At 40.0% G+C, this 112,505-nt stretch overlaps 2 protein-coding genes across 2 annotated transcripts; both read left to right on the top strand.

The window, feature by feature from the left end:
- Window positions 1–16,838: 16,838 nt before the first annotated feature.
- LOC147307889 (vasoactive intestinal polypeptide receptor 2-like) lies at window positions 16,839–103,407 on the top strand. The gene is made up of 13 exons (XM_086270918.1): window positions 16,839–17,079; window positions 46,974–47,079; window positions 68,184–68,297; window positions 73,359–73,450; window positions 86,585–86,682; window positions 86,800–86,932; window positions 89,162–89,312; window positions 90,271–90,331; window positions 92,529–92,598; window positions 94,368–94,459; window positions 96,292–96,421; window positions 96,520–96,561; window positions 97,738–103,407. The coding sequence occupies exons 1-13, from the start codon at window positions 17,029–17,031 to the stop codon at window positions 97,906–97,908; spliced, it is 1,311 nt and encodes a 436-aa protein (XP_086127044.1). The 5' UTR covers window positions 16,839–17,028; the 3' UTR covers window positions 97,909–103,407.
- On the top strand, window positions 57,900–65,654 carry LOC147307890 (uncharacterized). Its single transcript, XM_086271491.1, has 4 exons — window positions 57,900–59,343; window positions 59,604–59,674; window positions 59,765–64,682; window positions 64,766–65,654. The coding sequence occupies exons 1-3, from the start codon at window positions 57,900–57,902 to the stop codon at window positions 64,268–64,270; spliced, it is 6,021 nt and encodes a 2,006-aa protein (XP_086127617.1). The 3' UTR covers window positions 64,271–64,682; window positions 64,766–65,654.
- Window positions 103,408–112,505: the final 9,098 nt, after the last annotated feature.

The following is a 112,505-nucleotide window of genomic DNA, read 5'->3' as shown; positions in this document are numbered from 1 at the left end:
AGTTAGCATTTTCTCGTGCACAGGGTCTATTCCACTCAAACAACCTAAATGGAATACAGAAGGGGACTTGGCTATAACCTGCTGCAAGGTCCAAAGTTGAAAACAGGATGACACCTGACAAAGCATCAAGGGACTTGTCAATACTGGGTAAGGGGAAGGCATCCTTGTGGGATACCCCCTAGTGTCAGAATACACAATGCATCGTAGTTTGTGTATGGGGCATAGCCGTGGACCAGTCAGGGTGCCCATGCTGATCCCCGTCCACAGACCAAAGTGCCACAATGATGTGAGCATATCAGAACTGGAACACGGAGCAAAGGAAGAAGGTCTGGTTTGACCTTTTTTTTTATACCACGTGGATGGTGGTGTGTGTTCTTTACTGAGGAACATCTGAGACTATGATTTACTATGCAAGCCAGAGGAGACAGTGTGATGCTTCAGGCAATGTTTTCATGGGAAACCTTGAGTCATTCCATCCATGTGGATGTTCTACTTGAATTACACTTCAAAGGTCTACGTTATAACTTACTGAAACACTATTTTAACACTTCAGCCTTCTAGTAACCTGACTGTGAAATGATCAGGACCCACACAGTGTTCAATTGTCAGTTGCAGTTCTTTTATTTTGACCCACAGCGTTTCCCACTGCTTCGACACCTTGTGTTCAACCGGGAAGCCAGCTTTCCAGGTATACCCCCACACCACACACACTGCTCCTTCCCAACTCCAGACACTAAAAGGGGGAGAGCTCATTCATTACAATCCCTCTCACCCATGTCACCTAAAAGGTAAACCTGTTTCTCCATCACCTGTTCAGCTCTGATGATTCAGTAAGGACATCTCCTGGTTTCATCTGCATGTTTCCCTCTCACCAGATGTCCTGATATCACCAGATATCATGACTAGCAGGTTATTAAATAAATTCTAACAACAGCTGATCAAGCTTAAACATGCTGCTGTTGTTTAGCGGGACATCCGGCGGTTTCCTCTTTCTGGCGCAAAGTGGGCAATAAACAAACAAGAGAGAAAAGCCGATCAGCTGATCATTGATCAGTTTCAAGATTGAAGTAGCAACAGGAGAGAGAGGGGAAAGAATGAGAGAAAAGGCAGCTGTGCAGTGTAACAGAATAAATCCACCTTTGTGTCTTTTTCCATTCTAGCTGAAGTATGGAACAAACTGCGTCCCTTTTCAGCTCAACACCAAACGCGTAATATTTTCTCTGAATACGAGACAATTCCGTCTTTTTACAGGACGGTTGGCAACTCTACTAACTAACCTTATGAATTAAATAAAGTTCACTATTAGTAAGATCATAGCACCCACCCAGCTGTATAGACACTCCGTCATGCTAGCTAGTATGCAGTATGAGTTATTGTAACTGACTGTAAAAAGTCAGCACAAGGAAAACAAACTCCACCTAAACTTGGTTTATATCTGACCCAGATAGACTGCAGGTCATAACTTCTTACCTGAAGTTCAGTTCACCTGACACTCGGACCGGCGGCCACCGAGCAAATGCCCGGTATGCCCGATGGCCAGTCCAGCTATGCTCGTGCCATCACTTAACCCTTCGCGTGCCCAGGATTGCCGACCCCTGTTGTAGATAATCATTTATACGGCTATGGATGCAATCAGACAGCATGGTACTATTTAATAACTGTATATATCCACAAGACCATTGGACTTCCTTATAAGACAACCTTTCCCTTTGATGACATCAAATGAACACTAATAGAAAATGGATTTAGACGCTTTCAAAATGATCAAGATAACTGCATTATTTACAATCATTAATGGCATGATGGCAGTGAAGAGAACATGAACACTAAACTTCCTTAGGGTGGTGAGAAGGATGAAGAGCGTTACGAAGTGTTACAAGTGTTACAAAGCTGAGATATCATTTTTAAGCTTTTTATGCCATGAGAATCATAGATATGTAAATAAAAATTAAGTAAATAATGCACTCTGAAACTTGATATTCCAAGCAAAAATCTGGTGTTGCAGACTTATACCACAAGCCATATTGTTGACACTCTTTGTTTTGGTTTCTCTTCCAGGGCCAATTTGGCTGGGCGCACCAATCAGGTGTAAATTGCCCACAACAATATGGTTCCTGGGATTATCCAGGTGCATAAAGCTCTCCCCTACAATAAGGTGGAAATTCATCAAACTGATTGGCATCCTTGTGCCTTAGGATTACCTTGTTGTCAGTGGTGTCACTGCTTAGACTGCTGCTCACACAATGGATGTATCGATGGATGAATTTTAAAATATCTTTGTGTTAATCCATAAAAAATAGAAAAACATAACAATTTTGTTTGCTATCTAAACCATTAAGATGTCTTTTTCCAGTATTCCAACTTCGAGATAAGCACAAGTGATCTAAAAAAAATGTATTTAGTCACCCTAACCTTTGCATGGAAGCAAACACAATTTCCATAATAAAAGGATGTAAACTATGTTTTCTCTTATAATTCATTGATATATTTTTGTATGTATTTTTTTTCCTATGAACCAGATGCGACACTAAAATAGCAGATGTGCTCATCTTCCAGCAGGCAATCCCTTATAGTAATCTTATAGTCTAAACCCATGTTAACCATCACTAGTCAGCATTATTTAGAGCAGGTAAGAAAACTGCCCAGATAAATGAAGATAGTTTTAGCAGCATTATGAGGTGTAGTGGAAGAAATTTACCTGTACAGTTCGTCGCTGCTCTCAGTGCCTACTACAGCAGACAGAAACCATTTCTCCACTAGAGGTCATGAAAGTGTTGTAAACTGAAGCATCACAGCTACTGTAGAGACACGTGTAGACAATCTGGTATCAGGTGATAAAAAGTTAAATTCACTTTTCTTTTCTTATCTTAAGAATTAGCATTTTTCAGTGTCAATCTTCAGTTAGTGAAATTTCCAGATTATCCTACAACACAAGTTACATAGAAAAGAAAATCATAAAGTTAAATAAAAATGTTGTCATGTCATTTACTAAAAACAAACTGTACTCAACATGGGAAATCAGCTAATCACTTTTATTGGATTTTTTTTTTTTGTATGATCATAAATTAGGAAGAAAGCTTATTAAAAAAAGATACATATCATAGATTTTGTAAAAAAAAAAGAAAAAAGAAAAGAAAGAAAAGTAGGAACAATATTCATCTCCTGCCATCCTTATCTAGTGTTCCTGAAAATGATTAGTTTAAATGTTTATGGTAAATGGACTGGTTCTTATATAGCACTTTTCTACTCTTCTGAGCACTCAAAGTGCTTTATACAACTTGTGCATTCACCCAAGCACATTTTCTAACTAACATTCACACACAGATTCATACTCTGATGGATGTATCGAAGAGCAATTTGGGGTTAGTATCTTGCCCAAGGATATTTGGCCAAGATACCAGACAGCCAAGAATCGAACCACCAACCTTCCGATCAATAAACAACCTGCTCTACTGTCTGAGCTACAGCCACCCCAGACATGAACATTTAACATGAAACAGTAAAACCAGGTTAAAGCCACTTGGAGGACATTCCATAAAGTTGGGTCTGCATATGATTGTGTTTTGAATATAATATAAAACAAACAAACACCCCACTCGCGCTGTGGGGAGTCTTTGTCCTTCAAGCTGAGGTCCTTTGTAAGAGGTCAGGGAGCTTGAGGGTTGCTAGATCTCCTGTTCCTACGACTGCGCTCTTCACAAAGGATGCACAAAGATCTTGGCTGTCGTTTCTGGAATCTGCTGGATCCCAGGAATCCAGGGACAGGTCTGACTCCCCAAGTGCTCTGATAACCACAACGACCACTTTTAACTTCAATCTCCACATCTTCTCTGACTCCTCTTTCAGCCCTTGGTGTTTCTTGAACTTCTCCTGTTCCTTCTTCCTGATGTTGCTTTCACTCTCTATAGCTACATCTATCACTATGACCTTCTTCCTTTGTTTGTCTCTGCTTGTATGTATATAAACCAGAAATATATACTATATACTATACTATATATATTTAAACCATGGTTAGCTATTGCCCATCCATCTGTAACTGGAAGTGTGTGTGTGTGTGTGTGTGTGTGTGTGTGTGTGTGTGTGTGTGTAGCATTAAATGAGAAAAGGTTTAAATGTCATCTAATTTCTATTAACTAAGAACTGCTCATCCCAAAAAGTCTGTTAAATCAGTCAGAGAAATACGAACAAAATCTCATTTAATCTCTCACATTAATGTAATACAGGCCCAACATTTATGTTGCATTCATAATTCGTAATGAATAAATCAATTATTTCTTGATTATATGGCATTAATGATATATACATTATTAAGGTGTATTAAATTATGCATGACAGTCATAAAGTCCAGTGGGAGAGACGTGAAGAAGGAGAAAGAACATGTAAATGCAGCAGGATAAACAAACAGAAAGAAGTGGGTTTTAATTAGACGTTCCATTTACTCACAAGTGTAGGTGTTTGTGTCTGCAGGGATATTAGAGGAGATTAAAAAAAGTTAAAAAAAAAGTAATAAGAATAAAGAAACAATATGTAAATGCTCAGAAAGTAGCAAAGGTTAGTAAATAGATATAAATAAAGAAAAGGAAAGAAAAGAAATATCAACAAAATAAGTTTTCTCTTTTATCGTAGAGAGAAATATAAATGAAAGATACTATTGATGTGATTTGGCACCATATAAATAAAACTGAACTGAACTGAATCACATTTGGCTGAAACAAAAGGATATTTTTTGAATAAGGTGTAGGTAAGCTGAATGTGAGTGACACTTTGTACAAAACGTCAACCCGGAGGTGACGCAGATCCACAGACTATCGCTATTTTTTGACAATGTCATGCTCTGGTGTCTTTTTCAGGACTGGGCATAATTTGTGATTACCTGAAATTGTCCCCACCACTAATCTGATACCAATACATGAGTTTATATATTTATTACAAAGTCTCTGAGTCCAACCTCTCTCAGCCAATATTGGTAATGAGATTAGTTTTGCCACTGGGCTGTAACTAGATCTGACAACTTGATGTGCATGTTGGCCAAGTGAACATCCTTATTATAGGCAGTATACACGCACCTAGTCTTGGGCTTGTTTTCAAGCCTCAGAAGAACAACCCACATAAGTGTTTTTCCATCAGAAGGTTAATGATACACTATCCTGAGTTTTCTGTCGACATTTTATGACCTCCACTGTTTTCTTACAACGAAATCCATATAAATAAAATAGATTATGTTGTGTCTCACAGTCCATCTCCCACGTGCACTCTGATGTTTGGATACCTCAGCAAAGACCCCTTTTAGTTTGGGTCAAGATCCACTCTTCAGTTTAGGTCACTGCAGACCAAAGTAAACTGAGACATTACAACGAGCATTTTTCGTTCCATGAAAAAAAGGTATATATGCCGTTATTGTCATTATTCTCATTTCATTTTCTCGACTGCTGCCGGAGTGATGGCAGACACGGATGATGAAAACGAGGCAGAACAATGTGCTTCTCAAAATGAAGGTGGGAAACAAGCAATTTGCAACTCCACTGAAGCAAAGCAATACACATCCTGTTTGTGTGCACCGTTCAGGTTTGGAGAAAGAAAAGTGGTAAGAGGCAGGAAAGGAGCTCAAGCTCAAAGCCAAGTTCCCCTTGAGAAAAAATAGGTACTGCAGAAATAGTCTGTTTTGAATAATAATAACAATACTAAAGATGGCAGAATTTCTCGGTGAATTTCAAAAACATCATTTATTTAAGATTGGGTTAAGTTTAAAGTTAGCTTTAGGTAGCAGTCCACACGCACAGAATATTTTCTATGAATAATTGCTGTGCGACCTTTTGGTTGGATCAATAAGGTCTTCTTTTTTTTGCCTGTCCCGTTTGGCTCCTTTGCCATCAGAATTATTGTCTAAAGGTGAAGAAAGATGCCCAACGGATTTACTTTACCAAATGGACCATCCCAGCCTTGCCGTAATGGTCTATTTGATTCACCTTTTATTGTTTATTTTATTTTCACTTGCTAAATACGGGACAGACTTGACTGGGGAAAAGAAAGAGGGAAAGACAAACAGCGGGGAAGAGGGACGGGGATAAAGGGCAAAAAACAAAAAACAACAAAATAAGCAGACAAAAAATACATCTATCAATCACCTGGTCTTCTTATTGTAAGCAAGTCCAGACCCGGATTTGAACCCTCGATATGCTCTGCCAAACACAGCGATATTACCACTGTATTATCAGCACAAAAAAGGAATACGAATAAAAATGTTTGTGACCCAAAAAGAATTCATGATCAATACCCCGTGTGGCAGTTCTTAATTAAAGAAAAGAACAGTAGGAGAACAGCAGCAGCATGTGACCTTTTTCTTCCTATGAAGATTTTTCCATTTTGGTCCAATGCTGCCAAAAAAAAAAAAGAAAAAAAAAAAGCTTTCTTAAAGGTTAAGGAATAATTGCTGTTATGGTTAAAAGAAACAAAATATTGGTTGTTGGAAGGAGATGGTAAATTATCAAAGGTCTCCAGAGTTGTTTTCTTTCTGCCTACATTCTTGTGTTATAAAACTGTCACAGAGCCTGTTCCTCTACTCTTGCTGGAACCATAATTCCTTTCTCTGGTACAGAGTTTTATCGCTTGAAACATAAACACGTGATTGGGAATTTGCTGAAAGCAGTGCCTGGAGGCTGAAACATTATGTTGACTTGGTAGATACCTGTGTCTGGGTGTTTGGGCGTATGGAGCGTTGGACACTGTTATCTCCAAGAATAGTGCTACATGTTATTGTTTAGCAGTGCTTGCACAAAATTTCTAATTTTGGAAACTGTTCCATTAGCTTGAAGGGAAAAATGTGTTTTTCTTTCTTATTTTTAAGCCTTCATCTCACACATACAGAATATATATCATTGCAAATGCAAAACCGGTGTCTGTTTTCAGATAACAACCCTCTGTGCTGTTTTCAGTAATGAGAAAATTATGCACACTCCAAACCAGATTGCACATTCACGCGCTCTGTGAACTCACACAGAAAACTAATGCATGTAAGCTCTGTGTCCCTATGTAACACTGGGTCAGACCTCCTTTTGCCTTCAGAACTGCCTCGTTTTTGTGTGTGCCATAGATTCAATAAGATGCTGGAAACATTCCTCAGAATTTTTGGTCCATATGGATATGATGACTTCACGCAGTTACTGCAGACTTGTTGGCTGTACATGTATGATGTGAATCTGTTCCATCAGCTCCCAAAGGTGCTTTATTAGACTGAGATCTGCTGACTGAGGAGGCCATTTGAGCACAGTGAACTCCTTGTTGAATTCAAGAAACTAGTTAGTAGATGATTTGATGTGATACAGTGGAATGCAGGTAGTGGGTCATAACAGATAAGCATGGCTGTTCATGAATTTAAAACTTCTGATTTATGAAGTTTTGTCCTTCAGTCCTTCTCTTGCATCGTGACATCAATGCAAAGTTCACAACTGACATAAGTGATTGATTAAATTAAGCCTATTTTCATTAAATAACATGCCTGAAATAATCTTATCTTTTAATCAAATCCTGTTACATTAAAAACAGTTTATGTGAGCAAATTTTTCAATTCCACTGTCATTTTAATCAGTTTTTATCATTACATCACATCATTTTTTTGGTGAGCTCCACTGAACCTTGGCCTGAAATCTTCAAGAGGAGGAGAGAGGCTTTTAAAAGTAAAAAAAAGAAAAAAAGAGAAAAGAAACAATAAATTAAAAGACAGAATGATGCATTCCCTCACATCTGTATCAGGAAGGCACATTTTGTGAAGCCAAACTGTTTAATATCTGGATTATACACAAGCCATAAAGCAGCTGAAGCAGCTGGATGGCTGTTTTACATTTTTGTGCCTGCTGGTTGTAATGCACTGTTGATACTTTTGCTCACAGCAGAGCTCCCGATGGTCCCCGGCTTTGTGTAAATATGTGCCACTTCATCCTGGCTCTGCTTTCATTAGCTCACTATACAAGGTAGAAACCATGTACACAGCTGTGAGTGTATGTATAATGGAGGATTGGGGGGGGGGTTCTGGTAATCCCCACTGAATCCAGACGTAGAGGTTTGAAGCCACACTTTAGCTGAATGCATGACAGTTCCCCTTTAAAGTTGACCTTTAAACACACTTTCAGTAAATGTTATGTGCAGTGGAAAAAAGTGAGGACGAAACAAAACTAGTGTGTTGATTCCGGCTGGAATTACAATAAAAGCCGAACTTTGTGATTCTGTCAGGACTCGTGCATGGACTGGACCAATTTGTAAAAATGGTTACAAAACAGGAGCTATTTTAGGAAATATATAAAATATCATGCAGCTAACTTATCAGCATTTAACTCTTTCGGTTCCATTATGTATAAAATATCTGGCTCAAAATCAAAAGTTAATTCTGTCTCCCATCATGCAACTGGGCTTAAAATCTACTCCGTCTCCATGTCTGTCTGCCTCATATCCTAGTATGTCAGGTTATAGCAACTACAGAAATACTCTGATGATTCTGCAGTTTGATGTATTAGTGATGGGCAGGAGGAGAACAGAGCACTAATGGTTGATTTTGTGGAGTGGTGTGGGAGAAATCATTTCCTTCTGAATGTGAGAAAGACCTGAGAGAGCGACTGACTTCAAGAAGTACAGCTACACGGCCCATGTGTCTCCTGAGGGAGGATGTTGGTGGTGTGAAGGAGTACAAGTACCCACAGACACTACAGTACAGGCTGAACTGAAGTGGATCAACACAGAGGCAGTATACAAGGAGGGGCTCAGCTTTCCTAAGGAAGCTGAGATCCTTCAGCTTCAGCAGCAGAATGATGGAGAGTTTCTATCAGTCAGCTGTGGCAGGTGCAGTGTACTTAGCTGTGGTCTGCTGGGAGAACAGCAGCAGAGCAGGAAACACCAACAGAATGAATAAACTAATTAGGAAGTCCAGCTCTGTGACTGGCTGTAAACTGGACTTTCAGTGGCGGAGGGGAATGTGTGTGTGTTCTGTCGTGCTTGCCAGTCTTCTAGACCGGATAACAAGAATGTTCTCCATGACTAAGAGGAGGAGCTCCTTTTACACATCACAGCAACCAAGCTGGACCGGCATAGCAGTCAATACGTAAGCATATAACAGGTTTGTTGTTGTAGGAAGGCCTCGGTACGACACAGACCAGACGTCACTGCACTTGGAGTGCGAGTTTTCCTTTGTATATGTGTATATATATATTTAAATATATATGTGTGTGTATGTATATACAGAACAGAGGCTGTTTCAGCCACGTCAGCTCGGCTTAGCCGGCTCCTTTTCTGCTGCTCCAGCTCAGCTCAGCTCAGCCCTCCTTGACCGATCCCAGAGGACCACTGAAACAGGGAAAGCATGATTACACAACTGACAGCAGCTGCCATGCCAGTCTATAAAATCATCTGCTTGTATGTAATAAATGATGATAATGATTGTGATTGTGATTGTTATTATTATTGTTATTATTATTATCTCACATTTTTTATTTTGCTCTGGATCCACTTTCTGGTAAGAACTACAGTTGTTAATGTTATTTGTTGTTAATGTTTATTTTCTGACTCGTGTCCTCTGGCATGAGTGTCAAGAGGATGTTAATTATTATTAAAGCCATCTGCTACACAAAACCGATGAAGCCAAAATTACTTCTTGGAAACAGCAAAATTGGTTGCTGTCGTTTTAACCTATGGGGGTCATTACACTATCTGGGACGGTCATTTGTTCCTGGCTGTTACAAAATGAGGAAAACACGTCCATCCCAATTACAGTATACAGTGAAGAACACTCAATATTTGAAGTTAAAGTTTAACCATATTAATAAAGTTTCAAAAATTATTTTTCTCCCAGAGTTTATTAGTTTTCAGTTTTTCTGCTGAATGTCAAACTCTGTATTTAGAGTACTTATTTTTTATTTCAGTGATTATCATATCACTGAGCATATGTATTAGCCATACCTATGTAGAGAATGTGACCACTCCAATCATTAGTAGCATAGAAAATATGGCAACAAGCAACCTACAACTGGAAAGACATTTTATTGCAGCAGATATAGAAATTAACCTTAGACATGCAGAAAATTGACATTTCTTTTATATTTGAGGTAATAAAAAAACACATGCAGCTGATCCAGGGTGATACATGTTAATAAATTATTTAGTTTCCTCTTGCTGAAATACACTGCGACATTTGTTCTCGCCCAAATTGCCATTTTGCTATTATGATTAATTTCTCAAACCCTCTGGTGGTGGGGTATAAATCCATGTACCTTCATGGGAGGGTCAGAGGCACCAAACTAATTTCACTTAAAAGGTCAGAGCTGTAGTAATCTGAGTCAGGCGGTGTATATGACGTTAGCTACGGTCTCGACCCACTTCTAACACTGGAAAAACAAACGCTGCAATTATAAAGGAGCTGTTTACAGAACATGAATGAAAAGTATCCTCCTCTTATACTCAGAAACATCCACATTTCCATGGTGGAAACCAACATAACAAGCGACCAGTAGGGACGGGTTGGTGCTCCCCGTTCACATTGCCATTTTGACTGTGGTTCTTTTTGTGCCATGGCTTTCAAGCAATTTGTCTCTCGCTCATGCTTCGCGTGTGCCTGTTTTCTGTATTATGGCTCAGCTTGCTGCCTGTGAACTTCTTTTCTACCAAAACCATCCTTTGTTGTGCATTTGGGTCTGACAAGGGGGAGCAAGAGCAGACACTGAAATGGGCAGTATGAGATGCACTGGGGGAGACGTGCTGATACCACTCTGAGCAGATTGCTCATAGTCATTTTCTATCTTTCTCAGCTGACAAAAAAGGGGGATGACATTTTTAATATTTTGCAGAAAAGGCTAAATGTAAACACAAGATCCATCCATCTATCCATCCATCCAGTAGAAGTAAAAGTAGGATGAGAGCATTACAAGTTGTTATGAGGAAGATGAATGGATGTAATGAGACTTTGCAGTTTGGTAGGATCACACTATCCTCTTCACATGTGAACAAGCAGGCCCCAGTTTGACCCATTGTTCTGCTTAGCCTGTTGTGTGTCACACAACATCTTTCTATAGCTCTGATTGTATTCACAGCACAAAAATGTGATGGGGATGAAAAGATGCCTGATTGCAAGTGTCACTGTTGTAATGGTAGTGAGAGAAGTGGGGGACCTGTGAATTGCACTTCACAGTGGGCACTGAGGGCCAATTAATTACAAATATAAACAAAAAACTCCAAACGGTTTCAGTGTTCACAGTTCACTTCAAGTCTTTATTTAAAGACAAGCGAACGCTGAATGTTACATAATTTGTGAATAAGGAAGGTTGAAGGGTCGCAACCTCTTTGTTAGGAGGTCATTGATTGATATACAAAGTACTCGCCACTGAATATTGCGTCTTCTATCAAGAGTCAGTGTTGTTCTTTTTCTGTGTTTTTCTGAACCAAAACTTTTCTTTGTTTCTAATAAACAAAGAAAAAAAAGAGGGAATGAACTGATGTTCCTGAGGTCAGGGGGTCAGGAATTTTTCTCACCCCACATGCCACTGCCATTCTTGTTCACAGCCTTGTTACTTCCTGGATCGATCACTGCAACTCTCTTCTTTTTGGTCTTACTCTAAACTCCATACACAAGCTCCAACGTGTCCAGAACACTGCTGCTCGTATTATGACCAGGACCCCTTCTATCATCACATCCCTCCTGTCCTGCAGCAGCTTCATTGGCTCCGGGTCAAATATTGCATCAATTTCAAAATACTCTTGTACACATTTAAGGCTATTCATCATCTCTCCCCTCCATATCTCTCTGATCTGGTTCAGATCACCGCTTCATCTCAGTGTCTCAGATCTTCTTCTCTTTCTCTCTCTGTCCCCTCTCCCCATTTTGCCACTATGGGGTGCAGGGCATTCAGCTGCTCTGCTCCTTGACTCTGGAATTCCCTACCTCCTGATTTAAGAAATATCTCTTCCTTCTCTCTCTTTAAGTCCCAACTCAAAAATCACTGGTTCAAAATAACTCATCCCACATAACCTCTCCACTCTTGTTTTAAATTAGTTTTATGTCTTACGCTTTTATGATTGTGAAAACTGCTTGCTTTTATGTGCTTTTATTATTCTGCTGTGTACAGTGTCCTTGAGTGTTTTGAAAGGCACTTTCAAATAAAATTTATTGTTATTATTACTATTACTATTATTGTCGTTGTTGTTGTTATTATTATTACCTCTTAGTTTTTTTTCTTGTGCACTTTGAAGGCAGCCAGATTTAGACTAAAGCTCTTTTTTCCCCACTTGGTAACAGCAGAAAGAACAAACACAGTATTCTTATTTTTAAGTGGGCATTTGTGATGCTTATTGATATCATATTTATTGGAACACCACTCTTTAATGATGATAGTAATCTACACAAAGAAAGAGGTGAGGTGAGGTAATATATGGGCCAAGAATACACTGCTTTAATGCTGAAGACAGCGGTTAACAGTATTTAGTTAGTTTTGGGATGGGACAAACCATTACCAAGGTGCTGCTGCAGCACCGTAGACTTAAATAAATGATTCCAGAGGTCAGAACTAAGATGAAAATTGTAGTAGTAAAGGATACAAACTTTGTGGGAGCATCATTTGTGAGATGATGACAAAGTTGTTTAATCACTACCCAGTGCAGCTGTGAGTCTGTGTGTGAATTGAAAATGTATTATATAAAAACATCCATTCACTGCAGTGGAAACAGACGCAAATATAAGAAAAAGACATAAGAGCTGTTTGATGAACAAACTGTTCCCTGCTGTTAGAAACAGTCGATATAATAAAAGCTGTCAAATTCAAGTAATTCATTCTCACAATGTGGATTTTTTAATAGTATAATTTGGAAGAAAGGAATTTGCTAAAGAACAGACACGAATTAAAATAGTCTGCTTACTTAATTGTCCAATGTCTTTGTTGTGAATTTAAAACTTTTTATTCCGGAGTCAGTCCAAATTATTCTGGTGTTAAATTATTTCCAAAGCCTTTTACTAAGCAGCCAAGGCAATATTTCTAACACTGAGTCATTTGGATGGCAGAAGAATTAATGTTTGGGATTAGGTCCAGTTATCTAATGTTTTAAAAGGGAGTCTGTCATAGTTTCAAACTTTGTTGGAGTCAAGTGCAGGACTCAGGCAAGACAGGGGGACACAGAATAAGCTTTGCGATATTTTATTTACTTTAACAAAAAAACCGAGAAAAACAATAATTTCTTAAATATGTGCAAAAGGAAACTAAGGGTCACTTGGAAAAGACTTTAACTGGGAGAGAGATAGGCAAGTGGAGTGGAGGCAGGCAGCATAAGGGCTGGCTGGATCTAGAGAAGGAGAGGATTGATTGAGCAGTGAATTCAGGGAAGGAAGTGGAACTCCGGGAACCAAGGGGGGTGGAGGAGAATCCTTGGATCCAGGAGTTACTGATGAGAGGGTGGGCAGGCACAAGGAGGAGTGGTGGTGATCTGGTGGGTGAGTTTAATCCATAGCAGGAGAAATGGTGTTCCTGAAAAGGTGAATGTCAGGGAGTGATCAGGGGTTGTTGGAGTCAATAGAGATACCAGGAGAAATAGACTTACACACAGGGAACATGCGATGAGAGCAAGACTAACAACTAGCCCATTTACCACTCTGAGAGAGCTGATAGCTCCGCCCATGTGGGGCGGGGATGACGGCTGCCTTTTACCCACAGATCGAGGGTTCCTGTGACAGAGTGTGCGTGTGTTACTTTCACAAGGAAAAAAATGGTACACTACTCAAGTGTCATGTTCCGCGAGAGCATCTGGATTTTTTCAGGTGTGCGAGAGATTGCTGGTTCATCCTCCAATGTGGGGTTTTTGGCGCCTCACCTGCTCCTCACCCAGGAACAACCAGAAGGAGGATTTTTAAACCAGCACTGTCTGCTTCTCATCACCAGTTGGTCTTACTACCTCTGGTAGTAATTTGGTTTCCCAGTGTTGAGTTCCATGGTCCTCTGTCCTGTATTTAATACTGCTCTCTGTCCTCAGTTCCTACCAGATTCTCCTCCTGTCAGTGCTGGTCCGAATTGCTCCAACTACTACAGTCAGATATCAAACTAAGGACTTCCATACTGACCTCATATTCACCTGACTGCCCTTCTGTGTATCGCCACTCCTCTGAGACTGGATATCCTCCTTCACTGTGCTCACCCTACTGGACACTCTCAGAGACACCTACCCCAGGATTCACCACCTGCAGTCTGCAAGTAAGCACACCCCACGGCAGTACTCACCTCTGGTCATTCTCTTGCCTTCCTGCCCGGTAACCTCCCTCTCCTCTGTTGCAGAGCTCCCAGTTACTTTGCTCTCTGTGCACTCCCTGTGTTTTAGTGTTTCTCCGCTTTCAACCTTCCTCGGCTGTAGGTCCCCTGTTTAAGTTTCAGTTTCTAACCATGTTCTTGTTCAAATTCCCAATTATTAAATAAACCTTGTAAATAGTTCAACTCGTGTATTGAGTCTGCTTTTGGGTCCCATTCTCAAATTTCCACCAGTTCATGACATCAATAAAATAGAGTAGAATAGCTGTTTATTCCGCTCCACACCAACTGTACTAGAATAATATATATATGTATGATGTGCTGTAGTACTGGTAGCATGAAAAGGTTGCAAAGGTACGCCACCTCCTTCCATATGAAATTTTACGATGTTTTTACTAGAACAGGAGCTTGGCCGTTACAGGAGAACAGGCATCAACCCAGCAGCAGGACCAGTATCTGCTCCTTTATGACCAATAGAACAGAAGGAGCAGTACGTACAAAACACCCTCCAGTGGACTACTAACATGCACGTGTCTGACCAAGCTGTCATAAACTGACTCCATGACAGTGACACGACTGAGGACCTGACATCCTTTAGTGCTGTGGTGCGCTCACAACCCAGTGCTGTTCAGCTCTGCCATAACTTTCAGCAAGGTTCAGAGCTGGCGAACCATTCAGATGCTTGATGACCCCCCCATGTTTGATTGAGCATGAGCTTAATTACAGGCATTTTAACTTGTGACAAAATGTACTTGTGCCCCTTCGTCACAGGTTAGCGAGTTAGTGAAGAGTAGTGCTATATACAACTTTTTATGAATGTGATTAATTCTGTATTACTTTATGGGTTTCATGATATTCTGGTACTCACAATTTAAAAATGAAATATGGACATCATATGATTAACATAAATATGATAATAGTGCACATAACGCAGTGGCAGGAATTATTTTCTTAACACTGCAAAATAGGCTCTTATCAAACTTAGGGTCATGGGGGGAGTTGTTGCTTATTCCAGCTGTCATAGAGTTAGAGGCAGGGTACATCCTGGACAGGTCACCAGTCCATCACAGGCCTAACACAAAGGGACAGAAAACCAAGATGCATGTCCTCCTTTGGACAGAGAATGTGAAAAATAGAACGAGGAAACGGTTATGTAAGCTAATGGTCAGTGGACATTAAATCACAGTATATCAGAACAGTTAGCTGCCAGCCGGTGGCCTTGTACCCGAACTCTCTCTGCCTCCTCCTCCATGTGTTTCAGTCGACATCGCATTGATGGCAGGTGTTACGTTTTGTGGAGCTTCTGTTATGAGTTCAACTGTTTTCCTTAGAATTCTCTATTACCTGTGATTCTCTCTGTAATTGTACACTTTGGGAACGCCATGTTTATGTGTTTTATTTTCTGCACCTATATTTGAGTGTATTTCATTAAAGACAGAAAACAAACAGTAAATGGAATAAAATTTGAATACTACTTTTTAGATGTCATAAACTCACTGCCATTTCATTAGGTATACCTGTTCAGCTCCTCGTTAGCAAATATCTGATGACACAATTACACGGCAACAACTCAAGATGACCTGCTAAAGTTCAAACTGGGCATCAGAATGGTTAAAAACGGTGATTCAAGTGACTTTGGATGTGGCATAGTGACTGATACCAGTGGGGCTGATCTAAGTATTTTAAAAATCTGATTGGACTTCCTGACTTCCAGAGATCCTCAGGATTTTCTATACAGGCGCTGTGGAGAGCATCCTCACAGAGAACATCACCATCACATCCTGGTTTGGGAACAGCTGTGCTAAGGACCAAAAAGCTCCTCAGAAAGTGATCTGTACAGCAGAACGCTGCTGCAGGATTGCTCTCCCCCCACTTCAGGACACCTACACCAGGAGATGCCAGAGAGCACCCATCCCATCCTGTCAACCAACTGTTCCAACTTCCTCAATCCGGTATAAGGTTCCGCATCCGATTAATGTTGGCGTGTTAGACTGAAGGCTGAAGTTTACTTTGTTAGTTATAAATATGTGACAGTGCATTTGAGCTCCTATTACAGAGTAGCGAGTAGTGTAACAAATTACTTACTTAACTTTTATGTAACTTTTTGGAGTAACAACCCCAATGCTGATGATTGGGTACGCATCTTCTGATGGCTGCCTGCAATTGCATGCGGCATCATGTCACAAAGGTGGAACCGCCTCAAACTGATTTCTTGAACATGACTCAAATGGCCTCCACAGTCACCAGATCTCAATCCAATTAAGGGACTTTGGGATGTGGAGGAACAGGAGATTCTCATCACTGGTGTGATATGATCTCATCAATATAGACCAAGAAGAATTAAAGCAAAAGGGGGTATAGCACAGTAATGTGTAAATAATGAAGTGGCATTTAAGTGTATGTGACATTTTTTTGATTATGAGAAAAGCTTTTGCCGTGAGAATGATATTGTGACACTATTGTCTTTTATTTTGAAAGCCCGTACCGGAAATGTGATTCCATGCGATTGTGAACTTGACAGTAGAAGTCAGCTGCGGGTAAATGATCTGTCCGCACATTCAGCTCAGTGGAAGCGAGCAGCGTGGATAGAGGACACCGCAGACTGGGCTCTTTTTCTCTCGATATCGTTCATGGAATAAAAAAAATGTTTAAAGTTTTTTTTGTTTTTTTACCCGGATCAAAACTCTTAACAGGAGTTTAAATGAAGTGTTTTAACCCAAATTCCTCCTGTTAGGACAGCTCACTGGCTTCCAGCTGAGGAGTAAACATGAAAAGTTTGCTCTTTGTCACCTTGTGTCTGTCAACCTGTCCGCTCACGGTGAGTCTTTTTTTCTGTAGTGCTTCTAAACGATTCAGAAAACCGTTCACATACTGAAGACTTCCGCGATATAAGAAATTACACTGAGTATTCCCACATTAACAGCTGATGCTTATATTTTATTATTGCACTCTTTGATGCTGATTAGCCTTCTGGTGGAGGAAAAGTTTGCGGTCACATTTCGCTGATAACATTGTTGTTATTAGATGTTCTTAAAGTTGTATGACAGGTTATCCTTCTTCGTGGTATTTTGTTGCCTTTTGCTGAGCGTGATGATTCGTGATTGTAAAGTTACGGTGTCAGCTTCATTCATTGTATGGTCTGTTCAATGTCACGAAGAGGTGTGAGAACGGTCACCAGCGCTCTAAGAGCTGAAGAATTATTTTCAGGTGAAATTATCTTTTGACTTGTTCACTGATGGGTAATTACGTTTACGTTTCCTTCAATGAATTTATATTTTCACAAGTTTAAGACAAAACAATTTCTTTGAAATAAGGTGGTTTCAGCTCAAATGAAGAATAATGTGACATTAAATCGATTTTATGCTCAGTAAGGTCATTGTGTTTAACCCGAGGTAATAAAATCTGCTTCTTAAAGCTCAAACGATGATAAATGAATTGGCTGATGAACTGAGTTGGTATATTTTCATAGATTAACCATTAAATAACATTTCTGATGATGATAGCAGGTAATGTGAGTATTTGCTGGGTTAGTGACAGATTTCATGAAGTCATTTTTTTTAAATAGAAGTGTGCTGGGTTTTTCTAATTAGTAGTTAATTGGCAAAAAATCTGATCAGGAATCTGGGGAATTATTAATAAATATTAATATTTGCAGACTTCTTCCTAGCAAAAATTATTAATCGTGCTTTTATGGGCATTTAATAATTAGAATAATCATTAATTGTAGCTTTAAACCTCATATCTGCTGAAGCTGTTTTGTAGAGTTTCATTAATGAAGATAATTTGTAGACATAATCTCTCACTTCATGTTGTTCTTTCTGAGGAATCCTCCAGATATTAACCCACTTTTTTTGCCTCTCATACATTATCTGCCCTTCTGTGTGGATCCACCCCGCAGGATAAACAGTGGAAGTGCGTTCTCGCTCTTTTCCCAGCAGCCCCCTCCTCCTTTGACTAAAAGCAGATGGAGCTGTAAAAATGTTCACATCACACAAAACAAATGCCACAGTTTAATCATCTGACAGACAAATGCTGCCACTCCAAATACACAACAGCTCCTCTCGCTGGGTTTTAGCTTCAACCTCTGATGGCTTTTAACGTGAATTTAGTTTGTTTTATTCTTGCGTCCTCACAATAATGAGTCCAAATAGAGTCACTGGAGCTTGGTCTAAATCAGTGTAGCTTTTCTCTAAATATGCAAACCTTATATTTATACATTACTGTGGGTGACTGATGTTATACATGACAGCTGAAAATGCAGCGATGCTTTTAATGTATTTGGTGGGTTTTGAGCAAGTCTGTTGTTTTTTGCTTATAGAAACAGGATTTTTTGCATCAGTGCAATTTTGCATTTTCCTTCCCTTAAATAGACACAAACCTCCTGCTTTAGCCATCATGAACTAGAGATCCAGGATATGTACTGCATCATAAAACATGTTGTCTGAGTTTAACTGGATCAGATTCATTTCAGTCTGATTTGGATTTGTGAAGCTGCAATTTGATTCTGAATAAATTGTTGACATAAAGCTGATTCTTGAGTCATAAATGGAGGGATGCACAACTTTCATGGTCTTACTTTAGTGTGCCAAACGAGTATCAGATGAAATATACTTAAACAAACCAGTAAATTGTGCTCATTCTTTCAGGGCTTTTGAGAAAACATTTTCATTTTTCATTCCACTTATTTACAGTTTGAACATTATGTTCACACTAAGAATACTCTCCGTTTTCACCCAATGTCTCCAGCTGTGGAGAATGACCTTGATGTTGCCAGGATAACTGTCCACAACTCTGCATGTGGTGCAGGTTGTTTTGGTAGCATTCAGGAAATAAGGCTAATCTCACAAAAACAAGAGGTGATATAAAGTCAATTTAATCCACTTAGATTAAAAAAGTGAGCTATAAAGATTTTTTTGAAATGATTCATAATTTATTAATTAAAGTTTTTTCCCCCCTTATCCATATGTTCTGGATGTGCCCTAGCCTTGAAGGATTCTGGACAGACATATTTCAAACCTTATCCCTAATTCTTGGATACCATATGGATCCTAATCCATTAGTTGTGCTTTTTGGCACCAGTGGGGAGGCTGATGCAAGGTTGACCTCGTCACAGTGTGGCACACTCTCTTTTGCCTCTCTTCTGGCTAGATGTGCGATCCTACTAAGATGGATGGGTGCTCCTTTGCCCACCCATGCTCAATGGCTGAGGGACCTTATGTACTATCTGAGCCTTGAAAAGATCTGTTATGCGATTAGTAATACCAGTGATAAGTTTTTTTGTGGGGACAATTCCTGAAGAACTTGTGAACCGACCTCCAGCATTTCTCAGTAAATCACCCCCAATACTGATAATGTAGATTTTCTTTCCTTTTTTTTTCTCTCTTTTTTTTTTTATATTTATTTGTGTGTTTGTTTTATTTTGTTCTGTTTTGTCCTGTTGTATTTGTGGTGGTGTTTCTTGTTTTGGTTTTTGTTTTCTCAACCTGGCTTCAGGGATGGGGCTACTGTGTGGTATGGGTAGGGGGTAAACTGATAAAAGCAATTAAAAGATATGTGAATGCGTCATTAATCTGTATTCTATTATGTCAGCTCAAACAATCATTGAAATCTACTTTCTTGTCGTGTAATAATTCTGTTTGTATCTCTTTTTCTTTGTTGCTTCAATCTAATAAAAATATCTCTGAGAAAATAAAAAGATTTAATTATCAGTTAAAATCAATCAGTCTGGTATCACCTAATGCCAAAGTTTTTCTAGTTCCACTTCTAAAAGTGATGGTTATCTTCTTTCATATACAGTAAACTAAAGTGGATTGAAAATTATAATTGGATTAATGATTAATCAGTATATGAGCCACTAATGGAATATTCCTGGTTGTAGCTCTAATAAGAGTTTATATGTAACTGAAGCTACAGATATCAACCTCACGAATGCTTTTCTCCTTCTGAGTAAAAATCAGTTCCTTTGAATTAAATATGTTGGTTGTATGGATGTTAGGTTTGTACAGAATATACTGTGAGCAGATAAACACGGACATCAGCAGTGGGAAAAGAAAGTAAAAACAAGAAGCTGACATCGACTTAGAATCAATACACCAACGTGACAGATGGAAAATTCAAGAGAATAATAAAGAGTTGATGAGGTAGTATTTCCTACATTTCCTCATACTGTGCGTGTCTCTCAGTAGCCTCAATGCACGAGAGAACAGCAGGGACTCAGGTGTGAAGGCCACAGTGGTATATTAAGCTCATCTGTCTGGACTGCAACATGACTGGATCCAACCAGGGATATTTACCCTGGGGTGCAAAAAGTCGTGCTATAGTCTGATGAGAGTTCATCCTCGTAGCAGAGGAGGACTCATTTAGAAAACTTTTGCACTGCAGGTTTTCAAACTTCATCTCATTTCTGTTGACATTCTTTTATATTATTAGGAAAAAAACACAAAACATCAGGGAATTTTTTTAATGCTGGGTGAGCAAGTAATGTTTGGATATATCCAGCTCTAATACGCCCATACTTTGCAGAGAAAAGCCGTAGAAGACTAGATCAAAGCCCACACTGTTTGAGTGACAGATGGTGTTTGGCAAGCGTGGAGCAGAAACATAATGAAGCTTGTAAAGATGGAAGTTGAAGATGAAAATAAAAAAAAAAAATATCACAAGCTTCTTTCTTTGGGATAATTTCTCAGAGCTAACTAAGGAACGTGGGGAATAAAGTATCAGAACTGAAATCCCTCGCTGGTGTTTTATGTGAAGCTGATTTTCCCTCAATCAGCTTTCACAGAATCTTTTGACCGAATAATGCAGTTTTTTCCAAGCCGCCGGCGTGTCTCACAAGATGTCCTTTGGTCGTGGCACATGACACACTGGGTTAGCGCTGTAAGACGTGCCTGTCACTCCCAAGTCTGTCAGTTTTCTGTGTGCAGGGATGCTATTATTGAAGTGTTTTAATCCAGTCCACAATCTTTTATCAATCTAACCCAAATGAAGTAGCTTTTAGTCAAAAAACCTAATAAAGTGCATTTCAGCACCTAACCATCAAGGAGCACCTTTCATTACCTAAACATAAGCAGTGAGCGAAGGTAAAAAGTGAGTGAAAATGAAATGAATAATGAGAGAGGAAAACATAAACAAAACAAGATGCAAAACTGATAAACCTGCATGTTATGCCATTGCAGCGTCCCAAAGCAGACTTTGTAGGTCTCCAAAAAAATGCAGTGGTTATCTCTGCGTGACAGATAAGCCGTGGCCAGTACGGTACGTTAATTCAAAATCTTTTTTTGTGACTTTTGGGAAAACAGAATTGTGTTTGGACTGTGTGTTTGGATTTTTTTCCTTTTTGATAATGGCAAACTAATAAAGCTGTATGATGAAAACAGTCTGCTGTTTATGTCTTATAGCTTGCTGAAAGGTCGGACTTCCAGCTGCGGGCTTATTCACGTACTTCTAAGTGGATGTTTCTCAGAGTTGTAGCAACAGAACATGAGAGAATTGGTCCGGCTTCCAAGAAGCAAGATTACATGGCACATAGTGCTGTCTGGAGGGGAAGGGAAAGATTAAATGTTTCTTCAGCCAGTATTGAAAGTATCCCAGGCTGAGCAGTGATGGAAAGGGCTAACACATGATGGAGCTGGAGGCAGCAGACACCTGTTGTGCTGCTTTGTCCAGGTCATGCTGTGGGGCTCTATACATCATCAAATCACTTGTATTCCAACAATGAACAATAATTTCTAGCATTGTAATAAGAGAGATAATCGGTTGTGCATTATATGGCAAGGATTTCTCTGAGTCCTTGATGGAGTAACCCTGTAATACTGTTCCACATGCCGTCACTCCTGAGCCATTTCAAGTACAAGAACTCCCGTTCCTTAAAGTCTGGCTTCAAAGGGCCGCTCACAAGATCGTCCAGAATGAGGACGACCGTATGGAGCTGACAATTTGTCCTTAAGTAAATATGTAGTTCAAGTCAAAGGCGATCGTGTCGCGTGACTGTTCGATGCCACTCGCATTGCTCGGCACTGATTCCTGTGTCCACCACCTCGCTCAGCAGTGAACATGCACACGAGTTCTGGACGGATTTATACTCTCAACCTAGAGAGCTCAAATACACCTTTGAAAAACTGCAGAAGCTGTTCACGGAGATCGAACCAAAGAAAATGACACAAACCCAGGATCAGCCAAAGAGACATCTTTTTTTTGTCTTTTATAGCTTATTTGTATTATATTCCTTTAATTTAGGTAGCCATGTTTGCGTAGTGTTAGAAATGTTAATGTTAATAGCTGTTACATTACCAGTCTAATGTGAGAAGTTCAAAAATATGCTGAATTGAATTGTTTAGAAAGAGGGGTTTGGTGGGGGTTGGGAAGGGAAAGCTTTTTGCTTCATTTTGTCTGGTGTGTTTTTTTTTCTTTAACTTATCAATTGTTATACTTTTAACTGTTGTAAATAGCAGAGTTCAGTGCTTTATGTTGTAAAAATGCACCATATTACATTTGGTTCTTCAAAGGAGAATTTTTCTTTGCATCTCGCAAATTCATTGTGACAAAATCTGGTTTCGCCTTAAAGAAATTGGCTTTCTTTGTAAAACTATAGCTTTTGTTTGTGGTGAATTTTTTAAGGAATAAAATAGATTTTTGTGAAGATTTGTTGAGCAACATTTTATATCAGGACACGTCTAAAGGACAAATGTATTTGTAACTCATTCAATTTACCAAAGTGAATTTTTTTTTTTAAATTATCTTTTTGTTTTTTCAATGTACATTAATAATTCTGAATAAAATAAATATTTTTTGACTTATTTTAAATAGAAATTTAGAGTTTCAATCAAATCAGAATTTTAGTCTGAGTAAAACTAACACATTTATCAAATTAGAGTAATTTGGTTCAAAGTAACATTATTTTCATTGTGGTATAAATCCCAAACCAAACAAAAAGCAGAGATTAATAGACTCCTTACATTATATGTTTAAATCAACTTCCAACAAAAAGAAAAGAGACACAGACTGCAATTTATTTAAATAAAGATTATTAGTACAGTTTCATATTTTCTGGACATATCAGAAATACTATTTCTGCAAGTGTTAAAATATTTTTCTTTTCCCTTGTTCTTTATTGGGGGCTGCAAATATTCATTTTAGCTGTTCAGCTCCAGATTGGTGGGGAACCTCACGACACCCTGTGAGTGATTTACTGCCAGCTTCAGTACAAAGGAACTAAAAGCAAGTGAACAGGCTTTGTAGATCAGCTCAGCCTGTACTTAAGAGTCAGATATTGCTCAGACCTCATACCGCACTTTATCGCACCTAATGTGTTCATTTGAAAGATCGACTGTCAGAGTTATACTGAGTGATTAATAATAAGCATTTCTAGTCAAGACTCAATTCGCAGGTCATAATTTGAATTTTAACATTAACAGTTTTAACAGTTCATTATTTTACAGACTGACATTTGACAGTTAAAAATAATTTCATTTTATTTGGACCTGACACATTTCCTACTAATGTGACTTTTGTGACTCTACGGGGAATTTGCACTCGCTACTACCACAGAGATCAGAGGAACAACAAATCACAGTAACAGCCTGTATCTGTATCATGATCCTGCATTTAGTCACTAGCATATACAATACTGTATATACTTATATATACAGTATTGTATATATGATGCTATACTTATATTTTGCTAATTCCCCAGAACACACAAAGCACTAGTACTGTGAACAGCATGGTTTAGACAAGGCAGCAAAAAAGGCGACTGCAACTCTGGTGAGAATAATCCACGCCTGAAAGTGTTCCACTGTGCGTTTTTCTATCCAGGTATGCTTTTACTGTATTATCAGTGTGTTTGGGATCATGCTGAAAAATGAAGGCTTTCCTGATGGTATTGTATGCTGAATCAAAATCTGACTGTGTCCATAATTCCATTGATTTTGACAAGATCATTGTTAAACACTTCCTGACTATTGTTGCTGACCACGTGCATCCATTTATGACGAGAGTGTACTCATTTTCAGACAGCTGCTAATGCACTGTATCAAACAGGTTTTATGAACATGGTTATGAGTTCATTGTCCTCAACAATCACAGGATCTCACTCTAACAGAGCCCCTGTGGGAGGTGGTGGAACTGGAAATAAGCAGCATGCACATTGACAATAGCATGTGATGCTATTGTCAATATGAACCAAAATCTTTCAGGATACTTTTCAACACCTTGTTGAATCTATGCCATAAAGAGTTAAGGGAGTTGCAAAGCTGTGCATAGATAAGGAGAGGTTGAGTGAGACATTCAGCTGGATCAATCAGACTGTTCTCTTCTAGTCAATTTTAGGGAAACTCCAAGACCAAAATAAAACATTTTGTTCTTCGACACAGCTGGGATTACTCTCATCTACATATACATGAGATCAAAAGATCCCACTCTTTGCAGCAAAAGTTTTCCCCCCTCACTTGGCAGTATCCTGAGGTACACTGTGTTTCAAGACTTACTGCCCTTCTACCTCTGTCCTCTGTGTCTAACCATCCTTTACAGTTTTCTCTTTAGTTTCGTTAACTACAGTTGACCTTCAAATGCAAATGATTTGAGATAACTCTTTCTACAGGCTAATCATCATAGACAGGCTAATACACGTGAACAAATGTAAATGTATGAGTATTTATGCTTCATGCAAATGGAAGAAATTCAAGAGTCCCATTTCCTGGTACTCTTGGGTCACTTGTTTAGTCTGCACCATGGCTTGAATTACAGCATTTTAACCTGCCAAAATTAATAAAACCAAGCAGACAAACTCCTGGCATGTGAGCGCAGAAACTGATACATCATAAAATATGTTTTATTTTGTACTTCAAATGTATAAACGAACCGCACTACAGATGTGAATGTGATCCAAAAGAATCCAGTAGGCTCACGCTGTTTTTTTTGAGCATTGACCTCAAAAGCACGCTCATGTTCTTCACAAAGTGTGTGTTATTTATTGTGAATGGCAAATGACAGTCCTAAGCACCTGCTGTATGTGATCACCTATGCAGTGAGCTGGCAGGGCTGATCGAGGACATAGGGCGAATAAGAGCCCACCTCCAGGGGGATCAGCAAGTTTCAGCATCCACAAAACCCACACCCCACCCACAATGCTGTGCTCTCAGTGCTGTCATAAAATAATTGATCCAATTAGATCTTTAATATCCATTAATTCAAGCATCTCTTTTCAACAACCAGCAATGAAAGCATCAGTAAAGAAGGTGTATATACAAGCCCGACTCCCACTGTAGCAGTAAGAAAACCTACACACTCCTCTGAAAAAGTACAAACACAACAAAAACAAATAATAATAATAATAAAAAAAAAAGCTCTTTAAGAGGAGACAGAAAAACTGCTCTAAGCCTTTTTTTCTCCCCAAACACCCCCCACAAGATTCAAGTATGGCTTTGATGTTTCATCAGCATAACATCTCACTGAACATATCTAAAAATACAAACTGCTGCAGAATTGTGAATTCAAACTTTGTGGGTGTAACATGTTTCCAACTTGTGTTTTACAAAGCAGCCAACTTGAAAACAATTAAAATGCCATTTTTGGCACTCAACAGCCTTTAAATGACTCAACATTATCAGTACAGCACACTAAGTGATACACAGTACTGTATAAAACAGCAAAATTAAGATTAGTAGACATAAATGATAAGACTGGGTCCTTCTTCAAACCCAAGAACTTTCTGTTACTGTTAGTTTGGAGGTTGCAGTTCATCAGAGAACCCTCACTTCAACTAGTCGCAGCAGATGGCCCCGCCCCTCCCTGAGCCTGGTTCTGCTGGAGGTTTCTTCCTGTTAAAAGGGAGTTTGCCTACTGGGGTCAGCCGGGGAGCTGGCCCCAGGGAGGGGTCACTTGCCCCTCCCTTCCTTCCCTACCCATCTCCAGCTGCCTCCCTCTTCCCGCTCCACCACAACCACAGGACTTTGGAGTAGGGGTGTGTCACCAGGGTGCAGAGGAGGCCACCCCCCCCCCCCCCCCCCCCATCCCCTTCTGGCTGCCTCTGCCTCAATTTTATCCCACAACTTAGACATTCACATTACTCACACTCTCATTACACATACATATAGGATCTTGGGGGTGGGCACGATACACGGAGTCCAAAGTACCATCAGGGTGTACACCTCACCCCTGGCGTCGTTGCCCACCTCTCAATTTTAAATACACGTAGACATTGAGGGCTAGCAGGAGGGACTATGCGCTTACCTGCTGCTCTCTGGCAGGTAGCTCCATGCCCTCCTGGGTTTTAAATGCACCTTAGAACACACATGCATCAACACTACAATGAGCGGGTGGAGGGAGGTTTGGAGTCTTCTCTCACCCCCATTCTCTGCGACCTGCTGGAGCGGGGGGGCTAGGAGGAGGAGTTGGCCGTCCGACTGCGGTCTGGAGTGTGGGGCCTCCCTGCTGCTGCGGAGTCGGGGCGGTCTGCCTCCCCCCACCGCAGGGAAAAGGGTAACACCACCTGGGTCTGGGTGCAGTTCCCCCCCTCCAGGGGCGGGGGTACCTAGACCCGGGGCTTAGAGTACGCTTGGGGAGTGTGATCGTGTGTACAGCGTCTCTTTATGTCTGTCTCCACGTTGGTTGAGTGTGGAGTAAGTGCATATGAGAGCATGAGGGTGGGAATGGATGTTTGTATATGTGTGTGCCTGTATTTCTGTGTCTATATGTCAGGTTGGGTGTCAGGCGCCACCTCTCTGGGGACACCTCAGGCCCTCCAAGGTATGGAGGCCTATCTCCCCCTACCACCACTTCCCCTGCCAGTGGCGGACTCCCTCAGACATCGGTGCGTTGGTGGTTCTTTGTGTCCGGGGATGGGCGTCCAGGTACACACCGGCTCACTCCTTGGCGGCCGCTTGTCGGGGCCTGGAGCCTGGGGCTCGCTCGGGCCACTTCGGAGGTGGGGTGCCCCCGGCCTCTCGGCCTGGGGCTCGGTCACTCAGGCACGGCTGGCTGCCGGCGGAGCTCACGGGCGCGTCACTGCAACTCCCCCTGGGACAGTGGCGCGGCTGCCCCTCTGTTGGTCTTCCTTGGTCTCTTGTGTTCTGGGGGCCTCTGGATGTCTGGAGTTTTGATCTCCTCCATACCTGCTTCATGCCCTGGAGGACGGGGCTGTGCCCCCCCCACACCCTCTAGCAGATCATTACATGAAGGAACCTTTTAAAAAACAAAAAACAAGCGCGTCCATGCTCACAGGTGTACACACGGGTGATCACACCCACAAACTACACCCTTTTTGGCTCCTACCTCAAAGCACACTGTGTTCTGTTGATCTTATGTGCTGCACAATAATGTTTAACATTTAGTATTTACTGTCATATTCCCATATATCATTGTGATGCTGTTTATTCTATTACTCTTGTTCTCCTCTGCTTGTTTTCTTTTTTCTTTCTCAGCAGGTGACCCAGGTGATTGATATATGCATTTTTTTTCTTTTTTTCTTCTTTTTTTTTCTTTTTCTGCCCGTTCTGTTGGTTTTTGGTTTTTGCCCTTCTCCCCCGTCCCTCTTCTCAGCTGTTTCTCTTTCCCTCTTTCTTTCTCCCCTTCTTTCCCCCAGTCAAGTCTGTCCCATATTCAGTAAGTGAAAATAAAATAAACAATAAAAGGTGAATCAAATGGACCATTATGGCAAGGCTGGGATGGTCAATTTGGTAAAGTAAATCCGTTGGGCATCTTTCTTTGCCTTTAGACAACAATTCTGATGGCAAAAGAGCCAAACGGGACAGGCGCAAAAAAAAAAAAAAAGGGAGTTTGTTCTTCCCAATGTCGCCAAAGTGCTTTCTCATAGGGGTTCATGTGAATGTTGGGTTTTTCCCTGTATGCATTATTGTAGGGTCTACCTGACAATTTTAAAGGGCCTTGAGTCGACTGTTGTGGTTTGGTGCTGTATAAATAAAACTGAACTGAACTGAATCAGAGAAGAAGCTTGTTTGTGCAAACAAGTGGAGCACCTGCTGTTGAAATTGATTGTTATAGACAGCGATAACATTCATTCACCTCAACTTACATTAACATCATACTTCTTTTTATACATCTATTTAATGGAGTTTGGGAATTGGTTGATGGGAATTTCTTTTTAGGACATCAGAGGTTAGCTGAACAGTGGTTAGCACTATTGCCTCACAGCAAGGAGGTCCAAAGTTAGTTGGATCAGGTTAGTTGGTGATCCTAAATTCGCCGTAGGTGTGAGTGTGATTGCAACTGTGGATGGCTTGAAGCTTGTGACAGACTGGTGGCCTGTCCAGGGGGTACCCTGCCTCTTGCCCTGTGGCAGCTGGGATAGGCTCCAGCTCTCCCCTCAACTCTGAATTGGTTAAGTGGAAGAGAATGGATGGATGAATTGATGAAGGTGAGCGTGAGATGATCCACGGGTTGATTTTCGCTGTGGCTTCTACCACCAGGAGTCATTCTCTACTGATGAAACAGCAGGGATGCTGAAAAATTGAGAAAATGTTGCAGAATGAGTAAAGAAAAAGTGTGAGATTAGTTTGGGAGCGTGCATTATGAAAAAACTATCACCCTTAAGAGGAAGTGACATCAGCTGTACCAGTAGTGATGTCACTGAATCACAGTGAACCTCTTTCACCTAGAGTGCTGAATTATTTAGCAAATATATTCTTTTATAAAAGTGTAACTGTCTCCTTATCACTGTTATCTTTTTAAAATATAGTTGAGTGCTTTGTCTCTAAGAAATGAAAACCTAGAGCATCTAAACCTCAGAGCAGTGCACACAAGAGTCCACTAAGCGGATGCTGTAAGCTGCGCCTTAATTATTGGTGCTTAGGTGATAATTGAGGTGCTTGGTGGTCTTTTCAGAGAGGCAAACCGGATGACTCACTAGTGACTCATGATCCGATCATGTAGCAGTGAAAACAGAAAGCTGCAGCTGCTCTTTCTTATATGGAAATTCATTGACATTTTACTGCCAGGCTGTGTAGCGATAGCGGATCCTGTTGTCAGCGCGCCGCGTTTGACTCTGTTTTCTCTTCAGTAGAGAAATAGCAGAATTGTGTTCCACCTTTGGGATCATAAACCTCTTTTATGTTTTCCACGGTTGTTGAGATAAAGAAGAAAATATTTTTGTAAGGTGTCACAAAGCGAAAGTGTGGTGTGACATTTAAATGAAATTGTAACATTTACAGTTTGGAGACAGAAGATACAAAGAGATGCATTAAAACGAATAGTGTTTTCAGGTATTTGTGGTTCCACATATTGAAGCTTTTTTTGATCTGGTGACACGGAGCAGGTAATTTCACAAATGGGGAAAGTCGCAGTGAATAACTCAACGATGTAGAAGGTGGACTTGTAGGTATCAGTTTAGGTATTTTATTAGCAAATCAGACGATGGGCAACAAGGTCTTACTGTGGAAAAGTCTGAGGCAGGCAGGTTAATTTCCAGTGAAGAGATTTTCAGGAGGTCTGGCTTTCTGGCTGGCTGGGTGACATATGAGAGGAATCTGGGGCACAGGAGGAGAGGCGCATGGAAATGATAGGAACAAGCCACGAAGTAAGGAAGCCTTTACTCATAGAGCCTGAGCGTGCTGTTGATATACACTCACACAGGAGGAGCGAGCACAGCAAAAGACTGTGCATGCACTAGCTTTTCACGGTGCCTGTCAATATGCGGTGCAAATAGGCATCATATAAAGTGAAGGAAGCTTTCATTAGGCTGAAAAGAAAATGAAAAGAGCAAAGAGGTAAAAAGAGAGGCCGGATCAGCGATTGCTGGATCACTGGTGTTGGACGATGTGGCTGCTGATAGCAGGATGAATTCTTGAGTGGAAGGAGTCATACTTTGTGCTCAGATTCACTCGATTGTTTAAAAATTGATGCGACGGCGCTTTCAAGTAAAGAAACAGAAAGACAATGACCCAAAACATAACTGGAAGCAACTTAAGAGCTTTTTTTTAAGACCAAAAAGACCAAAGGTTTGCATCAAAACCGAGACTTTCGTGACATCCATGGTTTATAGAGTTCAGTCACTGATGACAAAAAAGATTTCAAAATGCTTTTCTTGTGTTTCACTTTGGACCCAGTGAAAGTTGCATCACTTTTAAAAGGTTATAATTCATAACTGTCACTGCGCCGATTTTGGCAGACCCTTGAATTGAAGCTAAATCTTTGCACTTCAATCACAGCTTGATTGCTTAATTTCGTATTCATAGCGCGCTACAAAGAGGGGAAATTGTTAATACTGGGTCGTAGCTGGAAAGACTTTACAAAGCACAAAAATGACTTTAGAAACAGTGAAAGTTTTAGAAGACACAGACTATGTGCGTTTGATGTGAGGTTGTGTTTTGCCAGAAATTCGTTCTCTGTTTGGTTTATCCATTTGTCCACCCCTTCTGTTCAGTGTCTCTGACTAAGGTTCAAGTTGGAAGGTCTCTGTCATAGTTTTATTTCTTTTTCTTTTAAAAATCAGTAAAATGCAACATTTTACATTCAGTGGAACAGTAGTTGGAAAACCTGCAGGTGAGATAATAGAAAGTCTTTTCTGCTCTTCTTGATCCCTCAGACGATTCTTCAAAACTTATCTCAAACAATTAATATGGTCAGAAAACCCTTAATTTAGTGGCGTTTGAAGTGATTCACCCTTCTTTTAATCTCATTGTAGAGAACTGTTTGTTGTCTTTGTATTTGGGCCACAGCTGAGCAGTGAGGCATAGCCCATTATGAAAAAGCATAGTGCTGTAATTCCTCCCCCTGCTTTAAGCTGGGTTGTTTCCTTCTCCGTGAAACACCACCTTGAATCTACACCAGCATATGAAATGCACTATTTGTCTCGCCTTGTACTTTTTTTGACCCGCACTTGCTTTTGCGCTGTGAGCGTTGCAGTCTATTTTTTTTAATCTGGTTTAAAATTCAACTGTAAACCAGGCTGGATAAGAGCATCTGTTAAATAGAACTAAATAGGATCAACACTGTTTATTGTCCCAAACACATTTTTTTCCTGCTTTTGTTCTCAGTAATACTCTCAGTTAGAGGATAATATCAGAACAGAATCGCAATCCATGGTCTGAATCACAGTTCTCCTCACAGATTTGGTGCATATCATGTGATCACATTGTTAGTTGCCTGGATCCAAAGCCTGTCACTACTACTCAAAGTTAAAGGTCCAAGTCACAAATCTCTGGGGTCTTTCCTCGTCCTCCTCGTGTCTGTGTGGGTTCACTCTGGTTGCTTTCGCTTCTTCCCACAGTCTATAGACATGCACGAGGTGCTCATTGGTGATTGGCCACAGTGTGTCTCTTGACTTGTCCAAGGTGTATCCTGCCTCTTGCCAAATGAAAGCTGGGATAAGCTGCCAGGCCCCTGAACTAGACAAACAGATGGATGGATAACATTTAATAGCACAAACTGCAGTATAGAAAGTTACTTTCAGCTTCTCCTTTGCCACAAATGGTCACCACAGTAAGAAGCTCCACAGGTTTGATTTGGCAGTTTTACTGAGGATGCCCTTTCTGACACGATCCTAAAGCAGATTTGTGTCTCTGCCTGGAATTGAACCAACAAGCTTGCACTTACCAAACAAATGTGTTAACTGCTGCATCACTGGAGGGACCTAATGCATGCTGTATATGAGTGTACATAATGTACAGTGTCAGTTAATTGTATCTAATGCACTCCATCAGCACGATAATGCAAAAAGGTACTTAACACCTAAAGCAATGTGAGAAAATGTTTTTTTAAATTCCAGATTAGCACTTTGTTCATTGGTATTACTATAAAAACTGATAAAAAGCTGAGTGAGAATGCTGCGTGTGGCAGTGGCGTTAAAATCACAGTGACGGAGCAACCCTGGAGCAGATGGTGAAGCCTGGTTGGAGCTTTGCTTCAGGGTGAAATCAGAGGTCAGCAGTGATTTCTGCAGATTCTTACAGGGTCTTGTTTTATTTATATAACATACATTTGGGGCAGTTGGAAATAAATGAGTGGGAGCCTGCTCCCTCTTTGGTGCTACCTGCCCTGCAGAGCGCCTGTGACCGAGGCTGTGAAGCTTCAGCAGACCCAGTTAGATTTATACTGTATAATGTGATTTTAGCAAAAGCTGCTGAAGTCGAGACCTATTTGGTTTTCTTATCACAACTCATATTAAAATTAAGCTCCCATGTCACATGTAACTGTGAGATGTTATCAAGTAAACTGTGAGAAACGCAGAAGCTTGACTGAGCTGTGAGTCTCCCCTGCAGTGTGATTACTGTGATAAGGGAAACCACAATCCAACATTTTCCACTATCTGTTTAATTGGATGCACTGCGTGAACCCTTTCTTTTAATAGTCTTTGCTGGCCACAAACACAGAGACTCTGATAAGGACTGTGAACGGTGTTTTAGGACTATCTTGGGCAGCTGTTACACAAACGCAGTTTTCGTTTTGTTAATGTCTGATATCACAGTTAGTCGAGGCTAACGTGAGAAATGTGATTCAGGTATCAGCAACATGTCATACAGCAGCACAGTCTCAGGTGATTTAACTGGTAAAGTAATGGTGTCTGAGATGACTGGGGTGACTGCAGAGCAGGTCACAAGGTTCGATCCCTGGCTGCTCCAGTCTGCATGCCAAATATCCATGGGCAAGGTACTAACACCAAGTTGCTCTCCGATGCATCCATGAGAGTATGTATGTGTGTGTTAAATAGAAAGCTCTGAAGCATAGGGAAAAAATGTGCTTTTGTAAATGAGAGGTGAATCAGACTCTGAGTGCTCGGGTAGAGTAGAAAAGCACTACAGTATATAAGAACCAGTCCATTCATCAAATTGTTCCAGCCAAACTAAAAAAGAGGTGAAGGTCCCGGGATGTGTTTGGTTTATCAGGGATGAATCTCAACTTGAGTCTGAGGTAAAACAAACCATGAAGTGTGCAGAGAGTGTTGAGAGACTGCAGGATGTAAAAGATCTGCTGCTAATGTCTTGAGGTCTGAGTACTGTAGTGCTGCTGGTTCAGAGCAGGTTTTATCTCAGGTGCCTTTTGAGAACCAACCCACAATTTGAGAATTGATTATTATATTCCCTTCACTGGCTGAAGCTGAGAAAAGAAAATGATGGCAGACAGAATATGTGTTCAGCATTTGTCGGTCTTTGCTGTCGGTGGCTCTGAACTTTTTGTCGACTTGTGGTGCTTACTTTCTGAAACAGGCTCCCGTTTTTTGGTGGTGAGACGTGAAACCTGGTTTAGGTTAGGCAGTAGCAGCCACACCGTTAAGGTGGAAAGGCTTATTAGAGATTATTCCTGGCCAAGTAAGACCTGTTCTGACAGCATATTCAGGACATGTAGCTATTTAAGAGGGATGGTAACAATGTTCCGCTCAGCCAACCAATACACAACGAATAAATAAGCAACAATTAATGTCTTCAGAAACAATGTAATATTTTGAAAACAGTTTGACAGCATGAAAGGGTTTTGTCATAGTGATGAACTGACAGATAATTTAAGCTTTATTCAAGCTATAATAAGGGCTGCTGCATTTAATAGTGTCAGGTTGATTGTGGATCAGACAGTTAATGAAAGTGCTGTTTGAATTGCTTCAGCGATAAGAGATGCTGCCCTCCTGGTGAGGAAGAAGTCTGAGTTTGTGTAGGAAGTAGCCAGGCTTTTTTGTTCTAGCTGACTTTAAAAATCTTTCTTCCTTTTGACGTTTCTGTTTTAAACATGATTTCCTGCTTGGGATGAGTGAAAGAGACGTGATAAGTAATTAAACAGTCCTCATTTTTGTTCTTTTTCACCTGACATTATCAGGGGAAATGCTAAGTTTGTTCTTCAGCTTTTCACCTTTTTAAACTGTGCTGCTGATTTTTTATTTTTATTTTTAATTTCATGACGTTAACAGAAAGCACACAGTTGGTGAGAGAGTGCATCAAGACATCAGTAGATTTCAGAAATACACTTATGAGGATTATTTTGAAGACATTTTTAGTTTTGTCGCCTTTTCTACCTTCTTCGGTAAAAATGTACCCACTTACGTATTTTCTGTCCTTTGGACATAAATCATGTCCATCTGAAGACGTAATGGCATGTAATCATCAGTTCAGGATTTTTTTCCCTTGTACTGCTACTTATTTAGGCATTAGTTGCAGACATTTGCCAAGCGAAAGATATTTTAAAAGTTAAAGGAATATAGGTAAGTAAAAGCTATTTTTGACATCCAAAGCAGCATGAAGAACAGTCCTGATGCACAGTGCTGTTACAGCGGGTTTGAAACCATCCGTCCATCACTTCTATGTCCTGTTGGTTAGCCATCACCAGTCTGTATCTGGAAGTCCCACAGGGCCTTTGTGAGCTTATCACACTTTCACTCTGAGACTTCAGGCTCATAGTTCACAAGCTGGGATAATTTCTTTCTGTTACACGATTGTGCTCCAAGTGTGGCACAAACTGGTGGTATCACCTTTGGTAATACGGGGCTTTCTGTTTTCATCTTTTTGTTCAATGTTGTCTTTACTAAAGCCAAATATATGTCAATTCAACAGACACGTTATTGTTATTTGGTGCAAGCTGCTTGGGTTGCACATTTTGCTCACTGTTTGAATTTTCCTCCATGTTTCCATGTTCCAGAATGGACAGGGAGGAGTCACGTGACAGCACACTTGGTACATTGTTTTAAATCATCTTAACTTTCTGCTTGTGTTTAGTAGTTAGTGTAGTGGGGGAAATAATTATCTGATCACCCTGCTGAGTTTGTAAGTGGCTCACTAACGAAGAAATGACAAGTCTCTAATTTTTATCATATTTTAAATTTAATGAAGTGAGACAGCAGATCGACCAAAGATCCAGAAAAACAACTCAAATTACATAAAAGTTGCAAACTGATTTGCATTTCATCCTTTGAAATAAGTATTTGTATTCTTACAACCCAGGAAGAATTCTGGTTTCCACAGATCAATCAATCAATCAATCAATTACAGATGAAGCTGCATATAAAGCACACTTCTCCACAGAATCAATTTCTTCCAATCCAGCCTCTCCAGCACCGCGGGCAAAGACCAAACAGCTGTCAAGGGGCTTCAGGGAGAAGACTGTAGACATGCAGAGGGCTAGAAGACGGTGAGAAAGTGACAACTGCTGGTTTTCTTACAGGGAGTGCAGAATTATTAGGCAAATGAGTATTTTGTCCACACCATCCTCTTCATGCATGTTGTCTTACTCCAAGCTGTATAGGCTCGAAAGCCTACTACCAATTAAGCATATTAGGTGATGTGCATCTCTGTAATGAGAAGGGGTGTGGTCTAATGACATCAACACCCTATATCAGGTGTGCATAATTATTAGGCAACATCCTTTCCTTTGGCAAAATGGGTCAAAAGAAGGACTTGACAGGCTCAGAAAAGTCAAAAATAGTGAGATATCTTGCAGAGGGATGCAGCAGTCTCAAAATTGCAAAGCTTCTGAAGCGTGATCATCGAACAATCAAGAGTTTCATTCAAAATAGTCAACAGGGTCGCAAGGAGCGTGTGGAAAAACCAAGGCACAAAATAACTGCCCATGAACTGAGAAAAGTCAAGCGTGCAGCTTCCAAGATGCCACTTGCCATCAGTTTGGCCATATTTCAGAGCTGCAACATCACTGGAGTGCCCAAAAGCACAAGGTGTGCAATACTCAGAGACATGGCCAAGGTAAGAAAGGCTGAAAGACGACCACCACTGAACAAGACACACAAGCTGAAACGTCAGGACTGGGCCAAGAAATATCTCAAGACTGATTTTTCTAAGGTTTTATGGACTGATGAAATGAGAGTGAGTCTTGATGGGCCAGATGGATGGGCCCGTGGCTGGATTGGTAAAGGGCAGAGAGCTCCAGTCCGACTCAGACGCCAGCAAGGTGGAGGTGGAGTACTGGTTTGGGCTGGTATCATCAAAGATGAGCTTGTGGGGCCTTTTCGGGTTGAGGATGGAGTCAAGCTCAACTCCCAGTCCTACTGCCAGTTTCTGGAAGACACCTTCTTCAAGCAGTGGTACAGGAAGAAGTCTGCATCCTTCAAGAAAAACATGATTTTCATGCAGGACAATGCTCCATCACACGCGTCCAAGTACTCCACAGCATGGCTGGCAAGAAAGGGTATAAAAGAAGAAAAACTAATGACATGGCCTCCTTGTTCACCTGATCTGAACCCCATTGAGAACCTGAGGTCCATCATCAAATGTGAGATTTACAAGGAGGGAAAACAGTACACCTCTCTGAACAGTGTCTGGGAGGCTGTGGTTGCTGCTGCACGCAATGTTGATGGTGAACAGATCAAAACACTGACAGAATCCATGGATGGCAGGCTTTTGAGTGTCCTTGCAAAGAAAGGTGGCTATATTGGTCGCTGAATTGTTTTTGTTTTGTTTTTGAATGTCAGAAATGTATATTTGTGAATGTGGAGATGTTATATTGGTTTCACTGGTAAAAATAAATAATTGAAATGGGTATATATTTGTTTTTTGTTAAGTTGCCTAATAATTATGCACAGTAATAGTCACCTGCACACACAGATATCCCCCTAAAATAGCTAAAACTAAAAACAAACTAAAAACTACTTCCAAAAACATTCAGCTTTGATATTAATGAGTTTTTTGGGTTCATTGAGAACATGGTTGTTAAGAGATTTTTCTACATTATACAATATAACCAAATCTCTATAATACAATATAATCAAGTGTGCCTTATATTCTGTGTGTTCATATTTTCACATAACCAAGCTTATTGTTAAAGAGAACATAATGCATTCCTTACCTCAGTGTGTGATGTCAGATAAGCATGATATACTTCTGCATTGTTATTTTCAGTGTATGTGTGCAAGGTCAGATAAGCTGAGATAATGCCTGACCTCTCCCTTTTCAGTTAAAAGAGGAAGTACTATGTAACTGACTTTCACTATAAATAAAGCAAGCAAGCCTGCACTCGGTGTGTGTGTCTTCTCAGAGACATTCACCCGTGCGCACGTTTCTAATACTCTCTGAGTCGGTCTACAGTGTCTCATTTCTCTTACTTGTGTTTGAACAAATGTCTACCCCTGACAATGGTTGTTGTTCAATAATAAAATTATTCCTCAAAAATACAACTTGCCTAATAATTCTGCACTCCCTGTATTTTGAAGTGGCAGAAATATAAAATGATCATCGGTCACCCTCTGTTCGGCATCCTTGAGGATCTTACTTCATTGGGTGATAATGATCACTAGCTTGTTAATGAGCTGAAGGCAGTTACACAATCAGCAACACATTACGCCCTAATGCACTGAAATCTTGCAGGGCATACAAGAAGAAATATGTACAGGCCGATCTTAGATTTGCTTAATAAGCATCTAAATTGTTAAAAGAAGGTGTAGGAGAAAGGGCTGTGGTCAGATGAACCAAAATTGAATTCAGGGCATTTTTGACCCAACGTGTTTGAAGGAAGAATAATGCTGAATATGATCCAAAGAACACCATCCCAAAAGTCAAGTATGGAGGTGGAAACATTATGTTTTGGAGTTTTTTTTCTGCTAAGGGAGAAGGGTGACTTTAAGGAGCCATTGGACGAGGCCATGTACCATACAAGAACCTCCTGAAAAAGAAAAGATGATGCATGGTTCTTCCTATATGACAGCAAAGAAGTGGCTAAAGAAGAGGCTCATTGACGTCATGGGGTTTATTACCTAGTTTTCAGACCTCAGTTCTATATTCTTCCTTCTGTGAAGGAAGCTAAAACCTTGAGTTGCCAAAAAACTAAAGGATTTAGAGTTGCTGTAAAGAGTGGTCCAAAATCCCCCCCGAGATACGCGCAAACCAGCTGACCAACTACAAGAAACGTCTAACTGCTGTGCTTGCAGAAAGGGTTTCTCCACCGAGTACTAAGTCATGTTTGCTTGCAATGACATGCAAATTGCTTTATAACATTTATGTAATGTGTTTTTTCTGAAATTTGGTTGAATTGAAACGACCAAAGAAATTAGAGAGTGTTTATTTCTTATGCAAATGAGCAAACTTTTAGCAAATAATTATTTCCCCCACTGTATTTACAGCCTGCTGGGGAGTTTCTGCTGCTGATTCTGGGAGTTTCTCATACTTCATTAGTTTTCTTTTCTTTTCTTTGTCACTGCAGCTCTTTTACCGCTCGTTCTTGGGGCCAACCTCTGCCATAAAATCAAACTGAGTAAAGGTAAACTCAGGGCAGCATCATCATCTCCTAAAGCTCATTTGATGGTGGCCAGCTAGTGGTGTGCATCACTGCTGATTGAAGCCAGAGCACGAAAACACATTAGGAAAAAGAGCTGATAAGACCGATTCATTAGCATTTAGATAGCTCTGTCATTAACTAAAAGGAGACTTTTAATAAAAATTCACTTGCTGTTATTTATTTATTTATTTATTGCTATTCATTTATGCCAGAACTTATATACAGAAGTGTTTCTGCATTACTTTTTTTGGTTTTTGGTTTTTACTCAAACACTTCCTTGTGCTTGTTTGTATTGTTGGAACTTTCTCGTTGATCCTTTTGCTGAAAGAACATCAAAAAGGACAGAATTCTTTGTCTCTTGAATAAAATAAGTTCATCAACCATGATCTGCAGATTTAAGATCCTCACGTGGACAATCCAGAGAATATCAAACCAGTGGAAGAAAAATCAAATATCCTATGAAAATTTCAGACACTACCTCAGCAATTTGTTTGCTGTTTGCAGAGCTGTGTGTTGAAAGAGTAATGCCCTTGTTTGCATTTCCTTTGGCTAACTTGAGTTAGTCATTATCATCTACCGATTAGAGTAGATTCTGGATCTGCATCATGCTGGAGGCAGCTTTGTGGAGAAGCAGCTGTCATCGAACCAATTAGTGCATCTGCTATAACACAGGTGGTGTCTGCTTTAGTTACGATAGTGGTGTCGTTTGGTCCAGACCAAATATTTCATGAGACATTTGTGAGATTGCCGTGAGACTTAGTGGACGTAAAACAGGTCACCAGGGCTTAGTTCAGTTCAGTGTTTTACATTGCTAAATCATAACATTACCTCAGTGAAATATACTTAAAAGGACAAAGATACTTATAATATAAAATGAAACCAATCAATTTAATGAGTTGGCACCCAGTTCCCTGCCTTGTTCACACTCCACCAGCACTACATTTTCAGTTTGAGCTTTTATTGACATATCACCGCAGCAGCGAGATGGGTGGCGTGAGATTTCTTACAGACATTCAAATACCAGGAAAACTAATAAGCACTAAAAACAGAATGCTTTGTGTTGAGGACTAATCAGCAAAAGAACTGGACTGTCATAATGTGCAGGATAATAAGATGCAGGAAGCAAGTGAATTAACACAAGAAGAGACGTTTTTTAGGCCAGCCGCCAGTGCATAAAGTCTAAAACATGAAGCCAAAACCAGAAGAAGTCACAGAAGAAACAGAAGGAGACGACACCAGGCAGGATAACACACATCATGACAAAGGGTAAAGGCAAGACAACACTTTATATATACACACACAGGGTGATCAGGTTAATAAAGATAGCTGGCACACTTTACTGAAGTGGGTTTTACTGTGATGTTTAACATTTTCTCCTGTTGATGCAGTAGTAGATAAATCAATTTTCTCCTGCTGATTTTCTCCTAGAGGAATAATTTTATCTCACATTATCTTATCTTATGTTGCACTTGATTCGTGTAGTGCATGTATCCACTGGCTTTAACACCAATCACTTAGTGTGCAGTGGACCAAAAATTACAACAAAAGTATGTTAAGCTCTGCACACTGGCAGAGAGACGAGAGAGACCGAGGGAAACACGAGGAGTTTATTTCTCACTTTCCATAGGAAGAGTAACATGTGTGCTAGCGAGAGATTACTCAGTCACACCTGACCTTGTTCCCAAAGCTTAATTTGTGGATGTAGGTGCATCGATATCAATTGCAAAGATAAAACAGTATTAAGTCTGGTTCTTTATTCCTGATTTCCTCTATTCTTATGCTGCTTGCATATGTGCTTTTAGCAAACAAGGCTAATGGGATACGAACGAACTAAATGTAACTTACGTCTTAACAAGGCAGGAAAGGAAATCAAAGGAAAAAAATAAAATAAAAAATGTGATTTACTGCAGATGTGTGTCAACAAACAGGATAAAAGCAGGTTTAAGACACTTGAGCACTGGCCCCTCTTTTCAAACCTTGGGTGTTTTCTAATTTCTTTTAAGTTTGTCCTAAAGAAATTTTTTAAAATGCTGCAAACTTTTGAAGATAACACACCATGGGTCTATGTGAGGTTAGAAATGTTAAACCACGTGCACATATTGTTTTCTGTGTCTGGCTGCCCAGCATGTCCAGACTCTGCTGTATCTTCATCGCGGTAAACTCATTAATTCGACTTCTTTGTGTCGCACTGTCTAGTTGTTGTATACTTTCCAGCCTGCTGAGTAAGTGAGTGAGCAAATGGTGTGCTATTGGATTTGACATGCCCTGCAATGAAGGTCACAAGCACTTAGCCTGAAATTGACATGAAAATTTCCAAGGTGTCACCGTGTTCCCCGTCCATCCAGTGGAGTTTTTGTTTTCAGCATTTGTCCGACATACATACAAACTTCTGTAACATGGAGCATTTGAACTGTCTGGAGCAACTATGATGAATATGTCAGCCGAGCTGTAAAGTATGCTATTCATGCTGCATGTCCATGCACAGCTCTCAGACAGGTGTGGGAACAAGGACCTTACAGGTCCAGTAAGATAGTTACTGCTTATTTATTGTAGTCGTAAATATACATTGATTTAGTGTGTGGTTATGTCTTCCCAACAAATTGATGCACAGTCATAAACTTTGTGTAACCTCTGATGTGTGTGCATAAACATGGCGATATTGTTGTGATTACTTATTGTCAGGAGATTAGACATGTCAACGAAAACACCAGACATTATGATACAAACTTATCATTTGCACCGATGTTTTTTCTAAATTTTATACACGAAAATTGAGCGCGAGAGCCCTCGGTGCACCTGCTCACTGCTGAAGTCAAAGTAAACCTTATTGTCATCTCCGCTACATACAGTCCAGTATATAGAGAGACGAGACGAGGCTCCAGTTACAGCAGTGCAAGTAAACAAACAATAAATATAAGAAGAGTAAGAGGGAGTGTTCGCCCAGGGCGCCAAACCTGCTACTGACTGTACCTTTAATATGTCTTCAGAAGATGAAAAAGCAGAGAGGAAAGAGTTGGCAGACTAAAATGGAAGAAGAAGCGGTTCTGGTTGGAGCACATTAAAGCAACACCTGACATAAATCGACTTACCTGAGTGTGTGAGAGACAAACCGAAGAAGACCAAACCAAAACCATGTCTCCATCCGGACATTAAAATCATTTTTTTTCAGATGTAAATAGGTGACAGTTTTGCTGGCAGCTGTAACAACAGTTCAGTCTGGTGTATATCCATTTCTTAGAGTTTATCCATTACCTAAACAACTGCTGGCAAGCAAAAAGGCTCTGATGAAAAAGGAAATGATGTGCTGCCTGATATCACCCATTAGTTAGAAGCTTCAAGCTGAGCCTTGTCACTGTTGCCATGTTGGTATTAGGAATGATTAAATAACCCGCTGTAATATAGAGCTTACTGATAACTGAGAGACACTACAAGCTCATACAGTACCAAGCTAGCCTCACCTTTCATCATATCCTGCTTGATTGTGTGTTTACATGGAACCATGATTTACAAAATTAACATAATGTTGGATTTGGATTTTCTAGCCAAAGTGCTTATGTAATATAAAAACATTTCAAAGATACGTAGTGAAATAAAAAAAGTTAAAGGTTTCGTCACTCATGGACTTTTTTCTTCCTTTTTTGGACTCATCAGCACGAGTGGTGTGGGAATGTTTTTGAACTGTCTACTGATTCAGTAAAATGACTCGATGTTACAATCCCTAATAATGCATTGCTTTAAATGGAGAAAATCTTGAGGGATGGCTGTTATGAGGAAAGGCAGCCCAGAAACTTTACCAGTGGCACACATCGTTGTGTGCCTAAACTTTCGGTCTTTCACCCAAGCTAATCTGCTAAGCTAAGACTTTCTATTTGTGTGTTTTCTGGTATATTTGTTCATTCATGAGGTGTAAGAACTGTCAAAGACAAAAATAGTGCATGCTGATGGGAATACTCAAGCGTTTACTATGTTTTGTACAACTTTTATTGGTTTCCACCTTTACATACATATCAAATGTTTCTGTGTGTTTGACCTCACCCTTTGTCCAGTAAATGAAGTGTTTGGTTTTAGTCACATTACCGACAACTTTCTGAAACACGTCCGTCATTCCCACGTTCATTTTTAGCTGCGTTCATCTCAGCTAATTTGGTTTGACAGGAGACTTTTGAGGATCTCTGAGTTTGTTTTTGAATAATAATCTATTGCTCACATTTGGATAATATTCTGTGTTTGATGCGTCAAATCGCAGTTCAGCTGCCACTTCAGGCTCATAGTTGTGTAAGTCTGTGTGCATGCTTGTGTGTGCTGTCTGGATGATGCCCAGCCTTGCTTCATGCCAGGGGATAAAAAGCTGCAGCCTCTATGGGAGATTTTGATTGAGTGATGGACATTGGGAGCTGTTTAAAAACTGTTGATCCTATTAAAGAGCAAAATAAGAGAAATGACACGTAGTCGTAAAATACTTGAATTGGATATTTTACTCTGAGGTAAATCTATATTCAAAGTGATATGAATAAAACTTTGCACAAGTGTTAAAATTTAAAGTGTTTTATTTGTGCTGACTCAGTAAAAGCAACAAATTAATTGTTAATGGTAGTTTTTCTGTGTTGTTGATGCAAGAACTTTACTCGTGTAACTGCAGTAACGAGGCTGTGGAGTTTACATGAGTCAGTGATACTACTAAAATCAGATCAGACACAGACACAGTGCAGAACATGTTTGATTACAGGTGCTATTATGACTTAAAATATAGAAGATGGTTATTCATTTGTCATGTGCCGTTTGGCTCGATCACAATTTCCTCCTCAGGATTTACACGCTGTTGATTCATGTGCCTCTCCTCTGTTTAAACACACACAAATATTAAGAGAGGGAGTGCTGGCTGGTTGGTTTAAGCAGCTTATCTTGACCTTCTGTTCATCTGTCTATCATAACCCTCGCTCTCCTCTGTGTATGAGCTTATAACACTTTCATCCATCTCTAACGAACGTGAAGAAAAATGCAAACATATTGTGTAAAATAAATGTTGCAAATGGTTTGGAATAATATCAGTTTTTGGCAGTGTTGTAAAATGACTGTCTTCTGAACTTTGCACATAGAGTTTACGCTACCATCCTATTTTATGTTAGGGTGGATTTTTGCTGGACTGGCTCCAGGCCCATTGCAACGCTGCACTGGATAAACAGTTAGGAAAATAGATGGATGGACTTACAGTGGGGCAAAAAAGTATTTAGTCAGCCACCGATTGTGCAAGTTCCCCCACCTAAAATGATGACAGAGGTCAGTAATTTGCACCAGAGGTACACTTCAACTGTGAGAGACAGAATGTGAAAAAAAAATCCATGAATTCACATGGTAGGATTTGTAAAGAATTTATTCGTAAATCAGGGTGGAAAATAAGTATTTGGTCAATAACAAAAATACAACTCAATACTTTGTAACATAACCTTTGTTGGCAATAACAGAGGTCAAACGTTTACTATAGGTCTTTACCAGGTTTGCACACACAGTAGCTGGTATTTTGGCCCATTCCTCCATGCAGATCTTCTCGAGAGCAGTGATGTTTTGGGGCTGTCGCCGAGCAACACGGACTTTCAACTCCCGCCACAGATTTTCTATGGGGTTGAGGTCTGGAGACTGGCTAGGCCACTCCAGGACTTTCAAATGCTTCTTACGGAGCCACTCCTTTGTTGCCCGGGTGGTGTGTTTTGGATCATTGTCATGTTGGAAGACCCAGCCTCGTTTCATCTTCAAAGTTCTCACTGATGGAAGGAGGTTTTGGCTCAAAATCTCATGATACATGGCCCCATTCATTCTGTCCTTAACACGGATCAGTCGTCCTGTCCCCTTGGCAGAAAAACAGCCCCATAGCATGATGTTTCCACCCCCATGCTTCACAGTAGGTATGGTGTTCTTGGGATGCAACTCAGTATTCTTCTTCCTCCAAACACGACGAGTTGAGTTTATACCAAAAAGTTCTACTTTGGTTTCATCTGACCACATGACATTCTCCCAATCCTCTGCTGTATCATCCATGTGCTCTCTGGCAAACTTCAGACGGGCCTGGACATGCACTGGCTTCAGCAGCGGAACACGTCTGGCACTGCGGGATTTGATTCCCTGCCGTTGTAGTGTGTTACTGATGGTGACCTTTGTTACTTTGGTCCCAGCTCTCTGCAGGTCATTCACCAGGTCCCCCCGTGTGGTTCTGGGATCTTTGCTCACCGTTCTCATGATCATTTTGACCCCACGGGATGAGATCTTGCGTGGAGCCCCAGATCGAGGGAGATTATCAGTGGTCTTGTATGTCTTCCATTTTCTGATGATTGCTCCCACAGTTGATTTTTTCACACCAAGCTGCTTGCCTATTGTAGATTCACTCTTCCCAGTCTGGTGCAGGTCTACAATACTTTTCCTGGTGTCCTCCGACAGCTCTTTGGTCTTGGCCATGGCGGAGTTTGGAGTCTGACTGTTTGAGGCTGTGGACAGGTGTCTTTTATACAGATGATGAGTTCAAACAGGTGCCATTCATACAGGTAACGAGTGGGGGACAGAAAAGCTTCTTACAGAAGACGTTACAGGTCTGTGAGAGCCAGAGATTTTTCTTATTTGAGGTGACCAAATACTTATTTTCCACCCTAATTTACGAATAAATTATTTACAAATCCTACCATGTGAATTCATGGATTTTAAGTGAGAAGTTTGCACAATTATTTCAGAAACATAAGTCATTCATACGATCTGCTAATGGTCATTATGGTCATTGTTCTTTTAGTTTTGGTTATTTTTGTAAAGCGCTATACAAATACAGGCCATTTACCATTTTTGTGAGTGCATAACCATGGCCTCAAATCATGAAATTTTGCACACATATCAGGTCTGGTGATATTCATGCATTTCATGGGTTTTGCACAAGGGGGTTGTAAAATATGCCTGAGAAACATACTTTGAATTGAAATTTGGTACACATGTACACATGTAACGTCCCACAATGTACAGAAACATCTCTGGGACCTCTGATTATTCAGCACAAAATTTGCAGTGATTCAGACATACATTGTCCAATCTGGTCCTGGTATAAACGATGTATGACGATATTTAATGAAATGACAGTTTTTACACTTTAATCCACTGATCCGAGCAGTTTGATCAAAGCCACCAACAACTTACCGCCTTATCTGATTCGCCACAAACTATCTATGTGCGACAGTTGTAGCAATCCTTTGATGTACTCCTCACAGGTTGATCACGTCCACCTTAAAAGTAATCTAAATAAAGTTCAGATCTTAATATGTTATGTGAAGGCTGTGTGCAGGCAGGAGTGGACCCAATTAATTGGGTTAATAGTTAGTTAATATTTTCTCTGAATGCGGGACGATTATGTTTGTACGGGACGGTTGGCAACTCTACTAACTAACCTTATGAATTAAATAAAGTTCACTATCAGTAAGATCATAGCACCTGCCCAGCTGTATAGAAACTCCGTCATGCTAGCTAGTACGCAGTACGAGTTATTGTAACTGACTGTAAGAAGTCAGCACAACGAAAATAAACTCCACCTAAACTTGGTTTATATCTGACCCAGATGGACTGCAGGTCATAACTTCTTACCTGAAGTTCAGTTCACCTGGCACTCGGACCGGCGGCCGCCTCGGGTCTCTGCTCCTCCTGCCTCCCCTTTCCCTCATCCACCTGCTGGCCTCTGTGGAAGCGCCGCCATAGCCACCACCAAACAACTGAGTTATTTTTACACATCGGCCAGCATCTGGACAAACCTTCGATTGTTTAGACCTGTAAAAACGAAAAATCACCATCGGCCCGATGGCCAGTCCAGCTATGCTGACAATGCAAAACTGCGAAAAGTAAGGAGACAAACTAATTGACCTTTAGTCATAGTCGTGGTGCCACCTAGTGACAACAGGAAGTTATGTTTGCTGACAATATAAAGATTTACTGCATAACATTTTCATTGAGGGTTTCAGATGTGATATGAAGCAATATGACAAATAATAACTGGAAATTCTCCAGAGCCACCTAATGAGAACACAAAGTGATAAATAACTCATTTATTCCACAGTCAATTAAATTTCATTAAAGTGACTGCATGAGATGCCTCTACTGCAACACGATCCGCTGGCATTTCTCCTCAACCACAGCGTGCCTGAGCGTGACGTATACCAAGGTGCCAGAGTCCTCATTGCTCCTTGTAGTTTTATTTACAAGTGTCTTATCTTAAGCAGCAGCAGATCTGGATTGTGTATATGCAGGAGCTTGCTTGCACGTGCACAGTGGACATGAGGGGATTGTCTGCCATTAAAGCATTATTCTGTCAGATGGATGTAAAAAGAAAATGCAAATAAATTCCAAAAAGTTTCTTGGTAGCTGCTAATATAGTTGTTGCCACGTGTGTAAGAAAATGTGTTAAAGTAAGTGTATAACAGTTTTCATCTTTGTTGATATGGACACCTGATTTCCTTCACACTCTCAGACTGTTTTAAGGTTGACATAGCCTAAATATTTAATCTACAATTTGTATTCTTTTTATTGCTTCCACTGCAGGTTGACGGCCGACATCCAACCTGTAACTTCCTGCTGGAGGTGGAGAGAGACCAGGCCGAGTGCATAAAGAAGCTGAGGGAGAAGCAGGCCAACAGCAGCTATAAAGGTCACAATCACTCAAAGCACAACTGTTAGAAACCAGATATCTTCTAACAGTAACTTGGAAAAACTTTGTGTAGCTGGACAGAATCTTTAAATCTGGCTTGTTTCAAGCATTAACGTGGCCGTTGTGGCTCCACGGCTCATGCTAACGTTGCCTTTCCCCCGACAACAGGTGTTTGAGGAAATACCAAAATTAGCTCCCTCGATCATCCATTATGCTGACTGCATTAGGGATCAACATCTGGTGCAACTGATCTAATTATCCTGCGTATTCATTCATGCACACCGGTTTGCTAACACCTGTGGCTGTGGAAAGCTTTCACTCTGCAGACCGAGTCTCTAAATACTAAAGGAAAGAAAATGAGATAATTCATGGGAAGCAGCACAAATTGTGTAGATGTTAATTAACAGTGTTTTCTGTTTTATAAGCCATGACATCCTGATAGGTTATGAACCTTCAGTGAAAGGCTGATAAACCCAAAGGTGAACTATGAGTGTCATGCTGCTGTAATAAAATCAGCTTATATAAGCTTAAAAGCTTATATAAATAAGCTTTATAAAGATTATGATCTATTTTAAGATGGTCAACATGAATGTAAGGTTTATCATAACTCACTTTGCATTAGTTTTGCACATTGCTATACTGCCCAGCCTTTAAGACTGTCATTAATTAAAAGGCAGGAGTTATACTGGATCATGTCTCCTGTGGGAAGAGGAAATGTCAGCAGACGGGATGAGAATGTGACAAGCATTGCATCTCGTTTTATAGACTTTTCTTTAACATTACAAATAAAATGTTATTTTTACAGGCTGTCCTCTGTATGTGAGTGATATCAAACAGCATCATAGCCAATGGAGTTAAGTTTCTGATGTGCTCTTTGTAATTTATACTTGGGACAAAGTTTCAGCATAGCAGACCCACATCAAGAACATTCACTGTCACATCAAAGAGCCTTGTCTAAGTAAAGTCTTGGTGCACTGCATTTTCCTCCCCTAAGTCTGTATAAATTTCTCCTTTCCTTTCTTTATGAAGGTTTTCATCAAAGTGAAGGAAAAGTTATTAGGAAAAAGTGATGGGGGGAATCTTTTGGTCTATTTGACCTCTGGCACGATTTCCAAGATTGTTTTCTGGGACAATTATTTTTGCCGCGTTTGCCCTCTTGAATGGTGAGGACACAGAAACTGAAGTCACATCTGCTGGTGCAAACTGTGCTTTCATGTAGTGGCAGCTCTTATTTCTTTGATTCAGGTTTTGACTGGTATAGGAAACATCTTCTTCTATACAAGTGCTAATACTGAGGTTTTGCCTGTTGGTGACACTTCTTGCTGCAGCGAGTATTCGCAGCTTAATGATTGGTATAAATGTTAAAGAGCTGTGGCAACGTCACTGTTTGGAATTTATTTGTATTTTATATTTTTGATTTTTTGCCCAGGATTGATTAAATATCTTTAGTTGGGATAAATTCCTTCATTCTTATCATGAAACTAAAATTATTGCTAACCAGCTAATTTCCTGTCCTTCCTTTCCTTATTTGTAAGCTAATCGGGTTCCACTTGCAAAAGTTATTCATATCATTGATATCATTCAGCTACTTATATAGTGTGTCTCTTGTATTGTAGTTGAACAACTCCAGCTCCAATGCAGCGTTTAGTACAGCAGTTCTCCTGGCGGTCCTTAGAAGGAAATCCCTCAGGCATTTAGCTATCGGGTTATCAGTAATTTAGTGTTTGCTTTGAGTCAAACTTTCAAATTAACTTTTATAATTATTCATTTTCTTTTTATAAAGTTGAAGTTTTGCTTTTTGTTCCACTGAAATAGGCTCAGATAAAGAGAAAACATTTGCAAAAGTAAACCCTGCAGTCTGAAGGCTGATATGCAAAAGCATGAAGGACCCTGCATACAGTGTGTACATGTAATCACACCATGTGAGAACATGATTAGATCTCATAACGCAGTTTAAGCCCATATTTTGTCTTCTGTCCAGCCATGTTTTCTACACAACATGAAAAGCTTTCGTAAAGGTCACTTAGCTTTCACCGAGTGCACTGAAAATCTGTGCAATCTCTGCAGCTGGGAATGGATTCACACGAAATCATTCCTGAATTAAATCACGACAGATGTGTGATTGTTTCTGCCAAATTCAGGAAAAAAACGAATCACAAATTTAGCCTGTTATCCTGAAGTATAGACTGCTGCTCAAACTTTTGGGTTACTTTGTGATCTACAATAAAAATGACAAATAATCATTTATTTTTGTAAGGGCTGATTTTCTTCCAGTGGCACATTGTGCTACCTAAAATTTAACTTAAATAAATTAAGTTAGTTAAGTGTCTGCAGCCTCAGTGCCTGCGGGTTCAATTATAGTGTTGAAATGGCCAACTATCCATCTAAACTTGAATCAAACAAAACAAAAAAGAAAACAGAGACTTACCCCTCACAGGTCCTGATTGTAATGATTATTAACCTCACTGTTGAATAAAGTTTTGTTTAAGGGCAGTTTCCCATATGAAATATCTTTAATTTCTGTTTTGAGGAAAATTTTAACACAGTAATTGAATCCACAGAGGCTGATGCATGCAATGACCAGATTTAGCCCAGAGGATGATAACCATGGACGTCTGCTGCTCAGGGAGCTGCTGTGGTGGTTCAACAAAAGAGAAACACTTCTTTATTCTTGATCCTTAGAGTTAAACACAGTAGTAAATCTTTTACTATAATAATATATTAACAAGTGCCACCATTAGCCTGTGGGCCACGCTTTGACACCCTGAAATTAGACTGAGATAGGTAAACGTGCAAAGAGTAGAACATAGAGAAGGTTTAAACGCTTGGGGAAAAACATCTGAAGCAACAGACAGTTCACAAGAGAGGTGAAGACGAGAGTGGAGCAGGGCGGAGACGAGTGTCAGGGGTGATTTGTGACAGCAACGAGGCATTTTCTTCAAAAACATTTTCTCCAAAAACACCCAAGCGCTCTTCTGAAACCCAGACTTGCTATTAATTCATTATCATTTGATTACACGAGTTTGTGTGTAAGTTTTTCTGCCAAGGATCCTGCAGGACGCTGTTGTTTATCATTTACAACACAAGCTTGACTTTTATTGATGTGACAAAATAATCTTACCTCAAGGTTTGGTCGGGTCTCTTGTCTGAAGATCGTAAGATATTGCTTCTGGTGGTCTTTAATAATAGTGCTGTCAAGAGGAGCAGGTTTGAAAAATGTTTGAACCGACTGAGAACAAGCCTCTGTTTTGGATATGTACACAACACTGACTGGTAGCTAAGAATTAAACTGCAAAACTTTTGTAATACCCCTTGATTTAAAGCTGAAAGTCTTCAGTTCTTTCACGCATTGATTTCCTTTGAAGTCCTCTGTGGTTGTGTACAAAGACTTCTGCCTTGATGACCTCACTTTGGACATGGCCAGGCTAACAGTTCTGTTCTCTTTTCATCAGTGCTGCATATAAAAGCAGCTCAGCAGTTTTTCCCAAATGTTGACTTATGCTTTCAAAATAGCTGATTAGTCTCACCCAGACTTTATCTTCCTACGTGCCCATCTGCAAAAGAGGCTAATTACCACAGAAAATACACCGAATGTGGTCCTCTGATGAAGTTCACAGCTCAGAAAGTACAAAACAGAAAGGAGTCGGGAGAAAATTGAAGAGAAAAGCCTTTAAAGAGCTTTTGATTATATATTTTTGTTGAACTAAACTAAGTGTAAAGTAAGCGTTTTTAATGATCCATAAAGAAAAATCCACCACTTTTACATAAAAATAATGAGAAATACTGGACTGAGAGTTGGTGATATAAAAATCTCTAACCTCTTCGCCCCTGAGCCACATGAAACATAGTGAGGGATAGTGAAAAAGTCGAATCATCCGTCATCCGGCCACCGCAGTCAAAAATGTAAACAGATGGAGACAGTTTATGTGTTTGAACCTCAGCTGGGACATACTTAATACAACATTGTAAATCTGGTGATGTATTTTAATGTTCTGAGTGAGTAGTTTCTATGCAAATTGTGTCAGATGTTATAATAATATACAGTACCATTAACGTCAGAACATTTGTAGCACACGTGTTTCAAATTTTGAAGTATATCAATATTAGTCCGACTCCTCCTTTAGTCTGCTTAGAGAGAGGAGGTCCATAAGCTGACCAAAAATTAAAATAAATAAATAAACAAATAAAAGAACTCAGCTGCAGGATGGTCCCCCTCCCCATCTTGATGAATTGAGACTGTGTGGACCACAGATTTGAATTCCTGGAAATCTGCAGAACAGACAGTCTCTCCTGGTCTGCAGGTGCAGCAACTGTTACACTTTCTCAGAATCCTGAAGAAAAGCTCTGGTGACCTTTAACCGCTCCACAATAGGGAGTGTCTTAACATACTGCCTCACATTGTGGTGCGCTGTGGTATGCTGGATGCTCAGTGGTGACTAAAAAAAGGTCTACAGAAGGTCATCGATATGGACTAAAAAATAATTGGCTGTCCTCTTGCCTCTCTCCGAGACACTGGAAACAAAATTCTACTTCTCTAGATCCCAGAGTATTGTTCAGTCTGCTCCCACCTCTCCTGCCACATGTTTGAGTTACATGTCACTCCTCTCTATAATATTTTATTATATTTTATGCAATATGTCACTTCACATGCCAATACCATGATTCGTGCAATAGCCGTGGGCAGGGATACATGTGGTATAGCTACCTCTTTTATATTGTGTACAATTTATTTAAATGCAATTTATACAACATCATATTGCAACAGTGTAACTCTAATGCATGGAGCACGGGTGGCACTCTCATCCAGTCTCATTACATCCTGTATATAATGATGTTTTTTAAACAATAATAAACATCAACTCTGCATGTGTCATTTAAAATGGCAGGATCATTTTATTACATTTAAAAATGGTTTGATTCTGTAGCAACAGGTGAACATTTTTGTGAAGAACCTAAGCTAGGTTTATGCTGCTATTTAAAAAAAAAAAAAAAAGAAAAAAAAAAAAGCCCAATATTGTTACTTCCTCGAGTCATGAAATGTCTTAATAGAATAAGAATAATAATCCGATGGGTATTCCTTTCAATCCTCCACTGGGAAATCACCAAAAGTTGATTCTGTTCATCTGGACGTCACAAAACGCAACGTCCAGATGAACAGAATCAACTTTTGGAGATTTACTTTCCTGGATGATTGAGAATGCATCAAGACCCCCTCCACTGGGAAAGTGCAAGCAAGTATACGAGGAATGATGCCGACGTCACACATACACTTACTGACCATTTTGTTAGGTACACCTGTTCTTCTGCTCATTAATGCAAATGTCTAATCAGACAATCACATGGCAGCGACTCAACAGATGTAGGTATGAAGACATGGTCAAGACAAGCTGATGAAGTTCAAAACAAGCATAAGAAAGGGCTATAAAGGTGATGTAAGTGACTTGAAAGATGGGCTGGTCCGAGTATTAAAGAACTGTTGATATGTTACGATTTTCCAGCACAACTGTCACTAGGCTTTACTAAGAATCCTCCAAAAAATAGAAACTTTCAGGTAAGTGGCAAAAATACTTTATCAGCTGTAAGAGAAGGACTGCTTTGAGCTGATAGGAATGCAAAATTACTCAAACAACCACTTGCTACAACCAAAGTTTGCAGAAGAGCATCTCTGAATGTGCAACACATTGATCCTTGAAGCAGCAGCAATAGACCGCACCGATTGTCACTGGGTAATCGCTGACACGGGCAGTCTTGTCTGCTAAGAAATGAGAAACTGAGGCTACGGTTCGTAAAGAATCAGCCGAACTGGACAATATAAGGTAATATTTCCTGATCCCATGAGTCTCAATTTGTGCTGCGACTTTCGGATAGTACTATTAGAATTTTCTGTAAACAGCATGAAAGTATGGAGGCCTCCCGCCTTGTACTAAAGAGACAGGCTTTTGGTGGTGTAACGCAATCAATCTCCATCGCTTTTTTTTGCTTTTCTTGACATACTTTGAGCCCCTAAGTACCAACACCATAGCCTACCTGCGTGTTGATGTCCATCCCTTATGACCACAGTGTACCATCTTCTCAGTGAAAGTCACCAGATCCAACAGAAGCACATTTGAAACGTCTCCAGTGATGTTTCTATTAGCCAGAAAATCTTGAGCAAACTTTCCCTTTCCATCATTAAAGTTTAAACTACGCATCTATGTCTAAAATGCACAAAAGTCTGCATGCATAATGCACAGTTTGTCTATGAAAAGCTCATAAAAATATTATTTTGTTATGTTCAAGCCCAAAACAGTTTGCACAGCATTGACGAGTCTGACTTTCCTCATCTGTGATGTGAGTTTGGACGCTCCTGCTGTGTTAATTAAAGCTCAATGACACGAACGAGAACAAAGATTTAACACGGCTGAAAACCTCTGCGGGGTCAAATCTGCTGGGGAGAGCAGTTTTATTATAACTAATCTCTAAGGATCTTATCTGATGCTGTAGCCCCGCTAATGTTTTGACACAAAACAGTTGACATTTAACTCGCTCAGCCCTGGTGAAAACCAAGAATCTCACATTTGACCTTTAAAAGTAGCAAAAATGTTTCTAAATGGACCTTAAGTTTAATTTGATTCTGAGGTCTATGCTGATCCCTTAAATAACATTTCAATAATATATACTGTAATACACATGATTGCCCTCTGTCTGTCATCATATTTAGTGTCTATCCTCAGCGTTAGTTAGCCTATTTTTGGGTTACTTCCACTCAACCTGGTCAGCAAACATGGGTGGCTGTGTCAGCTGGGGGACATGAGCCACTGCTGGTCCCAAGTCTGCATAAATGGGGATGGCAGTATCATGATGGGCATCAGATATGCAGATATAGCCGCTGTGACGACCTCTCTAAAGAACGAGGCATTAAAAAAGAAGACCATTTCCAGAGTGATGACTATTTTTTCATACTTCTTGTTTTAGTTTCATATGCTGCTTTTGCTTACATGTATCCTTAAATCATCTAAGTGATAACAAAGAACCGATTATAAGTAAAACTGTAGTAATAATCAGGACTGTTGCAAGTGTACGTTATTGCAAAGTGTCCATGTGCATGTGTCGATTTTTAAAATGTTTCAAACGTCAGAATGGGAGGAGCTTTATAGAAGGAATAGAAAGGGTCTCATGTATTGCTCAGACCTCCACCCTGGGGCAATGAGCCTTTTACTGTGTGTGCTGCAGTGACCAATCACCAGACTCAGTTTGTTTCAGGTTGTGCAGCCTCAGCTGCCTTCATTAAACAAACTGCCACATGAAATGAAATAGTTTATTGAACCAGTTGACAAATTAAAACAAAACTGTATGTATCAAATATGAAATATGGAAAATATGGAAAACTGTGCAAAGTACTCCTCAGGCACTTTGAATTCAGCAAGTTTATTGCAAGCCACACTGTGCAGCATGAATCAAATAAACTTGGATACAACAGCAAGTTTGATGTATATTTTCAACCATCTTTATTTTTTTGACACTCAGTCTTTAGATGGACAACTTCAAACCTCTTCTAAGTCAACTTGAGCTTGTGGGTTTGAATGCTAAACCAAAGATATGACAGATTCTTTCACACTGGTCATTTTTCATCAGGGGCAGCTTGAAATCACAAAGTCTATAATGTCATGTTGTGATCCCTCACTGACTTGGCCACCACCGAACACATCATTTGTGTCAAAATTGTCTGAAATAAAGTGCCAACCAACTCTGACATTTGCGAGTATTTGGAAACTTTTGCATGTCAAATTGAAGCAAAAATGGAGTTTTAGCAAAGTTTTCCTTCAAAACATGTCTGTAACTGAAGGAGGTTAATGGAATATATTTACCCACTTATACATAAGTCACTTTTAAAAACTCACTGCATGAAATCCAAAAGGCTCAGTCACCCTTTACTTTGTACTGACTGGGAAATTAAAAAAAAAAAAGACCATAAAGCAGAGAAAGACGACATCCCTCCAGATGTGTACTGCTGTGCTTTTGCCGCCTGGTCACTTAAAAACTGGTCCTCTGATGTGTTTTTATGAAAGCGCTCAGAGAAAGGATGGATCACTTAGCGGGTAGATGGAGTTTTCTTCATGCACCAATGAGTTCAAATCTGTGTTTGAGCCATTTTACCCAAAGACATTTGTTCTCTCACTCTTTCATCTCTCCTTTTTTGCCCTCTTTTGCTCTCTCTGTCTGTTATTTCCCGTCTTTTACGACTTTTCTTCTCACCGTCACCCCCTCCACCCCCTGACTGTTCCTCTTTTTAGTACTCTAAAGGAAGGATGGTGTCTGAATTTAGCATTTTCGTCTTGCAGATTATTTACAGAGAGGTCTTGACAAGAATAAGCTTTGGTTCCTACATTTGGAAGCTAGGCCAAATTCACAAAGGAAGGAAATGTAACTGTAGCCCAGATGAAAAATATCATACTTATTCTCTTTATATTAACTGTCCACATCAACAAGCGTCGTATTTCCTATGACCATTGAATGCACCTCTCAGTTCACCCCACGTGAGGGCACCTAGCTCAGCAACCAATCAGAGCCTACCCAGGCCGCATTGACCCTGTCAGCCAGGAAGTGAGGTGAAGGTGCATGATGCTCCCGGGTTTTTCTCATCTCAGCAAGAGGAGTGGAGGCATCTACTACTCAAACTGAGAAATCCACGGACAAAAGAGAGGAAAACTCAGGATTGAGAGGAAGGAAAGCCAGCCTACTTACCTGCTGGAAGTCCGGAGTCGAGTGGCTGGATAAAGGAGAGAGGCAACGTCGGTAAGACGAGTGTTATTCTGATGGAAAAAACTTGTAGAGACTTACCGTCGCGATCATGCTAATGCTAGCTCGGTGTCTCACAGGCTAACCACTCACCTTTCATCCGGAGAGCTGCTGCAATTCCAACGCCAGTGTGTGTTGGGCTTTTGTGAAACAGAGCAACGGTGAGCAACATGTTCTTAGCTGCTCTAAAGCTAAATTTTGTCAGTTCACTGTGAGTTTAAAGTAATCTAGAGGGTAATTTTTAGTGCATTTCTCTCTCACGAATAGGCCTATAGCGTGGAGAAATTAAGCACACTGCTTTAATGCCTCTGAACTGAACTCATATGTATATTTTGTTGCTTATTTGCACATAGTTCTGAATTTGTTATGGTGTATTGTATTTTGAGTGTCAATGGTTACTTACCATAAGTATTGTTTAATTAATGTTTACATGAATAGAGAAAGCCAAGTGGCGGAGGGCTTTCGCTTTGGTGGCCTCAGAATCTCATCTCTGATTTTTGCGGATGATGTGGTTCTGTTGGCTTCATCGGGTGAGGGCCTCCAGCTCGCACTGGAGCGGTTCGCAGCCGAGTGTAACGCAGCGGGAATGAGGATCAGCACCTCCAAATCTGAGGCCATGGTTCTCAGCCGGAAAAGGGTGGAGTGCCCACTCCGGGTCGGGGATGAGTTCCTGCCCCAAGTGGAGGAGTTCAAGTATCTCGGGGTCTTGTTCGCGAGTGATGGGAGAAGGGAGCTGGAGATCGACAGACGGATTGGGGCTGCGGCTGCAGTAATGCGGACGCTGCACCGGTCAGTCGTGGTGAAGAGGGAGCTGAGTGTAAAAGCGAAGCTCTCAATTTACCGGTCGATCTACGTCCCTACCCTCACCTATGGCCACGAGCTGTGGGTAGTGACCGAAAGAACGAGATCGCGGATACAAGCGGCGGAAATGAGCTTCCTCCGAAGGGTGGCTGGCCTCTCCCTTAGAGATAGGGTGAGAAGTTCGGCCATCCGGGAGGGGCTTAGAGTAGAGCAGCTGCTGCTCCACATCGAAAGGAGCCAGCTGAGGTGGTTCGGGCATCTGGCAAGGATGCCCCCTGGGCGCCTCCTGGGCGAGGTGTTCCAGGCATGTCCCACCGGGAGGAGGCCCCGGGGCAGACCCAGGACACGCTGGAGAGATTATATCTCTCGGCTGGCCTGGGAACGCCTTGGTATTCCCCCGGACAAGCTGGAGGAGGTGGCTGGGGAGAGGGAGGTCTGGACCTCTTTGCTTAGGCTGCTACCCCCGCGACCCGACCTCGGATAAGCGGATGAAGATGGATGGATGGATGGATGAATAGAGAAATATTTGAGCAACTTAGATGTTTAGTTCTCATATTTGATATGCTTGAAAATTGAATGTTGTACAACAGAACTGTGAGATTTGATAAGATTTAAGATGTTGATGCAATGAATATGAGGTGATGCAATATTTTGATTTTGTATTTTAACCTTAAACAATGCATCTGAAACAGACTGATTAGAATGTACATTTTATGACCTGGATTATAGGTCAGGTTTTTTGGAGAGGACGGAAAAGTCCAAGGACCAGGACGATATTCTGGTTGTGATAGATGGCGAGCCAACCACTTTGAGGACGATCTACCCCAAAGAAGATACACACCACACACTCATACATTCCAGTTACATTCACAAGGACCTTTGAAGTTGGCTATCGCCAGCTTAACTCTAAATTCTTAAAGGGCCCCAACGAGTACTTTTATTTTGTTGAGTGTGCACACTATTTATTTTATTTTATACTTTATCTGTACAAATTGGACAAATACCTGTTATACTTTGTAACAATACAAGAGTGGCTACTCAAAAGTTAACATTGTGTCCAGGTCATTATTGCTGCTCAATACTTTGGCTCCATACGAATTTGGTGTCTTCTGATTCTGGCCAGGGTCTTATTACGAGCCCAAGTAATTATTGCGCTGTAATTCACCTTTATACCTTAAAGTTGGTTACAGAAGTGGCGAGCCAGCCAGGAGCCAATTGATTTGAGCATCAATATTGAGGCAATGACCAGCATGGATTTCATACAAAAGTCTGGTGTCAAAATACCTAATGCGGTTGTTGTCGCTGGGATAACACAGGTATCTGAGAAAGATGAACAGGTCATTGACTTTCTGAAACAGTATGGTAAAATCACAAGAGTCCTTTTTGTTGATGATTCACTGTCCAACTTCTACCAAAACCTGATCGTAGAATACTCTAGCAGTTCAGCCTTAGAAGGTTTAGAACCTCGTTTACCATACACATACACAGCACAAGCTGATCCCAGCGTTGTCTATGAAATTAAAACACTCAGTAGCATGTACACTACCACGGTTGGGAGTAATGTTACAAAAACCTACTTGGCGGAACTCAAGGAACTAGCCAAGCTGAGTGGCAAAGACTACGGTGAGGTGCTGAAGGAGATGATGTGTCAGATTGGGGAGGATGTTGAAGCCATGCGACCTACCACTGAAGAACCTTCTCCCACGTATGTCGAGACCACTGTTGTATCTCCGCCCGCTTCTAAAGAGCGACAGTGTCACACCTCACATTCAGATGTTACACCAAGTGATACTGGTGCCACTGATGATGTTCCCCTCACTAATGGAAGGAGAGCAGCGTCCCTCTCAGTAAGTGACTTGAACCCACCTGACATTCAGAAGGTTGTGGTAGAGCATATCGTACGAAGGCAAGATGTTGTCCCACACATCCAGTCCCAGGTGAGACTCCGTTCCTTCTCCGGTAAGGTTCCCAGACCTAACAATGAAACTGATTATGACACATGGCGCACACAAATTGAACTGCTCCAAAATGATCCCAGCATGTCCCCCCTGCAAATATCCAGAAAGATCCATGAGAGCCTGCTCCCACCAGCAGCTGATATAGTTAAGAGTTTGCGGCCTGAGTCACCACCTGTGACTTATTTGCAGCTTCTAGATTCAGCCTTTGGCACTGTAGAAGATGGTGAGGAACTTTTCGCTCAATTCCTGAACACCCTTCAAGATCCAGGTGAGAAGTCATCCACTTACCTTCACCGGCTACAGCTAGCATTAAACAGAGCCACGAAGAGGGGGGGAGTCGCATGTGAAGAAGTGGACAAACATCTACTTAAACAGTTCTGCAGGGGATGTTGGGACAACGACCTACTCAGCGCCCTGCAACTTGAGCAAAAGAAGAGCAGCCCACCCCAATTCTCAGACCTGTTGTTAATGATTCGCTCTGAGGAAGATCGACAGCAAGCAAAAACTAACCGTATGAGAAAACACATTGGCACCACAAAGCAGAGAACTCAGTTACAGTTCCAGGGTGCACATGTTTGTGAACCAGAGGAGAAACATGGGAGTAGCATTGCTGCTATTGAGGATCTGCGAAAGCAGGTGGCGAGTCTGCAAAGTCAACTAACTACATTCATGTCACAGAAAAAAACAAAGTTTGCAAACAGCAAGGACCCTGCAGGGAAGCCGCAGAGTAAGATGTCAAAGCCACATGGTGTAGATGGACGTATGCAAAGACAGACTTCAAAGAGGCAAAGGGGCAGACCCAAGCCCTGGTATTGTTTCAACTGCGGTGAAGATGGACATATCGCTCCATGCTGTGTTGACCCCGCTAACCCCAACCTAGTAGCAGAAAAAAAGAAGCAGTTGGAGGAGAAACAATGCCAGTGGGAAGCGCGAGATTGTACAGATTCACCTTTAAACATCTAACAGTTCCTGTTGTGGGACAAACAGGAGCTGAGGAGAGTCAACAACGTCCCTCAGACGTAAACAATGGTGACAAAATCACAGCTGAGGTTAACAAAGTAAGTACCCCAGCAAAGACTGTCAAAGCACAAACATGTTCTGGCTTAAACCATTCAGAGCAGAACCAATCTTTCCAACTCCCTAAACAGTTGATTGGTACCAGAAGTACAGCTCAAGTGACTGTGAGAGGTGAAGAAGTCAACTGTCTTCTTGACTCAGGCTCCCAAGTTACCACTGTTCCTGAGTCATTTTACCAGCAGCACCTTTCAGAGCAAAAGATCAAGCCACTACATGACCTCTTAGAAGTGGAAGGTGCTAATGGCCAGCTAGTGCCTTACTTTGGCTATATAGAAATGACCATAACTTTTCCAAAGGACTTTATAGGTGTTCCAGTAGATGTAAACACACTTGCTTTAATCGTCCCTGACACTTCACAATCCCTCATGCTCATAGGCACAAACACCCTAGATGTACTGTTCGACATCTACTCAGAGACTGACTTAGCCAATCGTCAACCCCTCCCACATGGCTACAAAGTAGTCTTCAAAATCATTGAGTTGAGACGGAAGCAGACAAGTGACACCCATCAGGGGGTAGTGAAGCTACTTGGCAAGATGCCTCAAGTCATTCCAGCTGGTTCAACTGTAGTGGTGGAGGGAGTCGCCCTTGGCGAGGGCCTTCAGGATGAAAAGTCAGTTGTAATTGAGTACCCATCATCGTCCCCCTTGCCCGGTGGCCTGCTACTTAAAGCCGGTCTGGTGGACTTTCCCCAGCGGCGGCCCCACAAGTTGCCAGTTGTTATAAGCAACGAGTCTGACCACGACATTGTCATCCCTGCCAAGTGTACTATTGCAGAGGTTAGTGCTTATCAGACCATCCTATTAAAGGAACACAACAAGACCAAACAGTCAGAACTATCCCAGAGAACTCCAGACACTCCGTCTTTCCAAGAGCCCACCATAACCTTCAATTTTGGTGACTCCCCAGTTCCATTGGAATGGAAACAGCGCATCACTCAGCAGCTCAGCGGCATGCCTGAGGTGTTTGCACAGCACGACCTGGATTTTGGCCGGACGGACCAGGTGCGACATCATATAAAACTTTCGGATGGCACGCCTTTCAAACTACGTGCCCGGCCAATCCACCCACGGGACATTGAGGCTGTCCGGAAGCACATTCAGGAACTCCTTGATGCAGGAGTTATTAGAGAGTCAGAGTCCCCATTTGCGTCACCCATAGTGGTAGTCCGGAAAAAGAACGGCCAAGTCCGGTTGTGCATCGATTATAGGCGTCTAAACCTTCAGACTATAAAAGATGCGTACAGCCTTCCGAAGCTAGAGGACACATTCTCAGCCCTCAATGGTTCACAGTGGTTCTCTGTTCTTGATCTAAAATCAGGGTACTACCAGATCGAGGTCGAAGAAGCAGACAAACCGAAGACGGCCTTTGTGTGCCCTCTCGGCTTCTGGGAGTTCAACAGAATGCCTCAGGGTGTAACGAACGCCCCCAGCACGTTCCAGCGGTTAATGGAGCGGTGCATGGGGGATATGCATTTGAAGGATGCATTGGTCTTTCTTGATGACGTGATAGTATTCTCCCGAACCCTTGAGGAACACGAAGAAAGACTCATGAAAGTGCTCACTCGTCTAAAAGAGTTTGGGTTAAAGCTGTCACCAGAGAAATGTGTCTTCTTCCAGACTTCAGTCCGTTATCTGGGACATGTGGTCTCCAGAAATGGAGTTCGGACTGACCCTGAGAAGATTTCGGCCCTTAAAACATGGCCTGTCCCACAGACCCTGCGAGAGTTAAAGTCGTTCCTTGGTTTTGCTGGGTATTATAGAAGGTTCGTTAAGGGGTATTCCAGCATTGTGAAACCTCTCCACAACTTAACTTCAGGGTACCCACCTAGCCACAAGAAATCAAAAGTAAACGCAAGACAAAGTGCACATCAGTACCATGACCCAAAAGACCCTTTCGGAGGTCGCTGGACGCCAGCTTGCCAGGAAGCCTTCGAGTCAGTCATCCAAAGTCTCACCACTGCCCCTGTACTTGCCTTCGCTGACCCCCAGAAACCCTATATACTGCACACCGACGCCAGTACCACCGGGCTTGGTGCTGTATTGTATCAGGAGCAAGAGGGACAACTTAGAGTCATAGGCTATGCAAGTAGAGGGCTGTCACGGAGCGAAAATCGCTATCCAGCGCACAAGTTGGAGTTTCTGGCGCTCAAGTGGTCAGTTACAGAAAAGTTCAGCGACTATCTCTACGGCAACCACTTCACTGTTGTAACGGATAGTAATCCGCTGACTTACATTCTGACTTCAGCAAAACTTGACGCAACTAGCTATAGGTGGCTAGCAGCACTGTCCACATTCTCTTTCAAACTCCTCTATCGTCCAGGGAAGCAGAATGGAGATGCGGATGGATTATCACGCAGACCACACGGAGGGCTAGCGGACGACCTGAAATCACAAAAAGAGATTGAACGCATACAACAGTTCACTCAAGATCACCTTTGTGATCCAGACAACATCAATGCTGTAAATCAGTCTGTGGTGAAAGCAATCTGTGAGAGGCAGTTCACCTACAGCGTCAGTCCTGACAATGAGAGAGAGGCAGATGCAGATTGTGTTGCCTTGGTGGAGGTGCTTGCTGTGTCTCCTAGTGCTGTACCTGATAGCTATGGGCAAGAGGAACAGTTTGGAGGTCTGCCAACCATTCCCCATCTAACTGAGGCAGAGCTGGCAGACGAGCAAAGAGCCGATCAGTGTATAAAGCATGTTATTTCTCAGATCGAATATGGGGACACACCACCTCCAACCGTGCGCACACAGTTCCCTGAGCTTCCACTGCTCCTCCGAGAGCTTAACCGTCTTGAGCTCCGCAACAATGTCTTGTACCGGCGACGCCAAGAGGGGTCCCAGAAAACCTACCAGCTTGTACTTCCAGCTGAGCTTCGCAACACAGTTCTCACCAGCCTGCATGACCATATGGGTCACATGGGAGTCGACCGTACACTGGACCTTGTAAGGTCAAGATTTTATTGGCCAAGGATGGCTTTGGACGTGGAAAGGAAAGTGAAGACGTGTGGCAGGTGCGTGCGGAGGAAGGCACGGCCTGAAAGAGCGGCCCCCTTGGTCAACATTAATACGACACGACCTCTTGAACTCTTGTGCATGGACTTCTTGTCCCTGGAAGCTGACAGGAGTGGAACCAAAGATATATTGGTGATCACGGACCACTTCACTAAATTTGCAGTTGCTATCCCAACACCTAATCAAAAGGCCCGCACAGTGGCAAGGTGTCTGTGGGAGAACTTTATGGTACACTATGGCATCCCAGAAAAATTGCATAGTGACCAGGGTCCAGATTTCGAGTCCCGCACAATCAAGGAGCTCTGTCAGGTGGCTGGTATCCACAAGGTGAGGACAACCCCATACCATCCTAGGGGCAATCCTGTGGAACGATTTAATCGTACCTTGCTTGATATGTTGGGAACTCTCCGTGATCAAGATAAGTCCTGTTGGCGTGACCATGTAAGACCCCTGGTCCACGCTTATAACTGCACCAGGAATGAAGTGACTGGTTTCTCCCCGTACGAACTGATGTTCGGACGCCAACCTCGGTTGCCAGTTGACCTTGCATTCAACCTGCCAGTGCAAGAGGAACAACACTCATCTCACTCTGAATATGTGCAAAAACTCAAGTCACGTCTCAAAGAAAGCTACAAGTTAGCTATGGACAAGGCTGCAAAGATGGCTCACAAGAACAAAATGAGGTTTGACAGACATGTAACTGCATCAGACTTGGAAGCTGGAGATCGGGTATTGGTCAGGAATGTCCGTATCCGGGGCAAACATAAGATTTCAGACAAGTGGGAACACACTGTGCATGTAGTGGTGAGAAGGGCAGGCAACCTCCCAGTATATACAGTTAAGCCTGAAAACAAAGATGGTCCCCTAAGGACACTACACCGGGATCTGTTGCTACCATGTGGCTACCTACCTGTGGAGGAAAGCAGTGAGCATGTACAGAAGCCAGTGTCACGCAGGCCAAGAACCCGTGCAAATCCAGCGCTAGAGGAAGAGAACTCCTCAGACGAAGAAGATGATTTGCTCATTCCTGTTTGGTTGAGTTCCCCTGTCCACACAGTGAGTGAGAGTCCTGTAAATGTTCCTGATATTGACAACCCACCTGTTTTTGACAGCCAATCTGATTTTGGCAACATACCTGATATGCCTAACAGTACTACAGATGATACTGAGTACTTATCTACCAATGGAGTCACACCGACCGAACAAGTGGATGAAATAACCTTAACTGAAACTGACTCACCTGTTGATGACCCAGACGTCCAAGAAAGGCAACTTCCATTTCAGGAGGCTGGCACCAGAGGTGCGAATTCTGAGGAGAGAGTGGAGGAGATAGTCCCAGTGGATACAAGGGAAAACATGGATACAAATGATTCTGTAAGGAGATCTGAGAGAAACCGTCGTCCGCCACGACGGCTTGACTATACGGAGCTAGGCAATCCTCTGATCACTGCAGCAAAATCATTCTTGCAAGGACTGTCTTCAGCTTGGGCCGATGTCATCAGTGATGGTGAAGAGCCTGCTTCGCCCTCTTCCTTGACCCGTCAAATAATCATCATTTAACTGTCTACCATGCACAGGGACGTGCATGAGTTCAGGAGGGGAGGGTGTAGCCCAGATGAAAAATATCATACTTATTCTCTTTATATTAACTGTCCACATCAACAAGCGTCGTATTTCCTATGACCATTGAATGCACCTCTCAGTTCACCCCACGTGAGGGCACCTAGCTCAGCAACCAATCAGAGCCTACCCAGGCCGCATTGACCCTGTCAGCCAGGCAGTGAGGTGAAGGTGCATGATGCTCCCGGGTTTTTCTCATCTCAGCAAGAGGAGTGGAGGCATCTACTACTCAAACTGAGAAATCCACGGACAAAAGAGAGGAAAACTCAGGATTGAGAGGAAGGAAAGCCAGCGTACTTACCTGCTGGAAGTCCGGAGTCGAGTGGCTGGATAAAGGAGAGAGGCAACGTCGGTAAGACGAGTGTTATTCTGATGGAAAAAACTTGTAGAGACTTACCGTCGCGATCATGCTAATGCTAGCTCGGTGTCTCACAGGCTAACCACTCACCTTTCATCCGGAGAGCTGCTGCAATTCCAACGCCAGTGTGTGTTGGGCTTTTGTGAAACAGAGCAACGGTGAGCAACATGTTCTTAGCTGCTCTAAAGCTAAATTTTGTCAGTTCACTGTGAGTTTAAAGTAATCTAGAGGGTAATTTTTAGTGCATTTCTCTCTCACGAATAGGCCTATAGCGTGGAGAAATTAAGCACACTGCTTTAATGCCTCTGAACTGAACTCATATGTATATTTTGTTGCTTATTTGCACATAGTTCTGAATTTGTTATGGTGTATTGTATTTTGAGTGTCAATGGTTACTTACCATAAGTATTGTTTAATTAATGTTTACATGAATAGAGAAATATTTGAGCAACTTAGATGTTTAGTTCTCATATTTGATATGCTTGAAAATTGAATGTTGTACAACAGAACTGTGAGATTTGATAAGATTTAAGATGTTGATGCAATGAATATGAGGTGATGCAATATTTTGATTTTGTATTTTAACCTTAAACAATGCATCTGAAACAGACTGATTAGAATGTACATTTTATGACCTGGATTATAGGTCAGGTTTTTTGGAGAGGACGGAAAAGTCCAAGGACCAGGACGATATTCTGGTTGTGATAGATGGCGAGCCAACCACTTTGAGGACGATCTACCCCAAAGAAGATACACACCACACACTCATACATTCCAGTTACATTCACAAGGACCTTTGAAGTTGGCTATCGCCAGCTTAACTCTAAATTCTTAAAGGGCCCCAACGAGTACTTTTATTTTGTTGAGTGTGCACACTATTTATTTTATTTTATACTTTATCTGTACAAATTGGACAAATACCTGTTATACTTTGTAACAATACAAGAGTGGCTACTCAAAAGTTAACATTGTGTCCAGGTCATTATTGCTGCTCAATACTTTGGCTCCATACGAATTTGGTGTCTTCTGATTCTGGCCAGGGTCTTATTACGAGCCCAAGTAATTATTGCGCTGTAATTCACCTTTATACCTTAAAGTTGGTTACATAACCATTTCAGAATCAAGGACCCATACACGGGAGACCAGGGCATGCGTTCAGCAGAGGTGGCAACAGTACAAACATTCATCACTAAAGTAAAAGAACAGCGTTAAAAAAAACAAACTGATACTGATTCATCAAAAAGCAGCTCTTCCGCCAAGTATTTTGGACTGCTGAACCTTTACCTTGGGGCGATCGTGGCTCAAGAGTTGGGAGTTCGCCTTGTAATCGGAAGGTTGCCGGTTCGAGCCCCGACTTGGACAGTCTCGGTCGTTGTGTCCTTGGGCAAGACACTTCACCCGTTGCCTACTGGTGGTGGTCGGCAGCCTCGCCTCTGTCAGTGCGCCCCAGGGTGGCTGTGGCTACATTGTAGCTTGCCATCACCAGTGTGTGAATGTGTGTGTGAATGGGTGGATGACAGGTTGTGTAAAGCGCTTTGGGGTCCTTAGGGACTAGAAAAGCGCTATACAAATACAGGCCATTTACCATTTACCTTCTATGTTAATAATAATAATTCTTTAATAAATTCCTAGTCGCTTAATAAAATATTAAGGGGCAAGAAACTTCCTTCACATTAATTTCTGATTAGACTGAATGTTTTCAGCTTGAATGTGTGTTACATTGAACACCAGGAGAGAAAAATAGAGCAAAAAAGAAGAAAACGAGCTCTGGTTTCTGTTCACATTGAAGGTGGTTGATTTTACCTCCTCTTCTAGGTAGCTAGATTGTGCCACACCCACAACTTATTCTGCACCTCCAATGCTGTTCCGGATGATTCTGACCCACTTGAATCCCTGCGTATGGTACAATTACTGATGCATAAATTATATGATTTTTCATTTGAATATGTTTCTTTGATCTCTGTCTTTTACGACAGTCGTATGATAAGGACCAAAGTAATGACAGTAAAATACTGTATAAAATAATCAAGTAGAGTACAGATACCTGAAAACCTTCCCATCTCTGGAGTTTTAAACCTTTATAATATAGAAGTTAATAACACATAAGAAAAAGTGAGTCTTTTAACAGGAAACAGACAATTGCACAAAGAGAAAGTCATAATATGACATGAAGGCAAGAAGGATAAATAAATATTGTATGATATGCTGCAATAACATAACAATAAAACAGATAAGGAAAAGACAGGGGAAGTAAAACAGGAAACGCATGTGACGATAAGACAATTAAAGACAGAAAATAAATGTAGAATAGACTCAAAGATGACTGCATAGCAAGAAATAAAGAATCAAAGGAAAGGATTAAATGCAATACAGAAAAAAATAAAACCAATATGAAAGTGAGCATGGAACAAGGAAATGCAACATGAGAAACAGGAAATAATATGAAAAGAAAAAACAAATTGAAAATTGTGAGCTTCAAATTTTCATGTTCTTTCTGTCTTGTTTCACTGTGGATGAAGGTGTTTACAGAGGTGCACTCAATCGGGGAGAAGAGGAGGATTATTTCTGTAGAAGCTCATATCCACCCCCTCTAGTCACACAAACAAGTTAATAAGAAAAACAGATTTAATATGTTATTGTATTAAAAGGTGTGTGTGTGTGTGATGCTCATGCAGCATGGATGTTTAGCAGGGGTGTTGGGGAGGAGGGGTGCGTTTAATAAGCACGCCGTCTCCATTCATCTGTTGCTAAAAAGCCGATATGACTGCTCAGTTTGCCATCAGCACTTTCACACCCATTAAGGCTCACGCTTAAGAGCTTGGAGAGATATTCCAGAGTGGGAGACTGACTTGACCGATTATGCAGACAAAGCTGCATGAGCTGAGTGACAAATCACTCTGCATTTGCAGCCTCACCTTGTTGGTTGTGACAGATTGCAGATGCAAGCTGTGGAAATGAGCTTCAGGGTGTATAAACTCACTTTTTGAGAAAAAGGGAGGAACTTGGTTATTTTGGAGGCGCTCAGAGTAGAGCTGTTGCTGATGTAGCTTGAAGGTCTGACTGGGCACCTCATGGCATGTCCATTTGGAAGAAGGATTCCCTGGGGAAGACCCAGGACATCCTGGAAGCATTGCATCTCTTGGCTGGTCTGGGAATACCCCAGTATCCCTCCAGTATTGTGGTCTGTATGTCTACCAGTGTTTCTTAACAAATCCGGCTGAAACACCAACATGTTTATGCAATGGTGACCACTCAGTTTGTCTACCTATCTGTAGTCGACTTAATGGGTCTACACCTGAGTGTTGGTCAGATTTTAGAAATGAGTTTGTCCTGGATAAGACTGTCTCCAAGCCTCCTTGATCTCTCAGTTAATTTTCTTTCTCATCAGTTTATGCAGCACAGCCAACCAATGGCAGTAAAGTTTAGAACTTTATATCGTTATCTGACACATTACAATAATCTTTGTATACCTAACTACCCACCCACCGTTCACAGGCCCTGGATGCAAAGGAGACTGGGACAGCATAGCATGCTGGGAGCGAGCGGAGTTTGGAGAGACCGTGACCATCCCCTGCCCTCGAGTCCTCAGGACTGTGTTTGGCAGAGATGGTGAGTACGGTTAATTCATAAATGAATGTAAAGGATCTCTTTAACTGATGTTTTTGTGTTTCCGCAGATAAATAAGTTGAGGAAAAATGACATTTAAAAGTTCAAATTTTGGTAGCTATTTGCCTAAACTGCTGATCACATGACTATAGTCTTATATTAACATAACACTGGAATGCAGTAACTCACTTAAACCATTGTTATGATTTCTGTGAGTGTACACTTCAGTCTTACTGAGGTCAATTTTGTCATTAGAGTGTATGGGTAACAATTTGTTCCTAATCTCCCCTTACACTGAAGGACTGCCATGAAAACACAGACATCAGAGTTAAAGTAAAAACTGATGTGTTTATATATTACTTGAGCATTCTTCTGCTCCATTACTTTTGTTTTGCAGCTGCTTTACAAAAACATTCACACAAAAAACATACAATGAAATTTGGAGCATGAAGAGAAGCAGACCTTTTAAAAATTGTTCTTTTTGTACAGAATTTCTTCCTCCATTTGTTCACTTTCTATGAGGCTGCTCCTGTAATATAATGATATAATGATACCAGGCTTAAATATCTGCAGATAACTTTTCACATTATCTAGAGCTGCACTTAAGTCACTCACCAGATGGGTTCAGCATTAATACTCAAGGCTCTCTGTCCCTGTTTGACATTGTTCATCTCCCAGTTGTGTGAATGTGTGCAGTCAGTGGATTCCCTCCTGAATCCATCAGATTTTCCAGCCAGTGACCAGATGGCAGTTTGGGTTTCCGCTCTGAGTGTGCTCTGATTTACATTGATGACTAAACATTATGCAAGCGCCCAGCGGCTTGTTCGGAGCCAAAGCTCACCCTGACGCTTCCCCTGTCTGGGACAGATACAGACACCCTACAGTTATTACGTTTTACTGAAATGGTAAAGACATCCTTCCTGGAGTTACCGAATACTTTTTTTCTGTCATTTAAACGAAACCAGTGAGAAAGCCATGAATTCAACTTTGAAAGAGAAACTCTTTATTTACTTTTAGTCTACATTAATTTTAGGCAGCTCACCTTCATACTGCTAATTATAGCATCGCGAGAGGTTTAGTTTAACTAAGTAAACAGAACTAAAAAAAGGGGGAAAAACAATAATAACTCAGAAAATAAATGACTTTGCAACATTAAACGTGCACAAAAAAAAATGACAACTTGTCACTTGTACTTGAGACATAACTACACAACTGAGTGGTGTGTCAGTGTCCATAAAATTGGTGAGCCGGCACTGCACAATTTTAACATTTTAAGAGAAAAATTTAAAAACACCCGACCCAACAGAGATTTGTCACCTAGCTCTTCCCACAGTTTTGTTCCAGCTTGTCATTTTTTTTACCCCACTTTTACACTAAATGTCTCCAATCTTAGAAGCCTGTTTTTTTTACTTTACTTTACTTTACAACTGTTTAGATGACTGATCAGTAAACTGAAAGAAAATATATTTTATGTTTTTTATGGCCTCCTAAATGTGAATATTGTGTAGTTTCTCAGATATCAAAAATAGCCATTAAAAAAACTGTTCATCAGACAATTTAATTATTTAAGTATTTCAATCAAGATCAACTCACCATCAGTTTAGAAATTATGGTAATGTCACACTATGGAAAACAACAGTTGGAGACGACCAAAATTACTACAATGAACTTCTTCAAAGTGACTTTGGTGTCTGTCAGTCTGATATCAGTTTGTGATTAAATAGGGTCAAACTGACAATTGAATGTAGTCTGTTTGTGATAATGTTGTATTTAACTGTGGTAAATTGGTTATAAATCACTTGCTGTCTATATACACAGAAATTCACAGTTCAACTACTTAATTTTCAGTTACAGTTAGAAAATAGAGAAAACCCCAACAATCATATGGCCTCCTATGAGCAAGCACTTTGGCAAGAGTGGGAAGGAAAAACTCACTTTTAACAGGAAGAAACCTCCAACAGAACCAGGCTCGGGGAGGGGCGGGGCCATCTGCCACAACCGGTTGGGGTGAGAGAAGGAAGACGGGATAAAAGAAACACTGTGGAAGAGAGCCAGAGATTAATAATCAGGGCTAAGCTAAGGGCTAACCCACACAGAATGGCTTTTCCGAGTCTTTTCCTCACCAGCTCACGGTCACTAAACAACAAGATTGATGAGCTACAACTGTAGATTTCCTCGCCTTGTGTGGATTTGCTCCTTGTTTTGCAACTGCTCCTTTATATGGCATATATAACCTGTATATAACTTGTACAAATCTGTGTATATACTTATATTATTACATACATTTCTTTACCTTTAAGTCTACTTCATGGTTTCTCTTTATTCTCTCTATTCTAAAAGAATTTTAATGTAAAAATCTACATACTGCTAACAGAGAGATGCCAAACTGTCTTTCATTCTTCTTGTAACAGTAACAATAAAGATCTATTTTATTTAGAGTCCACTCAGAACTTAATTTGAAACCAAAACAGAATTTTGCAGGACGGTAAATTAGCAGCAAAATGACCGAGGGTCAGGAATTAAAACCAGAATACGGTCAGTTGATAACTTTGCTGCCTTGACTGCCTCAGACTGATTGCATCGTGCTGCCAATTTAGTTTATGAATTACACTTCAATTAATTTGCAAACCCGTTCACCAGCGATTGTAGTCGGTCTGAGCTGGACTGCAGTTGTTTGAAGACATGTTGCCTCCCACCAGACAACTTGTGCAACTGACTTTTGATTCAAAGTGGTTGCCAATAGATTTTGCGCGGTCACCATTCAATCACCATGTGACAGAGCCATGAATGCTTTTATGGATTTAACCAAACAAGTAAATACTCAGAACAAGTAGAGTCTATTCAGTTATACTATTATTTAAGAGAAGTTCATTTTTAAGTTGGTTTTCATGAAGACATAAATAGTTTGAGTCTTCTGATTTTTTTCACGTTTCCTATAATCTTAAAGGAAAAAAATCTTGTAAAGGTGAGTTTAGATGGAAAATGTCGAGTAAATCTTTAATAAAAATTGGCAGTTGAATCCATATACAAATATTGAAAGCAGTCGTTTCCCCTGCATTTAAAGCTTTATTTTTTTTTATTCTTCAGCCACACTGTGCTCATTATACTTAAACAAGCTGAGTGCTGTCACAGTGTGATGTTAATACTTTTACTTCAGTAAAAGATCTGAAACACCCCCCCCCCCCCCCCCCCCCACCATTTTTCTCAACTGCATGCTGTATTTGCCAAAGCTTTAATCCACATCTCTGGCTGACTTCTGCACATCGGTGACCACTTGTGTTCAAGACTGCTGTTATATTTAGAGCGAACACAGCAGTGCACGCAGCTCAAATGTTGCAAGTAATCATGCTGTACATGCAAATCACTGTTGGTTAATGAATCGGTGTCTTAGCTTCAACTGTGTCTCCCCCCTCTGTGATACAGTGGACCGGGTTTGTTGAGTGTGTAGTGAGGCAGAAGTATGCTGATGTTACTTCCAGTCAGCGCACAAATGATGCTTCGTGCTTTTTACTGGGAATTTACAAAAGGAGGATGAACTTGCCGTGCACTGCAGAGATTTTGGCACTGGCACCCCCCTGCAAGTTTGCCTCAGGGGTTCACTGTCCACTGTGCATGCTATTCATTTTAGACACACTGATGGTGTTTTTACACTGTGGGAACATAAGCAATAACCTAAATTTTGTGACAATTTGTAATGCAAACTTTCCATTTTTAACATTTTGGGAATGTGCATGCCTGATGGCTCCCTCTAGAGTTTCATGTGGCTTTCTGTCCAGTAGCATCTGTCAGTGTAACGTCTACTGTAGGCTATACTATCCTCTCATTCTACATGACAAATCATTTTGACTGGCTCTCATATATCATGCTTTACAAATATATTTTTAGCATCCAACTTCACAGTGGCCACTCATTTTTAGTACTAAAATTCATTGAAACACTGATGTGCTACAAAATACTTCTATCAAACTGAAATGAGTGATTCATCATAAATTTGCTCAGTTAAGAGTTGAGTGAATATGGCTTGGAGTGCTTGGATGAACAAACCTAACAAAAAGAGAAAATTCTAAGGGTGCCCCGCTGCCAGCGAATCCCCAGAAAAAGTCAGATTATTGGTCACTGATGACATTAGAGATGTTGGTGTGATTTAAATGTGCATTTAGATGAGCAGTTTTTCTTATTTTTGGCTCAGACTCAATATAGATGACCAACTATCAAGGTCCTCCTCAGGAATAAACCTTAAAATTGAATTAAGTCAGGGATGAGAAACCGAGTTTCACTTAGGGCCACAAATGGGAAATGAGAATTGCATTAAGCTTTTAATTGACTCAAAAATGTGAGCTTCATACAACCATTTCACCTACAAGCTTACAAAGCCCTCAACCAGTCTACAAAAATTCTGTCTTCATGACATTTAGTGAAGTAAAATAAATCACTCTGATTACAAGAACACTACCAAACAACTATTTTGAAACCTGTTTCACGTGCTTAAATTTAATTGAATGTAACCAAACAATCCTGATGTGGTGTAAAAAAAAAAGTTATACATTTTCATTTGAGTCTTGTACATATTTCTTGTCTTCTATGACTTTATGTCTTTGCAGGGATTTGGATTCAGAGTTCATAAAGAAAATGCAAATTGTGTTCTTTGAAGATGAGTGTGTTGCAGTTAGCCATAAAGCACTCAGATGTTTGGACAGTGGGGGGAGACTGGAGTGTGAGGAGGGAATCTGCTTTTTGCCATTTGGTTATGTTTTTATGTGCAAAGTTTAATGAAAACTTACAGAAACAAAGGATTGTTAAACAAATAAAAATGACACCCACATTAATTCAGGGGTTCTTAGCATCGACCATTGAGAACAAACAAAGACTGACCTCTCTGATTGGGCTCAAATCAAAGAACAGAGGCAAAAACCCCCAGGAAGTATTAGCAAAACCTGACACAGTGAAACCTACATTTTTTTTTCTGTTTGCTAAAAAAGGACAAAGCAGGAAAAAGTGGTCTGTATTTATTTTTGAATATGCTTAAAGAGAGACTGAGTTGTGTGTGCATTTCTTCTCCTGCAGGTAACATTAGCAGAAACTGTACAACAGCTGGATGGTCTGATGTTTTCCCAAACATAACCAGTGTGTGTGGGGCAGACACGAGCCAGGATAAGGTACAGTAAACATCTTAACTGCTGCTTTTTGTTCTTTTGTGTGTCGTAAATGTCACCTGGATGTTAATGAATTCTGACTGTGGAACAGGAAAAGAAGCTGCGACCCCAACATGGACCATTAGTGGCCCCTAATTGACGAAGCCCGCGGGGTTGGCTGTTAATTAACACCAGTTAGTGGTGAAAGACTGCTTCTTTAAAAGGTCAATATGCCCAACAGTAGAGTGATACGTGTTTAAATGTGAGCAATTTGGTGTCTGCGCGCTCTGCTGTCTAGTTTTTTGTGTCGTTTAATGGACAAAAAACACCATTAGCCTTCCTCTAGAAGCAATTTGGTGTTAAAGGGTCGTCATTTTATGTTTCCCAGAATATCTGTATAATAGCAGCCATTTATCTAGGTAGGAAATTTTCTGAACGGCTTTCAGGTCATACAGTTTAACTACACTGCCACTATAAGATTGCTTTGGTTGAATTCTATGCATTTCAGACAGTCGGGTATCTTGGAATAGGAACGGGCCGGTGGTTTGCAAATATTTCTACACACATTGTATTCATATCTGTACAAAATAGCCACAAGGTGATACAACATGTTGCTAATTCTTCTTTTTCTTCTATGTTTGGTATCCCATCTACCTGTAGCATGGCATCTACAATCATTTTTTAAGATGGTCTCCACTACATGTGCACATTCAGTTTGCAGTTTGCCTTATATACTGTACCACCATGTATGTTTGCACGTTTCAATAAATCACGGCACCTTTTCCCACTTTTCCTTGAAAATGTGAAGTGAGGAGCAGTGTTGGGACTAACGCGTTATTAAGTAACGCGTTACAGTAACTACGTTATTATTGTGGTAACGAGCACGGTAACTAGTTATTATGCCAAAATCAGGAACGCGTTAGTCGTTACTGGGATTTAGATAGGGTCGTTACTCGTTACTTCGTGTGGTGGCTATCGCGGAGCTTCCACAGATTCAGTAACATTAGCAAGTGGTGGAGGCCAGCAGGTGGATGAAGGAAAAGGGACGCAGAAGGAAAAGAGACCCGAGGCAGCCGTCGGTCCAAGTGTGAACTGAACTTCAGGTAAGAAGTTATGACCTGCAGTCTATCTGGGTCAGATATGAACCAAGTTTAGGTGGAGTTTATTTTCGTTATTCTGACTTTTTCCGTACTGCGTGCTAGCTAGCATGACGGAGTTTCTATACAGCTGGGTGGTGCTATGAAGTTAACAATGTTGAACTTTATTTTGTTCATAAGTTATTAGAGTTGCCAACCGTCCTGTCTGGTATTCAGAGAAAATATTACGCGTTTCTTATTGAGGTGAAAAGGAACAGTTTGTCCCGTAATTCAGCTACAATGAAAAAGGCACAAAGCTGGAGTTATTCTGTCTTTATGCTGCACAGCTGCCTCTTCTTCTCTCTCCTCTCCCCCTCCCTCTCCCGTTTCTACTTCAATCATGAAAACTGATCAATGATCAGCTGATCGTCTCTCTTGTTTGTTTATCGCCCACTTTGTGCCGAAAGAGGAAACCAGCTGATGTCGCGCTAAACAACAGCAGCACTTTTAAGCTTGATCAGCTGTTGTTAGAATTTATTTAATATTAATTTCTAGTATCAGCTGATGTTTGCTGGAGCCACAGCTGTAAACCTGCTGGTCATGATACGGTTTGGATATGTGGTGAGAGGGAAACATGAAGATGAAACCAGGAGATGTCCTTACTGGATCATCAGAGCTGAACAGGTGATGGAGAAACAGGTTTACCTTTTAGGTGACATGAATGAGTTGAAGGGAAGTTATGAACTGTTTCTGAGAGACAAATAACACCAGGATCCTTTTTTAGGTAGCTGACAGCTGGTAACTGTGCAGGGGCGGGTCTAGCAAAGTGTTGCCAGGGGGCAGGTAGGGCATTAACAGGGAAAGGGGGGCACAAGGAAATACTTTCTTATTCTCATTTAAAATGTCTAGCTTTTAAAAAATAATTATCTGAATCTTTCAACAAACGATTGATAGATTGATGCATATATACCATCAAAACAGTGTACATCACTGTCACAACAGTGTTTATTTTCATTCAAAGGCTTTATGATTTTTCCTATAATGGTGGGCCGGTCTCTAGTCAAATTCTCCGGGCCAATTTTCTGTCCCAGTCCAGCCCTGTATGCAGCTCATCTGCAGTCTGGTGTTAACTACATCTTCCTATTCAGAAGGCAGAATTTCTGAGTTCTGAGTACAATCGAAAGCACCACGACTGCAGTTTTTGTGTTGGATGTAAAAGGCGCACATGACTCTGTGACGTAGGCTAGAATCATGGCAGCAGTCAATGACGGTCCAGGCGTGGAATTTCTCTCGTGGGAATATGCACATTATCTTTTCCTTTCTATTGGTAGGTGGCACAGTGCACTTGTGGCAAGTAAGCAAGCTAGAAGACTGGCAAAGTTATGGAAGAAACACATTAACAAGAGAATTCTGAGTAAAACCGAAGTTACTTTCCCTAGTAACTAGTTACTTTGAAAGTAACGAGTAACTTGAAGTAACTGAGTTACTTTTGAGAGAAGTAACTAGTAATGTAACTAAGTTACTATTTTAAAGTAACTTACCCAACACTGGTGAGGAGCTCAAGACTTTTGCACAGCACGCCTCCATCGCTGTATCAGACACTTGGTCTTGTTGCCTCTGAGTTATATCTAGCTCTGTTTTCAAGCAGAGGAAAGTGGTGGTGAATTTGTCCACACAGATGAAACGTTCAGTATGAGAGAATCACTTTTTGTGAATGTATAACTGTAATGTACAGGCGTCAAAAAGTCCCAAAACATACCTAAACTAGTCTCAAGAGATGCACATGTACATGTGCATGTACAGCACAATTTTCATGGTCTGAGCACAGAATCTGAAACTTTGTTATCATTACATTGCAATTGTTTTTCTGGCAGACTTTGAGTTAAATTACGATTGCAAGAGAAACACTTAGTGCTAAAAAAGATGCTCCGTTCTTATGATTGCAAGAAAAACTTTGCAACTTTAGTAGGAGTCAAGCAGGACAGCACAGGACATGTGTCTGCAAACAGCATGGCACAGAGTAATTGGAGGTATGCAGCCAATATCCTGCAGCTCTTCATCTAACAGCTCACTCTAACTGCGTCTTGTTTTTCTTCCATCGCTCCCTGGACATTTTCAAATGATTCATCATCAAAAAATGAACTTTCTACATCAATATTATGATACTTTGTGGATCTCAGCTGGGCAGATTGTTAGATTTGTATTGTTGATTGTCATTTATGCTTAGAAATATTTACTTATATATGCTTAGAGTTTTGTAATTAGTTGTAGATTGGTAGAGGTTTTGATCCTTGATAGTCTGCAAACTTTGTGTGTATTAGACAGCACTTTGGGAGCATGAGAGGTCATACCGTGTCTTATTGTTTTATGGTAGGATTAACGTAGTTGCGTCTGTTCTAGTCTAAGTGCTCTTTGTTTAGATGAACTGCAGGACTTCCTCACCGTGTTATCTAGGATGAACCATCTAGGGTGAGGGGGAGGCTACCCTCTTCCTGACCAAGGATGTTTGACCCTTTGATCAGCAGTCCACACACACACACACACACACACACACACACACACAGGCAAGGTACTCTTTGTGTGTATGTAGACGTCATATGTTAATGAACTTGTGCATATTCATGTAACCTCAATAAAAGAACAGTGGTACGGGAGAACAGACGAGAGCAACTGGGGTCAAGCGAAGGAACGGTGCCTGTCCGGTTCTCTCCCGTGCACGAGAAACATGAAGAAGCTTGCCTACTTGTGTCTTGCTTTGCAGTGTAATTATATTGCCTTCAACATTCCAGCGGATGGGTTCAAGCTACAAACCTATCACAGACATGGATATTTACAGAGGAGGAGGATTATGTGGAGTGCAGTGTTTCACTAGATGCTGACCTGAAATAAAATAGCCAAACACTTAGTGCTAAAAAAGATGCTCCGTTCTTTTAGCACAGTGTAAAAACCTGGCAATGCCATAGCAAACAACTGGGAAAGTGGAGAAGTTGCACTGTGCTCGGAAAAACCCCTAAGTGTAGTAAAAAGTAGGCATGTGTTCCAGTTCCTTATGTTACAGTGGAAGGCAGCGAATTGTATATATTATTTCAATAAGGTCACTTGCAAGAATTGAACAGGATTTACTTCATGATAAGGGGATTAGGTTCCAATGACCCAACACGACAAAACAAAATTCCAGCAGTGACGAGTTTTTATGCTGTTGGTGAAGACTGAGGATGGATGGAGCTCTGACTGAGGCGTCTGTGAGGTGGAGATGGGGAGGAGGTGGGCTGCAGAAATGAGAGTCTGGGAGGAAGAATGATAGAGAACATGGATTTACACTAGGCTTAGTCTTGCACGCCTTCTTTGAGCTGATTGGTTCAAAGAAGATGTGCACTAACATGATTAGATGAGAGTAATGATGTCAGTACTGAGACTGCCAGTGTGGGAAAGTGGTAGTGATGTAAAGAACAGACAAACACTCTAACGCCTGGGAAAGCAGGCAGATGAGTGATTACACTTCCTCCTTATTGAGCATAAGCTTCACTGTATTTAATTGATGTAGTCCAAACCAAACTAAGAGGTAACAGGCGTCTGTGAGGTTCCCTGCTCATCCTACACAGACATCAAATTGATTGCACAACAGGAACATTTTAAGGTTTTAACTACATATTGAAATACAGTTACTGAAATGCTGATTAAACAATAGTTTTGCAGGACAGATGCCAAATGACTTCCTTTACAATTAGGTTCAGCTTGGGTCGTCCTGACAGGTCACCAAACTGGAGTTTTTGGTGTGTTGAGTGTGGCCTTTTTTGGCCTCTGCTGTGGTAATTGCTGCTCCCCTCTTCTTCCACTCTTCTGTGGTTCAGTTTGGGTCTCGACTCTGTGTATCCTGAATCGCCCATTGTGCTTGTGCAATTGTTCATCCATCTCTCTTTTCAGTTTTGGCTCTGCACGGCTTCTCGGTTCACACTCTTCCCTTGCTGTGGTTTTCTGTCTTTCTTGTCTTCAGTGGGGAGTAGAGAGGTACTCAGGAATAATGCGGCACTGTCGTCGCATCAGCTGTCCATCTTCTTTTTGTCATTTTGCATATCAAAGAAAGAAATGGTTGAGCAGGTGTCTGAAAGGGTTCAAAGACCTGAGAACTTAACATTATTTTAACAAAACATAAATAGAAAGTGAGCTTTTATAATTCAAACAAGAGAGGGATTAGGACTAAAACCCTATGGGGGAAATAAACCAATACACATTCACTCACTTAAAAACACTTTGGTAGGTTGGGAATGTCTCATGGACAGAAGTCATACATTTTTTTTGCAGCGTAATTAAACTGAGCTAAAATCAAAGACGTTTTACTTTATAAAGGAAGAGAAATGTTCTGTTTTATTTCTCACTGTTCACTGAAAGTTGAAAAAGGGAAAAAGAATCCAGCGTTTTTCAGGCAGCTGCCAAAAAAGTGTCTTTAATGTAAACTGCAATATGTCTGTGAAGGTTCTGAGTCATCCAAGCCATTGTAGTCTAAGGAGCTGGGAAAGTCCAGATGCTTTTCTGTCCAAGCTCCTTAGTCTTTAATGTAAAGTATGCAGGAGAATTTTGAACATGGGAATACTGATTAAAGTAGTTTACAGGTTTTACTACAGCTCACTGGGGAAAAAGCAAACAGAAAGAAAAAGATGGAAAGCAGCTAAATGATGCCTGTTTTTTATTCGCATCTTTTCTGGTGGCTTATTGTAGCGTTTTCACACATAGTCAGTGTTGTAGTTTTAGAAATACAAGTTTAATGCTGATGAACTGATGAACTCTTCACCTGGATGTTTGGGCTTTGCTGTGTCCAAACAAAGGAATGAATTCTATTTAGATATTAATCTGTTTTACAAATTTGCATATAGTGACATACATATACATTTTTCCTTACTAAACAGAAAGTCTGTGTGCACAGCCAGGGCTGTGTATCTGAGATGTCTTATTTAACACAGAGCCCAGAGTAGAAAAGAAATGTCTGTAACTGTTTCGTGTTCAGAGAAGTCTGAGGTTTGGGCTCATAAGGATTACTCGCACATACACTGACATCAATATTTGAAACCTTGTCCAAGTTTATTTTGGGCAGCAGCCATTGAAACGGTAAGTAGATGACATAAAATAAGGAATAAGAAAATAAGGAATTACATAAGAGTTTCCTTTTTAAATAAGAATACACTAATTATAGAAATTGACATGAGCACGTGTTACAACAGGTAAGGTAATCTACTTTTGAAGATGATCCTTCCACAGAAATCTCTATATTACAAGGTCATCCCACACTAGACAAGTAGTGCCCCGGCTGTCCTTGTGATTTTCACAAAGACTCAAGGTCAAACCATAACATTTTAAAAACCTTTCATTCAGCTGAGTCTATTTAAAATTTCATTAAAATATCAAGACTTCACCAAATAAAGGGGAAAAATATCTTTCTTTGTATGCTTTTCCAGACAGAGTAAAGGTTTTTGTTTATAGTTCCCAAGTGTCGGTTGGATCCGATCTGTCTACAATATACTGGAGATATTGCAGCGAAATGCCATTTAAGCCATATTACACGCTGAAGTGCATCGTGCATCGTGCATGGCTCGCTGTTGCTGCAGTTTGGCAGCACCCGGGCAGCAATCCAGGTTTGAAACTCAGCGGGAAACAAGAATCAAGATTATTTCATGGTAATATAACCTGAGTCACTGTCACTGTAGTTTCATGATTATAAAAACATCTAATTTTGCACTTGGCATCGGACACCAGAGGCACTCACATACTTTTATTTGTATAAATCTACATTTCAATGACTTATTTTAAACTGAAGTCAGTGTTATTATGAAATGCAGAAGAAATGTTGAACAGTTTCCTTATGATTAGCAGATGCAGTGTTCAGAAAAACAAACACTTTTTACTTTTATGAACAAGGATTTGAGTTATGTTACTGCAGCATGGCAAAGCAGCTGTGAGCTAAAAAGGGAAACTTCATGTAACATGGTATATTGTCCATTTTATTACACAGAGAAAAAAACATTCCATCCAACTTCTTGTGCCCTGTGTCACTGGAAAAAAAGAATTCCTAGAAGGGTGGGAACCCTGTGAAGAGGCACAGTTGTGGTTGAGGTAAGGAGGAGTGATGATAAATGGTTTGGGACACGTCTCCCGAACAGGACTGGACCTTCCCTTTCTGACTGAAGTCTGGCATCCTGGCTTCTCGTCAAACAAACACTCTTTGATGTTCTTGCCGAAAGAAGCCAGTGGAAGAAATTCAACCTACAGCGTCTTTTTCTGAGGAAACAAGATAACAGCGCAAACAGAGAGAGAGAGACGAAAAGAGAGAGGCAGGGAGTGGGAGCCTGTGACGGACCATGTATGGTCGGATTTCATTTGTTTTGTTTTCTTTTGTAATGCAACAGATACTAAAATCTTTCAAACAAGAATAAATGTTGCTCGCTTTTCTCCTCCAGCACTAAGGGTATAATGGGGTTCGGGAAATCTACAAAACACAAAGGCCTTATTGCATCACATCTGTGCTCAAACACAAAGACCCATATTTTATCCACCAAAAAATCAGACCACAAATGAACAGAATGTTAAAATTAGACTGTAAATAATAATTTTGTGCTTCGTGATCACGCAGGAGGAGAGAGACCAGACACATTTCTGCATGAAACCCACCTGCTTCTTTGTAATCAGTTACATGTCCACAACAACACATTTTGTGTAAATTTTCTGGTATTGTTGTTTCATTATTTACTTTATAATTCTGTTAGAATTTCCTGGTGTTTTTCACGTTCTTTCCTGAAACACTAAACTGTGTTACACCTCCCACTTCTTGTGGGTTAAACTAATGTCTAAGACATCACTTTTGTCAGTTTTTCATTCTTGTACAAATAATTCGTTGCAGGAATTTGTCCTTGGGTCTTTGCTTTTATGAAACTTTCGCTAGGTTGAAGGAAAAAAGGTCAAATCGCCTGTCACTGCTTCCTTTTTCTAAATTACAGAGTAAAAGGAATTTGACCCAGTTAATTAACGCTGACACATTACAAGCCATTTTGCAATCCATGCTGAAAGCAGGTCAGGAGGTTACAGAGAATACAGACCACATGTACTGCAGAGAATAAAATAACTGCCAAACAGCAGTGGGTGATAAACACACCACATAAAGTACAATAGAGTAGAAATAAAATACTTTCAGATCTTTTCTTCTCTTTGTTTTTTACTCATGAAGTTTATTCAACAAATTATTCAAATTATCTTTTGCTTCATTGTTTATTTCCCTTGGTGCCGCCATGACGTTGATTTTTGCAGAGTTTGCTGTGAAGTACAAACAGTCAAGTCCACTATAAGATGCAGTGAAATAAGTTCTGATGCTTAGTGCTGGTTAAAATGCTTCCAACTGAATGTCAGCAAAATTAGCATTAGTATATTAGGGATGACATGCCAGCTTACCAGAAGCAAAACCAGTACAGCACCCCCTGGTGGCTGGCAGCATTATAGATCAGAAATCCCTTCCTCCATGGCTGTGTTGCCTGTTGCCTTGTAGTTGACAGTCACTAGTGGACCAAACTCCCTTTGCCTTGGTAACTTTTTAAAGCATTGAACCTGTCATATATCTGGGAACAGTAATCTTTGCTATCATTTGGTATTTTCCCACCCATTTTGGGTTGCCAACAGTGATTTCGTCCATTTTTGTAATTGTCTATTGTTTCACATCGCTGCTACCCACCTGCAGTTTTCCTGTTTTTAGGGTGAAATGTCTATTAATGTGTCGTCATTAAGTAACTGAGTCAAATTCCCCTTAAGCAGTGACTCAGAATAATAATAATAATAATAATAATAATAAGTTTATTTATAAAGCACTTTCAAACAAAGTGCTGTACAGCTATTTGAAAATAAAGAGATAAATAAATAAAAGCAACACATAGCAATACAAGTTAAAAACACAATAACAAGTTAAAAACATAATAAAAATTTAAAAACGGTGAACAAGTAGGTCTTCAATCAGCTTTAAAAACCTCCACAGAGCATGTCTGTCTAATATCTTCAGGGAAGTTGTTCTACAAAAATGGGGCACGAGAAGAAAACCCCACACTCTTCAATAGTCTTTTATAGTCTTCTGGCTCTAAGAACTTTTAAAAGGCCAGAATCCTGGCCTTTTAAAAGTTCTTAGAGGACAGGATGGAACATAAAGGTGCAAAAGGTCGGGGAGGTATGAAGGCGCCAAACCATTTAAAGAATTGGAAGTGAGCAGCAGGACCTTAAAATCTGCTTGAACCTGACAAGGTAGCCAATGAAGGAATTTTAGTTCAGGGGTAATGTGCTTAAATTTTCCAGTTTTAGTTAAAATGCGAGCAGCTGCATTTTGCAACATCTGTAAACCTCTAAAACCTTTCTTTGGTAGCCCAGAAAGGAGAGCATTACAATAATCGATATGTGAAGACACACATGCATGGAGAAGAACCTCTGCAGTGTCGCTAGATAAAACAGATTTTGGCTATGTTCCTTAAGTGATAAAAGGCGGTCTTTGTTGTCTCTTTTACATGACATTCGAACGACAGTACCCTGGCGAACCACACGCCTAAGTTTTTAACCTTGTCCCTGCAATTTATGACATAGTCACCAATTTTCAAGATAAAATTTTGAGACAAGTATTGAAATTTTTGTGGCCGGTGTCAATCAACTCTGTCTTATCAGTATTTAGAAGCAGGAAGTTATTTGATAACCAGCCCCTAATTGCCGATAGACACAGAGATAGATACTGACTACGTTTTACTACTAAACATGGAATAACAAATAACAACAACAACATGTTGGGGGGTGTAGCTACTTGATTCATATCGGAAACCTGATTTGTTTCATACAGTTAATATCTCGTAGTCCTGAGTACTTTATGTTGACATTTGGGGTTTTGTTAATATTTTGCGTCTTTGCTCTAGTCTTGACTTAACTGTTTTTCCCATGACTATTTGTAGTGTTGCAGAGTTTCAGTTTTTTGACCCTGTTTTTTTGCTGTATATAATCAATAGAAGTATTATTAGCATTTCCCCCAGTGTTTCCTGCATGCGCTGTCTTCTGTCTTGTCTCTCTGTTTCTGCCGGTTCGCCTGCCTCTGTTATTTAAAATTATTGTAATATTTAATTTAGAGTTTCAGCAAATTAAAACAGTGTAAATGTCATGTATCTCTCAGTTTAGCTCAGTACACACAACCACAGTCATTGGGAACACTGCGGACTCGACAGTTGTCCAGATGTTGATCACTGCATCCCACAATATGGAGGCTAAACCAAAGAAGGTCCTGGCTAAATGGCTGGCTGTCCACAGAGAGCTGTTCACAGACAGGACTGCAAGTCACAGTCCTTGATTCTGGAGGAAGAGTGGTAAAGCAGTGGAAGAGATATTTGGGCCCCGGACTTTAAACATTCCTAGTTGTCAGCTGGTGTTGATGGTGGCCGGGTCGTTGTGTTTTATCTGAAGTCAGTACATTCATCTACCGTGACATTTTAGAGCACGTCATGATTCCCTCTGCTTACAAGCTTTATGGAGATGGACATTTCCTTTTCCTGCAGGGTGTAGTACCTGCATTCAGTGCCAAAGTTATCGCAACATAGTTTGTTGACTATAATGTTACTGAACCCATGAAAAATCTATGGATTATTGTCAAGAGGAAAATAAGAAACACCTGACAAACATGCAGAAAAGCTAAATGCCACAATAAAAGTAAACTTCAATACCTTCTTAGCTTTGACACAAGCTGATCACCTCCATGTGATGCCACACTAATACAGTAATGAATAATTAATGATAAAGGAGCCCAACCAACGACTGAATATATATGAATGTACTTTTCAGTATACTCAGTATTCTTCCTGAATAACTGGAAAAAACTAAATCTTTTAACCTTTTCCCATTTTTGATATGAAGGAAAAAGTGTTTTCTTTGTTAAATCATCCGTTCTTCAGCCTTGTCAGCTTTTCCAACTCGACCCTTAACTTTTGTCAGTTTCCTTCTTCCTCAGTTTTTAAGGTTAGGTTAGTCTGTTGGATTCATAGGTTCTCCTGCCAGTTTTGTGCAAACCCTTTTGTTCCTGCCTTTTGTTAGTTTTGTTGTTGAGTGTTTCAAGCATTCGAGATTAGATTCTTCCTCCTGTGTATGGTTATGGTCCTCACCACGTCTTTAGCTAAGTTTAGGGTATGGGGTAGGGCTTCAGTTTCTCTTAAAAATGTATGGATCAAACTGTGCACCAGTTCATGTGAGCTGATGACAAGTGCAGATTCTAAAAATCACAGAGTCTAAATTAGTTTTCAGTTTTAAATTTTGGTGCCTTTTTTCCTGACACGGAGAACAACTTAGCTGTGAATTGAAACACCTGTCCTCCATTGTGTTCATATATTTTGGCTACTGTTGTGTGACCGCAGCTTCATCCTGTTCACTTGTTATTCGTGACCCGTTTTGGGTCACGAATAGTGCAGCTGAATCGCCCATTGTGTTGTCCTGCCTCTCTCACTCTGTCTCTATTAATCCCGTGCTCTCTCCACCACACCCCCTCTTGTCACTAACGTCCTCTTTTTCATTTGATTTAGACACAAATCTTCCTCAGAGCAAATTTGATATCATCAGATCTACAGTTTTTAATAAAGTTGAAATAATAATAAAAGCAGTCAGCATTAGATTAAGTTTGAATTTAATAGAATTATTGTTTCTGTAATATGATATATTATCTTAACTCTTATCTTGTCTAAGGTTTCTCTAAAACAGAACAGAAATAATGCTACAAATTGGGGTTCCTTATAAATAAACAAATAAACAAACAAACACAAATAAGTACAACACATGTGAAGCATGCAAATATCAGGAATGGTAACACTGATATGGTAAATCATTCCTTATTGAGCTAGTTTGGAATTTCCCAGGAATAAAGCACATCTTATCTTATCTTCAAATTAAACACACTTAGTCAGTACTTGTGTCTACGCCAAATTTCAAAACACTGATTTGTTTAAAGCACTTTTATCATTGTTTATTCAGCCACATACTGTGTATGTTTCTGTCCAGAATTTCTGTTAAATCAAAGTGATTTATTGTGATTACACTTGCCTGCAGTTTGACAGCTGTTGATGCAGGATTGCCAACTCTCACATTTTTGGTGTGAGACACCGAGTGTTAGGTTCTGTCTCACGCTGCCCAAACAAATCTCCCTTTGAATAGAGTCGTCATTTCATCTAAAACTGGAAAACATTCCCATCTCACCCTCAAGAATTATGTGATTATTTTTCTGTTGCTTTAGTATTTGTAATAAAAAACATGTAAGTGTTACTTACATAAAAGACCTCAAACTACATAAAAGTGCATTGGAAATCATCAGTTATTTTTGATTTTTCATAATTCAGCAACACAACGGATAGTTATATTTAAGCTCTATAAATAAGATTTCATGGCTGAGCACCTGATTCCAAGCCTTACATCATCTGGCATTATGCTAAGCATCAGATGCAACAATGTGAAGCATGCTGCCACGCACTTTAGAGCAGTGGAGAATGGAGTGACAATCGTGCTTCTCCATTTGACAGTCCAAAGATGAGTCTGGGTTTGGTGGATGCAAAACTTGTCTGACTGCACTTGTTCCAAGCGTAAAGTTTGGTGGATGGGGGATCATGATGTGGGGTTGTTTTTTGGGAGTTCATGCTCCCAACTTTGTGGGAACAGATTGGAGATGGCTCATTTCTGTTCCAACATGACTGTGCCCCAGTGCAAAAAAACAAGGTCCATAAAGCTGTGGATGAGCATGACAGGCTTGACCTCAACCCCAAGACTGCGAGCCATCCAGTAAACACACTCCTAACCCCTGTGGAAAAGCTTCCCAGAAGAGTTGAAACTGTTATAGCAGCAAAGGGTGGGCTGATATATTAAACCTTGCAGATTAAGAGTGGAATGTCACTCGAGTTCACATGCACATGAAGGCAGACGAGCAAATACTTTTGGCAATGTAATATGCTTCACAATCTTCACCTCAATTTGAGGCCCAGTTTAGTGATATGTTAAGGATGATATACATGCATTAATAATTTAACAAAAGCTCTTTTTCCCCCTTTGTCTGCAGCTGGTCTTCTACGTGGTCGTGCAGACGTTGTACACTCTGGGTCACAGTCTGTCTTTAATTGCCCTCACTACAGGGTGTGCTATCCTCTGCCTATTCAGGTAAGACTGAATACTAAAATATTATTAAATCAGAACATTAAGATAAAAAAAAGTAGCATCTTTATTTAACATTTACTGCACTATGCTACATTTCTTTCATTACCAACATGTTTGCAGGAAGCTCCACTGCACCAGAAACTACATCCACCTCAATCTCTTCTTCTCCTTCATTCTGAGAGCCGTGGCGGTGTTGGTGAAAGACGACATCCTCTTCAACCGAAACTCGCACTGCTCAAACCAGCCATCACTGGTGAGGTCACCACCTCTGTCCTCAGCGAGCAGAGTCATATCCCGAGGGAGGCCAACAATGCAGCACTGAGTACAGAAAGCTACACACTCATGTGTTAACAGCAGAACTGTCACAACGGGAAAAATGTTTCAGCGTAAAGCCTGACAAAGTTTAAAGCATGAAATAATAAATGGGAATTAGGTCTGCATGCTTCAGATATGAAATTAACATCTCAAACTGTCAAACGTTCTGCTGTGACAGTTTGTTCTTCAGATTCAAGTAATCATTTTCTGAAGGTGGCTCTGCAGAATTTCCTGGCAGTTAGCCCATTCATGTGTTCGGTGAGACAACAGCCAGTCACGCATGCTCCCTATCTGCTTAGCTGAGAGGGCCAGTAGCCTGCGTGCTTTCTGGTCCTAAAACTGTGGAAGCATGCGGAACATCAAGGAAGAAGTGTGGACAAGAAGAAAAAAAAGCTTTACTGCATGCACCACTGAGCAGCTTTCATTAAACGCACGAGGAGTTAGGTTGTAATCTGGTACCCAGTCCTCCTAATACACCCGGGATATACAGTGAGCCACACAAACATGGGAGCAAATCCAAAAGCCTGAAAATCCTTAAAGCTTCCGTGGGGCAAACTGTGCACCATCTTCACTGCGTAATAGACACTTTTGTGCTGAGTGAGTGAGCAAGAGTATGTGAAACTGTGCCCTAGTGTTACACTGTTGTTTTTATAAGTTACCCAGCACTGATGTGTATAGAAAAGCCTGCATTGCTGCCCAGTTTCATTGCCAAAGCATTGATAATACAATGTTGTCAAAGCTACAGGTGTCTCACAGATACTCGGTATCCCTGGCATTGGTGCTCTGGTGTGCTCTAACCTTGCATCCATGTGCTCCTTGGATAGTAGGATTTTCCATTTTGGAATGAGATTCTTCCGACTTTGTTGCGTTAGTACACTTTAAAAAATTGGAACATGAAAATAACCTGGACATTACAAAGACAAGGATATTGTATTTTACCGGGTGCTTTGCCTGATTTATTAGAATTACTATAAACTAGATCATTCTATTTGGATAGCAATGAACTGTTATGACCTAAAACCATATTACAATGCACAGTCAACATTTGAATAGATTTGTGGCACTGATCAAATTTTTCATGCAATCAACCAAATATTTATCTGCAATGTTTTAGTGTGGCATCAGTAACTCTGCAACTTTTTTGTTATTGCCTATTTTCCATGTTCCTTTTCCCACTTGAGTGATGTTAATGTCAATTTTCCCAGGCTGACACAACCAACTCCAATTTTAGACCTACTCCTAGTATGTTTACTGCAGGTCTTTCATTCTGCAGGGCTGATGTTGCACAAGGGGTGTTTTTCTCCAGAAATTATGCAAAGGAGTATGCCTTACTGAGTTTTCTGTCTGGCAAACTTGGCACTTAAACTGCCACCTCCGAACCTTCTATGGCGATGCAAACTTTCTCTGCCTCTAGATGAAGTCTGTTATCGCTAATATTTCTGTCAATGCAAAAAGCACCAAATGCATCTGACAGGATAAAAACAGTCATATTCTTGGATTAGAACACGGTGGATATTTCACCGATCTGCACCATTACCCTCTGCGTCATTTCAATACGTTATAAATCCCGACTTAGGAAGATCGCAGCTTGTTCAGAGCAGTGTGGCGGGCAAAAGATAAAGGACAAAATTTGCAACCTGTTTCTGTTATTTATGTATGTATCTATGCTCACTGATGCGCTTTACACAGACTGATAAACACACTAGCTTTAAACCAGAAACACCACAAAAGTATCATCCAGTTATACCTTCATGAAGGCGGGTTTTAATTCACGACTGTTGTATTAGTTTCAGCTAATAAACTGACAGCAGAAAGCTGACATCTGATACTCTCCTTGCCTCAGTAGCTGCCTGACTCTTCCCTCATGACGTTCCTCCTCCACTCACCCTGATTGTCAGGGCACTCTGACCTTTATGCACTCATCTGCTCGGTGCTTGTGACGTCATAATCTGCTCTGGGTGAACTCTCTGACAGATCCAGTGGAAAAATGGAAATGTATACCCACATATCAGAATACCAAGTATAAATACATGATTATCCTACACTGTGCTCATGGTTACAATTAACCACATACAGTCAGCGATGTACAGTCAAGGCTGATATTATATAGTTTAAGTATACACAAAGCCTATTTAACATCTTTGTACTCTTTCTGTGTTCTCTTTAGGTGGGATGTAAAGCCAGCCTGGTGTTTTTCCAGTATTTCATTATGGCCAACTTCTTCTGGCTGCTGGTGGAGGGTTTGTACCTCCACACTCTGCTGGTTGTCATTTTCTCGGAAAATCGACACTTTATTGTCTACATGTTCATCGGCTGGGGTAGGTACATTTTCTTATTCTTTATTTGATTTTGAGTCAAATGGCCACGTGGGAGCTTTCACTCTGTTATAGCTGCAGGTTTAGCAGCTTAGTTATGATTTTGATTAGATATCAGAGCTCTCATTACTTTAGGCAGCTATTTAAGCAAATAAGCCAAATGTTTTTTCCCTCAAATTCAACAATACCGTGCTACATTTGTTATCCTACGGATTCAAACTTGATATAATGCTTGACTGAAAAGTTACAAGTTCACCAAATGGCTCAAGGTAAAGGAAAAGGAGAAACTTCATATATGCTCAACGTGGTTTGGCTTCAGTTAAACAAGGACACAGACTGGTTGGCAAACCACCAACAACCTCTGGTTGCTAGGGAAAAAGTACAAAGTAAAAGCTGTGCATTAATGCTGAAGCTAACTGCGGTGGGGCGTGGTCTGCAGTGCTGCTGCTACTCGATGGTAATGGAAAGCCAGCCAATCCGAGTCGAGTCGTGGCGAGGCGATCCTATTAGGTACTAATGGAAAAGAGACCTTAGTGAAGTTGCATAATAACTGAACTGAGCCTTTCTGCTGTTGCCTTCTTGGTATTTTAAAACCAGATGTTAGAAAAGATTAGGTCTGACTAAGAAACTGTCATGGTAATCCCCATGGGACATCTTTTCCCAAACAGAGGATTTCTCCCCTGCTGGTTGTTAGTTTCCAGAAGCAATGTTCATCTTTTATTTCCATTTTTCCTCCTCTGAAAGACAGTATAACACCATCTAGTTTTGAGCTTGAGATGGAATTTATCAACAAACAATTAAAAGCCTTAATATACACTGAAGCAATCTGTTTAGAGTCTTAATACATGGATGGAACTCACATTACTTTACTCAGAAAGATTAAATCGTAACTAGCAATAAAAAAAATAAGAAATGCAAACACGATGTGATAATATTTTCTATACTTCATGGTTGTTGACAGGAATCCCCACTGTGTTTGTGTCTGCGTGGGTGATAACGAGGATTTATCTGGAAGACACGGGGTAAGTGTAACAATCAGAGAGTGAGTTATCACCATAGAAACGCGATCCAGGTTTGTTATTTATGAACTATATAAAGTCTGTTAAACATTCATGGATTATATTTTACTAAATAGATTTACATTCTGACTAAATGTCTGTCTGCAATTTGTTTTTCTTCAAGTTGACATGTGTCTATGTGTCATGCTCTCTCTGGAGCTGTTTATTATATTCTCCTTTAAAGGTTGACAGAAGTTAGGCAGCTCCAGTTACATTAAAGAGAGGCATGCATTGGTATTCAACAGCCACTGCCTCTGTTTTTTCGTTAGGGCCTCAAATTGCATTTTATTGATTAGACTGTTATTCATTACCATGCAGGAAGGGGCCCCAGTTTTTCAATTAATAAGAGAAATATCTCACATGTCAAAGTGCACTTTATTGGATAATTTAGCTGACAGGGTTTGCTTTGAGATGTCATCACAGGAACCTGGTGGCGTTTGGCTTTTGTTGCACGTTATTGCAACTGGCACTGCAGCTCATTATCTATGAGTCATGCCGTGTAGGCGAACTATAAAAACAAGCTTCTGAAACAAGTCTATAACAATTACTGAGGCAGGGTCTGATAGCAAAGGACAGTAAGGACATCACACCAGAGTGTGAGGAGAATGATAATGAAATTTGTTAAGTTTTAAGTTCATTACCAAAGCCAAGAAGAAGACTGAGACTAAGTCACAACAGTGAGTCATTTAGTTTCCTTGACTTTTATTTTATTGAACCATACCATCCAAATATCCAGAAAGCTTAAATATTTAATTGTTAGGACAATCTGTCATATTTAAATGTGTCATTTTACCCCCAAAGACACGCTGACCTTAAGAGAGTGAAGAGTTTGACCCAAATGAACAAAATGGTTTTGGTCATAAGAACCATAAGAACATATACATTTTGTAAAAATACTCAATATTTACGGCATGCAATGGAGTCCATTGTGAAGATTTTAATGGTCTGATTATGGGAGTGTTAACATTAATAATAAAGTGATAAAGATGGAAAGAAACTGTACCATGCAGTATTGGTCCTGATGGACCGCAGCCTCCTGCCAGAGGATGTGATTCAAGGGAGGAGGAGTTGGAGTATCCCAGCACTGACTTCAGAGTTTAGGTTTCCTCAGCTGCTGCAGGAGGTGCATCCTCTGCTGTGGTCTTGTAATGAGGGAGCTGATGTTTTGCCTCAACTTTGAAGTCTTCATCTCCCAAGACCTACAGTATCCACCAGGCAGTCATGCAGGCTTATGTTGGGCATGGGATCCTCCTGAAGTCCCCAATCATCCCCACTGATTTAACAGCACAGAGCTCCTGGCTGTTGTCTCTGAATTGGTCATAAGGTTGTCAGTGCACCCTCACACATATCCTTGAGATGAGTTTGATGAGGGTGGTGTCTATTGTGAACTTCGGGAGTTTGACAGACTGGTGACTGGAGGTGCAGCGGTTGGTATGCATGGAGAAAAGCAGGGGAGAGTGTACACAGCCTTGGGGAGATCTGTTGCTAAAGATCTGAGAGTCTGATAGGAATTAAAGTCTACGGAAATAACCAGACATAAGTTACTGGAGGTCTATGTGCTGGAGGATGAAGTGCAGTGCCAGGTTAACAGCATTGCCTAATTGGGGTATGGTTGTGGTGGTGGTGGTGGGGATTTGAGACAAGTCTGTAGTCATTCAGGATTGTGATCTATCTAAAAGAACTTTGAGATTTCAAACTTGTACCCTTTTACCTAGGTGAAATCAAAAGAGATTGATTGGCACATTGGAGGCTCAGTTATAATATTGACATTGTCACTATAAACTGGAATGTTTATTAGCTGATCTACGCCCCACGTAAAGGTTTGGACTTTAAGTGAAGGTCACAGGATTGCCTGCAGCAGAAATGAGCTTCATTAGTAGAGATCAAACATAGAGTTAGAATTATGTTTTCTCACAAAAGGAGTCAGTAAGATGGGGTCTATTACCATCTGGCTTCCTCCAAATTTGTAGATAAATTACTAGTGCTCAAGTTAAGCAGTGAAGACCAGGTTCTTTCCATCTTATGGTACTTTTTGCAGTGATTCAACTACATTTATTGCTCCACTAGCACTTCCTCTGTTTTTTAAAATGCCCATTTTTTTATTACTGTTATATATAATATTTACATAACTATTACATTCATATTTTTGTGTGACCTTCAGGTGCTGGGAAACAAATGACCAACCCATACCCAACTGGGTGATCAACGGACCAATTGGATTCTCCATTATGGTAAGCCATTGCTTTCATTTTTACCTGCAGATTTTGCGTATTGGTTAAAAAAGCATTCAGTTGCCTATAATGAAAAACTGGTTGATTAGAAAAAACAAATACTGAAAACATAAAGTGGAAAACAAATAAATCCGTCATGTGAAACAATATCTGTCTTTGATCTTATTCACATTTTTTAAATCTGGTTTTGGACTATAATACAAAACCCTTTAGAAACCTATGGCAATGTTTCAGATCTCACTAGTACGATTTTCTAAATTCCCACTGATACATCCATATATTTTTCAAATTATTCCATAACATTCTACAGAAACGATCTGTATTTAAAGTACATAGTCTTTTAAAATCGGTCCTTTTCCAATTTCAGCTACACGTGAAGAAAAATAAAATGTATCAAGAAGACAGCGAACAGCATTACCGGATGATATTACAGTTGTTTCTCCCGGTATATTTCACTAAAGTGTTAGAGTTTGTGAGCCTTTTGATTTTAAGATCTTTTAAAACCTGAAAGAAAGTCTTAAATAAGTTCATACTCATGACCAAGCGTTCTGTGTAATGTCCAAAAACAGCAGTGTGATGTGTTAGTACCTCATGTCTCAAGGTGTTAACTTCATAGGAATTCCCGCTGAGTGCATTCCTGCTGCCCTGCTGAGTGACAGCCCACCATAATCTCTTTCATCCTTTAAAGGCATACATGGATATAATATGGCCCGAGGGACAGAGGTGGCTCACAGACCATTTTATCCACTCTACAACATCCTAAAGGATAATAAATCAGCTTCCCTCCCTCAAATTTTTTTAAATCAGTATGTTTCAGGCATCAGTGACCTACAGCATTCAGTGCTTTGTATCAGCCAACTGCAAAGATGTAGCCTAACTTAAATGTTCATATATATTCATAATATTTTAACTGCGACCAGTACCCATGTTATATGGTTGTAGGGTGCAGGGCAATTTCTGAGTATAGCACAGTCAATTTTCTGGGACGTCCACCCCTGAGAAGATTGCGGCATATTGTTAACACACAAATACACCAGACCAACAAAGTAGCAAAACTTCTGTTTTTATAGATGTGGTCAGACCAGCTGGCAGATACTTACTCTCTTAATTTCTGCACAGAGTCTTGTGAAAATATTTTCTTTCCTCAGGACTATATTTTGTCACCTTCTTCTGTCACAGACATGATGAGAAGTGTGAGAGGAAAATGTTTGCCTGCCAAAAGGTCTGTGTTTGGACTACAGCACCATAGGATCCCATTCATTCTGGACTGTTTCACCTAAGAAACCAGAGGTCCAGAGAACAGGAGCTCTAGATTATATTAGAAGTTCTCTGATGATCGCCTTTTAGCTAGCAGGAAAAACATAACACTAAACATTAGAATGATGGCATTATGTAGCGATAGAGATATTTTGCTAATTTTTGATAAATTATTTCCATTTGTAATGTTTAAAAAAGATCTGAAACAACAGAAAATAACTGTAACAGAAAACAAGTTCAGTCTGTTTTTTTTTACGTATTTAAGGAAGAACTTTATACATTTGCCTAACAAGCAAAAAAAATCTCTGTTCAATGATGAGACACAAATCCCTCATTTTTAAAAAAAAGAATAAAGTAGGCTGCTTTTTATATAGAACAAGGCCTTCCTGTTTTAAATTGCGTTTATATCATGACCTCCTATTTCTTGGATTTGGTGGGTGGCAAATTATCGAACACAGCAAAATAAAAATCACCCCTTATGGATTATAAGTTATTTTTTCACTCCCCCCAAGGTAAACTTCATTCAGTTCATCTGCATCATTCGGATCTTGGTTCAGAAGCTGAGGTGTCCTGACGTGGGCGGCAATGACCAATCACAGTACAGGTAGGATTCGATTTGATGCATGAGCACAAAGGAAACCGCACCTCTGCCTTCCTGGATCCTCGTTTTGTTATATTTTCATTTTTTTCCAACATGCACTTGAAGCCAAGTTAACAAAAGGTGACAGGTTGTGTCAACTGTTGTGTCATCAAGTAAATGACACCTGCTCAGTCAGTAAAAGCTGCTGTGGATAAAAGAGTCAGCTAAATTCTTCAAAGTATAAAACATGATCATCTGAGACACCAAGACCATTTTTTATCCTCTAGTATTGCTGACTGAGATAAGAGTGACGCTAACGCTCATTCGACAAGACAGCGTTTCAGGATGCTGCTCTTATGAAACGGGGGGGAACCTTTGTTCCTTTATGGAGCCACATTTTCTCTGCAGTTTAGTGTCTGTTTAAGGCTTTGCTTTGTTTAATCTTCAGGCAGTTTTCCTCTCTGGTGAAATCTTACTCGTGCTGAGCTGTCAGGTATTCTTCATGTCCACAGGGATCCACGATTTAGTGGCGAGAGGTGGTGGGTAAGCCCAATTTGTTTCACTGCAGGATCTCTTGTTGGTGTAGGTGAAGACTGAGCTGACACTTGACAGCTTGGGAGTGATGCAGGAAAAGAGGATTTTACCGTTTTCTTTGGGAGTGTGCTGCATGAGCAGTTTGATTGTCCACTTGTATCCCGATGCCACGTGGAAAAGTGCGACTTTTCTTTCTTACTTTTTGAGATTTCCACTGTTGAGAGGCTTTGCCCAACAATGTCAATTTATTTTTATATGGGGTTTTCTATGAACTCATAATCACAGTGTGAAAGAGACAAATAGGAATTGTATCCAAGAAAGTTCCTTAAATGAGCCAAACTGATGCCAAACAGCCAACAAAGTGTAGTGAACAGATCCTTGATCTACGTGCAGCAGCAGTGCTGAAGATGTCAACACAAAAGAAGGTTGATGGCAAAGTTTTAAGAATTTATTAAAGTCCTACAAAAATGTGACAAGTCAAAAAGAGGAATGTGCATACAATAAATACACAAAGAAATAGAATAACATATATTATAAATAAAATAATAAATAAAGACAAATTAGCAGAGGACTTTCAAGCATGTCCAGCCAGGAGGAGACCCTGGAGCAGAAGTGGGAAACACTACAACTGACTGGCTTAATTGGCTTGGGAATACTTTGGTATCACCCTGGAAATAAATCCATACTCATGAGCAAGCGTGGTGTTAGAGCACAGATGGATGGGTGCATTTAGTAGTCTGATTGCAGTGGGATGTAAAGGGTTTTTGGAAAGATTTGTTGATGGTGTGAGCCTCCCAGCAGAACCCTGGACAGCAGATGCAGCGAGTTATCTCAATTCAAGAGAACAGTTCGAGCTCAGTTTTAAAAAAGTCCGACAGGCTTCTTTGTTTATGTCCACATAAATCTGTGACTTTCCTCCATTTGCGCTTTGAACTGAAGACACTTCAGTGAGAGATGAAACGGCTTCAAGCAACTTCAATAAGTCCAGACGCTTTTCTTTCCAAGCTCCTTAGATCTTTCCACTATTTCACTGCCTCACATTACCATTGGGTGTATTTTTATGTTTAACACTGAGACAGCAGAAAGAGTGAATACAGATGCTTGTTTTTACAGGCTGCAAGGCCCAGGTGAGCAGAGTATGGTGAAGTATGTTTGGACCACCTACAAAAGAATCCGTGTCAGACGAATTAGGCACCCTAGTCATCCATGTTTAACTGATTTATTGCATCGGTCTTGTAATTAACAATTAAAAGAAACACTGCATCATGTCTTATTCTTAAATTGTATCATAAAATAATTGTATATGACTGTTTCTCTCTCAGGAGGCTGGCCAAATCCACACTCCTGCTGATTCCTTTGTTTGGCATCCACTATGTGGTCTTCGTGACTCTCAGTGAATCCATCGCAGAAGATTATAAAATATTTTTTGACCTTGCCCTTGGATCTTTTCAGGTGCTGAACAAGTGTCTTTCACCTTATTGATCCTTTAAAGCAGCGATTCTGAAACTTTTCTGAAAAAACTTTACTTCATTAAGTGTTTGTTTTTTTAGGGTCTGGTCGTGGCCATTCTCTACTGTTTCCTGAACAGTGAGGTAAGTTATCAGGTGAACTGATAAAATACAAAGTATGGATTTAGTCATTTTAATGAGCAGCCAAATTGATTAAACAGTAAAACATTTGAATGAAAGTGATTTCTGTGAGGCAAAATAGAAAATCTATCCATGAATGTTTCTATACTCAACTGATAGTGTGCCTGTTTTGCTTAATTTTGTCAAACTTTCATAGAAACATTTAATAAATTACATTTGTTGGAGCTAAAACGTGTTTTCCTTATATTCGTTTATTAAAAAGTGTTTAAAATTTAAATCTGCAAAGTGTTGATTGCTGAGTGTCCTCCTTCTATCTGCCAGTCAGACTCCATTCATTAATAAACTTAGCTACACTGTGTCAGCTGAATTTGTCACACCTTTTGACTTTATGTAAAATCATTGGATGTATCATGATGTGTTCCATTACATTATCATAAATACTGGTGAGTGGTGAATTTGACAGATGGAGGAAGTTCCGCTCAATCAGTTAGAAGCTGCCCGGGATCCCAAATAATTACTGTGCATGTAACTGATATGTGTGATTAATATTTGGAATGAGGTAGTGATTGAACTGTAGCAAAGTTTTATGTTCTCCATAGATACTCATGGAGAATATGAAGAAAAACAAAGATGAATGGCAGATATCAAAAAGGAGGAAAGTATTTATAGATTTAAGATGCCACTCAGGCAATTTGATCAACTGGAAGGAAGCATCTTTTCCTTGTTCTTTTCCTAAAGTGGAAGGTGCTCATTGATGCAAATGCTGAGAAAGATTTTCTAAATTTGGTCTCACAGCATTCTTCTTGCCACCATTCTGCAACCCCGAGCTCCAACTGAAACTGGGGAATGGGAAACTGAATTTTCCACCAACTAAGCAGGCTGATTTATCCTGGCTTATATAAGATGATCACACAGATAATCAGACATAATCATGCCAAATGTTGCTGGACCAAATGGATCAAATTATTTACACACACACACACACACACACACACACACACACACACACACACACACACACACACACACACACACACACAAGGCTGTGTCTCCCATTTTTTAGTATCCCCCAGAAGTGGCAGATGAGATGCATTGACTAACTGGATCAAGTTTTTTAGCTATATTGGTGTTTAGTTGATCCAAATGATTAAATTTTTTTTATTTTACCTGTTCCTGAAGGTTCAAGGTGAGCTAAAAAGAAAATGGCGGAGCATGTATCTGAACTGTCGTCTGAGCAGGAATCGCCACAACAACACCTTCGCCTCCAGAAACGGTTCACAGCACATGGTGCAGTTTCACAGCAACTCCAGAACCCAGTCCATTTTGCAGACAGAGACCTCGGTGCTGTGAGAACACGAGGTCTTTGACACACAAACAAACATACAAAAAAATGCAGTCTTAAGATTGACCTGGGTCCAATAGTTTTACAAAGTTATTAGGAAAATACAAAAAAGTAGTACTTTGAAATGAAGTACCACAAGGGTGGGACCTGCACATCATTGTAGTGCAGATTTTGGTTTTAGCTTTACAAATCTCTGCAAGCCTTCAAGTTTCTCATTAGTGGATCAAAAACTTTTCAGATCTGTCCAGTGAGGTTTACTGTGTTTGCTGCTAAGAGCCTTTTTTTTTTTTTTGCAGTCTTTATGCTATGATGTCTGCTGCGTGAGCAGAGAAAAACATGTGCAACGTCCTTAAACTGTTTTACCTGGAACTTTGTGCACAGATGAGATATAAAATGTATATACTTGAATGTTGCATGCATTGAAATCTATATTTTTGAACAAACATATACGTGTAATAGAAACAGCATGATCTAGGTGCTGCAGACTTTAAATTGGCTCTTGCAAAAAATGCAAAAAAAACCAGAACCATTTTTGCTGTCTTTAACAGAAAGCAAAACAGGTGATTGTTTCAGTATACAAATCTTTATATAACTGTTGCCTGCTGTGCGATTTAACACCGCTGGTAATACTGTGCTGCAGTCTTACCAGCTGTCATTTTGGAGCCATGTTGTAAAATATAATAGATTGGCTATGGGAAACCTTGCAATACTTTTTTGTTTGATACTGACCTAAAATTCATGGTAGCCGTGTCAGGATTTAGTTTCCAGAACGTGCATGCTGTATGCAATAACGCAGCAAAGTGACAGTCCTGTCATTAAATCCCGCAAAACTACTCACCTTAGTTCTTTCTTATATGTTTTCAATCCTTTTCCATGTGCCTCCTGTGTTCTCCCAGCCTTATCACAGGTGTCTGTGTGAGTTTGTTCCTCACCCTGTTTCAGTTTAATCCCTGCTTTGAAAGAATGATCTTAATGTGGTCGATTTTAATTCCAATCTTTTTTAATTTCCTATTCTCATTATTGTCTTGATTGAGTCCATCTGTTCCCTCTCCATGGTGTTTGTCTTAGAAAAATAGACTCTTAGCCTCCAAATGTTCTCCTGTTGTTTGGTGCTCCTAGCTGGCTGTCACTCTTTAAGGCACCTTAAGTTATCAAATTCCTGATTAAAGCCTCTTGTGTTTCGCCACCCTCCTGTCAGTTGCTGTTGTGTTTGCATACTGGGTCCTAATGGGAATATTTCCAAAAATCTGTGAGAAATGCTGGTGTCCAAACCCAACTTTAACACAGCATTTGCTTCCAGTACCAAGTCATTGTTGTTGCCTTTTTACCACAGCTGTCTCCAAACCCAAATTTGGGCATATGTTATCCCTTTTGGAGGCCATAGGTAGTACATTTATTATCATTTAAATAGAAAAACTTGGTTATGTAAATTAAAAAAAAAAATAAAGTTGTAAAAATTGATTTGTAAATATTTTTTTAAACATTAGGTTTTTACTTCTAGTGTCTCTAGCTGTTCTTTTAATAAGCTTCTCCTAGTTTTTTTTTTCGAACCATTTCACATAAAGGTCAGTTTTAATGATTGATTTTTTACAAATATACAGGGAAAGGTGACAACTTGTCACTTCAGTGAATCATTTACTAGTCCACAGTGGCCACACCCACCCATTTGATACTTAAAATTACTGGTAAGAATAAGTCGAAATTTTGACCCAGGTCAGCACATGAGCTCAGTGTTTCTGGGCTTATGGTTAAAAACAAAACAAAACCATTGGTAAACACAGGGTTGTTTTGTACCAATTTTAATCCAAACTGTTCTCCAAAACACTTTCATTTTAATGCACAGTCAACAAACTGCTGTCACTGAGAAGTCCTGAGCATGCTCCAAACTCTTCATCCATGCTCTGATGGTTTTGGCACAGTGCTCGGTGACCTGTTCTAAAGACACAACACAGACGAGCACTTTAAAGATGTCATTTAATTAACAAGATGACGTGTTCGTGAGAGCCTGTGTTGGGAAATAATGTTGTCTTTAAAATTACTTACATAAAAAGAGGTTTATATGATAGAAATTCGCTTCAAAACACATTTAATGTGTTTCAGCAGAAGAACCTCCAGGCCGTCACCACTTAATGCAGAAGTGCCTGGTGGATACAAGTAACTATGAAATGTTTTACTTTATGTTGGTTTTATTCATGCAACCAGTGTTTTGTGGTAGTTGCATGAAATCCTCAGTGTTTGACTTTTTTTGATTGCTTTTGGTAAACGGCTGTTAACGTGTGATTTCTTGTAGATTCTAATTGTATATTTTGTCAAGACAAAACGCGAAAAAATGAAAACTTTTGCTTTTTGCAATGTGCTATATTTTTCTTTAACATGTTGTATTTAATGGTCAGCACAATACAAAAAGTTCTGGTGACACTTGATTTAAGGCATACAGAATTATTTTTAGTAGTTTCCTCTTCAAACCTTTAATTTAAGTGTATGTGTGTGTCCCTATATTTTAAATCAGCATTCAGTTCTTGCGTTGTGTCACAAAATATAGTTAATAAAATACACATAAACATCGAGGTAAAGTCATACTTGCAGCAGCAAATAATCTGGTCCATAAAATTTGAAGAACTTAGAAGGAGATCAGATATTTGTCCAAACTTATTTCAATGTGTTTTGCAGGGTGAACAACACTGAGGCAGAGATGAGTCTTGAAATTTCTGTTTTGTTTTTAAAGCGATTATTATTTATTACATTTTTATGGTATCCTCTGCATATCAGCAGATGATACAAAATACTATATATTACATTACTAGGAATGTATGACGCTTTACTCTTTCAAGAGTTATTTTGGGGATTTTATTCATGCTTTTATTTTATGGGAACTTATTAGACAGACAGGGAGATGCCTAAAGAGCAGACTTGCAGCATGGATTCACTGTCTATGGTGCAAATGGTGCTTTGTTAAAAATTTGGAAAGGGACAGAAAAGGAAATGACAAAAAAAGAGGGGGCAAAAAGATAAAGCATGTTTGAATAGTATGGATAACGACAACTGTGTTCTTCATGGTAACATGTCTTTGTAGTTTCTTAGTAATCCACTTCATGGTAGTTTTAAGTACTTGGATTTAGTTACCTTGGATTACTGGATTACTTTTTGGTTTGTGAAGAAATATCATCCCTCTGTTTCGTCATTGTCATCCACCTACAACCAGTCAGATGCATGGTACAACATAAAGAGCCAGCTCAACAGGACAGACTCATCTGTGTCTGTGACAGGAGTAAAATAGGCCGTCTGTATCTCCTGTAAACAGTTAGCACTAAACAGAGGTGGCGGCTTAAAACACCAGGTCTCAGTAACCTAGAATGCAGTCTTAAGAACCCCACCAGGCAATTCATCCCACACTCCCAACTCAACCCAACAAGCGTCTTGAAAGAGAGATGAAATGTCCTCACACACCAAAACAAAAACACAGCAATCATTTAGTCTAAGATATTTATTAACAGTTTTAGTAGCAGGTGGGTACAGGTGTCCATACTAAGGTTTTAGCTCAGCTGCTGCTGATTTTGTCAAAAAATTATTTGGTCCTTAAACAGAAACTAAATAAGTAAATGTTCCCACTTAACAAGCTGTACCTGGTCATGTTTAAATAACGATTTAAACAAGTGATCATCTATTGAAATCAATGTCGATTAATTTAACTAAACAACTTGTTTAATTGTACAGAAATTTCAGTTGTAATTTCAAAACAAAGCTGTTGCCTTAATGAAAGTGTTACCAAGTACCTTAAAAGATGTCACTATGTTACTCAGTGTGTCATTTAACATCTATGTGACTACAAATGATTGAGAGTCTACAAAACCATATACACCACACAGTGTTGACTTGCCGAGTGAATTCATATTTAATGTTTACTGACGTGATGCTACGAATCATGTCGCCTGAACACATGTATTTGTACTTAGACACCATGAATGTCATGCAAAAGATGATTGATAAAGGCTACCATTGTAAGCATTGCACTGTGTGAATGTAACTCTCTGGAAATTTGCATTTTATTTAATATTGCTTGTTTGTCTGTCCCCTCAATGATAGGAACATGATTTCTGGGTGGTAACATTTATTACATTGAAAATTCTAGACACTTGGGCCAAACTTGTTTGCAGTTCAAAATCATTTGAAGTCACTGGGGTTGGTTTTATCCATTTCTTCCTTAAACTAATCTGAACCAAAACCATTCAAAAGCTTGCAAATTGTGTAATTATCATCATTACTAATAGCCTCAAGTGATTCAAAGACTCTGAAAACTACTTTTAAAATCTTTGAACCCATTATAGTATCTACACCAGCCCAGACCTCGAGAGCTTTGGTCCTGCAGATTTTAGATGCATCCCTGCTCCAACACAGCTGAATGAAATGGTTGAATTACCTCTTCAGCAGGCCATCAAGTTTAGCAAAGGCCTGGTAACAAGCCAATCATTCGATTCAGTTGTGTTGGAAAAGGGATGCATCTTAAAGCTGAAGGAGAGTAGCTCTCGAGGACTCGAGTTGGAGACTCCTGATCTACACAATCTAAAGCGTATCCCAGCAGTTGGTGGCCCCTTCAGTGCTGATACTGTCTTCATCTCAAACAGGAATGAGCCTAGCTGTATAAATGTCGTGGAAGCTTTTATTCCACCTGAGAACAGTAGCTACTGGCCTTATTATAATTTATTCATTTTAGAGTCTGACTCAAGGCCAGTTCATGGTTTCCATGTTGAAGAGGCCACATAGCCAGCTGTGAGGAAATTCATGCACAGCCCAAATTTTGGGTCCTCAGAGGGAAACAACGGAATATGTGCCAAAAAACTTACATAAAAACCTGGTTTTTGCACCACATAAATTTCCACCATGTATATTTTATTGATGACACTTCCACATCTTGTTTTTGGTTGCTATTTGTGTGTGTGGTTGTGTCTGTCTCTTCTAGCAATATTGCACATAAAAAACAGGTTGTGCACCGTTACACCATCAAAGGTTAAAATTTGATGTGTTGGCTTCTTCAGCTCACACAAAGAGTGTACTTTATGGTATCCATTTATGGAATACTACATTTTATAATGAACTTTAAAAATATCCAGCCTTCACCATATTCACGATAGACTCCTTTGCTAGTGCACATAACATGTTCAGATCTGCTTGTTTGAGTTTAGTCCGCAGAAACCATGAATTGGTCTTTACCTTTACCTGTTTTCTTATTTGGTACCCAAATAAGCAGGCAGTTCTCCATTGTGGTTCACAAAGCCCAAAAGAAGATTCCTAAAATGTGTTAAAGCAGTCTCTCCTTCAGCACATTTCAAATGTTGCAATTATTATTATTTTTAGCCTGTTGAAAACTCTTTTGCAGCTCATTGTTGATTGATGTGGTTGGAAATTAGTGACTGTTTTCTTTTAAAAGACATCCGAACATGTGACAAGGACATTGAAATGGAAGCACAGCTTGAATGAAAATTAAAAAAATAAACAGATTCTGTGCACTGCTTTTGTTGCTTCTGGTTTATTTAGTCTTTTATAAAGTTTCAGCGGTTGAAGGTTGATCAGAACAAAGCAAAAGTTGTTTAAAACAACTTTGGTTTCTCACAGTGGACGCTTACTAACCTATCAAGTAAACACATCATAACAAGCTTATGAAATCCTGGGTTACACTCTTTTTCATATAAATATTTAGTGCAAGGGTTATTAAAATTCTAATTGGGCACACTGTCTTGATGTCTTGGAAATATCAGAAGCTAATCCAGACTGACGGACTCAGTTCCTGCCTCGTGTTGGTGAAGGTATGTAGTCTCGAACTGCTCTTTTATACGTTGCTAAAATCTGAAAGCTGCAATGAAGATGAATGTTTGTTTGAGTAATGATATTATTGTCAAAACAAACAGACTGTATCGGTGGTCCAATCATCTTACACAATGCTGTCTAACAAATGTCCTTTATCTGCCCTCTAATTAGGATGAATTCCTCTCATCAGATAAGAGAAAAACAGCATGGGCAGTGAACTGTGGTCACTCTGACTCCTTAGCTGAAGTTCACATGTAACAGATTTTAATTAGAGTAATGCATCATGGATTTCATCTCATGCTTCAGACACAAATACTGAATTCTTTCAAAGAAATAGAAATATTAGATCAATAAAATGGAAGAGACATATTATGCAAATGACATGATCTTTGCCATGACTTGTAATATATTGTATATTGTGTTTGAGGAACAGTCGTGAATAAAATTTCTACCAATATGTGGTTGCTTACAGTCAGAGTAAAGAGCCGTGTTGCATTGATTCGATTTTTTTTAACATTGCTTAAAAGGTTTAAAATTCAACTGAAGAAAAGTCCGAATGTTCTGCTTTAAGGACTTTTTGAACTAATTAGTGTGTAGATTACACGCTTTAGTCGAAGAAACTAGTCGTGAATACAAGTGCCGTGCGCTAAAGTCTTTTCAGCTGATTTCACTCACCAAACTGGATCTATTGATCATGTTTGGATGACTAAATAGCTTATATATATTTGTCTGGGTGGTAATGAAGAATAAACACCACAGCAGTATGAAACATCGACTGGGCCAAAATGACGTCTGCAGCTACATTTACAAACTATTAAATGCCCTGCAGCTGTGCTGCCTGAGCCCCGATGAGGTTTTCCGATAAGTGCTGCCGGTTTCAATTAACAATCCAACATGCAGGACCAGACATGCATTCATGTCTGTGAGTTAAATAAAAGCAAAGTCACAAAGATGGCACTGTTGCTTTATGCAAACTGGACTAGGCATTAAGGAGCTATGATTTAATGTGGGCTCAAGACCTTTGATGAATAGACACAAAAATCTGATAGTTTTGTCCAAAATAATGTCAAAAAACTTTATTAACACAGTTAAATGCCTGAAAACTTTTCTAAGGAGCTTAGAAAGAAAAGTGTTAGGACTTATTTAAGTAACTTGAAGACGTTTCACCTGTCATCTGAGAAGCTTCTTCAGTTCTAAGAGCTATTGGTGGAAAGTCCCAGATTTTAAGCCTATGGGAGTGTCCCCTAGAGGGTCAAAGACCTGCTGATCCTCTACCTAATCACACAAACCAAGGTGTGAAAACGGGTGTAGGTCACAATCAGCCAAGGATTCAGGTGAACCAATTGGTAAAACCTAGCCCCACCCTATCATGTGATTTCCTGAGATCAAATGACCCAGGATGTGAGCGGTTGTAAAGGCGTCTGGGAAGGGATCCCAAAACTGGATTATAGATGTCAGACAGTTGGTGTCGTAAGCCTCCGCCTCTGTTCAAAGATGGTCATTCACAGTCTTTCATACCATCTGTCTCTCTGTCCAACATGTGAACATCTCTGTCTCAGTTGCTCTTAGAACTGAAGAAGCTTCTCAGATGAGAGGTGAAACGTCTTCAAGAAACTTAAGTTAGTCCAGACGCTTTTCTTTCCAAGCTTGTTAGACTACCATGACCTGGATGACGGAGAACCTTAACATAGTCTGACAACTTTAATCCTGAAGATGGAAAAAAGAACAAAAATTGAAAAAGCAATGGTGTAAGTTTAGATTTTTAATAAGCCAGCCACTTTATTAGTGTGTTTCTTTCTCTGTGAGAATAGGGAACAATTTTTTTTGTTTGACATACGGTGTTGTACTTTAAAATAAATATAACTTGACCTAATGCAGAGTGGGCTACTGTTAGGTTAGTAGTCATCAGTCTGAGTTTTAGTCTGTTAATGGGTTTGATTATAAAGCGTGCCAAACTTTATACTTTATACGTCAGACTGTAAATGTTGGAGGAAGATTAATTTCCCCTTAACCATAGTAAAAAGCCAGTGTGATGTTGGATTGTGTCGATATGTGAGTAGCGCTGCTGATTATGTGGTTCATTTGCACCTAGTGAGTGGGAGAGTATTTCCAGTAATGAGAAAGCATCTGAAGCCAGATGTTCCCTGCAGTATGAGAAAGGGCAGCCATGAAAAGCATCCAGGCATGATTTTCTCAAATTTTAAAAACAGCTTCAGGATTCCCCAACCTGCCAAATCCCACTCTAATACCTGGCTATGAGGGTAAACAGAGTTATCATAAATATTGCATTTGTATATACCAAAGTCCTTCTTGAAGCACGTCTCAGCACTCAGAAGCCATTGTGGACATCCTTTGGTGATTAGACTGTGCTAATAGCGAAATAAACAGAGCAGGACCCATAATTTTCATCTTAACTGTCACAGGAACATAACTGCTTAAAAACTGCATTAATCAAATCTGATTGAAACTGTGTTAGAAGTCTGGAAACTTTGTTCCAGATATTTTAAAGCTAATTTCCCCTGTATGCTACTTAAACTACACGTGCAAACATGCCACAACACTGATTTAATTTACCGTGAGCATCATGTCTAACAAAACACCAGTGTTAAAAAGATAATGAACTACAGTTTTACAACTATAACTTCCAAAAATCCCAGTCCTATTAAAAATGAATGACTCTTAGCATCAGAGATGGAACATGCATGCATAAAAAGAAACATATTTAGGCTTTTAGTAATTTCCCCGTGTTTTCTTCACTTTTATCCATTCTCATGTCTTCTTGACGTGCTGGCTCTTTTGTCCTTGGAGCCCAGCCTTGAGGAGGCGAGCTGGATGTTCAGTCATCTCTGAGAAGACGGGCTGCCTTGATTGGAGCTGACAGAGTCACTTGAGGCAAAGATGCTGCTAATTGAGAGGGAACAGGCTGGCTGGATGAGGGGGTCCCTGTTAGGGTGATGACTGAGCACTTCACATCGCTGGTTGTTGTGTATGAAAACTACGGTCTTCCAGAGGGGGAAACTGACTCTTTATAACATTTTCTTTAGCTGGCAAAAATGAAAATAGGAGACTGAGGAAGTGAACAGTGTTAATCAAGGCTGTAACGTAAATGTCAAAAACATTCAACCCTGAAGATATTTAACTGACTCCTGACATTTAATAAACTGTAACTGATACAGATGTTTAACTGTCACAGTGTAATTTTAATATATATATTAAGTGTAATATATATATTTAGCCCACATTGTGAATAGTTGAGCCTTTTACCATCTTTACCTCTGAGAAACTGCCTCTTTTAAAAAGCTCTTTTTATATCCAATCATGTTAATGACAAGTTAACAATCAATCTAATTAGTTGCAAATTGTTTCTTTTTTTGTACCATTTACTTTCTTTTTAAATGCACCAGTCTTTTTTTAAAATGGTGCAATTTCTCACTTTTGTTCTGTTTTCTGTGTTCTATTGTATATGAAATGCAAGTCTGTGAGATTGCATTCGATTCTGTTTTTATTTCTTATTGAGTTCTACTTCCCCACTATCACCTGGTATTACAAATCAATGGGAAAATGATTCTGTGCTGCCTTGAACTGTGACTGGACTAAACACTTTCGGAGGGCATGTTTTAGGGTGGACCTATCTCATAAATAAGTGGTTCTTGGTTTCCCAGTAAGAACTGCCCCTCATTCATCACATGTAGTTTCAAAACATGATGATGACAGAAGAAATGCTCAGCTTGATGGATGGCATCACACTGGCTGTATCCATCTTTTACACACCATACAATCTACCCCTTATTCTGATAACCCCTGGTCTTCAGCCAAATTCAAGCTTAAAACGCCATCATAGTGCATAACTTTAAAACCCTTTCAAATCCATATTTAACTTTCTTGACAGATAATTTATGCCACTTAATGAAAACTCAGACATGTGCAGGCTTGGCCTTTTCTCACGTCTTGTGTGAATATGGATCATTCCTGTTTAAACACATCTGTTGCTTTTTGTGCTCTGTTATTTGGATCATTATTCTGCTATGTTGTCCTACAATTGTATAATGCATGAAAACGTTATTCCTCATGGATGGAATCACTGTAGTAAGATGGTGTCACTTTCTCATTCAGTTCCTTCACTCAGCGATCCACTTGAATTATCCCGTGGCCACATTTCAAACGGCATGTTTTCAAATTAGCAGTTGGTTAACTAGTGAGAAACAGATCAGTGCGCATGAGGAGTCAGCCATCTGGCTGCTCCATCTGTCTGCACCAAACATCTGTTTAACTGGGAAGTGGCCACTTTCATGAGTAAATCATATAAGCCTTATATGAATCACTATATGAAGCAAGCTAAAGCTGATGCAAGTCTTTTTATAAGTTTTTTTAAGTTGTTTTTTAATTTTATTTCTTTTCCATATGGGTCTGATCTCCTTGTGAGTCTTTTTGCCTTTTATTTATCTTTTTGCATTAATTATATTTACTTGTTGGATTTTTTATGCAGAACTTAATTTGGATTTTGCTGCTCAACTCTGTGTCAGGTTGTTTTTGTCATGTTCTTCCATAAGCTCCATTACATTTGAATGTACTGATAATTACTGATGAATTACTTTGATACTGAGTTTAAAAGCATGATTACTCAAGGGCAAAGTTTGCAATTCTTAATGATTTAAAGCTAATTTTACTGATTTTATTTTACAACAAACACAAATAACAAAAGTATTCTGGGAAACATCAAATCCCACTGAGTCTAGAAATACAGGTATCTTTTTTAGAGGTTTTTGTATTTTAGAAGTACCATTTTTTTGTGACTTTTAATAAGAATTTCTTCTTACAGGGAGACACGCTCTTGACTTTTAAAGCAACTTGCTTTGATTACAGCTTTTACTGATTGTGTTAGAAAATAACTACTTTCCAGTTTTCATAGTAAAAACCTTCATTATTGCAAATAGGAGTCTTGTCAGTTCCATGTGAGAGGAATCTGAATTTTTCCCATAAAAGCTAATCCACCTGAAGTCTGCTGGTGCTGATAGTAATGTACCATATTAAGATGAAAGTGTCCTGGTCCTGCATCTGTTTCCCAAAGTTCTGTTATTCATGTTTCTAGTTAGTCTCTTGTCTTATTTAGTTTTCTCTTGTGTCCTGTTCAACTTACTCTTGTGTCTGTGTGTTGTTCCTAGTGTATCCTGTATGTCAGTGGTCGTGTTTCCTACATTTCTTTCTCCTGTGTAGGTTTCTGTTACTAGGAATTATTAACCCTTACATCCTTTATTTTTTACTGCCTACTAAATTGGTTGTTTCGTTTACTCCAGTTTGCATCTGCATAAATCTGTGCTTGGGTCCTCACAAACCTCAATATTTTTGCTGCATACTCTGCAGATCAGACAGAAAGGAATTGCAGTTTGGGGGTTTTATTTTTTTTGCTTGTAGCACTTGTGCAGATAATTCCAACTGGAAAGAAACCAAACATTACACACTCAAAGTTTGCTTTCCTTACTTTTAAAAAAATGAATTGTTGCTGTGGGCCACATATTCTGAATTTGCCACATCAGCTGTTACTGTTGCATTTCAGAATACATCACTATTCAGATCCTAATTTCTTATTATATTCCGGCTAACACCTCATACATTTTAACTACTTGAACCCCTTGATTTTAATTATTTGTGCTGGACATGCCTACATAGAATAAACACTTCACAATGAGCTCCAGGCTAGGTCCAACAAGCAGCTGTATGTCTTTGAATTTCACGTACATCTCAGGAGGTTTAGGGTAAATATTTGAGTCATAAGAGAAAACTAAGAATAAAATGATTAAAAACAGTGGCAGAAAAATTCTTGTCCTTCGTGGTTCAAGGTCACTGCGTCTCATTTGTTTGTGTAAGCTGCTCTGACACTTTTAGGTCAGCTAGGACATTTCATGTTTACATGTCCATAGGTTCACCCACAGTGCAGAAAACCCCTGCATGAAATGCAGCATTGTAGCTGAGTGCTGACTGCTCATAAACATTTTAACTGTTTCCACACTGCAAGTATGAGTTTGCATCAGTATGTACTGATGTTATTTCAGCTATTTTTCCCTGCATGCTCAGGGATTCATTTAGAATTATAGCATTATATAAAACAGCATTTATAAAACTTAAACGTTCTGATACTGAACGGTTTTATTTGACTATATAAAAAGCATTTTTATTCTCCTTGGTTTTACCATTTTAACCCAAACCACACTGTTTTACTAAACCTATCCACGTAGTTTCCTTTCTTTGAATCTAACCAAAGAGCCAGTGAAAGCAAAGGTAAAAATCAGGTGAAAATAAAAATGAATCTGCATAAAGAGAAGAAAACAAAACAAAATGGAAAAATGAACATGAACCACAGTCTTCTGGATGATCAAATTGGGACTTGTCTCCACTTTATATACATTTTGATTTGTATTTTTAGTTGAGATATACAAAAATAACTTTGCACATTTAAGAATATATCTTCAACCGGGATTTGTCAAGTCACAGCTACATTGAAGAGATCTTTAGTCTGTATTTACTGACTGTAAATTCATTGGGAATTTGATGTAAGTACATTTTTTTAAAGGGCCCATATAGGCCACTCCAGTTAAATAATATAAATAAATCCACTGCAAATTAACAACACATTTCAATGACTTTATGGAGCTCTTGTGAAACACATCAATGGCTGTGATGCTGCTGACTTAATAAACAACAGCAACAGCAATAATTCAGTTTCAGAGATAAAGACAGGTCGTCCTTTAGTTAGGATCATGTAGCATATTCATTGTGGCAATAATGAGACCAGTTTCACTCCCAAACCCTTCATATTTTGACCCAAATCAACATTTTCTCCTGAAAACTAGTTCAAACACAGTCTTGATCTCTAAATGTTAGAAACAGTCGGAGAAATAAGAATGAAACAAAACAGCGTGCATTTTTGGTCTTCACTTCAGTTTTGCCCCTGCCGTCATCCCACCTGCTTGCATATACATGTTTATTCAAAACTGGTATTAAAAGATTGGTTTCAATTTTATAATAGCATATAAATAATTTTTACTACATCATATTTATTACAAAGATTAATAATAACCTCAGTTGTAACTTTGGAGTAACTGATGTTTTGCAAAATATAAGAGATTTGTAGAGAAATGATCATTTCCTTGTTTTCTAACTTTACAAAAGTTTTACATTAGGATCATTTTCTCCATTTATTCTGTGATGGCTATCATACAGTTTAGACTCTGTAAATCCAGTATTTCTCTATTGTGTCTGTGAAATGAAAGCAACACGTGCTTGAAAACAATCATAAAAAAACACTCATGCATCCATATAACTGTTATGAGTTATGAGTCATCTGCTGTCACCTACTGTTCAGTAAAACCAGGTCATTTATTTTTGTAAGTTGTAATAGTGTTTTATACACTTACAGCTTTATCTCTGTGTTGGTATCTGTTAACATGAACTGACAGGATGTAATGAGAGAGGACGTGATGTGATGGATGCCATTATCTCTCAAAATGCATCATTTCCACTGCATAAGCAGGTGCAGGGAGCGGATATTAGATGCCTGTGACTTCTTGAAATTCTGCCAATCTCTTTCTTTTCTACACAGCCTTCAGCCAGACTTTTATTTATCAATGCACGGCTGCATTTGTTTTGATCAGCAAGCAGTAAGATAATATTTCAAACCCAGCAGGCATGTTTAGTTTGTAAAATTAGAACAACAGGCCAAAAATATGAGGTTAGGGTTTAAAATTTGCAGTGCTGGTTTGAGAGCACTCTCACTCCTGGTCACACTGGAACACCGGAAATAACACTTAAGAAAAGGAGACGTTTCAGCCAGCGCTCTTTTCTCTGATGTGATCTCTGCATGTCACTTGAATAATGTGAGTCTAAGAGAGCTCTGAGGGGACGAGATGGCATGTATTTGAGCATGCAACAGTGAATGGTTGATAAGTCTGACAGCCCGGCGTGGGCAGTCCCTGGCTGGTGGACGCTTGACATTGCCAGGGTTCAAAGGTCACGTGCGGGAACACGTTGTTATGGTAAAGACCAGAGGGGTCGTAGGGTGAGCTGTCACTCTGTTTCAGCCAATGACAGCTGAGAAGTGTCTGAGACCGTGGCCAAACCTGCAACTATCAGGCGACTGTCAATCATTTGAGTCAACACTCTACCTCATCACCTTGCAGCAAGTTCAAACTAATCGATTCAAATGAAAGTCAGATTTGTTCTCTGTGTTTCTGTTGACCTTGGCCCTGTCAACAAATGGGGCTGTTACATCCTTTTCTTCAAGGATCTCTGTGAGCCTTTTGCAAAGTGAACAGAAATTCAAATGAACAAGCATCAAGTGCAGTGAAAACGGCAAAAAGGCTTTTTAGATTTAAATTTAGCTTCTTTTGGAACAGCAGTGAAATACATATTTTGTATGCAGAGGAAAGAGAGTAATACTGATTTTTCAATTTTAGTCTCATTTCTATTCGGTGTATCTTGGACATCGATGAAAGGGGAAAAAGGGAAAAAAAAAAAGAGACTGTCCATTTGGTTTGCTGAGCTCTAAATTAAGCCATTTGCATGCAGAATCTGTTAAATTTGCATCTTTAAAATTGTTTTAAATGAAACTGCAACATGTATGTATAAGCAAAACAGCCTATTTATGCAGTGGGAGGAGAACCCAGGACCTTCTTGCTGTGCAGCACAAGAGCTAACCACAGCATCATCACACTGCTGATGTGATTGTACTTCCTCCAGGTCTTTCACTTTTTGTACATAACGTGATGAAGCCAAAAGTTCTCACATAAAAACGTATTTTTAACCATAT

This window comes from Aulonocara sp. 'chitande type north' Nkhata Bay, linkage group LG18, assembly GCF_057382095.1.
Source record: "Aulonocara sp. 'chitande type north' Nkhata Bay isolate Kocher_YH1m ecotype deep benthic linkage group LG18, A_spYH_male_GT1.1, whole genome shotgun sequence".
In the NCBI taxonomy this organism is placed as follows: Eukaryota; Metazoa; Chordata; class Actinopteri; order Cichliformes; family Cichlidae; genus Aulonocara; species Aulonocara sp. 'chitande type north' Nkhata Bay.
Note: the sequence above shows the minus strand (reverse complement) of the source record. Positions and strands in the feature narration are given on the sequence as shown.

What these genes read in the sequence shown, in the direction of transcription:
- LOC147307889 (XM_086270918.1), top strand. Translation starts at nt 17,029, where the DNA reads ATGAAAAGTTTGCTCTTTGTCACCTTGTGTCTGTCAACCTGTCCGCTC. An exon ending in GACTGTGTTTGGCAGAGATG is followed by an intron (nt 68,298 to 73,358) that starts GTGAGTACGGTT and finishes CTTCTCCTGCAG; the next exon opens with GTAACATTAGCAGAAACTGT. An exon ending in CAGACACGAGCCAGGATAAG is followed by an intron (nt 73,451 to 86,584) that starts GTACAGTAAACA and finishes CTTTGTCTGCAG; the next exon opens with CTGGTCTTCTACGTGGTCGT.
- LOC147307890 (XM_086271491.1), top strand. Translation starts at nt 57,900, where the DNA reads ATGACCAGCATGGATTTCATACAAAAGTCTGGTGTCAAAATACCTAAT. An exon ending in CCCTGCAGGGAAGCCGCAGA is followed by an intron (nt 59,344 to 59,603) that starts GTAAGATGTCAA and finishes TGGGACAAACAG; the next exon opens with GAGCTGAGGAGAGTCAACAA. An exon ending in TCACAGCTGAGGTTAACAAA is followed by an intron (nt 59,675 to 59,764) that starts GTAAGTACCCCA and finishes CTCCCTAAACAG; the next exon opens with TTGATTGGTACCAGAAGTAC.